Source organism: Poecile atricapillus, chromosome 33 (assembly GCF_030490865.1).
Source record: "Poecile atricapillus isolate bPoeAtr1 chromosome 33, bPoeAtr1.hap1, whole genome shotgun sequence".
Lineage (NCBI taxonomy): Eukaryota > Metazoa > Chordata > Aves > Passeriformes > Paridae > Poecile > Poecile atricapillus.
The window spans coordinates 1,445,144-1,586,120 of NC_081281.1; the positions used below are offsets into that span (position 1 = coordinate 1,445,144).

A 140,977-nucleotide genomic window follows, 5' to 3' on the forward strand; every position below is an offset into this window, starting at 1 on the left:
CCCCAAAAAAGAGCTTTTCCCACCTCAAGAATTCCATGATTTTGGTAAAAACCGGGATTTGGAGCCACAGAATTCACCTGGAATTCCCTGAAATCTCCATTTTCTTGGGATAATTCCCACTTTTTTTGAGGATTCTCAAAAATCTTCGGAATTCCCGGGATCCATCCCCAAAAAGGGCTTTTCCCACCTCAAAAATTCCATGATTTTGGTAAAAAACGGGATTTGGAGCCACAGAATTCCCGAATTCCGGCGTTTTTGGGGGGAGAATTCCCACATTTTTTGAGGATTCTCAAAAACCTTTGGAATTCCCGGGATCCATCCCTGAAAAGGGCTTTTCCCACCTCAAAAATTCCATGATTTTGGTAAAAATTGGGATTTGGAGCCACAGAATTCCCGAATTCCGGCGTTTTTGGGGGGAGAATTCCCACATTTTTTGAGGATTCTCAAAAACCTTTGGAATTCCCGGGATCCATCCCTGAAAAGGGCTTTTCCCACCTCAAAAATTCCATGATTTTGGTAAAAATTGGGATTTGGAGCCACAGAATTCCCGAATTCCGGCGTTTTTGGGGGCAGAATTCCCAAGTTTTTGGGTTTTTTTTTGAGGAATCCCAAAGAACGAACACACACACACGGCTGGGTCTCGAAAGGATGGATTTTATTCCCAAAAAAAGCTGGATTGGCCATTCCAGAGGGGAAAAAAGGGATGGGAAAAAAGCAGGGATTGGAGGAGGACGAGGCTGAGGCCGGAGCAGCTCCCGGAGATCACTCGAAACCGCTGGAAAAACGGGAAAAGTGGGAAAAACGGGGGTGAGAGGGGCAGGAAAAACACCTGGAACAGCTGGATACACCTGGATACACCTGGATACACCTGGATACACCTGGATACAGCCAGGAACACCTGGATACACCCTGGGAACACCTGGATACACCTGGGAACACCTGGATACACCTGGATACACCTGGATACACCTGGATACACCTGGATACACCCTGGGAACACCTGGATACACCCTGGAAACACCTGGATACACCTGGAACACCTGGATACACCTGGATACACCTGGATACACCTGGATACACCTGGATACAGCTGGGAACACCTGGATACCCTCAGGAACACCTGGATACACCTGGGAACACCTGGATACACCTGGGAACACCTGGGAACACCTGGGAACACCTGGATACACCCTGGATACACCTGGAACACCTGGATACACCTGGATACACCTGGGAACACCTGGATACACCTGGGAACACCTGGGAACACCTGGATACACCTGGGAACACCTGGATACACCTGGATACACCCAGGAACACCTGGATACACCTGGATACACCTGGATACACCTGGATACACCTGGGAACACCTGGATACACCTGGATACACCTGGATACACCTGGGATACACCTGGGAACACCTGGATACACCTGGATACACCTGGATACACCTGGATACACCTGGAACAGCTGGATACACCTGGATACACCTGGATACACCTGGATACAGCCAGGAACACCTGGATACACCTGGATACACCTGGATACACCTGGATACACCTGGATACACCTGGATACACCTGGATACACCCTGGATACACCTGGGGACACCTGGATACACCCTGGAATTCCCAAATCCCGATTTTCCCATGGAAATCACCCCAGGATGTTCCAGAACCCTCTCAGAATTCCCAAATCCCGATTTTTCCATGGAAATCTCTTGGATGTCACCCCAGGATGTCCTCAGAATTCCCAAATCCCGTTTTTCCCATGGAATTCTCTTGGATGTCACCCCCAGGTGTCCCAGGAACCCTCCTGGAATTCCCAAATCCCAATTTTTCCATGGAATTCTCTCAAATGTCACCCCCAGGATATCCCAGAACCCTCTGGGAATTCCCAAATCCCATTTTTCCCATGGAAATCACCCCAGGATGTCCCAGGACCCTTTGGGAATTCCCAAATCCCGATTTTTCCATGGAATTCTCTCAAATGTCACCCCAGGTGTCCCAGAACCCTCCTGGAATTCCCAAATCCCGATTTTCCATGGAATCTCTCGGATGTCACCCCCAGGTGTCCCAGAACTTTCTGGGAATTCCCAAATCCCGATTTTCCCATGGAATCTCCTGGATGTGACCCCAGGATGTTCCAGAACCCTCCAGGAATTCCCAAATCCCGATTTTCCCATGGAATTCTCTTGGATGTCACCCTGGATGTCCTCAGAATTCCCAAATCCCGTTTTTCCCACGGAAATCCCTCGGATGTCACCCCCAGGATGTCCCAGAACCTTCTCAGAATTCCCAAATCCCGATTTTTCCATGGAATTCTCTCAGATGTCACCCCCAGGATGTTCCAGAGCCCTCCTGGAATTCCCAAATCCCAATTTTCCCATGGAATTCTCTCGGATTTCATCCCTGATGTTCCAGAACCTTCTGGGAATTCCCAAATCCCGATTTTTCCATGGAAATCTCTTGGATGTCACCCCTGATATCCCAGAACCTTCTCTGAATTCCCAAATCCCGATTTTCCCATGGAATTCTCTCAGATGTCACCCCCAGGATATCCCAGAACCCTCCCAGAATTCCCAAATCCCAATTTTCCCATGGAAATCACCCTGGGATCTCCCAGGAATCCTCTGGGAATTCCCAAATCCCGATTTTTCCATGGAAATCTCTTGGATGTCACCCCCAGGATGTCCTCGGAATTCCCAAATCCCGTTTTTCCCATGGAAATCACCCCGGGATCTCCCAGGAACCCTCTGGGAATTCCCAAATCCCGATTTTCCCATGGAATCCCTCAGATGTCACCCCAGGATGTTCCAGAACCCTCCTGGAATTCCCAAATCCCGATTTTTCCCTGGAATCTCACCTGACGGCGTGGGCGATGTCCCAGTTGGCCTCCAGGGTCAGGGGCCCCTCCAGCTCCACCCCCTGCTCCGTCACCACGGCGACCTCGTACTGCGGGAAAAACACGGAATTCGCAATTCCCACCCGGAATTCCGCGGGAAAAACACGGAATGACGCAATTCCCACCCGGAATTCCGCGGGAAAAACACGGAATGACGCAATTCCCACCCGGAATTCCGCGGGAAAAACACGGAATGCCGCAATTCCCACCCGGAATTCCATGGGAAAAACACAGAATGACGCAATTCCCACCCGGAATTCCAGGGGAAAAACACGGAATGACGCAATTCCCACCCGGAATTCCGGGGGAAAAACACGGAATGCCGCAATTCCCACCCGGAATTCCGCGGGAAAAACACGGAATGCCGCAATTCCCACCCGGAATTCCTCAATTCCCACCCGGAATTCCGCGGGAAAAACACGGAATGACGCAATTCCCACCCGGCATTCCGCGGGAAAAACACGGAATTCCGCAATTCCCACCCGGAATTCCTCAATTCCCACCGGAATTCCGCGGGGAAAACACGGAATGACGCAATTCCCACCCGGAATTCCATGGGAAAAACACGGAATGACGCAATTCCCACCCGGAATTCCTCAATTCCCACCCGGAATTCCACGGGAAAAACACGGAATGACGCAATTCCCACCCGGAATTCCAGGGAAAAACACGGAATGACGCAATTCCCACCCAGAATTCCATGGGAGAAACACGGAATTCCGCAATTCCCACCCGGAATTCCACGGGAAAAACACGGAATGCCGCAATTCCCACCCGGAATTCCTCAATTCCCACCCGGAATTCCAGGGGAAAAACACGGAATGACGCAATTCCCACCCGGAATTCCGCGGGAAAAACACGGAATGACGCAATTCCCACCCGGAATTCCGCGGGGAAAACACGGAATGACGCAATTCCCACCCGGAATTCCAGGGGAAAAACACGGAATGACGCAATTCCCACCCGGAATGACGCAATTCCCACCCGGAATTCCGCGGGAAAAACACGGAATTCGCAATTCCCACCCGGAATTCCACGGGAAAAACACGGAATGACGCAATTCCCACCCGGAATTCCTCAATTCCCACCCGGAATTCCGCGGGAAAAACCCTGGAATTCTGTAGGAAAAAACATCAGGATTTGGGGATGGATCCCAGGGATTTGGGGACAGATTCCTGGGATTTTGGGATGGATTTTGGGATGGATTCCCAGGATTTTGGGGACAGATTCCCGGGATTTTTGGATGAATTTGGGGACAGATTCCAGGGATTTTGGGCATGGATTCCTGGGATTTGGGGATGGATTTGGGGATGGATTCCCGGGATTTTGGGATAATTTTGGGGATGGATTCCAGGGATTTTGGGATGGATTTGGGGATGGATTCCCAGGTTTTTGGGATGGATTTTGGGATACAAACCCTGTTGAAGGAGCGAGCGTCGCGGTAGCAGAGCACGCGCAGGCAGCGCTGCGGGATCGGGATTGGGATGGATCCCAGGGATTTGGGGATGAATTTTGGGATGGATTCCCGGGATTTTGGGATGAATTTGGGGACAGATTCCAGGGATTTTGGGATGGATTTTGGGGATGGATTCCCAGGATTTTGGGATGGATTCCCGGGATTTTGGGGTGAATTTTGGGATGGATTCCCGGGATTTTGGGGACAGATTCCATGGATTTGGGGACGGATTCCCGGGATTTTGGGATGGATTTTGGGATGGATTCCCGGGATTTTGGGACAATTTTGGGATACAAACCCTGTTGAAGGAGCGAGCGTCGCGGTAGTAGAGCACGCGCAGGCAGCGCTGCGGGATCGGGATCGGGATGGATCCCAGGGATTTTGGGATGGATTCCCAGGATTTTGGGATGGATTTTGGGATGGATTCCCGGGATTTTTGGATGAATTTGGGGACAGATTCCAGGGATTTTGGGATGGATTTTGGCATGGATTCCTGGGATTTGGGGATGGATTTGGGGATGGATTCCCGGGATTTTGGGATAATTTTGGGGATGGATTCCCGGGATTTTGGGATGGATTTTGGGATGGATTCCATGGATTTTGGGGATGGATTTGGGGATGGATCCCATGGATTTGGGATAATTTTGGGATGGATTCCCGGGATTTTGGGGACGGATTCCCAGGGATTTTGGGATGGATTTGGGGACAGATTCCCGGGATTTTGGGACAATTTTGGGATACTAACCCTGTTGAAGGAGCGAGCGTCGCAGTAGCAGAGCACGCGCAGGCAGCGCTGCGGGATCGGGATTGGGATGGATCCCAGGGATTTGGGGATGGATCCCATGGATTTTGGGGATGGATTTTGGGATGGATCCCATGGATTTTGGGATGGATTCCCAGGATTTTGGGATAATTTTGGGATACAAACCCTGTTGAAGGAGCGAGCGTCGCGGTAGTAGAGCACGCGCAGGCAGCGCTCCAGCAGCTCTCGCGCCTCCTCCCGGCTCGGGAGCCGATCCCGCTCCAGCGCCGCCCGCAGCAACGGCTGCTCCGGGAAAAAAACGGGAAATAAACGGGAAAAAAACGGGAAAATAAATGGGAAATAAACGGGAAATAAACGGGAAAAACCAATCCCAGGGTTAAAATCTGCCGGAAAAACCCCCCCAGTTGTGGAATGAATTAAAAAACGTTCGAGGAGAAAATGAAATAAAAAGGGTGGAATGAGAAGGGAAACGGATTTGGGAGTTGTGGAATGAAAAGGGGAATTTTTGTGGGAAAAAGGAGGAATTTTCATGGGAAAAAGGAGGAATTTTTATGGGAAAATGGAGGAATTTTCGTGGGGAAAAAGAGGAATTTTCATGGGGAAAAGGAGGAATTTTTATGGGGAAAAGGAGGAATTTTTATGGGAAAATGGAGGAATTTTCATGGGAAAAAAAGAGGAATTTCACCTGGAAAAAAGAGGGAATTTCACCTGGAAAAAGGAGGAATTTTCATGGGAAAATGGAGGAATTTTCATGGGAAAAAGGAGGAATTTTCATGGGAAAAAGAAGGAATTTTTGTGGGAAAAAGGAGGAATTTCACTTGGAAAAAGGAGGAATTTTCATGGGAAAAAGGAGGAATTTTCCCTGGAAAAAGGAGGAATTTGCCCTGGGAAAAAGGAGGAATTTCACCTGGAAAAAGGAGGAATTTCTCCCAGAGAAATCAATGAATCAATTAAAAATTAATGAACGAAAAATGAAAATAATTAATTAAAAAATAATGAATTAAAAAGGTATCAATTCCAAATTAATGAACTAAAATAAGAATCATTTTAAAAACAATTAAAAATTAAAAAACTTTAGTTTTAATTAGCTTAAGTAATAAACAATCAATTAAAAAAATGATGAACTAAAAATATCAACTAAAAAAGAATAAAAAATGATTAAAAAAAATTAAGAATTATTAATTGAAAGCATTATGAGCTAAACACGAAACTAATTTTAAAATTATAAATTAAAAAGATCAATTAAATTAAAAAATCTTAAAATTAACTATTAAAAAAAATGAATTAAAGAATTTTAAAATTTACTAAAAAATTAAGGACTAATTAAAATTAGTTTTTAATTAAATTAAAATTAAATTTATTAAACCAAATTATTAATTAAATTAATTAAAGTTATTTTTAATTAAATTAATTCAAATTACTAAATTACAAAAAATAAACAATTATTTAATTTTTAAAAATTAAACAATTACCAACAGAAACAACAAAGAACTGAAAAAAATAATTGAAAATAAGCAATTAAGTCATTAAATAAATGAAATAACAAAATATATATAAATAAATGAATAAATTAAAAGAATTAATTATTTTAAAAATAAGTAATTAAAACTAATTAATTAAAAATTAATGAATTAAAATTAATAAAAAATTAATTAAAATTAATTAAAAATTAATGAATTAAAGATTAATTAAAGATGAATTAATTAAAGATTAATTAATCCTGAACTAACGAAGGGAGGAGCTGGGACTCACCTGGGCCAGGTAAGCCCCGAATCCCGTGGCCAGCGACGGAGCCTCGTAGGCCACTCCCAACATATCCACGTATCCCAGGAAACTGCGGATGGAAAAGCGGGAATCAGGCCTGGGAATGAGCTCTGGGAATGAGCTCTGGGAATTCCTGGGAATCATTCCTGGGAATGAGCTCTGGGAATGAGCTCTGGGAATGAGCTCTGGGAATGAGCTCTGGGAATGAGCTCTGGGAATGAGCTCTGGGAATGATTCCTGGGAATGAGCTCTGGGAATCATTCCTGGGAATCATTTCTGGGAATGAGCTCTGGGAATGATTTCTGGGAATCATTCCTGGGAATGAGCTCTGGGAATGATTTCTGGGAATCATTCCTGGGAATCATTCCTGGGAATCATTTCTGGGAATCATTCCTGGGAATGAGCCCTGGGAATGAGCTCTGGGAATGAGCCCTGGGAATCATTTCTGGGATTCATTCCTGGGAATCATTCCTGGGATTCATTTCTGGGAATGAGCCCTGGGAATGAGCTCTGGGAATGATTTCTGGGAATGATCTCTGGGAATGAGCCCTGGGAATGATCTCTGGGAATGATCTCTGGGAATGATTTCTGGGAATCATTTCTGGGAATGAGCTCTGGGAATGAGCTCTGGGAATGATTTCTGGGAATCATTTCTGGGAATGAGCTCTGGGAATGATTCCTGGGATTCATTCCTGGGAATCATTCCTGGGAATCATTCCTGGGAATCATTCCTGGGATTCATTCCTGGGAATGATCTCTGGGAATGAGCTCTGGGAATGAGCCCTGGGAATGAGCTCTGGGAATGATTTCTGGGAATCATTCCTGGGAATCATTTCTGGGAATGAGCTCTGGGAATGATTCCTGGGAATGATTCCTGGGAATGATTCCTGGGAATGAGCTCTGGGAATGAGCTCTGGGAATGAGCCCTGGGAATGAGCTCTGGGAATGAGCCCTGGGAATGAGCTCTGGGAATGAGCTCTGGGAATGAGCTCTGGGAATGAGCCCTGGGATTCATTCCTGGGATTCATTCCTGGGATTCATTCCTGGGAATCATTTCTGGGAATGAGCTCTGGGAATGAGCCCTGGGAATGATTTCTGGGAATGAGCCCTGGGAATGAGCCCTGGGAATCATTCCTGGGAATCATTCCTGGGAATCATTCCTGGGAATCATTTCTGGGAATCATTTCTGGGAATCATTCCTGGGAATCATTCCTGGGAATCATTCCTGGGATTCATTCCTGGGAATGAGGTCTGGGAATGAGGTCTGGGAATGAGCTCTGGGAATGAGCTCTGGGAATCAGCCCTGGGAATCATTTCTGGGAATGAGCTCTGGGAATCAGCCCTGGAAGCCGGAATTTCCTGGGAAAAGGAGGCCGGAATTCCCCAGGAAAAAACAGGAAAAGCCTCGGGAATAGGGAGGAGTTGGGAAGAGGGAATTGGGAGGAGGAGGAGGAGGAGGAGGAGGAGGAGGAGGAGGAGGAGGAGGAGGAGGAGGAGAGGAGGAGGAGAGGAGGAGGAGGAGGAGGAGGAGGAGGAGGAAGAGGAGGAGGAGGAGAGGAGGAGGAGAGGAGGAGGAGGAGGAGGGGAGGAGGAGAGGAGGAGGAGGAGGAGAGGAGGAGGAGGAGGAGGAGGAGGAGGAGGAGGAGAGGAGGAGGAGGAGGAGGAGAGGAGGAGGGGAGGAGGAGAGGAGGAGGAGGAGGAGGAGGAGGAGGAGGAGGAGAGGAGGAGGAGGAGGAGGAGAGGAGGAGGGGAGGAGGAGAGGAGGAGGAGGAGAGGAGGAGGAGGAGGAGGAGGAGGAGGAGGAGGAGGAGGAGGAGGAGGAGAGGAGGAGGAGAGGAGGAGGAGGAGGAGGGGAGGAGGAGAGGAGGAGGAGGAGGAGGGGAGGAGGAGAGGAGGAGGAGGAGAGGAGGAGGAGGAGAGGAGGAGGAGAGGAGGAGGAGGAGGAGGGGAGGAGGAGGAGGAGGAGGAGGAGGAGGAGGAGGAGGAGGAGGAGGAGGAGGAGGAGGAGGAGGAGGAGGAAGAGGAGGAGGAGGAATTTGCTGGAAAAAATAGGGAGAGAGGGGAAAAAGGAGCGGGAATTTTCTTGGGAAGGAGGAAGAGGAATCATCTGAGGAAGGAGCAGGAATTTCCCCATGGAATGAGGAGGGAATTCCCTGGGAAAAAGCAGGAATTTCCCCATGGAATGAGCAGGAATTTCCCTATGGAATGAGCAGAAAATTCCCTGGGAAAAAGCAGGAATTTCCCCATGGAATTAGCAGGAATTTCCCCATGGAATGAGCAGGAATTTCCCCATGGAATGAGCAGGAATTTCCCCATGGAACAGGCAGGAAATTCCCTGGGAAAAAGCAGGAATTTCCTCATGGAATGAGCAGGAATTTCCCCATGGAATGAACAGAAAATTCCCTGGGAAAAAGCAGGAATTTCCCCATGGAATGAGCAGGAAATTCCATGGGAAAAAGCAGGAATTTCCCCATGGAATGAGCAGGAAATTCCTTGGGAAAAAGCAGGAATTTCCCTGTGGAAAGAGCAGGAAATTCCCCATGGAATGAGCAAGAAATTCCCTGGGAAAAAGCAGGAATTTCCCCATGGAAAGAGCAGGAATTTCCCCATGGAATGAGCAGAAAATTCCCTGGGAAAAAGCAGGAATTTCCCCATGGAATGAGCAGGAATTTCCCCATGGAATGAGCAGAAAATTCCCTGGGAAAAAGCAGGAATTTCCCCATGGAAAGAACAGGAATTTCCCCATGGAATGAGCAAGAAATTCCCTGGGAAAAAGCAGGAATTTCCCCAGGAAAGAGCAGGAATTTCCCCATAGAATGGGCAGGAATTTCCCTAGGAAAAAGCAGGAATTTCCCCATGGAATAGGCAGGAAATTCCCCATGGAATGAGCAGGAAATTCCCTGGGAAAAAGCAGGAATTTCCTCCTGGAATGAGCAGAAAATTCCCTGGGAAAAAGCAGGAATTTCCCCGAGGAATGAACAGAAAATTCCCTAAGAAAAAGCAGGAATTTCCTCATGGAACGAGCAGAAAATTCCCTGGGAAAAAGCAGGAATTTCCCCATGGAATGAGCAGGAATTTCCCCGAGGAATGAACAGAAAATTCCCTAAGAAAAAGCAGGAATTTCCCCGAGGAATGAACAGAAAATTCCCTGGGAAAAACCAGGAATTTCCCCGAGGAAAAAGCAGGAATTTCCCTGAGGGAAAAAACCAAACAAACCCCCCTATAAAAAACCCCACAATTTCCCTGGAAAACAAAACCATCCCAGCTAAAAAAACCCAGGAATTTCCACAGGAAAAAAAGGAGAAATCCCTGGAATTCCCCAATCCTGGGATCTCTCACCTCTCCCCGCCGTAGACGCCGGCGATGAGCACGGAATTCCAGAGGGGATTGATCTTGGAGCGCCGGTTGTAGAGGAGCCGAGTGAGCCACGAGTGAAGAGCCCGGGGGCTGTAGCTGTGCCCATCCCCCAGCAGCTCCTCGTCGATCCTGAAAAATCCAGGGAATTCCAGGGAATTTGGGGGTGGAATGGCGGGAAAAATCAGGGATTGGTGGTCAAAAAATGCCAGGGAATTTGGGGATGGAACATTGGGAAAATCAGGGAATTTGGGGATGGAATATCGGGAAAAATCAGGGATTGGTGGTCAAAAAGATCTGTGGGATTTGGGGATGGAACGCTGAGAAAATCAGGGAATTTGGGGATGGAACATTGGGAAAATCAGGGATTGGTGGTCAAAAAATGCCATGGAATTCAAGGATGGAACACTGGGAAAATCAGGGATTTGTGGTCAAAAACCACCAGGGAATTCAGGGATGGAATGCTGGGAAAATCAGGGAATTTGGGGATGGAACACCAGGAAAATCAGGGACTGGTGGTCAAAAAATGCCAGGGAATTCAAGGATGGAAAACCAGGAAAATCAGGGATTGGGGGTCAAAAAAATCTGTGGGATTTGGGGATGGAATGCTGGGAAAATCAGGGAATTTGGGGATGGAACATTGGGAAAATCAGGGATTTGTGGTCAAAAAAATCTGTGGAATTTGGGGATGGAATGCTGGGAAAATCAGGGATTGGTGGTCAAAAAACACCAGGGAATTTGGAGATGGAACATTGGGAAAATCAGAGATTTGTGGTCAAAAAATGGCAGGGAATTTGGGGATGGAATGCTGGGAAAATCAGGGAATTTGGAGATGGAACACCAGGAAAATCAGGGATTTGTGGTCAAAAAAATCTGTGGAATTTGGGGATGGAATGCTGAGAAATTCAGGGACTGGTGGTCAAAAAATGCCAGGGAATTCAAGGATGGAAAACCAGGAAAATCAGGGATTGGGGGTCAAAAAAATCTGTGGGATTTGGGGATGGAATGCTGGGAAAATCAGGGATTTGTGGTCAAAAAACACCAGGAAATTCAGGGATGGAACACTGGGAAAATCAGGGATTAGTGGTCAAAAAATGCCAGGGAATTTGGGGATGGAATGCTGGGAAAATCAGGGAATTTGGGGATGGAACACCAGGAAAATCAGGGATTTGTGGTCAAAAAAATCTGTGGAATTTGGGGATGGAATGCTGGGAAAATCAGGGATTTGTGGCCAAAAAACACCAGGAAATTCAGGGATGGAACATTGGGAAAATCAGGGATTTGTGGTCAAAAAATGCCAGGGAATTTGGGGATGGAATGCTGGGAAAATCAGGGAATTTGGGGATGGAACACCAGGAAAATCAGGGATTGGTGGTCAAAAACCACCAGGGAATTCAGGGATGGAACCCCAAGAAATTCAGGGAATTTGGGGATGGAACACCAGGAAAATCAGGGATTTGTGGTCAAAAAAATCTGTGGGATTTGGGGATGGAATGCTGGGAAAATCAGGGATTGGTGGTGAAAAAATGTCAGGGAATTTGGGGATGGAATGCTGGGAAAATCAGGGATTTTATGGTCAAAAAATGCCAGGGAATTTGGGGATGGAATGCTGGGAAAATCAGGGAATTTGGGGATGGAACACCAGGAAAATCAGGGAATTCAGGGATGGAACACCAGGAAAATCAGGGATTTGTGGTCAAAAAGATCTGTGGGATTTGGGGATGGAATACCAGGAAAATCAGGGAATTTGGGGATGGAATGCTGGGAAAATCAGGGAATTTGGAGATGGAACACCAGGAAAATCAGGGAATTTGGGGATGGAACACCAGGAAAATCAGGGATTGGTGGTCAAAAACCACCAGGGAATTCAGGGATGGAATGCTGGGAAAATCAGGGATTTTATGGTCAAAAAATGCCAGGGAATTTGGGGATGGAATGCTGGGAAAATCAGGGAATTTGGGGATGGAACGCTGGGAAAATCAGGGAATTTGGGGATGGAACGCTGGGAAAATCAGGGAATTTGGGGATGGAACACCAGGAAAATCAGGGATTGGGGGTCAAAAAAATCTGTGGGATTTGGGGATGGACCACCAGGAAATTCAGGGAATTTGGGGATGGAATACCGGGAAAGATCAGGGATTGGTGGTCAAAAACCACCAGGGAATTCAGGGATGGAATGCTGGGAAAATCAGGGATTTGTGGTCAAAAAACACCAGGAAATTCAGGGATGGAACATTGGGAAAATCAGGGATTGGTGGTCAAAAAACGCCAGGAAATTCAGGGATGGAATGCTGGGAAAATCAGGGATTTGTGGTCAAAAAAATCTGTGGAATTTGGGGATGGAATGCTGGGAAAATCAGGGAATTTGGGGATGGAACATTGGGAAAATCAGGGATTTGTGGTCAAAAAAATCTGTGGAATTTGGGGATGGAATGCTGAGAAATTCAGGGAATTTGGGGATGGAACACCAGGAAAATCAGGGATTGGGGGTCAAAAAGATCTGTGGAATTTGGGGATGGAATGATGGGAAATTCAGGGAATTCATGGATGGAACGCTGGGAAAATCAGGGAATTTATGGTCAAAAAAATCTGTGGAATTTGGGGATGGAATGCTGGGAAAATCAGGGAATTTGGGGATGGAATGCTGGGAAAATGGGGGATTTGTGGCCAAAAAACACCAGGAAATTCAGGGATGGAATGCTGGGAAAATCAGGGATTGGTGGTCAAAAAATGCCAGGGAATTTGGGGATGAAACATTGAGAAAATCAGGGAATTTGGGGATGGAATGATGGGAAAATCAGGGATTGGTGGCCAAAAAACTCTGTGGGATTTGGGGATGGAATGCTGGGAAAATGGGGGATGAGCAGGGAATTCCAGAGGGGATTGATCTTGGAGCGCCGGTTGTAGAGGAGCCGAGTGAGCCACGAGTGAAGAGCCCGGGGGCTGTAGCTGTGCCCATCCCCCAGCAGCTCCTCGTCGATCCTGAAAAATCCAGGGAATTCCAGGGAATTTGGGGATTTTTTTGTTGAAAACCACCAGGGAATTTGGGGATGGAACATTGGGAAAATCAGGGAATTTTCGGATGGAATATCGGGAAAAATCAGGGATTGGTGGTCAAAAAACACCAGGGAATTCAGGGATGGAACGCTGGGAAAATCAGGGATTTTATGGTCAAAAAATGCCAGGGAATTTGGGGATGGAATGCTGGGAAAATCAGGGAATTTGGGGATGGAACGCTGGGAAAATCAGGGAATTTGGGGATGGAACACCAGGAAAATCAGGGATTTGTGGTCAAAAAAATCTGTGGGATTTGGGGATGGAACACCAGGAAAATCAGGGAATTTGGGGATGGAACGCTGGGAAAATCAGGGATTTGTGGTCAAAAAATGCCAGGGAATTTGGGGATGGAATGCTGGGAAAATCAGGGAATTTGGGGATGGAATATCGGGAAAAATCAGGGATTGGTGGTCAAAAACCACCAGAGAATTCAGGGATGGAATGCTGGGAAATTCAGGGAATTTGGGGGTGGAATGGCGGGAAAATCAGAGATTTGTGGTGAAAAACCACCAGGGAATTTGGGGATTTTTTCGTTGAAAAACAACAGGGAATTTGGGGATGGAATGCTGGGAAAATCAGGGATTTGTGGCCAAAAAACACCAGGAAATTCAGGGATGGAACATTGGGAAAATCAGGGATTAATGGTGAAAAAACTCTGTGGAATTTGGGGATGGAATGCTGGGAAATTCAGGGATTTTATGGTCAAAAAACTCTGTGGAATTTGGGGATGGAATGCTGGGAAAATGGGGGATGAGCAGGGAATTCCAGAGGGGATTGATCTTGGAGCGCCGGTTGTAGAGGAGCCGAGTGAGCCACGAGTGAAGAGCCCGGGGGCTGTAGCTGTGCCCATCCCCCAGCAGCTCCTCGTCGATCCTGAAAAATCCAGGCAATTCCAGGGAATTTGGGGATTTTTTCGTTGAAAAACACCAGGGAATTTGGGGATGGAACATTGGGAAAATCAGGGAATTTGGGGATGGAATATCGGGAAAAATCAGGGATTGGTGGTCAAAAACCACCAGGGAATTCAGGGATGGAATGCTGGGAAAATCAGGGAATTTGGGGATGGAATGCTGGGAAAATCAGGGATTTGTGGCCAAAAAACACCAGGAAATTCAGGGATGGAACACCAGGAAAATCAGGGAATTTGAGGATGGAATGCTGGGAAAATCAGGGATTTGTGGTCAAAAAAATCTGTGGAATTTGGGGATGGAATGCTGAGAAAATCAGGGAATTTGGGGATGGAACACTGGGAAAATCGGGGGTTGGTGGTCAAAAAATGCCAGGGAATTTGGGGATGGAACACCAGAAAAATCAGGGAATTTGTGGTCAAAAAAATCTGGAATTTGGGGATGGAACCCCAAGAAAATCAGGGAATTTGGGGATGGAACACCAGAAAAATCAGGGATTTGTGGTCAAAAAAATCTGTGAGATTTGGGGATGGAATGCTGGGAAATTCAGGGAATTTGGGGATGGAACGCTGGGAAAATCAGGGAATTTGGGGATGGAACACCAGGAAAATCAGGGATTTGTGGTCAAAAAGATCTGTGGGATTTGGGGATGGAACACCAGGAAAATCAGGGATTGGTGGTCAAGGGATTCAGGGACTCAAGATTAAAAAATTCTGGGATCAGAAACTCTTGGGAATGCCTCACATCACCCGAAAATCTGGGATTTTGGGATGAGGAATTCTTGGGAATGCCTTAGACCCCCTGAAAATCTGGGATTTTGGGATGGGAATTCTTGGGAATTCTTAGACCCCCTGAAAATCTGGGATTTCAGGGTGGGAATTCTTGGGAATGCCTCAGACCCCCTGAAAATCTGGGATTTTGGGATGGGGAATTCCTGGGAATGCCTCAGACCCCCTGAAAATCTGGGATTTTGGGATGGGAATTCTTGGGAATTCCTTAGACCCCCTGAAAATCTGGGATTTTGGGATGGGAATTCTTGGGAATTCTTAGACCCCCTGAAAATCTGGGATTTTGGGATGGGGAATTCTTGGGAATTCTTAGACCCCCTGAAAATCTGGGATTTTGGGATGGGGAATTCTTGGGAATGCCTTCAATCACCTGAAAATCTGGGATTTTGGGATGAGGAATTCTTGGGAATTCTTGGGAATTCTTGGGAATTCTTAGACCCCCTGAAAATCTGGGATTTTGGGATCGAAACTCTTGGGAATGCCTTGGACCCCCTGAAAATCTGGGATTTCAGGGTGGGAATTCTTGGGAATTCCTTAGACCCCCTGAAAATCTGGGATTTTGGGATGGGAAATTCTTGGGAATGCCTTCAATCACCTGAAAATCTGGGATTTTGGGATGGGAATTCTTGGGAATGCCTTACATCACCTGAAAATCTGGGATTTTGGGATGAAGAATTCTTGGGAATGCCTTAGACCCCCTGAAAATCTGGGATTTAGGGATGGGGAATGCCTTAGACCCCCTGAAAATCTGGGATTTTGGGATGGGGAATTCTTGGGAATGCCTCACACCCCCTGAAAATCTGGGATTTTGGGATGGGGAATTCTTGGGAATGCCTTAGACCCCCTGAAAATCTGGGATTTTGGGATGGGGAATTCTTGGGAATGCCTTAGACCCCCTGAAAATCTGGGATTTTGGGATGGGAATTCTTGGGAATTCTTGGGAATGCCTTAGACCCCCTGAAAATCTGGGATTTCAGGGTGGGAATTCTTGGGAATGCCTTATATCACCTGAAAATCTGGGATTTCGGGATGGGAATTCTTGGGAATTCCTTAGACCCCCTGAAAATCTGGGATTTTGGGATGGGGAATTCTTGGGAATGCCTCAGACCCCCTGAAAATCTGGGATTTCGGGATCAGAAACTCTTGGGAATGCCTTAGACCCCCCGAAAATCTGGGATTTCAGGGTGGGAATTCTTGGGAATGCCTTAGACCCCCTGAAAATCTGGGATTTTAGGATGGGAATTCTTGGGAATGCCTTAGACCCCCTGAAAATCTGGGATTTTGGGATCAGAAACTCTTGGGAATTCCTTAGACCCCCTGAAAATCTGGGATTTTGGGATGGGGAATTCTTGGGAATTCCTTAGACCCCCTGAAAATCTGGGATTTTGGGATGGGGAATTCTTGGGAATGCCTTAGACCCCCCGAAAATCTGGGATTTTGGGATGGGGAATCAATCCCAGCAATCAATGGAGGCTTTAACCCCAGGAAATTCCCAAATTTGAGGAATCCCACAATTCCCAGAGGATTTTTGACCTCCCCAAATCCCAAGAAATCCCCGGGAATCTTACACCATCTGCTCCAGGAGCTGCCTGAGGTGCTGGAAATCCGCCAGATCCCCGGAGGCTCCCAGCACGGTGGAGTCGTTGACCTTGAGGAGCCGGGAGATTCCCCGGAATCGCGCCAGGGATCCGTAGGATCCCACCGTGTCCGCGGCCAGGATCACGCCCCCGGAGAACTTCAGCCCCAGCACCGACGTCCCCGTCACCATCGGGCTCCTGCCACCGCCACGGGAAACCAGTTTGACCAGTTTGGATCCCAGATTTCCCAGTATGGATCCCAGATTTCCCAGTTTAGATCCCAGTTTGGCTCCCTGTTTTGATCCCAGTTTGACTCCCAGTTTGGATCCCAGTTTGGCTCCCAGTTTGGATCCCAGTCAGGATCTTAGTCTGGATCCCAGATTTCCCAGTTTGCCCATTTGGATCCCAGTTTGGATCCCAGTTTGGCTCCCTGTTTTGATCCCAGTTTGCCCAGTTTGGATCCCAGTTTGGATCCCTGTTTTGATCCCAGTTTGGCTCCCTATTTGGATCCCAGTTTGGATCCTGATTTGGCTCCCAGTTTGGCTCACAGTTTGCCCTGTTTGGCTCCCAGTTTGGCTCCCAGTTTGCCCAGTTTGGCTCCCAGTTTGGCTCCCAGTTTGGCTCCCAGCAGGGTGGAGTCGTTGACCTTGAGGAGCCGGGAGATTCCCCGGAATCGCGCCAGGGATCCGTAGGATCCCACCGTGTCCGCGGCCAGGATCACGCCCCCGGAGAACTTCAGCCCCAGCACCGACGTCCCCGTCACCATCGGGCTCCTGACACGGGAAACCAGTTTGGATCCCAGTTTGGATCCCAGTTTGGCTCCCAGTTTGGATCCCAGATTTCCCAGTCTGGATCCCGGTTTGGCTCGCTGTATTGATCCCTGTTTTGATCCCAGATTGACCAGTTTGGATCCCAGTCTGGATCCCAGATTTCCCAGTTTGGATCCCAGTTTGGCTTCTGGTTTGGCTCCGTTTTGATCCCAGTTTGGATCCCAGTCTGGATCCCAATTTGGCTCCCAGTTTGGATCCCAGTTTGGCTCCCTATTTTGATCCCAGTTTGGATCCCAGCTTGCCCAGTTTGGCTCCCTGTTTGGATCCAAGTCTGGATCCCAGTTTGGATCCCTGTTTGACTCCCAGTTTGGATCCCAGTTTGGATCCATTCTGATCCCTGTTTGGATCCCAGTTTGGATCCCAGTTTGCCCAGTTTGGCTCCCAGTTTGGATCCCAGATTTCCCAGTTTGGCTCCCAGTTTGGCTCCCAGCAGGGTGGAGTCGTTGACCTTGAGGAGCCGGGAGATTCCCCGGAATCGCGCCAGGGATCCGTAGGATCCCACCGTGTCCGCGGCCAGGATCACGCCCCCGGAGAACTTCAGCCCCAGCACCGACGTCCCCGTCACCATCGGGCTCCTGACACGGCCATGGGAAACCAGTTTGGATCCCAGTCTGGATCCCAGTTTGGATCCCAGTTTGACCAGTTTGGATCCCAGTCTGGATCCCAGTTTGGATCCCAGATTTCCCAGTCTGGATCCCAGATTTCCCAGTTTAGATCCCAGTTTGGCTCCCTGTTTTGATCCCAGTTGGGATCCCAATCTGGATCCCAGTTTGGCTCCCAGTCAGGATCTTAGTCTGGATCCCAGATTTCCCAGTTTGCCCAGTCTGGATCCCAGTTTGGCTCCCTATTTTGATCCCAGTTTGGATCCCAGTTTGGCTCCCAGTTTTGATCCCAGTTTGCCCAGTTTGGCTCCCTGTTTGGATCCCAGTTTGGCTCCCAGTTTGGCTCCTGGTTTGGCTCTGTTTTGACCCGTTTGACTCCCAGTTTGACTCCCAGTTTGGATCCCAGTTTGGCTCCCAGTTTGGATCCCTGTTTGACTCCCAGTTTGGATCCCAGTTTGGATCCATTCTGATCCCTGTTTGGATCCCAGTTTGGATCCCAGTTTGCCCAGTTTGGCTCCCAGTTTGGCTCCCAGCAGGGTGGAGTCGTTGACCTTGAGGAGCCGGGAGATTCCCCGGAATCGCGCCAGGGATCCGTAGGATCCCACCGTGTCCGCGGCCAGGATCACGCCCCCGGAGAACTTCAGCCCCAGCACCGACGTCCCCGTCACCATCGGGCTCCTGACACGGGAAACCAGTTTGACCAGTTTGGATCTCAGATTTCCCAGTATGGATCCCAGATTTCCCAGTTTAGATCCCAGTTTGGCTCCCTGTTTTGATCCCTGTTTTCATCCCAGTTTGACTCCCAGTTTGGATCCCAGTTTGGCTCCCAGTCAGGATCTTAGTCTGGATCCCAGATTTCCCAGTTTGCCCAGTCTGGATCCCAGTTTGGCTCCCTATTTTGATCCCAGTTTGGCTCCCTGTTTTGGTCCCAGTTTGCCCAGTTTTGATCCCAGTTTGGATCCCAGATTGGATCCCAGTTTGCATCCCAGTTTGACCAGTTTGGCTCCCAGTTTGGATCCCAGTTTGGATCCCAGTTTGCCCTGTTTGGATCCCAGTTTGGATCCCAGTCTGGATCCCAGTTTGGATCCCAGATTTCCCAGTATGGATCCCAGATTTCCCAGTTTAGATCCCAGTTTGGCTCCCTATTTTGATCCCAGTTTGGCTCCAGTCAGGATCTTAGTCTGGATCCCAGATTTCCCAGTTTGCCCAGTTTGGATCCCAGTTTGGCTCCTGGTTTGGCTCCGTTTTGACCCCAGTTTGGATCCCAGTTTTGATCCCAGTTTGCCCTGTTTTGATCCCAGTTTTGACCCCAGTCTGGATCACAGTTTGACTCCCAGTTTGGCTCCCAGTTTGGATCCATTTTGATCCCTGTTTTGATCCCAGTTTGGATCCCAGTTTGGATCCCAGTGTGCCCAGTTTGGCTCCCAGTTTGCCCAGTCTGGATCCCAGTTTGGCTCCCAGTTTGGCTCCCAGTTTGGCTCCCAGCAGGGTGGAGTCGTTGACCTTGAGGAGCCGGGAGATTCCCCGGAATCGCGCCAGGGATCCGTAGGATCCCACCGTGTCCGCGGCCAGGATCACGCCCCCGGAGAACTTCAGCCCCAGCACCGACGTCCCCGTCACCATCGGGCTCCTGACACGGGAAACCAGTTTGGATCCCAGTTTGGATCCCAGTTTGGATCCCAGTCTGGATCCCAGTTTGCATCCCAGTTTAGATCCCAGTTTGACTCCCAGTTTGGATCCCAGTTTGGCTCCCAGTTTGGATCCCTATTTTGATCCCAGTTTGACCAGTTTGGATCCCTGTATTGATCCCAGTTTGACTCCCAGTTTTGATCCCAGTTTGCCCAGTTTGGCTCCCAGTTTGGCTCCCAGTTTGCCCAGTTTGGCTCCCAGTTTGGCTCCCAGTTTGGCTCCCAGCAGGGTGGAGTCGTTGACCTTGAGGAGCCGGGAGATTCCCCGGAATCGCGCCAGGGATCCGTAGGATCCCACCGTGTCCGCGGCCAGGATCACGCCCCCGGAGAACTTCAGCCCCAGCACCGACGTCCCCGTCACCATCGGGCTCCTGACACGGGAAACCAGTTTGGATCCCAGTTTGGATCCCAGTTTGGATCCCAGTTTGACCAGTTTGGATCCCAGATTTCCCAGTTTGTATCCCAGATTTCCCAGTTTGGATCCCAGATTTCCCAGTTTAGATCCCAGTTTGGCTCCCTATTTTGATCCCTATTTTGATCCCAGTTGGGATCCCAGTTTGGCTCCCAGTTTGGATCCCAGTTTGGCTCCCAGTTTGGATCCCAGTTTGGCTCCCAGTCAGGATCTTAGTCTGGATCCCAGATTTCCCAGTTTGGGTCCCAGATTTCCCAGTTTAGATCCCAGTTTGGCTCCCTATTTTGATCCCTGTTTAGATCCCAGTTGGGATCCCAGTCTGGATCCCAGTTTGGCTCCCAGTCAGGATCTTAGTCTGGATCCCAGATTTCCCAGTTTGCCCAGTCTGGATCCCAGTTTGGCTCCCTATTTTGATCCCAGTTTGGATCCCAGTTTGGATCCCAGTTTGGCTCCCAGTTTTGATCCCAGTTTGCCCAGTTTGGCTCCCTGTTTGGATCCCAGTCTGGATCCCAGTTTGGCTCCCAGTTTGGCTCCTGGTTTGGCTCTGTTTTGACCCGTTTGACTCCCAGTTTGACTCCCAGTTTGGATCCCTGTTTTGATCCCTGTTTTGATCCCAGTTTGACCAGTTTGGATCCCAGTTTGGCTCCCAGTTTGGCTCCCAGTTTGGCTCCCAGTTTGCCCAGTTTGGCTCCCAGTTTCCCCAGTTTGGCTCCCAGCAGGGTGGAGTCGTTGACCTTGAGGAGCCGGGAGATTCCCCGGAATCGCGCCAGGGATCCGTAGGATCCCACCGTGTCCGCGGCCAGGATCACGCCCCCGGAGAACTTCAGCCCCAGCACCGACGTCCCCGTCACCATCGGGCTCCTGACACGGGAAACCAGTTTGGATCCCAGTTTGGATCCCAGTTTGGACCCCAGATTTCCCAGTTTGGGTCCCAGATTTCCCACTTTGGATCCCAGTTTGGCTCGCTGTATTGATCCCTGTTTTGATCCCAGTTTGGATCCCAGTTTGGGTCCCAGATTGACCAGTTTGGACCTCAGATTGCCCAGTTTGGGTCCCAGATTTCCCAGTCTGGATCCCAGTCTAGATCCCAGTTTAGATCCCAGTTTGGCTCCCTGTTTTGATCCCAGTTTGACTCCCAGTTTGGCTTGCTATTTTGATCCCAGTTTGGATCCCAGTTTGGCTCCCAGTTTGCCCAGTTTGGCTCCCAGTTTGGATCCCAGATTTCCCAGTTTGGCTCCCAGTTTGCCCAGTTTGGCTCCCAGTTTGGCTCCCAGTTTGGCTCCCAGTTTGGCTCCCAGCAGGGTGGAGTCGTTGACCTTGAGGAGCCGGGAGATTCCCCGGAATCGCGCCAGGGATCCGTAGGATCCCACCGTGTCCGCGGCCAGGATCACGCCCCCGGAGAACTTCAGCCCCAGCACCGACGTCCCCGTCACCATCGGGCTCCTGACACGGGAAACCAGTTTGGATCCCAGTCTGGATCCCAGTTTGGATCCCAGTTTGGCTCCCAGTTTGACTCCCAGTTTGGATCCCAGTTTGGATCCCAGTTTGACCAGTTTGGACCCCAGATTTCCCAGTTTGGATCCCAGATTGACCAGTCTGGATCCCGGTTTGGCTCCCTGTATTGATCCCTGTTTTGATCCCAGTTTGACTCCCAGTTTGGATCCCAGATTTCCCAGTTTGCCCAGTTTTGATCCCAGTTTGGATCCCAGTTTGGCTCCCTATTTTGATCCCAGTTTGGATCCCAGTCTGGATCCCAGATTGCCCAGTTTGGATCCCAGTTTGGCTCCTGGTTTGGCTCCATTCTGACCCCAGTTTGGATCCCAGTTTGCCCTGTTTTGATCCCAGTTTTGATCCCAGTCTGGATCCCAGTTTGGCTCCCAGTTTGGATCCCAGTTTGGATCCATTTTGATCCCTGTTTTGATCCCTGTTTTGATCCCAGTTTGGATCCCAGTTTGCCCACTTTGGCTCCCAGTTTGGTTCCCTATTTTGATCCCAGTTTGGCTCCCAGTTTGGTTCCTAGTCTGGGTCCCAGTTTGCATCCCAGTTTGGATCCCAGTTTGACCAGTTTGTATCCCAGTTTGGATCCCAGTCTGGATCCTGGTTTGGCTCCCGATTTGACTCGCAGTTTGGATCCCAGTTTGACCAGTTTGGCTCCCAGTTTGGCTCCCTGTTTTGATCCCAGTTTGCCCAGTTTGGCTCCCAGTTTGGCTCCCAGTTTGGATCCCAGATTTCCCAGTTTGGCTCCCAGTTTTGATCCCAGTTTGGCTCTTGGTTTGGATCCCAGTTTGAATCCCAGTTTGACCAGTTTGGATCCCAGTTTGGATCCCAGTTTGGATCCCAGTTTGGCTCCCTGTTTTGATACCAGTTTAGATCCCAGTTTAGATCCCGGTTTGGCTCCCACCTTGGATCCCACTTTGGCTCCCAGTTTGCCCAGTTTGGCTCCCAGTTTGCCCAGTTTGGATCCCAGTCTGGATCCCAGTTTGGCTCCCAGTTTGGATCCCAGTTTGCCCACTTTGGCTCCCAGTCTGGATCCCACTTTGGCGCCCAGTTTGCCCAGTCTGGCTCCCAGTTTGCCCAGTTTGGCTCCCAGTTTACATTCTGAATGCATTCCTGGATTTTTCTCCTCTTCCATTTCCTTTTCCTACCCCCTCCCCAGTCTCCCCAGTTTTCCCCCCATTTCCCTCCCAGTCCCCCCAGTTCCCCTCCCCAGTCCCCCCAGTTCCCCTCCCAGTCTCCCCAGTCTCCCCAGTTCCCCTCCCAGTCCCCCCAGTCTTCCCAGTTCCCCTCCCAGTCTCCCCAGTTCCCCCAGTTCCCCTCCCAGTCTCCCCAGTCTCCCCAGTTCCCCTCCCAGTCCCCCCAGTCTCCCCAGTTCCCCTCCCAGTCCCCCCAGTCTCCCCAGTTCCCCTCCCAGTCCCCCCAGTCTCCCCAGTTCCCCTCCCAGTCTCCCCAGTCCCCCCAGTTCCCCTCCCAGTCCCCCCAGTTCCCCTCCCCAGTCCCCCCTGTTCCCCTCAGCCCCTCCCCATCCCCCCCAGTTCCCCTCCCCAGTCTCCCCAGTCCCCCCAGTTCCCCTCCCAGTCCTCCCAGTCCCCCCAGTTCCCCTCATCCCCTCCCCAGTTCCCCTCCCAGTCCCCCCAGTTCCCCTCCCAGTCTCCCCAGTCTCCCCAGTCCCCCCAGTTCCCCTCCCAGTCTCCCCAGTTCCCCTCCCCAGTCCCCCCAGTTCCCCTCCCAGTCCCCCCAGTTCCCCTCCCAGTCTCCCCAGTCCCCCCAGTTCCCCTCAGCCCCTTTTCCATCCCTCCCCAGTAACCCTCAGCCCCTCCCCAGTCCCCCCAGTCCCCCCAGTTCCCCTCCCAGTCCCCCCAGTTCCCCTCCCCAGTCCCCCCAGTTCCCCTCATCCCCCCCATCCGCCATTCCCGCCCTTTCCCCTCAGGGCTCTCACAGCGTGCGGCGGCCGGGCCCGGCACCGATCCCGCTCCCGCTCCCGATCCCGGAGCCGATCCCGGTGCCGGTACCGATCCCGGAGCCGGTACCGGAGCCCCAGGGAGCCCCCGGGCCCCAGAGCCGCGGGATGAACACTTCCCCCGGGGCCGGGCCCCCGCTCCACAGCGGCGGCGGCGCCGCTGCCCCGGCCTCCATCTTAGTCACGCCGCGATTGCGCCTGCGCCGACGAATCTCGACCCCTCCCGCTTGCCGTAGGGGAGGGGGGCGTGGCTTATCCGCCATCTTGAGCGTGGCGGAAATGCCGTCAAGGGCGCGGTGCCCTCTTCAAGATGGCGGCGGCGGCGCGTGACGTAGCACCGGTGGGGTGTGGGCGGGGCTTGTGTTGGTGGCCACGCCCAGTGGGCGGGGCTTGAGGCGGTTTCGGCCAATCAGCGGCGAGGGGCGGGGCTTGCGGGAAGGTAACAGGTTGCGGTGGCTGCGGCGGGAGCGGCGGTGAGAGGGGGGGGGCACCGGGAAATGGGGGGGACACCGGGAAATGGGGGGGGACAGGGGAATGGGGGGGGGACAGGGAAATGGGGGGACACCGGGAAATGGGGGGGGGACAGGGGATGGGGGGGCACCGGGAAATGGGGGGGGGGACAGGGAAATGGGGGGGGCACCGGGAAATGGGGGGGACACCGGGAAATGGGGGGGACACCGGGAATGGGGGGGGACAGGGGATGGGGGGGACACCGGGAAATGGGGGGGGACACCGGGAAATGGGGGGGGACAGGGAAATGGGGGGGACACCGGGAAATGGGGGGGGGACACCGGGAAATGGGGGGGACACCGGGGAATGGGGGGGGACACCGGGAATTGGGGGGGACACCGGGAATTGGGGGGGGCACCGGGAAATGGGGGGGACACCGGGAATGGGGGGGGACAGGGAATGGGGGGGGCACCGGGAATGGGGGGGCACCGGGAAATGGGGGGGACACCGGGAAATGGGGGGGGCACCGGGAAATGGGGGGGGGACAGGGGATGGGGGGGGCACCGGGAATGGGGGGGGGACACCGGGAATGGGGGGGGCACCGGGAAATGGGGGGGGACACCGGGAAATGGGGGGGCACCGGGAAATGGGGGGGGACACCGGGAAATGGGGGGGCACCGGGAAATGGGGGGGGACACCGGGAAATGGGGGGGGCAGGGGAATGGGGGGGGACACCGGGAAATGGGGGGGGGACACCGGGAATGGGGGGGGGACAGGGACAGGGATTTGGGGACCCCGGGCAGGGATTTGGGGACAGGGACAGGGATTTGGGGACAGGAATTTGGGGATAGGGACAGGGGTTTGGGGACAGGGACAGGGATTTGGGGACACTGGACAGGGATCTGGGGACAGGGACAGGGATTTGGGGACAGGGATTTGGGGCCAGGGATTTGGGGACAGGGATTTGGGGCCAGGGATTTGGGGACAGGGATTTGGGGACAGGGATTTGGGGACAGGGATTTGGGGACAGGGATTTGGGGACAAGGACAGGGATTTGGGGACAGGGGTTTGGGGACCCCGGACAGGGATTTGGGGACAGGGATTTGGGGACAAGGACAGGGATTTGGGGGCAGGGATTTGGGGGCACTGGACAGGAATTTGGGGACAAGGACAGGGATTTGGGGACAGGGATTTGGGGACAGGGATTTGGGGACAGGGACAGGGATTTGGGGACAAGGATTTGGGGACAGGAATTTGGGGACAGGGATTTGGGGACAGGGACAGGGATTTGGGGACAGGGATTTGGGGACAAGGATTTGGGGACAGGGATTTGGGGACAGGGATTTGGGGACAGGAATTTGGGGACACTGGACAGGGATTTGGGGACAAGGACAGGGATTTGGGGACAGCAGAGTGAGTGCTGGTGACATGGGGCAGGGTCCTGCTGTCCCTTTTGGGGTCCCCTTGTCCCTTATAGGATCCCAGTGTCCCTTTTGGGGTCCCAGTGTCCCTTTTGGGATCCCCCTGTCCCTTTTGGGGTCCCATTGTTCATTTTGGGGTCCCAATGTCCATTTTTGGGGGTCCCATTTTTCCTTTTGGGATCCCCCTGTCCCTTTTTGGGGTCTCCTCCTAAAATCCCTTCCCGACCTTTTAGGGCGGCTCAGCTTCCGCGTTTTTATCCCTGAAATAATCCGGGAAAAAATCCCGGGGGAATTTTGAAGCCTCTTCCCAAATCCCCAGGATCCCAAATCCCCAGGATCCCAAATCCCCGGGATCCCAAATCCCCGGGATCCCAAATCCAAGGAATCCCAAATCCCAGGATCCCAAATCCAAGGAATCCCAAATCCAAGGAATCCCAAATCCTGAGGGTCCCAAATCCAAGGAATCCCAAATCCTGAGGGTCCCAAATCCAAGGAATCCCAAATCCCCAGGATCCCAAATCCCAGGATCCCAAATCCCCAGGATCCCAAATCCCCAGGATCCCAAATCCAAGGGATCCCAAATCCCCGGGATCCCCAATCCAAGGGATCCCAAATCCCCAGGATCCCAAATCCCCAGGATCCCAAATCCAAGGAATCCCAAATCCAAGGGATCCCAAATCCCCAGGATCCCAAATCCCAGGATCCCAAATCCCAACAATCCCAAATCCAAGGGATCCCAAATCCCCAGGATCCCAAATCCTGAGGATCCCAAATCCAAGGAATCCCAAATCCTGGGAATCCCAAATCCCCAGGATCCCAAATCCTGAGGATCCCAAATCCAAGGGATCCCAAATCCTGAGGATCCTGAATCCACAGGATCCCAAATCCCCAGGATCCCAAATCCCCAGGATCCCAAATCCCCAGGATCCCAAATCCCAGGATCCCAAATCCAAGGAATCCCAAATCCAAGGAATCCCAAATCCCAGGATCCCAAATCCAAGGAATCCCAAATCCCAGGATCCCAAATCCCAGGATCCCAAATCCAAGGAATCCCAAATCCCAAAAGTTTTTTTTTCCCCCGGGTTTTGTGGGATCGCTCCGGGCGTTCCCAGACCGGTCAGACCGGTTTGGGATTGGAATTCCCTTGGAATTCCTTTGGAATTCCTTCCCCCCCGGGCAGGATTTGGGGTTTGGGTTTTTTTTGGGGTCAGGGAGGGAATTCCCGGGGATGGAAAAATTTGGGATCGGATTTGGGGTGAATTCCTTGGGATTGGGATTGGGATTGAGATTGGGGGAAATTCGGGATCAGTTCCTTGGGATGGGAAATTTGGGATTTGGGGGGGGAAATTTGGGATTGGAATTGGAATTGGAATTGGAATTCCTCGGGGTGAGGAATTTTTGGGATGAAATCCAGGCTGGAATTCAGAGCAACCCCAAATCCCACAGGGATGGGGAATTGGGATCATTCCCGGTTTTCCCAAGGGAATTGGGATCATTCCCGGTTTTCCCAAAGGAATGGGATCATTCCCAGTTTTCCTTTGGGATCATTCCCAGTTATCCCAAAGGAACGGGATCATTCCCAGTTATCCCAAGGGAATGGGATCATTCCCAGTTTTCCCAAAGGACTGGGATCATTCCCAGTTATCCCAAAGGAATGGGATCATTCCCAGTTATCCCAAAGGAAAGGAATGGGACCATTCCCAGTTTTCCCAAAGGAATGGGATCATTCCCAGTTATCCCAAAGGAATGGGATCATTCCCAGTTTTCCTTTGGGATCATTCCCAGTTATCCCAAAGGAATGGGATCATTCCCAGTTATCCCAAGGGAATGGGATCATTCCCAGTTTTCCCAAAGGAATGGGATCATTCCCAGTTATCCCAAGGGAATGGGATCATTCCCAGTTATCCCAAGGGAATGGGATCATTCCCAGTTTTCCTTCCCCATTCCCAGTTATCCCAAGGGAATGGGATCATTCCCAGTTATCCCAAAGGAAAGGAATGGGATCATTCCCAGTTATCCCAAAGGAATGGGATCATTCCCAGTTATCCCAAAGGAATGGGATCATTCCCAGTTATCCCAAAGGAATGGGATCATTCCCAGTTATCCCAAAGGACTGGGATCATTCCCAGTTATCCCAAAGGACTGGGATCATTCCCAGTTATCCCAAAGGACTGGGATCATTCCCAGTTATCCCAAAGGAATGGGATCATTCCCAGTTATCCCAAGGAATGGGATCATTCCCAGTTATCCCAAAGATCATTCCCAGTTATCCCAAAGGAATGGGATCATTCCCGCTTTTCCTTCCCCATTCCCAGTTATCCCAAGGACTGGGATCATTCCTGGTTTTTCCAAGGATTGGGATCATTCCCAATTATCCTGAGGGATGGGATCATTCCTGGTTTTCCCAAAGGACTGGGATCATTCCCGCTTTTCCTTCCCCATTCCCGGTGATCCCGAGGATCATTCCCGCTTTTCCTTCCCCATTCCCGGTGATCCCGAGGATCATTCCCGCTTTTCCTTCCCCATTCCCGCTTTCCCTTCCCCATTCCGGTGATCCCAAGGATCATTCCCGCTTTTCCTTCCCCATTCCCGGTGATCCCGAGGATCATTCCCGCTTTTCCTTCCCCATTCCCGCTTTTCCTTCCCCATTCCCGGTTATCCCGAGGATCATTCCCGCTTTTCCTTCCCCATTCCCGCTTTTCCTTCCCCATTCCCGGTGATCCCGAGGATCATTCCCGCTTTTCCTTCCCCATTCCCGCTTTTCCTTCCCCATTCCCGGTGATCCCGAGGCTTTTCCTGGCTCCCGCCTGTGGAATTGGATCCCGAGGCTCCGGTTCCAAGGGCTCCGTTTCCCTGGGAACCGTCACCGGATCCCGGCCGCGACTCCGGAACCGGATCCGGATCTTCCCCGGGAGCAGCCGGAATGGGATTTCCCAGGATTTGGGGTTGTTTTCCCTGGATTTGGGGTTGATGATTTCCCTGGATTTGGGGTTGATGATTTCCCAGGATTTCCCAGGATTTGGGGTTGATGATTTCCCAGGATTTCCCAGGATTTGGGGTTGATTTCCCTGGATTTGGGGTTGATTTCCCTGGATTTGGGGTTGATGATTTCCCTGGATTTGGGGGTTGATGATTTCCCAGGATTTCCCTGGATTTGGAGTTGTTTTCCCAGGATTTCCCAGGATTTGGGGTTGATTTCCATGGATTTCCCTGGATTTGGGGTTGATTTCCCAGGATTTGGGGTTGATTTCCCTGGATTTGGGGTTGATGATTTCCATGGATTTGGGGTTGATGATTTCCATGGATTTGGGGTTGATTTCCCTGGATTTCGAGTTGTTTTCCCAGGATTTCCCTGGATTTGGGATTGATGATTTCCCAGGAATTCCCTGGATTTGGGGTTGATGATTTCCCAGGATTTGGGGTTGATTTCCCTGGATTTCCCAGGATTTGGGGGTTGGTGATTTCCCTGGATTTGGGATTGATGATTTCCCTGGATTTCCCTGGATTTGGGATTGATGATTTCCCTGGATTTGGGGTTGATTTCCCTGGATTTGGGGTTGATTTCCCAGGATTTCCCTGGATTTGGGGTTGATTTCCCTGGATTTGGGGTTGATGATTTCCCAGGATTTTCCTGGATTTGGGGTTGATTTCCCAGGATTTCCCTGGATTTGGGATTGATGATTTCCCTGGATTTGGGGGTTGATTTCCCAGGATTTCCCTGGATTTGGGGTTGATTTCCCTGGATTTGGGGTTGATGATTTCCCAGGATTTGGGGTTGTTTTCCCAGGATTTCCCTGGATTTGGGGTTGATTTCCCTGGATTTGGAGTTGTTTTCCCAGGATTTCCCCTGGATTTGGGGTTGATGATTTCCCAGGATTTGGAGTTGTTTTCCCAGGATTTGGGGTTGATTTCCCAGGATCTGGGATCTGGTTCCCGTTCCTGATCCTTTTCCACGACCAAATCCCATTTTTCTGTGATCAAATCCCATTTTTCCATCACCAAATCCCATTTTTCCCTGCTCCAATCCCATTTTTCCATCACCAAATCCCATTTTTCCATGATCAAATCCCATTCCTGACCCTTTTTCCGTGCTCCAATCCCATTTTTCCATCCCCAAATCCCATTTTTCCATCCCCAAATCCCATTTTTCCATCCCCAAATCCCATTTTTCCATCACCAAATCCCATTTTTCCATCCCCAAATCCCATTTTTCCATCCCCAAATCCCATTTTTCCCCTCCCCCTCTCCGCCCCTTCCCCGCTTCCGCATTCCCAGGAAAAGCTGGAAAAACTGGAAATTCCGGAACTTTCCGGGCGCGGCTCCAAATTCCCGGACTTTGACCCCAAACAAGGCCCGGGGGAGGAGCCGGGGGCGGAATTTGGGGAAAGATCCCAAAAAAAAACCGGGAAAAAATCGCCCCGGGATCCTTTGGGGTCATTAATTAGCGGTAATTAATTAGGGGTGATTAATTTGGGGTAATTTGGAGTAATTAATTTGGGGTAATTAATTTGGGGTAATTAATTAGGGGTAATTATTAATTTGGGGTAATTATTTATTTGGGGTAATTAATTGGGGTAATTAACCTGGGGTAATTAATTTGGGATAATTTGGGGTAATTAATTTGGGGTAATTAATTAGGGGTAATTCTTAATTTGGGGTGATTAATTTTGGGGGAATTAATTTGGGGTAATTAATTGGGGATAATTTGGAGTAATTAATTTGGGGTAATTAATTTGGGGTAATTATTTATTTGGGGTAATTTGGGGGAATTAATTTGGGGTAATTAATTTGGAGTAATTATTAATTTGGGGTGATTAATTTGGGGTGATTAATTTGGGGTAATTAATTGGGTATAATTTTGAGTAATTAATTTGGGGTAATTAATTGGGGGTAATTATTTATTTGGGGTAATTATTTATTTGGGGTAATTATTTATTTGGGGTAATTAATTTGGAGTAATTATTAATTTGGGGTGATTAATTTGGGGTAATTATTAATTTGGGGTAATTAATTTGGGGTAATTAGTTTCGGGTAATTAATTGGGGATAATTTGGAGTAATTAATTTGGGGTAATTAATTTGGAGTAATTAATTTGGGATAATTAATTAGGGGTGATTAATTTGGGGTGATTAATTTGGGAAAAATTGGGATAATTAATTTGGGATCATTCAGAGTAATTAATTTGGGGTAATTATTAATTTGGGGTAATTAGTTTGGGGTAATTAATTTGGGGTGATTAATTTGGGATAATTAATTTGGGGTAATTAATTTGGAGTAATTATTAATTTGGGGTGATTAATTTGGGGTAATTAATTTGGGATAAAAAAGCAGAAATTTGGGATAAAAAAGCAGAATTTTGGGATAAAAAAGCGGAATTTTGGGATAAAAAAGCAGAATTTTGGGATAAAAAGCAGAAATTTGGGATAAAAAGCAGAATTTTGGGATAAAAAGCAGAATTTTGGGATAAAAAAGCAGAAATTTGGGATAAAAAAGCAGAATTTTGGGATAAAAAAGCAGAATTTTGGGATAAAAAAGCAGAAATTTGGGATAAAAAAGTGGAATTTTGGGATAAAAAAGGCAGAAATTTGGGATAAAAAGCAGAATTTTGGGATAAAAAGCAGAAATTTGGGATAAAACAGCAGAATTTTGGGATAAAAAAGCAGAAATTTGGGATAAAAAAGTGGAATTTTGGGATAAAAAAGCAGAAATTTGGGATAAAAAAGTGGAATTTTGGGAAAACCTCACCAGGACCATCCTAAATTCCAGGAAAATCCAAACCCAGCAATTCCAGGAATTCCTTGGGATCATTTGGGATTTTTTTGGGGGGGATTTTTCCCTTTTTTTTCCACCTTCCCCATCTCAATTTTCAATTTTGGAATCGCTTTTCCAGGTTTATTTTTTTTTCTTTTTTCCCAAAATTCCCTTTTTCACCATGGAAAAAATGGGAAAAAAACCAGGAAAAAATAAATTTAAAAAAATCCTGGAAAAACAATTCCAGCTTTTTTTCCTTCCTCGTTTTCCGAGCGCTCCGGGAATTACAAAACAACTTTTTTTTCTGGGTCGGAGCCACAAAAAGCTCTTTGTGCTTCCCTGATTCTTTGCCAGCCTGAAAATTCCCGGAATTCTCCTTTTCCAGAGGGACTGCAATGGCTTTTCCCGATTTTTCCCCATTCCCAGGGTGAGATCCTGGTTTTTTTCCTGGAAAAATTCCCTTTTTTTCACATTTTTAAAGCCCTGAAATTCCAATTTTTTTGCTTTTTTTAATCCCTTTTTTTTTCTCATCCTTAAATTCCCTTTCCCTGTTTTTCCCTTTGTGTTTTCCCAGGAAAATTCCAATTTTCCCATTTTTTTTTACCTCTGAAATTCCCATTTTTTCTGCTTTTTCCCCATTTTCCTGCTTTTTTCCCATTTTCCTGCTTTTTTCCCATTTTTTAACCCCTAAATTCCCTTTCCCTGTTTTTCCCTTTATATTTTCCCAGGAAAATTCCCTTTTCCCATTTTTTTTACCCCTGAAATTCCAATTTTTTCTGCTTTTTCCCCCATTTTTTCTGCTTTTTTCCCCATTTTCCTGCTTTTTTTAATCCCTTTCTTTTCCCCACCCTCAAATTCCCTTTCCCTGTTTTTCCCTTTGTGTTTTCCCAGGAAAATTCCCTTTTCCCATTTTTTTTTACCTCTGAAATTCCCATTTTTCCTGCTTTTTTCCCATTTTCCTGCTTTTTTCCCATTTTCCTGCTTTTTTCCCCATTTTCCTGCTTTTTTCCCATTTTTTAACCCCTAAATTCCCTTTCCCTGTTTTTCCCTTTGTGTTTTCCCAGGAAAATTCCCTTTTCCCATTTTTTTTTACCTCTGAAATTCCCATTTTTCTGCTTTTTTTCCCATTTTCCTGCTTTTTCCCCATTTTCCTGCTTTTTTCCCCATTTTCCTGCTTTTTTCCCCATTTTTCTGCTTTTTTCCCCATTTTCCTGCTTTTTCCCCATTTTCCTGCTTTTTTTAATCCCTATTTTTTCCCCATCCTTAAATTCCCTTTCCCTGTTTTTCCCTTTGTGTTTTCCCAGGAAAATTCCAATTTTCCCATTTTTTTTAGCCCTGAAATTCCCATTTTTTCTGCTTTTTTCCCATTTTCCTGCTTTCTTTCCCCATTTTCCTGCTTTTTTCCCATTTTCCTGCTTTTTTTAATCCCTATTTTTTCCCCATCCTTAAATTCCCTTTCCCTGTTTTTCCCTTTGTGTTTTCCCAGGAAAATTCCCTTTTCCCATTTTTTTTTTAGCCCTAAAATTCCCATTTTTTCTGCTTTTTTCCCCATTTTCCTGCTTTTTTTCCCCATTTTCCTGCTTTTTCCCCCATTTTCCTGCTTTTTTCCCCATTTTCCTGCTTTTTTTAATCCCTTTTTTTCCCCACCCTCGAATTCCCTTTCCCTGTTTTTCCCTTTTATGTTTTCCCAGGAAAATTCCAATTTTCCCATTTTTTTTACCTCTGAAATTCCCATTTTTTCTGCTTTTTTTCCCCATTTTCCTGCTTTTTTTCCCATTTTTTAATCCCTAAATTCCCTTTCCCTGTTTTTCCCTTTATGTTTTCCCAAAAAAATTCCCATTTCCCATTTTTTCAGCCCTGAAATTCCCATTTTCCTGCTTTTTTTCCCCATTTTCCTGCTTTTTTCCCATTTTCCTGCTTTTTTCCCCATTTTCTGCTTTTTCCCCATTTTCCTGCTTTTTCCCCATTTTCCTGCTTTTTTTAATCCCTATTTTTTTCTCATCCTTAAATTCCCTTTCCCTGTTTTTCCCTTTGTGTTTTCCCAGGAAAATTCCCTTTTCCCATTTTTTTTAGCCCTGAAATTCCCATTTTTCTGCTTTTTTCCTGGATTTTTTGGGGGGAAAAATCCAAATATTTTCCTGGAAAAATCCAAATATTTCCCTGGATTTTTTTCATAGAAAAATCCAAATATTTTCCTGGATTTTTTTTGGGAAAAATTGAAATATTTTCCTGGAAAAATCCAAATATTTTCCTGGATTTTTTTCTGGGAAAAATCCAAATATTTCCTTGGATTTTTTTGGGGAAAAATCCAAATATTTTCCTGGAAAAATCCAAATATTTTCCTGGATTTTTATTGGGAAAAATCCAAATATTTTCCTGGAAAAATCCAAATATTTCCCTGGATTTTTTTGGGGAAAAATCCAAATATTTTCCTGGAAAAATCCAAATATTTCCCTGGATTATTTTCTGGGAAAAATCCAAATATTTTCCTGGATTTTTTTCTGGGAAAAATCCAAATATTTTCCTGGAAAAATCCAAATATTTTCCTGGATTTTTTTTGGGAAAAATCCAAATATTTTCCTGGAAAAATCCAAATATTTTCCTGGGAAAATCCAAATATTTTCCTGGAAAAATCCAAATATTTTCCTGGGTTTTTTTCTGGGAAAAATCCAAATATTTTCCTGGATTTTTTTCTGGGAAAAATCCAAATATTTTCCTGGAAAAATCCAAATATTTTCCTGGAAAAATCCAATTATTTTCCTGAATTTTTTTCTGGGAAAAATCCAAATATTTTCCTGGAAAAATCCAAATATTTTCCTGGATTATTTTCCTGGAAAAATCCAAATATTTTCCTGGATTTTTTTTGGGGAAAAATCCAAATATTTTCCTGGAAAAATCCAGATATTTTCCTGGAATTTTATTGGGAAAAATCCAAATATTTTCCTGGAAAAATCCAGATATTTTCCTGGATTTTTTTATTGGGAAAAATCCAAATATTTTCCTGGAAAAATCCAAATATTTTCCTGGATTTTTTTCTGGGAAAAATCCAAATATTTTCCTGGATTTTTTTCTGGGAAAAATCCAAATATTTTCCTGGAAAAATCCAAATATTTTCCTGGATTTTTTTGGGGAAAAATCCAAATATTTTCCTGGATTTTTTTCTGGGAAAAATCCAACTCTTTTTCCCGGATTTTCCCTCTTGGGAAAACCGAATCTCCCGGTTTTTTTTGGGAATCTGGGATCCTCTCCGGGATTTCCACCCCTCCCCCGTTCCCGGAACATTCCGGAGCCGTCTGGGATCGATCCCAGCTCTGCCCAACCCCCTCCCCTCCCCCCCCCCCCCCCCGGGGATTCTCCACCTGCTCCGGGATGGAGCCGGGGATTGCTGGGATCTGGCATGGATCCGGGATCTGGGATCCGGGATCTGGGATGGATCTGGGATGGATCCGGGATCTGGGATGGATCCGGGATGGATCCGGGGATTTCTGGGATCTGGGATTGATCCCAGGATCTGGGATGGAGCCAGGATTTGCTGGGATCTGGGATGGATCTGGGATAGATCCGGGATCTGGGATGGAGCCGGGATTGATCCCTGGATCTCGGATTGATCCCTGGATCTGAGATGGAGCCAGGATTTTCTGGGATCTGGGATGGATCCTGGGATCTGGGATGGAGCTGGGATTTTCTGGGAGCTGGGATTGATCTGGGATTGATCTGGGATTGATCCCTGGATTTGGGATGGAGCCGGGATTTTCTGGGATCTGGGATTGATCCCTGGATCTGGGATGGAGCTGGGATGGATCTGGGATTGATCCTGGGATCTGGGATGGATCCGAGATCTGGGATTGATCTGGGATTGATCCTGGGATCTGGGATGGAGCCGGGATCTGGGATGGAGCCAGGATTTTCTGGGATCTGGGATTGATCTGGGATTGATCCCTGGATTTGGGATGGATCCGGGATCTGGGATGGATCCGGGGTTTGCTGGGATCTGGCATGGATCCGGGATCCGGGATCTGGGATGGATCCGGGATCTGGGATGGATCCGGGGATTTCTGGGATCTGGGATTGATCCCTGGATCTGGGATAGATCTGGGGTTTTCTGGGATCTGGGATGGAGCCGGGATTTTCTGGAATCTGGGATTGATCTGGGATTGATCCCTGGATCTGGGATGGAGCTGGGGTTTTCTGGGATCTGGGATGGATCCCGGTTTTTCTGGAATCTGGGATAGATCCGGGCCCTTCCCGGTTTTCCTGGGATCTGGATTGGATCCCAGTTTTCTGGGATCTGGATTGGATCCTGGTTTTCCTGGTTTTTCTGGGGTGGATCCCGGTTTTCCTGGTTTTTCTGGGATGGATCCCGTTTTTCCTGGTTTTTCTGGGATGGATCCCGGTTTTCCTGGTTTTTCTGGGATAGATCCCGGTTTTTCTGGGATCTGGATTGGATCCCGGTTTTCCTGGTTTTTCTGGGATAGATCCCGTTTTTCCTGGTTTTTCTGGGATGGATCCTGGTTTTTCTGGGATAGATCCAGGCCCTTCCCGGTTTTCCTGGTTTTTCTGGGATAGATCCCGGTTTTCCTGGTTTTTCTGGGATGGATCCTGGTTTTTCTGGGGTGGATCCCGGTTTTCCTGGTTTTTCTGGGATCTGGGATGGATCCCGGTTTTTCTGGGATGGATCCCGTTTTTCCTGGTTTTTCTGGGATGGATCCCGGTTTTTCCTGGTTTTTCTGGGATGGATCCCGTTTTTCCTGGTTTTTCTGGGATGGATCCCGGTTTTCCTGGTTTTTCTGGGATGGATCCCGGTTTTTCTGGGATGGATCCCGGTTTTCCTGGTTTTTCTGGGATGGATCCAGCCCCTTCCCAGTGATCCCAACCCCTCCTCGCCCTTCCAAAGGTCCCGGAATTCCGGCCCCGCCCCGGCCCCGGCTCCGCTGCCCTTTGGCCACCTGGAAAAATTCCCGATTTTCCGCCGGCGCCGCTCCCTGCTCAGGTCAGTTCCCGCTTTTCCCGGAGACCCCTGATCCCGAGGATCCGGGAATTCGGGAATTCTGCTCCCGGGATCCTTCCCCGGCCATTCCAGGGAATTTGGGATTTAGGGATTTTGGGTTTTTTTGGAATTCCAAGGGGTTTGTGGGGAGTCCAGAGGAGCTGCAGGTTTGGGGGAGGATTCAGGAATTCTGGGATTCCCGGGATTTGGGGAGGATTCAGGAATTCTGGGATTCCCGGGGTTTGGGATTTCTGGGATTTGGGATTCCCGGGATTTGGGGAGGATTCAGGAATTCTGGGATTCCCGGGATTTGGGGTTCCGGGGATTTGGGATTCCTGGGGTTTGGAATTCCTGGGATTCGTGGGATTCCTGGGATTTGGGATTCCCGGGATTTGGGATTCAGGAATTCTGGGATTCCCGGGGTTTGGGATTCCCGGGATTTGGGGAGGATTCAGGAATTCTGGGATTTCTGGGGTTTGGGGAGGATTCAGGAATTCTGGGATTCCTGGGATTTGGGGTTCCTGGGATTTGGGATTCCCGGGATTTGGGATTCCCGGGATTTGGGATTCCTGGGATTTGGGATTCCGGGGATTTGGGATTCCTGGGATTTGGGATTCCCGGGATTTGGGATTCCCGGGATTTGGGGTTCCTGGGATTTGGGATTCCTGGGATTCCTGGGATTCCTGGGATTTGGGGTTCCTGGGATTTGGGATTCCCGGGATTTGGGATTCCCGGGATTTGGGGTTCCCAGGATTTGTGGGGATTCCCGGGATTTGGGATTCCTGGGATTTGGGATTCCCAGGATTTGGGATTCCCAGGATTTGCGGTTCCTGGGATTTGGGATTCCCAGGATTTGGGGTTCCTGGGATTTGGGGTTCCAGGGATTTGGGATTCCTGGGATTTGGGGTTCCTGGGATTTGGGGTTCCTGGGATTTGGGGTCCCTGGGATTTGGGGTTCCAGGGATTTGGGATTCCCGGGATTTGGGGTTCCTGGGATTTGGGGTTCCTGGGATTCCTGGGATTTGGGGTCCCTGGGATTTGGGATTCCCGGGATTTGGGATTCCTGGGATTTGGGGTCCCTGGGATTTGGGATTCCTGGGATTTGTGGGGATTATGGAGGGGCACCAGGATTTGGGGATTTGGGAATGTTGGGATGGGATCCCAGGGCAGGGATGGGATCCTGGGGTGGGGAAAAGGGATCCCAGGGATCTGCTCCCAAAGCAGGGCTGGGATCCCATCCCCGTGCCAGGATCCCGTCCCTGGATTTGGGATCCCGTCCCTGGATTTGGGATCCCATCCCTGGATTTGGGATCCCATCCCTGAATTTGGATCCCATCCCTGGATTTGGGATCCCATCCCTGAATTTGGATCCCATCCCTGGATTTGGGATCCCATCCCTGAATTTGGATCCCATCCCCGTGCCAGGATCCCATCCCTGAATTCGGGATCCCATCCCTGCTTTGGGATCCCATCCCTGCTCCAGGATCCCATCCCTGGATTTGGGATCCCATCCCTGCTTTGGGATCCCGTCCTTTTCCTGTGATCCCATCCCTGTCCCAGGATCCCATCCCTGAATTTGGATCCCATCCCTGGATTTGGGATCCCATCCCTGTGCCAGGATCCCATTCCTTGTTCCAGGATCCCATCCCTGGATTTGGATCCCGTCCCTGGATTTGGATCCCATCCCTGTGCCAGGATCCCATTCCTTGTCCCAGGATCCCATCCCTGTCCTATGATCCCATTCCTGCTTTGGAATCCCATCCTTGCTCCAGGATCTCATCCCTGGATTTGGATCCCATCCCTGTCCTGGGATCCCATCCCTATCCCAGGATCCCATCCCTGAATTTGGATCCCATCCCTGGATTTGGGATCCCATCCCTGCTTAGGGATCCCATTCCTTGTCCCAGGATCCCATCCCTGTCCTGTGATCCCATCCCTGCTTTGGGATCCCATCCCTGTCCCAGGATCCCATCCCAGAATTTGGGATCCCATCCCTGAATTTGGGATCCCGTCCTTGTCCCAGGATCCCATCCCAGAATTTGGATCCCATCCCTGCTCCAGGATCCCATCCCTGCTTTGGGATCCCATTCCTTGTCCCAGGATCCCATCCCTGTCCTATGATCCCATTCCTGCTCCAGGATCCCATCCCTGGATTTGGATCCCATCCCTGCTCCAGGATCCCATCCCTGCCTTGGGATCCCATTCCTTGTCCCGGGATCCCATGGGAGGGAAAAGGGCAGAAAAATGGGGTAAAAAAGGAGGAAAAATGGGGGAAAAAAGAGGAAAACTGGGAGAAAAACCAGGAAAAACGGGAAAAACGGGAAAAATGGGAAAAATGGAGGGTAAAACACGGGAAAAAAAATACGTGGAGAGTAAATGGGTGAAAACCAATTTAAAAACCCATCAAAAATTGCTAAAAAGTGAAAAAAAAATGAAAAAAAAAGGCAAAATGTGGCAAAATCCCGATTTTTCCGTGGGATCATCCCGGAATTCCCTCCTTCCCTCAGAGGCATGGCGGAGAAACCGATGGATCACGGAGTCCAGATCCGATTTATCGACGAGCTGGGGGAGCCGCCGCGGCCGCCGCGGGCCAGGACGGGCTCGTACGGGGTGGCCGTGCGGGTCCAGGGCATCGGGGGCCAGCCCTTCGTCCTCCTCCGCAGCGGCCGCCGCGACAGCTTCGGGGTGCAGATCCCAACGGGAAGATCCCAAAATCCCGGATGGAGAGAGACGGGGGAGAGCGGGAACGGGGGGATGGAGAAGGAGGGAAAAATCCCGGAGTTTTCGGATCATGGAAATCCACCGGGATCGCGGAAAATCCCGGGATTTTTGGGTCAGGAGAATCCACCAGGATCCCGAAAAATCCCGGAATTTTTGGGTCAGGAGAATCCACCAGGATCCCGAAAAATCCCGGAATTTTTGGGTCAGGAGAATCCACCGGGATCCCGAAAAATCCCAGAATTTTTGGATCAGGAGAATTCGGATGGGACGAGGAAAATCCCGAAATTTTTAGATCATGGAACTCCACCGGGATCCCGAAAAATCCCGGAATTTTCCGATCAGGAGAATTCGGAGAGGACGCGGAAAATCCAGGAATTTTCAGATCAGGAATATTCGGATGGGACGCGGAAATTCCCAAGATTTTCGGATCGTGGAAATCCGCAGGGATCGCGGAAAATCCCGGAATTTTTGGATCAGGAGAATCCACCAGGATCGTGGAAAATCCCAGAATTTTTGGATCAGGAGAATCCACTGGGACGACGAAAAATCCCGGAATTTTTGGATCAGGAAAATTCGGATGGGACGAGGAAAATCCCGAAATTTTCGGATCAGGAAATTCCAGAGGGGTCCCGGAGCGCCCCAAAATTCAGGGATGAGGAAATTCCCGGCGGATTTTGCGGGATCCCGAAATTTTCGGATCAGGAAATTCCAGAGGGGTTCCGGAGCGTCCCCAAATCCTGGGATGAGGAAATTTCTGGTGGATCTTGGGGGATCCCCAAATTCCCGGATGGGGAAAAATCCTGGGATGCCCCAAAACCTTCGGATCAACACCTGGAAATCCCGAAATCCTCGGAGGAGCTGCGGCGCTCGCGATCCCACGGTGACCTCACGGCGCCTTTCCCTAAAAACGGGAAAAACCCGGGAAAAACGGACGGGGAAATTCCCAAAATTCCCAAAAAAATTCCGGGAATTCCCGGGGACGTGGACACGGAGCCGCTGGGATCCGTGGATTCCCTGATCACCAAATTTGACGGGAATTTTTCCCGGGGGAGAGCGGCCCGGAGGCTCCGGGCGGCTCCCAGGAAGCGCTCGCAGAGTTTGGACGCGCGGAATTCCCGGGAATCCGTCGGGAATTCCCGGGAATCCGCCGGGATCCGGCCCCAAATTCCACAAATTCCCGGCGGATTCGGGGATGTGGAGGAGCAGAGCGTGGGAATGCAGGTACAGGGGGGGAAAAGTGGGATTTAGCCTGGAAAATTGGGGGGTTTTTCCATGAAATTGGGGTTTTTCCTGAAAAATTGGGGTTTTTCCATGAAATTGGGATTTTTTCCCCATGAAATTGGGATTTTTCCTAAAAAATTTGGGGTTTTTTCCTAAAAAATTGGGGTTTTTTTCCATGAAATTGGGATTTTTCCTTAAAAAATTGGGGATTTTTCCTTAAAAAATTGGATTTTTTTCCATGAAATTGGGATTTTTTTTCCATGAAAGTGGGATTTTTCCTAAAAAATTGGGGTTTTTTTCCTAGAAAATTGGGATTTTTTTCCATTAAATTGGGATTTTTTTCCCATTAAATTGGGGTTTTCCCTAAAAATATTGGCTTTTTTTCCATTAAATTGTTTTTTTTTCCTAAAAAATTGGGGTTTTTTCCATGAAATTGGGGTTTATTTTCCATGAAATTGGGTTTTTTCCATTAAATTAGGATTTTTTCCCCATTAAATTGGGATTTTTCCTAAAAAAACTGGGGATTTTTCCATTAAATTGGGGTTTTCTTCCATGAAACTGGGATTTATCCTAAAAAATTGGGGTTTTTTCCATGAAATTGGGATTTTTTTTCCATTAAATTGGGTTTTTTCCCATTAAATTGGGTTTTTTTCCATTAAATTGGGATTTTTTTCCCATTAAATTGGGGTTTTCTTCCATGAAACTGGGATTTACCCTAAAAAAATCGGGATTTTTTTCCATGAAATTTGGATTTTTTCCCCATTAAATTGGGATTTTTCCTAAAAAAATTGGGGATTTTTCCTTGAAAAATTGGGGTTTTTTCCATGAAATTGGCTTTTTTCCATTAAATTGGGGTTTTCCTAAAAAAATGGGATTTTTTTTTCCATTAAATTGGGTTTTTTCCTAAAAAAATTGGGGGGTTTTCCATGAAAATTTGGTTTTCCTAAAAATTGGGGGTTTTTCCATGAAATTGGGATTTTTCCTAAAAAAATTGGGTTTTTTCCATTAAATTGGGGTTTTTTTCAATGAAATTGTTTTTTTTTCCATGAAATTGGGGTTTTTCCTAAAAATTTGGGGTTTTTTTCCATTAAATTGGGGTTTTTCCTTAAAAAAATTGGGTTTTTTTCCATTAAATTGGGATTTTTTTCCCCATAAAATTGGGGATTTTTCCATGAAATTGGGATTTTTTCCCCATTAAATTGGGATTTTACTAAAAAAATTGGGGTTTTTTCCATTAAATTGGGTTTTTTTCCTATAAAATTGTGTTTTTTCCCATAAAATGGTGGGATTTGGGTTTTTAATTGGAATTGAGGGGTTTTATTCCCTCCCTGAAGCTGAAATCCACCCCGGATCTGCTGCGGGATCAGCGGGAATTGGGGGGCGGCGAAAACCCCACGGAGCTCATCTACAGCATCCTAAAGGAGGGGTGAGCCTGAAAAACCCCAAAATCCCCTAAAATCACCCCAAAATCACCCAAAATCACCCCAAAATCACACAAAATCCTCCCAAAATCACCCAAAATCCCCCCAAAATCACCCAAAATCCCCCCAAAATCACCCAAAATCCCCCCAAAATCACCCAAAAATCCCCCAAAATCCCCCAAAATCACCCAAAATCCCCCAAAATCCCCCCAAAATCCCCCAAAATCCCCCCAAAATCACCCCAAAATCCTCCCAAAATCCCCCCAAATCCCCCAAATCCCCCCAAATCCCCCAAAATCCCCCAAAACCCCCAAAATCCCCCCAAAATGCCCCCAAAATCCCCCCAAAATCCCCCAAACCCAATCCCCCAATCCCCAAAATCACCCCAAAATCCCCCAAAATCACCCAAAATCCCCCAAAATCCCCCAAAATCCCCCAAAATCACCCCAAAATCCCCCAAAATTTCCCCAAAATCCCCCCAAAATCCCCCAAAATCACCCAAAATCACCCAAAATCACCCAAAATCCCCCCAAATCCCCCAAAACCACCCCAAAATCACCCCAAAATCCCCCAAAATCCCCCAAAATCACCCAAAAATCCCCCAAAACCACCCAAAATCACCCAAAATCACCCCAAAATCACCCAAAATCCCCCCAAAATCCCCCAAAATCACCCCAAAATCACCCAAAATCCCCCTAAATCCCCCAAAATCCCCCAAAATCACCCCAAAATCACCCAAAATCCCCCTAAATCCCCCAAAATCCTCTAAAATCCCCCCAAATCCCCCAAAATCCACCCAAAATCCCCCCAAAAATCACCCCAAAATCACCCAAAATCACCCCAAAATCCTCCCAAAATCCCCCCAAATCCCCCCAAAATCCCCCAAAATTCCCAAATTTTTCCCCAAAATCCGATCCCAAAATTCCCAAATTCGGGGGAATTTGGCACCAATTCTTCATTTCCTGACCCCAAAATTCCCAAATTTTCCCCCAAATCCCAAATTTGAGGAAATTTGGCACCAATTCCTCATTTCCTGACCCCAAAATTCCCAAATTTTCCCCAAAATCCGATCCCAAATCCCAAATTTTGAGGGAATTTGGCGCCAATTCCTCATTTCCTGACCCCAAAATTCCCAAATTTTCCCCCAAATCTGACCCCAAATCCCAAATTTGAGGGAATTTGGCACCAATTTTTTATTTCCTGACCCCAAAATTCCCAAATTTTCCCCCAAATCCCAAATCTGGGGGAATTTGGCACCAATTCTTCATTTCTTGACCCCAAAATTCCCAAATTTTCCCCCAAATCCGATCCCAAATCCCAAATTTTGAGGGAATTCAGCCCCAATTCCCGAATTTTTTCCCCCCAAATTTGGGATTTGGGGAAATCCGGCAGCAATTCCCGATTTTCCTTTTTCCTCTGACCCCAAAATTCCCAAATTTTCCCCCAAATCCCAAATTTGAGGGAATTTGGCACCAATTCCTCATTCCCTGACCCCAAAATTCCCAAATTTTTCCCCAAAATCTGATTCCAAATTCTGAATTTTGAGGGAATTTGGCACCAATTCTTTATTCCCTGACCCCAAAATTCCCGAATTTTCCCCCAAATCCCAAATTTGAGGGAATTTGGCACCAATTCCTCATTTCCTGACCCCAAAATTCCCAAATTTTCCCCAAAATCTGATCCCAAATCCCAAATTTGGGGGAATTTGGCACCAATTCCTCATTTCCTGACCCCAAAATTCCCAAATTTTCCCCCAAATCCAGGAGCTCCGAGAGCGAAATTTCCCTGAAAAGGAAAAGTTCGAGGCTGCTGCAAAAATTCCGGGAGCTGGCGGTGAGAGGGGAAATTCCCGGGAATTTCTGGGAATCTCGAAATTCCCGGGGTTTGGGGTTTGGGATCCCAAAATTCCCAGGATTTGGGGTTTGGGATAGATTTGGGATTTGGGGTTTGGGATTTGGGATTTGGGATTTGGGGTTTGGGGTTTGGGGTTTGGGGTTTGGGGTTTGGGATTTGGGGTTTGGGGTTTGGGATTTGGGATTTGGAATTTGGGATGGGTTTGGGTTCGGGATTGGGGATTTGGGATGGATTTGGGGTTTAGGATGAGTTTGGGATGGATTTGGGGTTTGGGATTTGGGGTTTGGAATTTGGGATTGGGGTTTAGGGTTTGGGATGGATTTGGGATTTGGGATTTGGGATTTGGGGTTTGGGATTTGGGATTTGGGGTCTGTGGGATGGGATTGGTTTGGGTTTGGGATTTGGGATGGGTTTAGGATTTGGAATGGATTTAGGGTTTGGGGTTTGGGATTTGGGATGGATTTGGGATGGATTTGGGATGGGATTGGTTTGGGTTTGGGATTTGGGATGGATTTGCGATTTGGGATGGATTTGGGATGGGTTTGGGGTTTGGGATTTAGGATTTGGGATTTGGGGTTTGGGATTTGGGGTTTGGGGTTTGGGGTTTGGGGTTTGGGATTTGGGATTTGGGATTTGGGATTTAGGATTTGGGATTTGGGATTTGGGATTTGGGATTTGGGGTTTGGGGTTTGGGATTTGGGATTTGGGATGGGTTTGGGATGGGTTTGGGATGGGTTTGGGGTTTGGGATGGGTTTGGGATTTGGGATTTGGGATTTGGGGTTTGGGATTTGGGATTTGAGATTGGGGTTTGGGATTTGGGATTTGGGATTTGGGATTTGGGGTTTGGGATTTGGGATGGGATTGGTTTGGGATTTGGGATTTGGGATTTGGGATTTGGGATTTGGAATGGATTTGGGGTGGATTTGGGATTTGGGGTTTGGGGTTTGGGATTTGGGATGGATTTGGGGTTTGGGATGGGTTTGGGATGGGTTTGGGATTTGGGATTTGGGATTTGGGATTTGGGATTTGGGATTTGGGGTTTGGGATTTGGGATTTGGGATTTGGGATTTAGGATTTGGATTTGGGGTTTGGGATTTGGGGTTTGGGATTTGGGATTTGGCATTTGGCATTTGGGATTTGGGATTTGGGGTTTGGGATTTGGGATTTGGGGTTTGGGATGGGATTTGGGATTTGGGATTTGGGATTTGGGATGGATTTGGGGTGGATTTGGGATGGATTTGGGGTTTGGGGTTTGGGATTTGGGATTTGGGATTTGGGATTTGGGATGGATTTGGGGTGGATTTGGGATGGATTTGGGATGGATTTGGGATGAGTTTGGGATTTGGGATTTGGGATTTGGGATGGATTTGGGGTGGGTTTGGGATGGGTTTAGGATTTGGGATTTGGGATTTGGGATTTGGGATTTGGGATTTGGGGTTTGGGATTTGGGGTCTGTGGGATGGGATTGGTTTGGGTTTGCGATTTGGGATGGGTTTGGGATTTGGGATGGATTTGGGATGGGTTTAGGATTTGGGATTTGGGGTTTGGGATGGGTTTGGGATGGGTTTGGGGTTTGGGATTTGGGATTTGGGATGGATTTGGGGTGGGTTTAGGATTTGGGATTTGGGATTTGGGGTCTGTGGGATGGGATTGGTTTGGATTTGGGATTTGGGATGGATTTGGGATGGGTTTGGGATGGGTTTGGGATGGGTTTGGGATGAATTTGGTATTTGGGATTTGGGATGGATTTGGGATTTGGGATTTGGGATGGGTTTGGGGTTTGGGATGGATTTGGGATGGGTTTGGGATGGATTTGGGATGGCATTTGGGATGGGTTTGGGATTTGGATTTGGGATTTGGGATTTGGGATTTGGGATGGGATTGGGATTTGGGATGGATTTGGGATGGGTTTGGGATGGATTTGGGATTTGGGATTTGGGATTTGGGATTTGGGATGGATTTGGGTTTGGGATGGGTTTGGGATGGATTTGGGATTTGGGATTTGGGATTTGGGATTTGGGATGGGTTTGGGATGGGTTTGGGATGGATTTGGGATGGGTTTGGGGTTTGGGATGGGTTTGGGATGGGTTTGGGATGGGTTTGGGATTTGGGATTTGGGATTTGGGATTTGGGATGGATTTGGGATGGGTTTGGGATTTGGGATTGGGGATTTGGGATGGATTTGGGGTTTAGGATGAGTTTGGGATGGATTTGGATTTGGGATTTGGGGTTTGGAATTTGGGGTTTGGGATTTGGGATGGATTTGGGATGGATTTGGGATTTGGGATGGATTTGGGATGGGTTTGGGATGGATTTGGGGTTTGGGATGGATTTGGGTTTGGGATGGGTTTGGGATGGATTTGGATTTGGGATTTGGGGTTTGGGATTTGGGATTTGGGGTCTGGGGGATGGGATTGGTTTGGGTTTGGGATTTGGGATGGGTTTGGGATGGATTTGGGGTTTGGGGTTTGGGATTTGGGATTTGGGGTTTGGGGTTTGGGATTTGGGATTTGGGGTTTGGGATGGGATTTGGGATTTGGGATTTGGGATTTGGGATGGGTTTGGGATGGATTTGGGATGGATTTGGGATTTGGGGTTTGGGATGGATTTGGGATGGGTTTGGGATGGGTTTGGGATGGATTTGGGATGGATTTGGGGTTTGGGGTTTGGGATTTGGGGTTTGGGATTTGGGATTTGGGGTCTGTGGGATGGGATTGGTTTGGGTTTAGGATTTGGGATGGATTTGGGATGGGTTTGGGATTTGGGATTTGGGGTCTGTGGGATGGGATTGGTTTGGGATTTGGGATTTGGGATGGGTTTGGGATGGATTTGGATTTTAGGATGGGTTTGGGATTTGGGATGGGTTTAATATTTGGGATTTGGGGTCTGTGGGATGGATTTGGGATGGGTTTAGGATTTGGGATTTGGGATTTGGGGTCTGTGGGATGGGATTGGTTTGGGTTTGGGATTTGGGATGGATTTGGGATTTGGGATGGATTTGGGATGGGTTTGGGATGGATTTGGGATGGATTTGGGATGGATTTGGGATTTGGGATGGGTTTGGGATGGGTTTGGGATTTGGGATTTGGGATTTGGGATGGATTTGGGATGGATTTGGGATTTGGGATGGGTTTAGGATTTGGGATTTGGGGTTTGGGATTTGGGATTTGGGATGGGTTTAGGATTTGGGATTTGGGATTTGGGATGGATTTGGGGTTTGGGATTTGGGATTTGGGATGGGTTTGGGATGGGTTTAGCATTTGGGATTTGGGATTTGGGGTCTGTGGCAGGTTTGTGATTTTATCTGGGCTCACCCCCCACATCCCGAATGTTCCGGAATGTCCCAGAACTCCTCGGGGGCTCCGGAGTCGCCCCAATCCCAAATCCTGCGGGGGGCCCTGGACAGGAAATCCCAGGAGCTGCAGCGGAGCCTGGCCCAGTAATTTGGGGTCACCCCGGGGGGTTTTGGGGTCACCTGGGGGGTTTTGGGGTCACTTTGGGGGTTTTGGGGTCACCCCGGGGGGTTTTGGGGTCACCTGGGGGGGTTTTGGGGTCACCTGGGGGGTTTTGGGGTCACCCCGGGGGATTTTGGGGTCACTTTGGGGGTTTTGGGGTCACCCCAGGGGGTTTTGGGGTCACCCCGGGGGATTTGGGGTCACCCGGGGGGTTTTGGGGTCCCCCAAAGGCTCGGGGTCACTTTTGGGGTCACTTTGGGGGTTTTGGGGTCACCTGGGGAGGTTTTGGGGTCACTTTGGGGGTTTTGGGGTCACCTGGGGGGTTTTGGGGTCACCTCGGGGGGGTTTTGGGGTCACCCCGGGGGGTTTGGGGTCACCTGGGGGGGTTTGGGGTCACTGTGGGACCCCCATTGTCCCTTTGGGGTCACCTGGGGGGGTTTTGGGGTCACCTCGAGGGGTTTTGGGGTCACCCCGGGGGTTTTGGGGTCACCTCGAGGGGTTTTGGGGTCACTTTGGGGGTTTTGGGGTCACCTGGGGGGTTTGGGGTCACCTGGGGGGGTTTGGGGTCACCTGGGGGGGTTTGGGGTCACTTTGGGGGTTTGGGGTCACCTGGGGGGGTTTGGGGTCACCTGGGGGGTTTTGGGGTCACCTCGAGGGGTTTGGGGTCACTGTGGGACCCCCATTGTCCCCTTGGGGTCACCCCGGGGGGGTTTTGGGGTCACCTCGGGGGTTTTGGGGTCACTTTGGGGGTTTTGGGGTCACCCCGGGGGGTTTTGGGGTCACCTGGGGGGTTTTGGGGTCACCCCGGGATTTTGGGGTCACCCCAGGATTTGGGGTCACCTGGGGGGGGTTTGGGGTGACCCCAAGGTTTGGGGTCACTGTGGGATCCCCATTGTCCCTTTGGGGTCACCTGGGGGGGTTTGGGGTCACCCCGGGGGGTTTTGGGGTCACTTTGGGGATTTTGGGGTCACCCCAGGGGGATTTGGGGTCACCTGGGGGGGTTTGGGGTCACTTTGGGGGTTTGGGGTCACTTTGGGGGTTTTGGGGTCACCTGGGGGGTTTTGGGGTCACCTGGGGGGTTTTGGGGTCACCTGGGGGATTTGGGGTCACCTGGGTGGGTTTTGGGGTCACCTGGGGGGGTTTGGGGTCACTTTGGGGGGTTTTGGGGTCACCTGGGGGGTTTTGGGGTCACCTGGGGGGTTTTGGGGTCACCTGGGGGATTTGGGGTCACTTTGGGGGTTTTGGGGTCACCCCGGGGGGTTTTGGGGTCCCCCAAAGGCTCGGGGTCACTTTTGGGGTCACCTCGAGGGGTTTTGGGGTCACCTGTGGGGGTTTGGGGTCACCTGGGGGGGTTTTGGGGTCACCCCTGGGGTTTGGGGTCACCTCGGGGGTTTTGGGGTCACCTGGGGGGTTTTGGGGTCACCCCAGGATTTGGGGTCACTTTGGGGGTTTTGGGGTCACCCCGGGGGGTTTGGGGTCACCTCTGGGTTTTGGGGTCACCTGGGGGAATTTGGGGTCACCTGGGGGGTTTTGGGGTCACTTTGGGACCCCCATTGTCCCTTTGGGGTCACCTGGGTGGGTTTTGGGGTCACCTGGGGGGGTTTGGGGTCACCTGGGGGGGTTTGGGGTCACCTGGGGGGGTTTGGGGTCACTTTGGGGGGATTTGGGGTCACCTGGGGGTGTTTTGGGGTCACCCCGGGGGTTTTGGGGTCACTTTGGGGGTTTTGGGGTCACTTTGGGGGTTTTGGGGTCACCTGGGGGGTTTTGGGGTCACTTTGGGGGTTTTGGGGTCACTTTGGGGGGTTTTGGGGTCACCTGGGGGGTTTTGGGGTCACTTTGGGGGTTTTGGGGTCACCTGGGGGGGTTTTGGGGTCCCCCCGGGGGTTTTGGGGTCACCTGGGGGGTTTTGGGGTCACCCCGAGGGGTTTTGGGGTCACTTTGGGGGTTTTGGGGTCACTTTGGGGGTTTTGGGGTCACCTGGGGGGGTTTTGGGGTCACTTTGGGGGGTTTGGGGTCACCTGGGGGGGTTTTGGGGTCACCTGGGGGGGTTTTGGGGTCACCCCAGAGGGTTTGGGGTCACCCCGGGGGGTTTTGGGGTCACCCCGGGGGGTTTTGGGGTCACTTTGGGGGGTTTGGGGTCACCCCGAGGGGTTTGGGGTCACTGTGGGACCCCCATTGTCCCTTTGGGGTCACCTGGGGGGTTTTGGGGTCACTTTGGGGGTTTTGGGGTCACTTTGGGGGTTTTTGGGGTCACCCCGGGGGTTTTGGGGTCACCTCGGGGGGTTTTGGGGTCACTTTGGGGGTTTTTGGGGTCACTTTGGGGGTTTTGGGGTCACTTTTGGGGTTTTGGGGTCACCCCGGGGGGTTTGGGGTCACCTGGGGGGGTTTGGGGTCACCTGGGGGGTTTGGGGTCACCCCGGGATTTTGGGGTCACTGTGGGACCCCCATTGTCCCTTTGGGGTCACCCCGGGGGGTTTTGGGGTCACCTGGGGGGGTTTTGGGGTCACCTGGGGGGTTTTGGGGTCACCTGGGGGGTTTTGGGGTCACCTGGGGGGGTTTGGGGTCACTTTGGGGGTTTTGGGGTCACCCCAGGATTTGGGGTCACCCCGAGGGGGTTTGGGGTCACTTTGGGGGTTTTGGGGTCACCCCAGGATTTTGGGGTCACTGTGGGACCCCCATTGTCCCTTTGGGGTCACTTGGGGGGGTTTGGGGTCACTTTGGGGGTTTTGGGGTCACCTGGGGGGTTTTGGGGTCACTTTGGGGGGTTTTGGGGTCACCCCGGGGGGTTTTGGGGTCACTTTGGGGGGTTTGGGGTCACCTCGGGGGGTTTGGGGTCACTGTGGGACCCCCATTGTCCCTTTGGGGTCACTTTGGGGGTTTTGGGGTCACTTTGGGGGTTTTGGGGTCACCTGGGGAGGTTTTGGGGTCACTTTGGGGATTTTGGGGTCACCTGGGGGGTTTTGGGGTCACCTGGGGGGTTTTGGGGTCACTTTGGGGATTTTGGGGTCACCTGGGGGGGTTTGGGGGTCACCTTGGGGGGGTTTGGGGTCACCCCGGGGGTTTTGGGGTCACCTGGGGGGGTTTTGGGGTCACCTGGGGGGTTTTGGGGTCACCTGGGGGGGTTTTGGGGTCACTTTTTGGGGTTTGGGGTCACCTGGGGGGTTTTGGGGTCACCTGGGGGGGTTTTGGGGTCACTTTGGGGGTTTTGGGGTCACCTGGGGGGGTTTGGGGTCACCCCTGGGGGGTTTGGGGTCACCTGGGAGGTTTTGGGGTCACCCCGGGGGGTTTTGGGGTCACCTGGGGGGTTTTGGGGTCACCTGGGGGGGTTTTGGGGTCACTTTTGGGGTTTTGGGGTCACCCCGGGGGTTTTGGGGTCACTTTGGGGTTTTGGGGTCACCTGGGGGGGTTTTGGGGTCACTTTGGGGGTTTTGGGGTCACCCCGGGGGGTTTTGGGGTCCCCCAAAGGCTCGGGGTCACTTTTGGGGTCTCCCTTTGGCTTTTGGGACCCCGTTAACCCTTTCATTCCCCCAATTAATATTTTAATTCCCCCAATTAATCCTTAATTGCCCCCAATTAACCCTTTAATTCCCCCAATTAACCCCTTAATTCCCCCATTAACCCATTAATTTCCCTAATTAACCCATTAATTTCCCCAATTAACCCTTTAATTTCCCCAATTAACTGCTTAATTCCCCCATTAACTTCCCCATTAGCCCTTTAATTCCCCAATTAACCATTTAATTTCCCCAATTAACCCTTTAATTCCCCAATTAACCCCTTCATTCCCCAATTAACCCTTTAATTCCCCAATTAACTCTTTAATTCCCCAATTGACCCTTTAATTCCCCCATTAACCCTTTAATTCCCATTAACCCTTTAATTCCCTAATTAACCCATTAATTTCCCTAATTAACCCTTTAATCTCCCTAATTAACCCTTTAATTCCCCCATTGACCCTTTAATTTCCCCCAATTAACCCATTAATTTCCCTAATTAACCCTTTAAGTTCCACAATTCACCCCCTAATTCACCAATTAACTCTTTAATTTCCCCAATTAATCATTTAATTTCCCCCATGAACCCTTTAATTTCCCCCAATTAACCCATTAATTTCCCTAATTAACCCCTTAATTCCCCCATTAACCCTTTAATTTCCGCAATTAATCATTTAATTTCCCCAATTAACCCTTTAATTTCCCCATTAACTTCTCCATTAACCCCTTCATTCCCCAATTAATCCTTAATTTCCCCCATTAACCCATTAATTTCCCCCATTAACCCATTAATTTCCCCAATTAACCCATTAATTCCCCAATTAACCCATTAATTCCCCAATTAACCCTTTAATTCCCCCAATTAACCCCTTCATTCCCCAATTAACCCTTTAATTCCCCAATTAACTCTTTAATTCCCCAATTGACCCTTTAATTCCCCCATTAACCCTTTAATTTCCTATTAACCCTTTAATTTTCCCCAATTAACCCATTAATTTCCCTAATTAACCCTTTAAGTCCCCCAATTAACCCCCTAATTCCCCCATTAACCCTTTAATTTCCCCAATTAACCCTTTAATTCCCCCATTAACGTCTCCATTAACCACTTCATTCCCCAATTAACCCTTTAATTCCCCCATTAACGTCTCCATTAACCACTTCATTCCCCAATTAACCCTTTAATTCCCCAATTAACCCTTTAATTCCCTAATTAACCCTTTAATTTCCCCGATTAACCATTTAATTCCCTAATTAACCCTTTAATTCCCCAATTAACCCCTTAATTCCCTAATTAACCCTTTAATTCCCCCATTAACTTCTCCATTAACCACTTCATTCCCCAATTAACCCTTTAATTCCCCAATTAACCCTTTAATTCCCTAATTAACCCCTTAATTCCCCCAATTAACCCCTTAATTCCCCCAATTAACCCTTTAATTCCCCCATTAACCCATTAATTCCCTAATTAACCCATTAATTTCCCTAATTAACCCTTTAAGTCCCCCAATTAACCCCCTAATTCCCCAATTAACCCTTTAATTTTCCCAATTAACCCTTTAATTCCCCAATTAACCCTTTAATTCCCCCAATTAACCCTTTAATTCCCCCAATTAACCCTTTAATTTCCCCAATTAACCCTTTAATTCCCCAATTAACCCCTTAATTCCCCCATTAACCAATTAATTTCCCCCAATTAACCCTTTAATTCCCCCGTTAACTCTTTGTTGCCCAGGCTGAGCGAGCTGAGAGCCACCAAGGAGGCGCTGGAGGCTCGGCTGGGCCACCTGGAGGGGCAGCTGCTGGCCAAGGACCCCAAAAGTGACCCCAAAAGTGACCCCAAAAGTGACCCCAAAAGCGACCCCGAGACACTGGGACTCTACCAGGTACCCCTGGAAACCTCAAAATGGGGGAAAATCTCACTAAAAACCACACAAATCTCACTAAAAATCTTCAAAATGGGGAAAATCCCAGAAAAAACCACACAAATCTCACTAAAAACCACACAAATCCCATTAAAAACAGACAAATCCCACTAAAAACCTTCAAAATGGGAAAAATCCCGGAAAAAAACCCACAAATGTCACTAAAAACGTTCAAAATGGGGAAAATCCCGGAAAAAACGCACAAATATCACTAAAAACCTTCAAAATGGGGAAAATCTCAGTAAAAACCACACAAATCCCATTAAAAACCAGACAAATCTCACTAAAAACCTTCAAAATGGGGAAAATCTCAGTAAAAACCCCACAAATCCCATTAAAAACCACACAAATCCCATTAGAAACCTTCAAAATGGGGAAAATCCCAGTAAAAACCACACAAATCCCATTAAAAAACAGACAAATCCCATTAAAAACCACACAAATTCCATTAAAAACCACACAAATTCCATTAAAAACCAGACAAATCCCATTAGAAACCTTCAAAATGGGGAAAAATCACAGTAAAAACCACACAAATCCCATTAAAAACCACACAAATCCCATTAAAAACCACACAAATCCCATTAAAAACCTTCAAAATGGGGAAAATCCTGGCAAAAAAAACCCAAAGTGGGAAAAATCCCAATAAAAACCACACAAATCCCAGTAAAAACCCCCAAAAATGGGAAAAATCCTGATAAAAACCACACAAATCCCATTAAAAACCCCCAAAAATGGGAAAAATCCCAGTAAAAACCACACAAATCCCATTAAAAACCAGACAAAACCCAGTAAAAACCTTCAAAATGGGGAAAATCCTGGCAAAAAAAACCCAAATGGGAAAAATCCCAATAAAAACCACACAAATCCCATTAAAAACGCACAAATCTCATTAAAAACCTTCAAAATGGGGAAAATCATGGAAAAAACGCACAAATCTCACTAAAAACTTTCAAAATGGGGAAAATCCCAGAAAAAGAAACCCAAAGTGGGAAAAATCCCAATAAAAACCACACAAATCCCATTAAAAAACAGACAAATCTCAGTAAAAACCACACAAATCTCAGTAAAAACCTTCAAAATGGGGAAAGTCCCAGGAAAAAAAACCCAAAATGGGAAAAAATCACAGTAAAAACCCCACAAATCCCAGTAAAAACCACACAAATCTCACTAAAAACCACAAAAATCCCATTAAAAACAGACAAATCCCACTAAAAACGTTCAAAATGGGAAAAATCCCGGAAAAAAACACACAAATGTCACTAAAAACGTTCAAAATGGGGGAAAATCCCGGAAAAAAAACCACAAATGTCACTAAAAACGTTCAAAATGGGGAAAATCCTGGAAAAAAACCACACAAATCCCATTAAAAACCACAAAAATCCCATTAAAAACCTTCAAAATGGGGGAAAATCCCGGAAAAAAAAAACCAAAATGGGAAAAATCTCAGTAAAAACCACACAAATTCCATTAAAAAACAGACAAATCTCAGTAAAAACCACACAAATCTCACTAAAAACCTTCAAAATGGGGAAAATCCCAGGAAAAAAAAACCAAAATGGGAAAAAATCCCAGTAAAAACCACACAAATCCCATTAAAAACCTTCAAAATGGGGAAAATATCATTAAAAACCACACAAATCCTATTAAAAACCCCCAAAATGGGGAAAATCCCAATAAAAACCACACAAATCCCATTAAAAACCCCACAAATCTCACTAAAAACCTTCAAAATGGGGAAAATCCCATTAAAAACCCCACAAATCCCATTAAAAAACAGACAAATCCCATTAAAAACCACACAAATCCCATTAAAAACCACACAAATCTCACTAAAAACCTTCAAAATGGGGAAAATAATAGTAAAAAAAACCCCAAAGTGGGAAAAATCCCAATAAAAGCCACACAAATCCCATTAAAAACCTTCAAAATGGGAAAAATCCCGGAAAAAAACACACAAATCTCACTAAAAACCTTCAAAATGGGGAAAATCCTGGCAAAAAAAACCAAATGGGAAAAATCCCAATAAAAACCCCACAAATCCCAATAAAAACCTTCAAAATGGGGAAAATCCCGGAAAAAACCACACAAATCTCACTAAAAACATTCAAAATGGGGAAAATCAATGTAAAAACCACACAAATCCCATTAAAAAACAGACAAATCCCAGTAAAAACCTTCAAAATGGGAAAAATCTCAGTAAAAAAAACCCCAAAGTGGGAAAAATCCCAATAAAAACCACACAAATCCCAGTGAAAACCCCACAAATCCCATTAAAAACCTTCAAAATGGGGAAAATCCTGGCAAAAAAAAACCCAAATGGGAAAAATCCCACTAAAAACCACACAAATCCCAATAAAAACCACACAAATCTCACAAAAAAACACACAAATCCCAGTAAAAACCAGACAAATCCCAATAAAAATGTTCAAAATGGGGAAAATCCCAGTAAAAACCACACAAATCCCATTAAAAACCACACAAATCTCACTAAAAACCTTCAAAATGGGGAAAATCCCAGAAAAAAAACCCAAAGTGGGAAAAATCCCAATAAAAACCCCACAAATCCCAGTGAAAATCCCCAAAAATGGGAAAAATCCCAGTAAAAACCACACAAATCCCATTAAAAACCCCCAAAAATGGGAAAAATCCTGATAAAAACCACACAAATCCCCCTTAAATACCTCAAATCCAACCCCAAATCCCCTTTTCCCATTCCCAGGAATTCCTGGAATCCCAGGATCAGCTCCAGGATTTTTTGGGATCTCATCCAATCCCAAATCCAATCCCAAATCCCCTTTTCCCATTCCCAGGAGCTCCGGGAATTCCGGGAATGCCGCTGGAAGCTTTGGGATCACATCCAATCCCAAATCCCCTTTTCCCGTTCCCAGGAGCTCCGGGAATTCCGGGATCAGCTCCAGGAGGTTTTGGGATCTCATCCAATCCCAAATCCAATCCCAAATCCCCTTTTCCCATTCCCAGGAATTCCTGGAATCCCAGGATCAGCTCCAGGATTTTTTGGGATCAGAGCCAGCCCCAATTCCAATCCCAAATTCCCTTTTCCCGTTCCCAGGAACTCTGGGAATTCCGGGATCAGCTCCAGGATTTTTTGGGGTCTCATCCAGCCCCAAATCCAGCCCCAAATCCCCTTTTCCCGTTCCCAGGAATTCCTGGAATTCCGGGATTATCTCAGAGAGGTTTTGGGGTGATTTGGGATCTCATCCAGCCCCAATTCCAATCCCAAATTCCCTTTTCCCGTTCCCAGGAACTCCGGGAATTCCGGGAATTCCGCTGGAAGCTTTGGGGTGATTTGGGATCTCATCCAACCCCAATTCCAATCCCAAATCCCCTTTTCCCATTCCCAGGAACTCCGGGAATTCCGGGAATGCCGCTGGAAGCTTTGGGATCACATCCAACCCCAAATCCAACCCCAAATCCCCTTTTCCCATTCCCAGGAGCTCCGGGAATTCCGGGAATGCCGCTGGAAGCTTTGGGGTGATTTGGGGTCTCATCCAGCCCCAAATCCCCAATTTCCCGTTCCCAGGAGCTCCAGGAATTCCGGGATCAGCTCCAGGATTTTTTGGGATCTCATCCAATCCCAAATCCAGCCCCAAATCCCCTTTTCCCATTCCCAGGGGCTCCGGGAATTCCGGGATTAACTCAGAGAGGTTTTGGGGTGATTTGGGGTCTCATCCAATCCCAAATTCCCTTTTCCCGTTCCCAGGAACTCCGGGAATTCCGGGAATGCCGCTGGAAGCTTTGGGATCTCATCCAGCCCCAAATCCAATCCCAAATTCCCTTTTCCCGTTCCCAGAAATTCCTGGAATCCCAGGATTAACTCCAGGATTTTTTGGGATCTCATCCAGCCCCAAATCCAGCCCCAAATTCCCTTTTCCCATTCCCAGGAGCTCCGGGAATTCCGGGAATTCCGCTGGAAGCTTTGGGATCACATCCAATCCCAAATCCCCTTTTCCCATTCCCAGGAACTCCGGGAATTCCGGGAATTCCGCTGGAAGCTTTGGGATCACATCCAATCCCAAATCCAACCCCAAATCCCCAATTTCCCGCTCCCAGGAACTCCGGGAATTCCGGGAATGCCGCTGGAAGCTTTGTGGTGATTTGGGGGTCTCATCCAATCCCAAATCCAATCCCAAATTCCCTTTTCCCGTTCCCAGGAACTCCGGGAATTCCGGGAATTCCGCTGGAAGCTTTGGGGTCACATCCAGCCCCAATTCCAGCCCCAAATTCCCTTTTCCCGTTCCCAGGAATTCCTGGAATCCCAGGATCAGCTCCAGGATTTTTTGGGGTCTCATCCAGCCCCAATTCCAATCCCAAATTCCCATTTTCCCGTTCCCAGGAGCTCCGGGAATTCCGGGAATGCCGCTGGAAGCTTTGGGATCACATCCAACCCCAAATCCAACCCCAAATCCCCTTTTCCCATTCCCAGGAGCTCCGGGAATTCCGGGAATGCCGCTGGAAGCTTTGGGATCACATCCAGCCCCAAATCCAACCCCAAATCCCCTTTTCCCATTCCCAGGAACTCCGGGAATTCCGGGAATGCCGCTGGAAGCTTTGGGGTGATGTGGGATCTCATCCAGCCCCAAATCCAATCCCAAATTCCCTTTTCCCGTTCCCAGGAGCTCCGGGAATTCCGGGAATGCCGCTGGAAGCTTTGGGGTGATTTGGGGTCTCATCCAATCCCAAATCCCCTTTTCCCGTTCCCAGGAACTCCGGGAATTCCGGGAATGCCGCTGGAAGCTTTGGGATCAGAGCCAGCCCCAATTCCAATCCCAAATTCCCTTTTCCCATTCCCAGGAATTCCTGGAATCCCAGGATCAGCTCCAGGATTTTTTGGGATCTCATCCAGCCCCAAATCCAGCCCCAAATTCCCTTTTCCCATTCCCAGGAGCTCCGGGAATTCCGGGAATGCCGCTGGAAGCTTTGGGATCACATCCAGCCCCAATTCCAACCCCAAATTCCCTTTTCCCATTCCCAGGAATTCCTGGAATCCCAGGATTAATTCCAGGATTTTTTGGGATCTCATCCAAACCCAAATCCAACCCCAAATCCCCTTTTCCCATTCCCAGGAACTCCGGGAATTCCGGGATTAACTCAGAGAGGCTTTGGGGTCTCATCCAGCCCCAAATCCAATCCCAAATCCCCTTTCCCCATTCCCAGGAATTCCTGGAATTCCGGGATCAGCTCCAGGATTTTTTGGGATCTCATCCAATCCCAAATCCAACCCCAAATCCCCTTTTCCCATTCCCAGGAGCTCCGGGAATTCCGGGATTAACTCAGAGAGCCTTTGGGATCACATCCAGCCCCAAATCCAATCCCAAATTCCCTTTTCCCGTTCCCAGGAATTCCTGGAATCCCAGGATCAGCTCCAGGATTTTTTGGGGTCTCATCCAACCCCAAATCCAGCCCCAAATTCCCTTTTCCCATTCCCAGGAGCTCCGGGAATTCCGGGAATGCCGCTGGAAGCTTTGGGGTGATTTGGGGTCTCATCCAACCCCAATTCCAACCCCAAATCCCCTTTTCCCATTCCCAGGAATTCCTGGAATCCCAGGATCAGCTCCAGGATTTTTTGGGGTCTCATCCAGCCCCAATTCCAATCCCAAATTCCCTTTTCCCGTTCCCAGGAACTCCGGGAATTCCGGGAATGCCGCTGGAAGCTTTGGGGTGATTTGGGATCTCATCCAACCCCAATTCCAATCCCAAATTCCCTTTTCCCGTTCCCAGGAGCTCCGGGAATTCCGGGATCAGCTCCAGGATTTTTTGGGATCTCATCCAATCCCAAATCCAGCCCCAAATTCCCATTTTCCCGTTCCCAGGAACTCCGGGAATTCCGGGAATGCCGCTGGAAGCTTTGGGATCACATCCAGCCCCAATTCCAGCCCCAAATTCCCATTTTCCCGTTCCCAGGAACTCCGGGAATTCCGGGAATGCCGCTGGAAGCAGGAGCGGGAGCTGGCGGCGCTCAAGGGGGCCCTGAAGGACGAAGTGGCCGCTCACGATCGGGACCTGGAGCGGCTCCGGGGGGAGCTGGAGAGGAGCCGGGAACAGCTGGAGACGCTCTCCCAGGTCGGGAATTCCGGGATGGGGATTTGGGAATTCCGGGATGGGGTTGGGAATTCTGGGAAGGGGTCGGGAATTCCGGGATGGGGTTGGGAATTCTGGGATGGGGATGGGAATTCGGGGATGGGAATTCTGGGATGGGTTTGGGAATTCTGGGTTGGGAATTCCGGGATGGGGTCGGGAATTCTGGGTTGGGAATTCCAGGATGGGGTCGGGAATTTGGGGATGGGAATTCCAGGATGGGGTTGGGAATTCTAGGAGGGGGTCAGGAATTCCAGGATGGGGTCGGGAATTCTGGGATGGGGTTGGGAATTCCAGGAGGGAGTCGGGAATTCCGGGAAGGGGTCGGGAATTCCGGGATGAAGTTGGGAATTTGGGGATGGGGTCAGGAATTCAGGGATGGGAATTTGGGAATTCCAGGATGGGGTTGGGAATTCTGGGATTGGGTTGGGAATTCTGGGATTGGGTTGGGAATTCCGGGATGGGAATTCTGGGATGAGGTTGGGAATTCCAGGATGGGGTTGGGAATTCTGGGATGGGAATTCTGGCATTGGGTTGGGAATTCTGGGATGGGAATTCTGGGATTGGGTTGGGAATTCCGGGATGGGGTCGGGAATTCTGGGATTGGGTTGGGAATTCTGGGATGGGGTTGGGAATTTGGGGATGGGGTCGAGAACTCGGGGATGGGAATTTGGGGATGGGGTCAGGAATTCCAGGATGGGGTTGGGAATTCCAGGAAGGGGTCGGGAATTCCGGGAAGGGAATTCCGGGAAGGGGTTTGGGAATTCTGGGATGGGAATTCCGGGAGGGGGTCGGGAATTCTGGGTTGGGAATTCTGGGAAGGGGTCGGGAATTCCGGGATGGGGTTGGGAATTTGGGGATGGGGTCGGGAATTCTGGGTTGGGAATTCTGGGAAGGGGTCAGGAATTCCAGGATGGGGTTGGGAATTCCGGGATGGGGTTGGGAATTCCGGGATGGGGTCAGGAATTCTGGGATGGGAATTTGGGGATGGGGTCAGGAATTCCGGGATAGGGTTGGGAATTCTGGGATGGGGTCAGGAATTCTGGGAAGGGGTTGGGAATTCCGGGATGAGGTTGGGAATTCTGGAATGGGATCAGGAATTCCAGGAGGGGGTTGGGAATTCTGGGATTGGGTTGGGAATTCAGGGATGGGAATTTGGGAATTCTGGGATGGGGTTGGGAATTCTGGGATGGGAATTCTGGGATGAGGTTGGGAATTCTGGGATTGGGTTGGGAATTCTGGGATTGGGTTGGGAATTCTGGGATGAGGTTGGGAATTCTGGGATTGGGTTGGGAATTCTGGGATGGGAATTCTGGGATGGCGTTGGGAATTCCAGGATGGGGTTGGGAATTCCAGGATGGGGTCAGGAATTCTGGGATGGGGTTGGGAATTCCGGGAAGGGGTTGGGAATTCCGGGATGGGGTTGGGAATTTGGGGATGGGAATTTGGGGATGGGGTCAGGAATTCTGGGATTGGGTTGGGAATTCCAGGAGGGGGTCAGGAATTCTGGGAGAGGGTTGGGAATTTGGGGATGGGAATTCCGGGATGGGGTCGAGAATTCTGGGATGGGGCCAGGAATTCCGGGATTGGGTTGGAAATTCCAGGAGGGGGTCGGGAATTCCAGGATGGGAATTCTGGGATGGGGTTGGGAATTCTGGGATGGGAATTCAGAAATTCCAGGATTGGGTCAGGAATGTTGGGATTTGGGTCAGAAATTCTGGGATGGGTTCGGGAATTCTTCAAAAAAATCAGGAAAAATCCCTCTGGAATTTTCCATGGGCTCAGCTCCCATTTCCGCTTGAATTCCCAAGAAATTTTATTTTGGGGAAAATTCCTTGCAGGAAAAATCCAACCTGGAGCAGGAACGGGAAAATCTGGGAATTCTCCTCCGGAATGTGCGGCGGGAGCTGGAGGAGAGCTCGGAGGAGACGGAGCAGTGGCGGGAAATGTTCCAGAAAAACAAGGAAGAGCTCCGGAATTCCAAGCAGGAGTGAGCCCGGGGGGATCAAAAATCGGGAATTTCCGGGGGTTTTCAAAGTCAAATCCCAAAAATTCGGGAATTTTCTGGGGTTTTCCACCCCAAATCCACCAAAAAACAGGAATTTTCTGGGGTTTTCTGCTCCAAATCCCAAAAAATTGGGAATTCCGTGGTGTTTTCCACTCCCAATCCCAATAAAATGGGAATTTTCCAGGATTTTCCTTCCCAAATCCCCCAAAATTTGGGAATTTTCTGGTGTTTTCCACTCCAAATCCCAATAAAATGGAGATTTTCCAGGATTTTCCACCTCAAATCCCAAAAATTGAGAATTCCTTGGTGTTTTCCATTCCAAATCCCAAAAATTTGGGAATTTTCTGGGGTTTTCCACTCCAAATCCCCCAAAAAACAGGAATTTTCTGGGGTTTTCTGCTCCAAATCCCAATAAAAATGGGATTTTCCGGAATTTTCCACCCCAAATCCCCCAAACTTTGGGAATTCCGTGGCGTTTTTCCCTCCAAATCCCAAAAAATTTGGGAATTCCATGGTGTTTTCCACTCCAAATCCCAAAAATTTGGGAATTTTCCAGGATTTTCCACCTCAAACCCCAAAAAATTGGGAATTCCGTGGTGTTTTCCACTCCAAATCCTAAAAATTTGGGAATTTTCTGGGGTTTTCTGCTCCAAATCCCAAAAATTCGGGAATTTTCCAGGATTTTCCACCTCAAATCCCAAAAATTGGGAATTCCTTGGTGTTTTCCACTCCAAATCCCAAAAATTTGGGAATTCCACGATGTTTTCCTCTCCCAAATCCCAAAAATTCGTGAATTTTCTGGGGTTTTCCACTCCAAATCCCAAAAATTTGGGAATTTTCTGGGATTTTCCACCCCAAATCCCCAAAAAATTGGGAATTCCTTGGTGTTTTTCCACTCCAAATCCCAATAATTTGGGAATTTTCTGGGGTTTTCCTCTCCAAATCCCAAAAATTCGGGAATTTTCCAGGATTTTCCACCTCAAATCCCCAAAAATTGGGAATTCCATGGTGTTTTCCACTCCAAATCCCAAAAATTTGGGAATTTTCTGGCATTTTCCACCCCAAATCCCCAAAAAATTGGGAATTCTGTGGTGTTTTCCACTCCAAATCCCAAAAATTTGGGAATTTTCTGGTGTTTTCCACCCCAAATCCCAAAAATCCAGGAATTTTCCGGAATTTTCCTCCCCAAATCCCCCAAAATTTGGGAATTTTCTGGCATTTTCCACCCCAAATCCCAAAAATTTGGGAATTTTCTGTGGTTTTCCTCCCCAAATCCCCCGAAATTTGGGAATTTTCTGGTGTTTTCCACTCCAAATCCCCAAAAATTGGGAATTCCTTGGTGTTTTCCTCTCCCAAATCCCAATAAAATGGAGATTTTCCGGAATTTTCCACCCCAAATCCCAAAAATTTGGGAATTTTCTGGGGTTTTCTGCTCCAAATCCCAAAAATTTGGGAATTTTCTGGCATTTTCCACCCCAAATCCCCCAAAATTTGGGAATTTTCTGGTGTTTTCTGCTCCAAATCCCAATAAAATGGGGATTTTCCAGGATTTTCCACCCCAAATCCCCAAAAAATTGGGAATTCCACGATGTTTTCCACCCCAAATCCCAAAAATTTGGGAATTTTCTGGCATTTTCCTCCCCAAATCCCAAAAATTTGGGAATTTTCTGGGGTTTTCCGCTCCAAATCCCCCAAAAATTCGGGAATTTTCTGGCATTTTCCACCCCAAATCCCCAAAAAATTGGGAATTCCGTGGTGTTTCCCACTCCAAATCCCAAAAATTTGGGAATTTTCTGGGGTTTTCTGCTCCAAATCCCAAAAATTTGGGAATTTTCTGGTGTTTTCCACCCCAAATCCCCCAAAATTGGGAATTCCTTGATGTTTTCCACTCCAAATCCCAAAAAATTGGGAATTTTCTGGGGTTTTCCACCCCAAATCCCCAAAAATTGGGAATTCCATGATGTTTTCCACTCCAAATCCCAAAAATTGGGAATTCCGTTGTGTTTTCCACTCCAAATCCCAAAAATTCGGGAATTTTCTGGGGTTTTCTGCTCCAAATCCCAATAAAAATGGGATTTTCCGGAATTTTCCACCCCAAATCCCAAAAATTCGGGAATTTTCTGGCATTTTCCACCCCAAATCCCCCAAAATTTGGGAATTTTCTGGTGTTTCCCTCTCCAAATCCCAATAAAATTTTAGGATTTTCCGGGATTTTCCACCCCAAATCCCAACAAACCCAACTGGGATTTTTTTTTGGCTGTTGGAAATTTGGGAATTTTGGGAATTTGGGGAAATTTGGGAATTTTGGGATTTTCCAGGTTGCTGCAGGCGAGGTTGGAACGGGAGGAATTCGAGGAAGAGCTCCGGGAGCTCCGGGAGCGATTCCAGGCTCGGGAGGGTCGGGATCGGAGCAACCCCGAGGAGCTGCAAAAGCTCAGGAAGGTCAGAGAAATCCGGGAATTTTTATCCCCAAAATCCAGGAATTTTAATCCCAAAAACCAGGAATTTTTATCCCAAAATCCAGGAATTTTTATCCCAAAATTCAGGAATTTTTCTCCCAAAATTCAGGAATTTTTATCCCAAAATTCAGGAATTTTTATCCCAAAATCCAGGAATTTTTATCCCAAAATCCAGGAATTTTTATCCCAAAATTCAGGATTTTTTTTCCCCAAAATTTGGGATTTTTTATCCCAAAATCCAGGAATTTTTATCCCAAAATTCAGGATTTTTTTCCCAAAATTCAGGATTTTTTCCCCAAAATATGGGAATTTTTATCCCAAAATCCGGGAATTTTTATCCCAAAATCCAGGAATTTATTGCCTAAAATTCGAGATTTTTTTCCCCAAAATTCAGGATTTTAATCCACAAAATTCAGGATTTTATTCCCCAAAATTTGGGATTTTCTCCCCCAAAATTCAGGAATTTTTATCCCAAAATTCAGGATTTTATTCCCTAAAATTTGGGATTTTATTCCCTAAAATTCAGGATTTTATTCCCCAAAATTCGGGAATTTTTATTCCAAAATTCAAGATTTTTTTCCACAAAATTCGGGATTTTTTTATCCCCAAAATTCAGGAATTTTTATCCCCAAATTCAGGATTTTTTCTCCCAAAATACAGGAATTTTTGTCCCCAAATTCAGGATTTTATTCCCCAAAATCCAGGAATTTTTATCCCAAAATTCAGGATTTTATTCCCCCAAAATATGGGAATTTTTATCCCAAAATTCAGGAATTTTTGTCCCAAAATCCAGGAATTTTTCTCCCAAAATTCAGGATTTTTTTCCCCAAAATTCAGGATTTTTTCTCCCAAAATTCAGGATTTTTTTCCCCAAAATCCAGGAATTTTTATCCCAAAATTCAGGATTTTATTCCACAGAATTCAGGATTTTATTCCCCAAAATTCAGGATTTTTTCTCTCAAAATATGGGAATTTTTATCCCAAAATTCAGGAATTTTTATCCCAAAATTCAGGATTTTATTCCCTAAAATTCGGGATTTTTTTCCCAAAATTCAGGATTTTTTCTCCCAAAATTTGGTATTTTTTTCCCCAAAATTCAGGATTTTTTCCCCAAAATTTGAGATTTTTTCCCCCAAAATTTGAGATTTTTTCCCCCCAAAATTTGAGATTTTTTTTCCCCAAAATTTGAGATTTTTTATCCCAAAATTCAGGATTTTATTCCCTAAAATTCGAGATTTTTTCCCCAAAATTTGGGATTTTTTCCCCAAAATTCAGGATTTTATTCCCTAAAATTCGGGAATTTTTTTCCCCAAAATTCAGGATTTTATTCCCCAAAATTCAGGAATTTTTATCCCAAAATTCAGGATTTTATTCCCTAAAATTCGGGAATTTTTTTCCCCAAAATTCAGGATTTTATTCCCCAAAATCCAGGAATTTTTATCCCAAAATTCAGGATTTTATTCCCTAAAATTCGGGATTTTTTTTTCCCCAAAATATGGGAATTTTTATCCCAAAATTAAGGATTTTTCTCCCCAAAATTCAGGATTTTATCCCCCAAAATATGGGAATTTTTATCCCAAAATTCAGGAATTTTTACCCCAAAATTCAGGATTTTTTCCCCAAAATTCAGGATTTTTTTCCCCAAAATTCAGGATTTTTTCCCCCCAAAATCCAGGAAATTTTATCCCAAAATTCAAGAATTTTTATCCCAAAATTCAGGATTTTATTCCCTAAAATTCGAGATTTTTTCCCCAAAATTTGAGATTTTTTCCCCCAAAATTCAGGATTTTTTCTCCCAAAATTCAGGATTTTTTCTCCCAGAATTTGGGATTTTTTTCCCCAAAATTTGAGATTTTTTCCCCCTAAAATCTGGGATTTTTTCCCCCCAAATTCAGGATTTTTTTCCCCAAAATTTAAGATTTTTTCCCCCTAAAATCTGGGATTTTTTCCCCAAAATTTGGGATTTTCCCCCCAAATCCAGTTTTTTTTTCCAGGAGGTTTCCAGTCGGGATCTGGAGCTGGAGAAGCTTCGGAAGGTTCTGGAAAAGCTCCGGGAGGAGGAGGAAGAGGCTGCCAAGGTAAAGAATTCCCAGGAATTTTTGGAGGGAATTTGGGCTGAAATGATCCCAAAAAATTCCAAAAAATTCCTCCCATTAAAAAAATTCCACAAAAAAATTAAATTATAAAAAATGGGCACCAAATATTGTAAAATTTGCATAAAAATCCAAAATAATCCCAAAAAAATTCCTCCAAAATCCAACGAAATCCCCAAAAAATAATCCCAAAAAAATTCTCTCAAAATCCAAAGAAATCCCAAAAAAATTCCCAAAAAATCTCGAAAAAAATTCCCAAAAAAGTCAAAAAATTCCCTCAAAATTAAAAAAAAATCTCAAAAAAAAGCCCAAAAATTCCAAAGAAATCCCCCCAAAAAATCCCCCCAAAATTCCCCCGAAATCCCCAAAAAATAATCCTAAAAAATTCCCAAAAAATCCAAAGGAATCCCAAAAAAATAATCCAAAAAAAATTCCCTCAAAATCCAAAAAAATCCGCCCAAAAAATTCCCAAAAATCCCCCCCAAAATCCAAAGAAATCCCAAAAAAATCCCCCCAAAATTCCCCCAAAATCCAAAAAAATCCCCCCAAAAAATCCCAAAAAAATTTCAAAAAAAAGAAAAAAATTCCCAAAAAAAGTAAAAAAATTCCCTCGAAATCCAAAGAAATCCCCCCAAAAATCCCCCCAAAATTCCCCCAAAATCCAAAGAAATCCCAAAAAAAAGTCAAAAAAATCCCAAAAAATTTTTAAAAAATCCAAAAAAAATCTCAAAAAAATTCCCCCAAAATCCAAAGAAATCCCCCCAAAAAATTCCCAAAAAAACTCAAAAAACAAAAAAAATTTCCCAAACATAGTCCAAAAATTCCCCCAAAATGAAAAAAAACTCAAAAAAAATTCTCCAAAAATTTCCCCAAAATCCAAAGAAATCCCAAAAAAATAATCCCAAAAAAATCTCAAAAAAAAGAAAAAAATTCCCAAAAAAAGCCCAAAAAATTCCCCCAAAATAAAAAAGAAATCCCAAAAAAAATTCCCAAAAAATTCCCCCAAAATCCAAAGAAATCCCAAAAAAATTTAAAAAAAATCTCAAAAAAATTCAAAATAATTCCCTCCAAAAAATTCCCCAAAAATTCCCCGAAAATCCAAAGAAATCCCAAAAAAAAGTCAAAAAAATCCCAAAAAATTTTAAAAAAATCTCAAAAAAAAAAAAAAATTCAAAAAAAAAAAAAAATCTCAAAAAAATCCAAAAAAATCCCCCCAAAAAATTCCCAAAAAATCCCCCAAAATCCAAAAAAATTCCCCCAAAAAATTCCCAAAAATCCCCCCCAAAATTCCCAAAGAAAAATTCCCTCTGGATTCCCCCTCAGGCTCGGATTTCCCTGGAATCTTCCCTGGAGGCGTCGGAGGAGGCGCGGAAAGTTCTGGAATCGCGGCTGGAGGAATTCCAGGCTCAGCGGGAAAATTGGGAAAAGCTCCAGGAGAAAGTGGCGGCTCTGGAGGTACCGGGATGATCCCAAAAATCCCATTTCCTTGGAATTCTGGGGGGTTTTTATGGAATTCTGGGGGTTTTTATGGAATTCTGGGATTTTTTAATGGAATTCTGGGATTTTTTTATGGAATTCCAGGGTTTTTTTATGGAAATTCAGGGGAAATTCCCCCAAAATCCCCCCCAAAGTTAAAAAAAAAAATCTCAAAAAAAGCCCAAAAAAATCCCCCCAAAATCCAAAAAAATCCCCAAAAATTCCCCCCAAAAATTCCCAAAAATCCCAAAAAATCAAAAAAAATCCCAAAAAAATCCCAAAAAATCCCCCAAAAATTCCCCCAAAAATTCCTTAAAAATCACAAAAAATTCCCAAAAAATTCCTCAAAAAATTCCCAAAAAAATCCCAAAAAATTCCCCCAAATATTCCCAAAAAATCCCAAAAAATTCCCCCAAAAATTCCCAAAAATCCCAAAAAAAAAAAAAAATTTAAAAAAAATCCCAAAAAATCCAAAAAAATTCCACAAAAATCCCAAAAAATCCCAAAAAATCCCCAAAAGAATCCAAAAAAATCCCCCCAAAAAACCCCAAAAAATCCCCAAAAAATCCCAAAAAACCCCCAAAAATAAAAAAAAAATCCCTAAAAATCCCTAAAAAACCCCAAAAAACCCCAAAAAACCCCAAAAGATTCCCTAAAAATCCCGAAAAATCCCAAAAAATTCCCAAAAAACCCCCCAAAAATCCCAAAAAATTCCCAAAAAAACCCCAAAAAATTCCCAAAAAATTCCCAAAAAAATCCCAAAAAAATCCCAAGAAAACCACAAAAATCCAAAAAAATTCCCTAAAAATCCCAAAAAATCCCCCAAAACCCCAAAAAATTCCCCAAAAATCCCAAAAAATTCCCAAAAAATTCCCAAAAAATTCTCAAAAAATTCCCCCAAAAATTCCCCAAAAATCCCAAAAATTCCCAAAAAATTCCCAAAAAAACCCCCAAAATTCCCAAAAAAATCCCAAAAAATTCCCAGAAAAACCTCCCAAAAATCCCAAAAAATTCCCAAAAAATTCCCCAAAAATTCCCAAAAACCCCCAAAAAATCCCCAAAAAATCCCCAAAAATTCCCCCAAAAATTCCCAAAAATCCCAAAAAATAAAAAAAAATCCCCAAAAAATCCAAAAAAACTCCACAAAATCCCAAAAAATCCAAAAAAATTCCCAAAAAAATCCCAAAAAATTCCCCAAAAATCCCGAAAAATCCCAAAAAAATCCCAAAAAATTCCCCCAAAAATTCCCAAAAATCCAAAAAAATAAAAAAAAATCTCCAAAAAACCCACAAAAAATCCAAAAAAATTCCCAAAAAATCCCAGAAAAAAATCCCAAAAAATTCTCCCAAAAACCCCAAAAAATTCCCAAAAAAACCCCAAAAAATCCCGAAAAATTCCCCAAAAATTCCCAAAAATTCCCAAAAACCCCCAAATCCTACAGGAGGAGCGTGAAACCCTTCAGAATTCCCTGAAATCTCTGCGGGATCGGGAGCGGGAGCTGCGGCTCCGTGGGAATTCCCTGGAATCTCAAATCCCGAAAAATCCCAAAAAAATTCCCCAAAAAATCCCCAAAAAATTCTCAAAAAATCCCAAAAAATTCCCCAAAAATCCCCAAAAATTCCCCAAAAACCCCAAAAAATTCCGCAAAAATTCCCAAAATCCCCAAATCCTACAGGAGGAGCGCGAAACCCTTCAGAATTCCCTGAAATCTTTCCGGGATCGGGAGCGGGAGCTGCGGCTCCGTGGGAATTCCCTGGAATCTCAACTGGAGGAATCGAGGTTGGAATTGCGGGATTTGGGATCGGAGCTGAACCGGGAACGGCTCCAACGGGAAAAACTCCAGGAAGCCAAAGCTGAGCTCCAGGAGAGGCTCAGCAAGGAGGTGAATTCCCAAAATTCCAGCACTTTCCGGAGGTTTTTATGGAATTTTGGGGGTTTTTATGGAATTTTGGGGGTTTTTTTATGGAATTTTGGGGGTTTTTTTATGGAATTTTGGGGGTTTTTTTCGTGGAATTTTGGGGTGGTTTTGTGGAGTTTTGGGGGTAATTTTGTGGAATTCTGGGACTTTTCCTGGAATTCTGGGATTTTTTATGGAATTCTGGGGTTTTTCCATGGAATTCTGGGGTATTTTTGTGGAAATCTGGAATTTTTCCGTGGAATTCTGGGATTTCTTTTATGGAATTCTGGGATTTTTCATGGAATTCTGGGATTTTTCATGGAATTCTGGGGGTTTCATGGAATTCTGGGTGTTTTTCATGGAATTCTGGGATTTTTTGTGGAATTCTGGGAGGTTTTGTGGGATTCTGGGATTTCTTTGTGGAATTCTGGGATTTTTCATGGAATTCTGGGGGTTTTATGGAATTCTGGGTTTTTTTATGGAATTTTGGGGGTTTTTTTATGGAATTTTGGGGTTTTTTTAAGGAATTTTTGGGGTTTTTTATGGAATTTTGGGGGTTTTTATGGAATTTTGAGGTTTTTTTATGGAATTTTGGGGTTTTTTTAAGGAATTTTGGGGTTTTTTTCGGGGAATTTTGGGGGTTTTTTTAAGGAATTTTGGGGTTTTTTTAATGGAATTTTGGGGGTTTTTTATGGAATTTTGGGGGTTTTTTTATGGAATTTTTGGGGTTTTTTTATGGAATTTTGGGGGTTTTTTTATGGAATTCTGGGATTTTTTTGTGGAATTCTGGGATTTTTTTCATGGAATTCTGGAATTTTTCCGTGGAATTCTGGGATTTTTTTATGGAATTCTGGGATTTTTTGTGGAATTCTGGGGGTTTTTCCATGGAATTCTTGGAGTTTTATGGAATTCTTGGAGTTTTATGGAATTCTGGGATTTTTTATGGAATTCTGGAATTTTTCCGTGGAATTCTGGGATTTTTTTATGGAATTCTGGGATTGCTTTGTGGAATTCTGGGGGTTCTGAATGGAATTCTGGGGGTTTCTCATGGAATTCTGGGATTTTTATGGAATTCTGGGATTTTTTCCATGGAATTCTGGGATTTTTCATGGAATTCTGGGGGTTTCATGGAATTCTGGGGTTTTTTATGGAATTTTGGGGGTTTTATGGAATTTTTGGGGGTTTTTTATGGAATTTTGGGGTTTTTTTAAATGGAATTTTGGGGTTTTTTTCGTGGAATTCTGGGGTGGTTTTGGGGGTTTTGGGGGGAATTTTGTGGAATTCTGGGATATTTTTATGGAATTCTGGGATTTTTTGTGGAATTCTGGGAGGTTTTGTGGGATTCTGGGATTTCTTTGTGGAATTCTGGGAGGTTTTGTGGAATTCTGGGACTTTTCATGGAATTCTGGGAGGTTTTATGGAATTCTGGGGTATTTTTGTGAAATGCTGGGATTTTTCATGGAATTCTGGGGGTTTTATGGAATTCTGGGTTTTTTTTATGGAATTTTTGAGGTTTTTTTATGGAATTTTGGGGTTTTTTTTATGGAATTTTGGGGTTTTTTAATGGAATTTTGGGGGTTTTTTTATGGAATTTGGGGGTTTTTTAAGGAGTTTTGGGGTTTTTTTATGGAATTTTGGGGTTTTTTTAAGGAATTTTGGGGTTTTTTTTATGGAATTTTTGGGGTTTTTTATGGAATTTTGGGGGTTTTTTTTGTGGAATTCTGGGGTGGTTTTGTGGAGTTTTGGGGGGTTTGGGGGGAATTTTGTGGAATTCTGGGATTTTTCATGGAATTCTGGGATTTTTTGTGGAATTTTGGGATTTTTTCTGGAATTCTGGAATTTTTCCGTGGAATTCTGGGATTTTTTATGGAATTCTGGAATTTTTCCATGGAATTCTGGGATTTTTTATGGAATTCTGGGATTTTTTTATGGAATTCTGGGATTTTTTTATGGAATTCTTGGGTATTTTTGTGAAATGCTGGGATTTTTCATGGAATTCTGGGGGTTTTATGGAATTCTTGGAGTTTTATGGAATTCTGGGATTTTTTATGGAATTCTGGGGGTTTTTTATGGAATTCTGGGGGTTTTTCATGGAATTCTGGGATTTTTTTCATGGAATTCTGGGATTTTTCATGGAATTCTGGGATTTTTTAATGGAATTCTGGGATTTTTTATGGAATTCTGGGGAATTTTCCTGGAATTCTGGGATTCCTCACCCCAAACCTCCCACCCAACCCCCAAATCCCAATTTTTGGGCCAATCCCACCCAAAATTCCCATTTTTTCCCGGCAGCTGGAGCAGATGACGGAGGAATCCCAGAATTCCTTGGCCTCGCTCCGATCCCAACTGGAAGAATTCCAGGAAAAATCCCGGCGGGAACTCACGGATTCCCAAAAAATCGCCCAAGAGCGCGAGGCCGAGGCGGAAAAATTCCAAGAAAACCTCGGGAAGCTGCAGGATGAGGTTTGTTGGGAATGAGAGTGGGATTTTCCCGGAATTCCATGGAATTTTTTGGGGGGAATTTTGGGAATTTTGGGAATTTTTCCCGTCAGGTTTCGCGGCTGAAGGAGACGATCCAGGAAAATCGGGAAGAGCGGGATCGGATCCTGCTGGATAAGGAGCTGCTGATCCAGAGGTTCCAGGAGCTGGAGGAGGAGCTGGAAAATCGGAAGCGATCCCAGGAGGAGCGAAGCCGGAATTCCAAAGCGTTGGAGGTGGGAATTCCCGGGAAAAAATTCCGGGAAAATTCCAGGGAAAATTCCAGGAAAATTCCCTGGGAATGTTTTTAAAGAATTCCCAAAAATTTAAAAAAAAAAATAGGAAAAATTCCATCAAAAAGTTTTTTCCAATTATTGGGAAATTCAAAGGAATTTCCCAGACGGAATTCCCAGAAAATTCCAAGAAAAAAATCCAAAAAAGATTCCAGGAGAAGTCACAAAGAATTCCCAAAAAATTCCCCCCAAAAAATCCCAAAAAATTCCTGAAATATTCCCAAAAAATCCCCCAAAAAATCCCAAAATATTCCCAAAAAACTCCCAAAATATTCCCCAAAAATTCCCAAAAAATCCCCCAAAAAATCCCAAAAATTCCCAAAAAATTCCCCAAAAATTCCCAAAATATTCCAAAAAAATTCCCCCAAAAAATCCCAAAAAATCCCCAAAAAATCCCCCAAAATTCCCAAAAAATCCCCAAAAAATCCCAAAAAACTCCTGAAATATTCCCAAAAAATTCCCAAAAAAACCCCCAAAATTCCCCAAAAAAATCCCAAAAAAATCCCAAGAATTCCCAAAAATTTCCCTTTTCCAGGGCTGGGGATGGACTTGGAGGGAATTCCCAGAGCTGGAAAAACCAGGATGGGATCGAATTCCCAAAGTTTTTTCGGGTTTGGGGTTTCCCAGTTTTCCCCCCATTCCCAAGGGTTTTTCCCGCTTTTTCCCCCATTCCAAAGGATTTTTCCCAATTTTTCCCCCATTCCCAAGGATTTTTCCCAATTTTTCCCCCATTCCCAAGGATTTTTCCCCCATTCCAGAGGATTTTTCCCACTTTCCCCCCATTCCAGAGGATTTTTCCCAATTTTTCCCCCATTCCAAAAGGTTTTTCCCAATTTTTCCCCCATTCCAAAGGATTTTTCCCACATTTTCCCCATTCCCAAGGGTTTTTCCCAGTTTTCCCCATTCCCAAGGATTTTTCCCACTTTTTCCCCCATTCCAAAGGGTTTTTCCCAATTTTTCCCCCATTCCCAAGGATTTTTCCCACTTTTTCCCCATTCCAAAGGTTTTTTCCCACTTTTCCCCCATTCCAAAGGATTTTTCCCGCTTTTTCCCCCATTCCAGAGGATTTTTCCCCCATTCCAAAGGGTTTTTCCCCCATTCCAGAGGATTTTTCCCACTTTTTCCCCCATTCCAAAGGATTTTTCCCACTTCTTCCCCCATTCCAAAGGGTTTTCCCCCCATTCCAAAGGATTTTTCCCACTTTTTTCCCCATTCCCAAGGATTTTTCCCACTTTTTCCCCATTCCCAAGGATTTTTCCCACTTTTTCCCCATTCCAAAGGGTTTTTCCCCCATTCCAGAGGATTTTTCCCATTTTTCCCCATTCCCAAGGATTTTTCCCACTTTTTTCCCCATTCCCAAGGATTTTTCCCACTTTAATCCCAATTCCAAGGAATTTTTCCCATTCCAAAGGATTTTTCCATTTTCCCCCCATTCCCAAGGGTTTTTCCCACTTTTTCCCCCATTCCCAAGGATTTTTCCCGTTTTTCCCCCATTCCAAAGGATTTTTTCCCCATTCCCAAGGATTTTTCCCTCTTTTTCCCCCATTCCCAACGGTTTTCCCCATTCCAGAGGATTTTTCCCACTTCTTCCCCCATTCCCAAGGATTTTTCCCACTTTTTCCCCCATTCCAGAGGATTTTTCCCACTTTTTCCCCCATTCCAAAGGATTTTCCCCCATTCCAGAGGATTTTTCCCACTTTTTCCCCATTCCCAAGGATTTTTCCCACTTTTTCCCCCATTCCCGAGGAGTTTTCCCCCATTCCAGAGGATTTTTCCCACTTTTTCCCCATTCCAGAGGATTTTTCCCATTTTTTCCCCCATTCCAAAGGATTTTTCCCATTTTTTCCCCCATTCCAAAGGATTTTTCCCGCTTTTTCCCCCATTCCAAAGGATTTTTCCCGCTTTTTCCCCCATTCCAAAGGATTTTTCCCCCATTCCAAAGGATTTTTTCCCCATTCCAGAGAATTTTTCCATTTTCCCCCCATTCCAAAGGGTTTTTTCCCCATTCCCAAGGGTTTTTCCCACTTTTCCCCCATTCCCAAGGATTTTTCCCACTTTTCCCCATTCCCAAGGATTTTTCCCCCATTCCAAAGGGTTTTTCCCACTTTTTTCCCCATTCCAAAGGTTTTTTCCCACTTTTCCCCCATTCCAAAGGATTTTTCCCATTTTTCCCCCATTCCAGAGGATTTTCCCACTTTTTCCCCATTCCCAAGGATTTTTCCCACTTTTTCCCCCATTCCAGAGGATTTTTCCCACTTTTTCCCCCATCCCCCCAACTCCCCCTCCCAAATCCCCCCAATCCCCGAATTTTCCCATCCAACCCCTTTTCCCTCCGGAATTCCGGGATTTTTTCCCCTCTTTTTTCCCTGGGAATTTCCTCTCCGGGGTTTTTTTCCTTTTCCCAATCCCGGAATTCCCGACAGGAAAAATCCAAACGTTTGGAATTGGAGCTGGACGAGGAGCGGAGCTCGGTGGAGCTGCTGAGCGAGAGGGTGGCCAGGAGCCGCGATCAGGTAAAAAAAAACCCGGAATTCCCGGAATTTTTCCAGGAATTCTCCCAGAAATTCCAGGAATTTTCATCTCATCCTCCCAGAATTCCAATCCCTTCAAGGATCAATCCCAAAATTCCGGCTGGGAATGGGATTGGAAGGGGAAAAAAGGAGAAAATTCCCGAAGAAATTCCGGGATTTTTTGGGGTTTGGGGGGAATTTGGGGATCGAATTCCGATGGATTTTTGGATTATTCCGGGTTTTTTTTTAATCCATAAAATTCCAAGGTGTTAAATGGGAATTTTTTCCGATTTTTTTCCTGGTTTTCCATGTGGGAATAATCCCAGGGATGGATTTCCCAAAATTCCTGGGGAATTCCTGCAGAATCCTGGTCCTGAAATCCATGGAAATCGTGGAAAATCCATGGAAATCCATGGAAATCCATGGAAATCCGTGGAAATCCGTGGAAAATCATGGAAAAATTCATGGAAATCTATGGAAAATCCCAGAAAATCCCAGAAAATCCATGGAAAATCCATGGAAAATCCCAGAAAATCCATGAAAAGGCCATGGAAATCCATGGAAAATTCCAGAAAATTCAGGGAAAATCCATGGAAAACCCCCAGAAAATCTATGGAAATCAGCTGAAAATCCATGGAAAACCCATGGAAAATCATGGAAAACCCATGGAAAATCCATGGAAATTTGATGGAAATCAGCGGAAAATCCATGGAAATCCATGGAAAAATTCATGGAAATCCATGGAAAATCCCAGAAAATCCATGGAAATCCATTGAAAATCCATGAAAAATCCATGGAAAATCATGGAAAAATTAATGGAAATCAGCAGAAAATCCATGGAAATCCATGGAAAATCAATGAAAATCCATGAAAAGGGCATGGAAATCCATGGAAAATCCCAAAAAATCCATGGAAATCCATGGAAAACCCCCGGAAAATCCATGGAAATCGGCTGAAAATCCATGGAAAACCCATGGAAAATCCAGGGAAAATCAATGAAAATCCATGGAAAATCAATGAAAATCCATTGAAAGGCCATGGAAATCCATGGAAAATTCCAGAAAATTCATGGAAATCCATTGAAAACCCATGGAAAATCATGGAAAAATTCATGGAAATCCATGGAAAATCTATGAAAATCCATGAAAAGGCCATGGAAAACCCATGGAAAATCCCAGAAAATCCATGGAAAATCCATGGAAAATTGATGGAAATCCATGGAAATCCATGGAAAACCCATGGAAAATCCATGGAAATCAGCAGAAAATCCATGGAAATCCATGGAAAATGCATGAAAATCCATGGAAAATCCATGAAAAACCATGGAAAATCATGGAAAAATCCATGGAAAATCCATGAAAAGTCCATGGAAAGTCCATGAAATCCATGGAAAATCCATGAAAAATCCATGGAAAATCATGGAAAAATTAATGGAAATCAGCAGAAAATCCATGGAAAACCGATGGAAAATCATGGAAAAATTCATGGAAATCTGTGGAAAATCCCAGAAAATCCATGAAAAACCCATGGAAAATCCATGGAAAATCAATGGAAATCCTTGAAAAGGCCATGGAAAATCCTGGAAAATCCACAGAAATCCATGGAAAACCCATGGAAAATCCCAGAAAATCCATGGAAAATTGATGGAAATCCATGGAAATCCATGGAAAATCATGGAAAAATTCATGAAAATCCATGGAAAGTCCATGGAAATCCGTGGAAAATGCCAGAAAATCCATGGAAATCCATGGAAAACCCATGGAAAATCCCAGAAAATCCATGGAAATCCATGGAAAATCCATGGAAAATCCATGGAAAATCAATGAAAATCCATGAAAAGGCCATGGAAATCCATGGAAAATTCCAGAAAATTCATGGAAATCCATGGAAAATCAATGAAAATCCATGGAAATCAGCAGAAAACCCATGGAAATACATGGAAAACCATGGAAAATCATGGAAAAATCCATGGAAAATCCATGAAAAGTCCATGGAAAGTCCATGGAAATCCATGGAAAATCAATGAAAAATCCATGGAAATCCATGGAAAAATTAATGGAAATCAGCAGAAAATCCATGGAAAACCGATGGAAATTCATGGAAAAATTCATGAAAATCCATGGAAAGTCCATGGAAATCCGTGGAAAATTCCAGAAAATCCATGGAAACCAGAGGAAAATCCATGGAAAATCCCAGAAAATCCCAGAAAATCCATGGAAATTCATGGAAAATCCATGGAAAATCCATGGAAAATCATGGAAAAATTCATGGAAATCCATGGAAAATCATGGGAAAGTCCATGGAAATCCATTAAAATCCATGAAAAATCCATGGAAAATCCCAGAAAACCCATGGAAAATCCATGGAAATCCATGGAAAATCGATGAAAATCCGAGAAAATCCATGGAAATCCATGGAAAACCCATGGAAAATCATGGAAAAATTCATGGAAATCCATGGAAATCCATGGAAAAACCCCAGAAAATCCATGGAAAACCCATGGAAATCCATGGAAATCAGAGAAAAATCCATGGAAATCCATGGAAAATCCCAGAAAATCCATGGAAAATCCCACAAAATCCATGGAAATCCATGGAAATCCATGGAAATCAGCAAAAAATCCATGGAAAATAGATGAAAATCCCGGAAAATCCATGGAAATCCATGGAAATCCATGGAAAATCCCAGAAAACCCATGGAAATCCATGGAAAATCCATGGAAAATCAATGAAAATCTATGGAAAACCCATGAAAAATCCATGGAAAATCCCAGAAAATCCATGGAAAATCCCAGAAAATCCATGGAAATCCATGAAAAACCCATGGAAAATCATGGAAAAATTCATGGAAATCCACGGAAAATCCATGAAAATCCATGGAAATCCATGAAAAACCCCGGAAATCCCTAGAAAACCTCGGGAATTCCGGGATTTTCCACGTTTTTATTCCCAGATCGAGCAGCTCCGGGCTGAGCTGCTCCAGGAGCGTTCGAGCCGCCAGGACCTGGAATGCGACAAATCCTCCCTGGAGCGCCAGGTGCGGAAAATTCCGGAGAAAAAACCCCGGGAAAAATCCCAGATTTCTGAGGAATTCTGGGAAAAGAATCCTCGGGAATGAGCTCGGCATTCCAAGGAGTTTTCCTGCTTTTTTTCCTGCTTTTTTCTGGCTTTTTTCCCGTTTTTTTTCTGGGGTTTTCCCACTTTTCTTGCTTTGCTTTTATTCCCAAGCGGAATTTTTGGGGATCTCTGGGTTATCCCGGGATTTTCCAGGCACAATTCCCACTTTTCCGTGCAAAATTCCCAATTTTTCCTGCACAATTCCCATTTTTCCCTCCACAATTCCCAGTTTTCCTGCACAATTCCCATTTTTCTTGCACAATTCCCAATTTTTCCTGCACAATTCCCACTTTTCCTGCACAATTCCCACTTTTCCTGCACAATTCCCATTTTTCCCTCCACAATTCCCATTTTTCCTGCACAATTCCCATTTTTCCCTACAATAAACCCCACAATTCCCACTTTTCCCTGCACAATTCCCATTTTTCCTGCACAATTCCCACTTTTCCTGCACAATTCCCACTTTTCCCTCCACAATTCCCATTTTCCCTCCACAATTCCCACTTTTCCCAATTTTCCTGCACAATTCCCATTTTTCCTGCACAATTCCCATTTTTCCCTCCACAATTCCCATTTTTCCTGCACAATTCCCATTTTTCCTCCACAATTCCCATTTTCCCTCCACAATTCCCATTTTTCCTGCACAATTCCCATTTTTTCCTCCACAATTCCCATTTTTCCCTCCACAATTCCCATTTTTCCCAACAATAAACCCCACAATTCCCACTTTTCCTGCACAATTCCCACTTTTCCTGCACAATTCCCATTTTCCCACACAATAAACCCCAGAATTCCCATTTTTCCCTCCACAATTCCCATTTTTCCCTCCACAATTCCCATTTTTCCTGCACAATTCCCATTTTTCCTGCACAATTCCCATTTTCCCCTCCACAATTCCCACTTTTCCCTGCACAATTCCCACTTTTCCCTACAATAAACCTCAGAATTCCCATTTTTCCTGCACAATTCCCACTTTCCCTCCACAATTCCCATTTTTCCTGCAAAATTCCCAGTTTTTCCTGCACAATTCCCACTTTTCCTGCACAATTCCCATTTTCCCTCCACAATTCCCATTTTCCCTCCACAATTCCCAATTTTCCCTGCACAATTCCCATTTTTCCTGCACAATTCCCAATTTTCCCTGCACAATTCCCAATTTTCCCTGCACAATTCCCATTTTCCCTCCACAATTCCCATTTTCCCTCCACAATTCCCATTTTTCCCTCCACAATTCCCATTTTTCCTGCACAATTCCCACTTTTCCGTGCAAAATTCCCAATTTTCCCTCCACAATTCCCACTTTTCCCTCCACAATTCCCACTTTTCCTCCACAATTCCCACTTTTTCCTCCACAATTCCCATTTTCACTGCACAATTCCCATTTTCCCTCCACAATTCCCATTTTTCCTGCAAAATTCCCACTTTTCCCCACCATAAACCCCAGAATTCCCATTTTTCCCTGCATAATTCCCATTTTCCCTCCACAATTCCCACTTTTTCCTGCACAATTCCCATTTTCCCTCCACAATTCCCATTTTCCCTCCACAATTCCCATTTTTCCTGCACAATTCCCCTTTTTCCTTCCACAATTCCCAAATTTCCCTCCACAATTCCCATTTTCCCTGCACAATTCCCACTTTTCCCCACCATAACCCCCAGAATTCCCATTTTTCCCTCCACAATTCCCATTTTTCCTGCAAAATTCCCAGTTTTTCCTGCACAATTCCCACTTTTCCTGCACAATTCCCATTTTTCCTGCACAATTCCCACTTTTCCCTCCACAATTCCCATTTTTCCCTCCACAATTCCCATTTTTCCCTCCACAATTCCCATTTTTCCCTCCACAATTCCCATTTTTCCTGCACAATTCCCACTTTTCCCGCACAATTCCCACTTTTCCTGCACAATTCCCATTTTTCCCTCCACAATTCCCACTTTTCCTCCACAATTCCCATTTTTCCTCCACAATTCCCATTTTTCCCTCCACAATTCCCACTTTTCCTGCACAATTCCCATTTTTTCCTGCAAAATTCCCAATTTTTCCTGCACAATTCCCACTTTTCCCTCCACAATTCCCATTTTTCCTGCACAATTCCCACTTTTCCTGCACAATTCCCATTTTCCCTCCACAATTCCCACTTTCCCTCCACAATTCCCACTTTTCCTCCACAATTCCCATTTTCCTGCACAATTCCCACTTTTCCCTCCACAATTCCCACTTTTCCCTGCACAATTCCCAATTTTTTCTGCACAATTCCCATTTTTCCTGCACAATTCCCATTTTTCCTCCACAATTCCCGTTTTTCCCTCCACAATTCCCATTTTTCCTGCACAATTCCCACTTTTCCCTCCACAATTCCCACTTTTCCCTCCACAATTCCCACTTTTCCCTCCACAATTCCCATTTTTCCTGCACAATTCCCACTTTTCCCTCCACAATTCCCACTTTTCCCTCCACAATTCCCATTTTTCCTGCACAATTCCCATTTTCCCTCCACAATTCCCATTTTTCCCTACAATAAATCCCAGAATTCCCATTTTTCCTCCACAATTCCCATTTTTCCTGCACAATTCCCACTTTCCCTGCACAATTCCCACTTTTCCCTACAATAAACCCCGGAATTCCCATTTTTCCTGCACAATTCCCATTTTCCTTTCACAATTCCCATTTTTCCCTCCACAATTCCCACTTTTCCCTCCACAATTCCCACTTTTCCTGAACAATTCCCACTTTTCCCTGCACAATTCCCATTTTTCCTGCACAATTCCCATTTTTCCCTCCACAATTCCCACTTTTCCTGCACAATTCCCATTTTTCCCCACAATAAATCCCAGAATTCCCATTTTTCCCTCCACAATTCCCACTTTTCCTGCACAATTCCCACTTTTCCCTACAATAAACCCCAGAATTCCCATTTTCCCTCCACAATTCCCATTTTCCCTACCATAAACCCCACAATTCCCACTTTTCCCTCCACAATTCCCATTTTTCCTGCAAAATTCCCATTTTTCCTGCACAATTCCCATTTTCCCTCCACAATTCCCACTTTTCCTGCACAATTCCCACTTTTCCCTCCACAATTCCCACTTTTCCTGCACAATTCCCATTTTTCCCTCGAGAATTCCCATTTTCCCTCCACAATTCCCATTTTTCCCTACAATAAACTCCACAATTCCCATTTTTCCCTGCAAAATTCCCAATTTTTCCTGCACAATTCTCATTTTTCCCTACAATAAACCCCAGAATTCCCATTTTTACCTCCACAATTCCCATTTTTCCTGCACAATTCCCATTTTTCCTGCACAATTCCCACTTTTCCCTCCACAATTCCCAATTTTCCCTACAATAAACCCCAGAATTCCCATTTTTCCTGCACAATTCCCACTTTTCCCTACAATAACCCCCACAATTCCCATTTTTCCCCCCCTGGAATCCCACAAAGAATTCCCAAAATTCCTCCCCGCGATGAAACCGGGCTAAAAAGCCGGAAAATTCCCGGGAATGCCGAGGAATTTTTGGGAATTTTTTCCCAGAATAAGGAGCTGAAGAACCGGCTGGCGGCTTCCGAGGGGCAGCAGAAACCCGGGAATGTTCGGAATTCCCAGCTGGAATCGCAGCTGGAAGAGCTCCGGGATCGGCTCCAGGCTGAGGAGAGGTACCCCATCCCAAATTCCCAAATTTATCCCGGAATTCCCGGAGAAAACGGGAAAAAAATCCTTGGAATGGGTTGGGAGGGGAAGAAATCCCAAAAATCCGGAAAAATCTGTGAAAAATCCGTAAAAAATCTATTAAAAATTGGGAAAAATCTGTAAAAATCTGGGAAAAATCCATAAAAAATCCGTAAAAAATCCATTTAAAAATCCATGAGAATTTTGGAAAAATCCATAAGAAAAAATCCGTAAAAAATCCATTAAAAATCCATAAAAATTTGGGAAAAATCTGCAAAAATTTGGGAAAAATTTGGGAAAAATCCATTAAAAAAATCCATTAAAAATTCGTTTAAAAATCTGTTTAAAAATCTGTTAAAATTTGGGAAAAATCCATAAAAATCCATAAAAATCCTTAAAAAAAATGTCCCTAAAAATCCATAAAAAATCTGTAAAAAATCCATTAAAAAATCCATAAAAAATTGGGAAAAATCTGTAAAAATTTGGGAAAAATCCATAAAAATCCATAAAAATCCTTAAAAAAATATTCCTAAAAATCCATAAAAAATCCATAAAAATTTGGGAAAAATCCATAAAAATTTGGGAAAAATCTGTAAAAGTTCATAAAAAATCCATTAAAAATTCGTTTAAAAATCTGTTAAAAAATCTCTAAAAATTTGGGAAAAATCCATAAAAATCCATAAAAATCCTTAAAAAAATATCCCTAAAAATCCATTAAAAAGCTGTAAAAAGTCCATAAAATTTTGGGAAAAATCCATAAAAAATCCGTAAAAAATCCATTAAAAAATCCATAAAAAATTGGGAAAAATCTGTAAAAATTTGAGAAAAATCTGTAAAAATCCATTAAAAATTCCATTAAAAATCCATTAAAAATTCCATTTAAAAATCCATAAAATTTGGGGAAAAATCTGTAAAAATCCATTAAAAGTCCGTTAAAAAATCCGTTAAAAAATCCATAAAAAATTGGGAAAAATCTGTAGAAATTCATAAAAATCCTTTAAAAAAAATCCCTAAAAAATCCATTAAAATTTGGGAAAAATCCATAAAAATTCATAAAAATCCTTTAAAAAAAAGTCTCTAAAAATCCATAAAAAATCCTTCAAAATTTGGGAAAAATCCATAAAAATCCATGAAAAATCCGTGAAAAATCTGTAAAAATTTTGGAAAAATCCATAAAAATCCATAAAAATCCTTAAAAAAATATTCCTAAAAATCCATAAAAAATCCATAAAAATTTGGGAAAAATCCATAAAAATTTGGGAAAAATCTGTAAAAGTTCATAAAAAATCCATTAAAAATTCGTTTAAAAATCTGTTAAAAAATCTGTAAAAATTTGGGAAAAATCCATAAAAATCCATAAAAATCCTTAAAAAAATATCCCTAAAAATCCATTAAAAAGCCGTAAAAAGTCCATAAAAATTTGGGAAAAATCCATAAAAAATCCGTAAAAAATCCATAAAAAAATCCATAAAAAATTGGGAAAAATCTGTAAAAATTTGAGAAAAATCTGTAAAAATCCATTAAAAATTCCATTAAAAATCCATTAAAAATTCCATTTAAAAATCCATAAAATTTGGGGAAAAATCTGTAAAAATCCATTAAAAATCTGTTAAAAAATCCGTAAAAATCTGTAAAAAATTTGGGAAAAATTGGTAAAAATTCATTAAAAATTCCATTAAAAATCCATTAAAAATTCCATTTAAAAATCCATTAAAAATTCCATTTAAAAATCCATAAAATTTGGGGAAAAATCTGTAAAAATCCATTAAAAATCCGTTTAAAAAATCCGTTAAAAATCTGTAAAAAATTTGGGAAAAATTGGTAAAAATTCATTAAAAATTCCATTAAAAATCCATTAAAAATTCCATTTAAAAATCCATGAAATTTGGGGGAAAATCTGTAAAAATCCATTAAAAATCCGTTAAAAAATCTGTTAAAAAATCCATAAAAAATTGGGAAAAATCTGTAGAAATTCATAAAAATCCTTTAAAAAAAATCCCTAAAAAATCCATTAAAATTTGGGAAAAATCCATAAAAATTCATAAAAATCCTTAAAAAAAAAGTCTCTAAAAATCCATAAAAAATCCTTCAAAATTTGGGAAAAATCCATAAAAATCCATGAAAAATCCATGAAAAATCCGTAAAAATTTGGGAAGAATCCATAAAAATCCATAAAAATCCTTAAAAAAAATATCCCTAAAAATCCATAAAAAATCCGTAAAAAATCCATAAAAATTTGGGAAAAATCCATAAAAATTTGGGAAAAATTTGTAAAAATCCATTAAAAAATCCATTAAAAATCCGTGAAAATCTGGGAAAAAATCTGTTAAAAATCCATTAAAATTCCTAAAAAATCAGTTAAAAATCCATTAAAGAATCCTAAAAAAATCAGTTAAAAATTCCATAAAAATTAAAAAAAAAAAAATTAAAAGTCCCTAAAAAATCCATAAAAATTCCAAAAAAATCCGCAAAAAATCCCTAAAAAATGTGTAAAAAATCCATAAAAAATCCACAAAAAATCCCTAAAAAATCTGTAAAAATTCCAAAAAAACCCACAAAAAATTCCTTAAAAATCCGTAAAAATTCCTAAAAAATCCACAAAAAATTCCTTCAAAAATCCATAAAAATTCCTAAAAAATCCACAAAAAATTCCTTAAAAATCCGTAAAAATTCCAAAAAAATCCACCAAAAAATTCCTTAAAAAATCTGTAAAAATTCCTAAAAAATCCACAAAAAATCCCTAAAAAATCCTAAAAAAATCCATAAAAATCCCAAAAAAATTCTGTAAAAAATCCATAAAAATTCCTAAAAAAAATCCACAAAAAAATTCCTTAAAAAATCCGTAAAAATTCCAAAAAAATCCACAAAAAATCCATAAAAAACCCGTAAAAATTCCTAAAAAATCCACAAAAAATCTGTAAAAAAATCCATAAAAAATCCTAAAAAAAAATCCATAAAAAATTCCTTAAAAATCCGTAAAAATTCCAAAAAAATCCGCAAAAAAATTCCTAAAAAATCCGTAAAAAATCCATAAAAAATCCACAAAAAATTCCTTAAAAATCTGTAAAAATTCCTAAAAAATCCACAGAAAATTCCTAAAAAATCCACAAAAAATTCCTTAAAAATCCGTAAAAAATCCATAAAAAATCCACAAAAAATTCCTTAAAAATCTGTAAAAATTCCTAAAAAATCCACAAAAAAATCCCTAAAAAATCCGTAAAAATTCCTAAAAAATCCACAAAAAATTCCTAAAAAATCTGTAAAAATTCCAAAAAAATCCACAAAAAATCTCTAAAAAATCTGTAAAAAATTCCTAAAAAATCCACAAAAAATTCCTTAAAAATCCATTAAAATTCCTAAAAAATCCACAAAAAAATCCCTAAAAAATCTGTAAAAAATCCATAAAAAATCCACAAAAAATCCCTAAAAAATCCGTAAAAATTCCTAAAAAATCCACCAAAAAATTCCCTAAAAAATCTGTAAAAAATCCATAAAAATTCCAAAAAAATCCACAAAAAATTCCTTAAAAATCCGTAAAAATTCCTAAAAAATCCACCAAAAAATCCCTAAAAAATCTGTAAAAAATCCATAAAAAATCCTAAAAAAATCCCTAAAAATCCCCCCAAAAATTCTGTAAAAAATCCATAAAAATTCTGTAAAAAATCAGTTAAAAATCCATAAAAAATCCATAAGAATTCCTAAAAAATCCACAAAAAATCCATAAAAAATCCGTAAAAATTCCTAAAAAATCCACAAAAAAATCTGTAAAAAAATCCATAAAAACTCCTTAAAAAATCCATAAAAATCCCCCAAAAAATCGGTTAAAAATCCATAAAAAATCCATAAAAATTCCGAAAAAATTCCTAAAAAAACCCCATAAAAATTCCTAAAAAATTCCATAAAAACTCCTAAAAAAATCCATAAAAATCCCCCAAAAAATCAGTTAAAAATCCTTAAAAAATCCATAAAAATTCTGTAAAAATTCCTAAAAAAATCCATAAAAACTCCTAAAAACATCCATAAAAATCCCCAAAAATCAGTTAAAAATCCATTAAAATTCTGTAAAAATTACATAAAAATTCCTAAAAAAATCCATTAAAGTTCTGTAAAAATTCCTAAAAAAATCCATAAAAATTCCTAAAAAATTCCATAAAAACTCCTAAAAAAATCCATAAAAATCCCCCAAAAATCAGTTAAAAATCCTTAAAAAATCCATAAAAATCAGTTAAAAATCCATTAAAAATCCATAAAAAATACTAAAAAATCCACAAAAAAATCCCTAAAAAATCTGTGAGAAATCCATAAAAATTCCTAAAAAAATCCCTAAAAATCCCCAAAAAAATTCTATAAAAAATCCATAAAAATTCCAGAAAATTCCCTCGGAATTCCGGAGTGGGAAAAATCCCTGGAATTTGGTTTTTCCATAGGGAGAAGAGCGTCCTGCTCTCATCCAACCGGAAGCTGGAGAGGAAGATGAAGGAATTGTCGCTGCAGTTGGACGAGGAGCGGCGCAGCAGCGACAGCCAAAGGGATCAGGTGGGGCCGGAATTCCGGGAAAAATCATGGATTGGGAAGGGTTGATCCCGGAAATCCTGGGCAAGGTTGGATTGGGAATTCTGGGATGGGTTGGATGGGAAAAAAATTCCTTAAAAATCCTGAAAATGTTCCTTTAGAAATGGTTTATAATTGGTTTAATATTCCTTTAAAATTCTATTTAAAAGCCCTTAAAAATTCTGTAAAATTCCCTTTCAAATTCCATAAAATTCCCTTTCAAATTCTATTAAAAATCCCTTAAAAATTCCATAAAATTCCCTTTCAAATTCCTTTAAAATTCCATAAAATCCTTTAAAAATTCTGTAAAATTCCCTTTAAAATTCCAAAAAATTCCCTTAAAAATCCCTTAAAAATCCCATAAAATTCTCTTAAAAATTCCCTTTAAAATTCCCATAAAAATTCCATAAAAATTCCATAAAATTCCCTTTAAAATTTCCTTTAAAATTCCCATTAAAATTCCATTTTAAATTCCCTTTAAAATCCCTTTAAAATCCCATAAAATTCCCATAAAAATTCCCATTGAAATCCCATAAAATTCCCTTTAAAATCCCTTAAAAATCCCTTAAAATTCCATAAAATTTCCCTTAAAATCCCTCAAAAATTCCATAAAATTCCCTTTAAAATTCCCTTAAAAATCTCTTAAAAATCCCATAAAAATCCCCTAAAAATCCCATAAAATTCCCTTTAAAATCCCTAAAAAAATCCCCTAAAAATCCCTAAAAATTCCCTCACAAACCAGAGCCCTTCCCACCCACCCGGGATTCTCCTGACCCTTCCCAAAATTCCCAAATTCCCGGAATTCCCAGCTGAGCCTGCGGGTGAAGGCCCTGAAGCGTCAGGTGGACGAATCCGAGGAGGAAATCGAACGCTTGGAAAACGCCCGGAAAAAATCCCAGCGGGATCTGGAGGAGCAGCAGGAGCTGAACGAGCAACTCCAGAGACGCCTGAAATCCATGGAAAAGGAAGCCTGGTAATCCAAATCCTTCCCAAATCCATGGAATTCTGGAATCTCTGGGAAAAAATCTGGAATTCATTGAAAAAAACCATGAAAATCCAAAATTCATCAAAAAATCCACGAAATTCCGTGGAAATTCCTGCCTGGAAAAGCCTGAAATCCATGGAAAAGGAAGCCTGGTAATCCAAATCCTTCCCAAATCCATGGAATTCTGGAATTTGTGGGAAAAAATCTGAAATTCAGCAAAAAAACCACGAAAATCCGAAATTCATTGAAAAAATCCACGAAAATCCGTGGAAATTCCCACCTGGAAAAGCCTGAAATCCATGGAAAAGGAACCTGGGAATCCAAATCCTTCCCAAATCCATGGAATTCTGGAATCCCTGGGAAAAAATCTGAAATTCATTGAAAAATCCATGAAAATCCGTGGGAATTCCCACCTGGAAAAGCCTGAAATCCATGGAAAAGGAAGCCTGGGAATCCAAATCCTTCCCAAATCCATGGAATTCTGGAATCTGTGGGAAAAAATCTGGAATTCATTGAAAAATCACAAAAATCCGTGGGAATTCCCACCTGGAAAAGCCTGAAATCCATGGAAAAGGAATCCTGGGAATCCAAATCCTTCCCAAATCCATGGAATTCATGGAATTCATGGGAAAGATCCCTAAATCCAGTGGGAAAGTTCTTAAATCCATTAAAAAAAAATCAAAATTCATTGGAAATATCAAAAATCTGTGGAAAAAACTGGGAATTCCATGGGAAAAAACCCCAGAATTCCGTGGAAAAACCCCAGAATTCCTTGGGAAAAAACCCCAGAATTCCATGGGAAAAAACCCCAGAATTCCATGGAAAAAAACCCCAGAATTCCATGGGAAAAAAAAATATAATTCCATGAGAAAAACCCAGAATTCCATGGAAAAGGCCGGGAATTCCATAGAAAAAAACAATATTCCATGGAAAAGGCCAGGAATTCCTTGGGAAAGGTCAGGAATTCCATGGAAAAAGTGGGGAATTCCTGGGGAAAAACTCCAGAATTCCATAGAAAAAACCCCAGAATTCCATGGAAAACCCCAGAATTCCTTGGGAAAAGCCGGGAATTCCATGGAAAATGCCGGGAATTCCATGGAAAATGCTGGGAATTCCATAGAAAAACCCCCAGAATTCCATGGAAAACCCCAGAATTCCTTGGGAAAAGCTGGGAATTCCCTGGAAAATGCCTGGAATTCCATGGAAAATGCCAGGAATTCCATGGAAAATGCCGGGAATTCCCTGGAAAATGCCTGGAATTCCATGGAAAATGCCGGAATGTTCCCCGCAGGCGCCGGGCCGTGGATTCCGCGCTCCAGGACGAGCGGCTGAGCTCGGATGAGGAATTCGGATCGGCCGCCTTCGCCTCCCTCCTGAGCGAGGCCAACCTGCAGGCCAGCTCCTGCTGAGCCCGGAATGCCGGGAATGACGGGAATGACGGGAATTCTGGGAATGATGGGAATGACGGGAATGACGGGAATGCCAGGAATGACGGGAATGACGGAAATTTCGGGAGTGCCAGGAATGACGGGAATGACCGGAATGCCGGAGCTGCCGTCGAGAGCTGGGATTGGTTCCGGGATCGGCTCCGGGATCAATCCCGATCTGGGATCGGCTCCAGGATCAGCCCCCTCCTGCTGATTCCTGGGAATTCCAGTCGGGGCTGGATCCGGGATCGGCTCCGGGATCGGCTCCGGGATCGGCTCCAGGATCAATCCCGATCTGGGATCAGCTCCAGGATCAGCCCCCTCCTGATTCCCGGGAATTCCAGCCGGGATCGGCTCCAGGATCAGCTCCGGGATCAGCTCTGGGATCAATCCCGATCTGGGATCGGCTCCAGGATCAGTCCTGACCTGGGATCGGCTCCCTCCTTCTGATTCCCGGGAATTCCAGCCGGGATCGGCTCCAGGATCAATCCCAATCTGGGATCGGCTCCAGGATCAGCCTCCTGCTGATTCCTGGGAATTCCAGCCGGGATCGGCTCCGGGATCGGCTCCGGGATCAATCCCGATCTGGGATCGGCTCCAGGATCAATCCCGATCTGGGATTGGCTCCAGGATCAGCCCCCTCCTGCTGATTCCCGGGAATTCCAGTCGGGGCTGGATCCGGGATCGGCTCCGGGATCGGTTCCAGGATCAATCCCGATCTGGGATCAGCCCCTGGATCAGCCCCCTACTCCTGATTCCCGGGAATTCTGGGGGGGTTGGATCCGGGATTGGCTCCAGGATCAATCCCGATCTGGGATCGGCTCCAGGATCAGCCCCCTCCCAATTCCCGGGAATTCCAGCCGGGATCGGCTCCGGGATCAGCTCCGGGATCGGCTCCAGGATCTCACCCCTCCTGCTGATTCCTGGGAATTCCAGCCGGGATCAGCTCGAGGATCAATCCCGATCTGGGATCGGCTCCAGGATCAGCCCCCTCCTGATTCCCGGGAATTCCAGCTGGGGTTGGATCCGGGATCAGCTCCGGGATCAGCTCGAGGATCAATCCCAATCTGGGATCAGCCCCTGGATCAGCCCCCTGCTCCTGATTCCCGGGAATTCCAGCTGGGGTTGGATCTGGGATCAGCTCCGGGATCAATCCTGACCTGGGATCAGCCCCCTCCTGCTGATTCCTGGGAATTCCCAGGATTGGATCCAGGAATTCCAGCCGGGATCAGCCCCGGAATTCCAGCCAGGATTGGATCCAGGATCAGCCCCAGGAATTCCAGCCGGGATCAGCCCCAGAATTCCAGCCGGGATTGGATCTGGGATCAGCCCCGGAATTCCAGCCAGGATCAGCCCCGGAATTCCAGCCAGGATTGGATTTGGGATCAGCCCCGGAATTCCAGCCAGGATCAGCCCCGGAATTCCAGCCAGGATTGGATCCGGGATCAGCCCCGGAATTCCAGCCGGGATCAGCCCCAAGAATTCCAGCCAGGATTGGATCCGGGATCAGCCCCGGGAATTCCAGCCGGGATCAGCCCCAGGAATTCCAGCCAGGATTGGATTTGGGATCAGCCCCAGGATTCCAGCCGGGATCAGCCCCAGAATTCCAGCCGGGATTGGATCCGGGATCAGCCCCGGAATTCCAGCCGGGATCAGCCCCGGGATGCGGCTGCTCCATGGGAAAAAATTCCACGAAGGAAAGAGGGGCTGGGACCCCCTTGGGGACCTCCTGATTCCCAGGAATTCCCAGGAATATCCAGGAATTCCCAGGAATTCCTGGAATTTCTCAGCACCTGGAATAACTTTGGTGGAATCCTGGGATTTCCCAGATTTGGGAATTTTATTTCCACCCCTCCCTTGGGCTCCTCCCGAAGGTGTTTGGAATAAAATTCAGCGCTTTGAAGGGAATCGTTTGGAATTTTTTGGGAATTCTGGGTGGGATTTGGGAATTCTCAAGCAGGAATTGTCGGGAATTCTGAGTGGGAATTCTCCGGAATTCTGGGTGGGAATGTTTGGAAAATCTCGGGAATTTGTGGGGGAAATTTTTGGGAATTCTGGGTGGGAACGCCCCAAAGTTCCCCAAAACTCTGGAATTTCCTAAAATTCCACAGGCACGGATTTGCCCCAGCTTTTCCCCCACTTTTATCCCGGTTTTCCCCAATTTTATCCCATTTTTATCCCAATTTTCCCCCAATTTTCCCCAATTTTTATCCCAATTTTCCCCCACTTTTATCCCAATTTTTATCCCAATTTTCCCCCAATTTTTATCCCAATTTTCCCCCACTTTTATCCCAATTTTTATCCCAATTTTCCCCCAATTTTTATCCCAATTTTCCCCCACTTTCATCCCAATTTTTATCTCAATTTTATCCCAATTTCCCCCAATTTTTATCCCAACTTTATCCCAATATTCCCCCACTTTTATCCCAATTTTCCCCCACTTTTATCCCAATTTTATACCAGTTTTTATCCCAACTTTATCCCAATTTTAATCCACTTTTATCCCAATTTTCCCCCAATTTTTATCCCAATTTTATCCCCACTTTTATCGAAACTTTATCCCAATTTTATCCCAATTTTTATCCCAATTTTCCCCAGTTTTTATCCCAATTTTCCACCAATTTTTATCCAAATTTTCCCCCAGTTTTATCCCAATTTTATCCCAGTTTTATCCCAATTTTATCCCAATTTTATCCCAATTTTTATCCCAATTTTCCCCCAATTTTATCCCAATTTCCCCCACTTTTATCCCAATTTTCGCTCAATTTTTTTTCCAATTTCCTCACAGTTTTCCCCCAATTTTTATCCCAATTTTTCCCCCACTTTTATCCCAATTTTCCTGCACTTTCATCCCAATTTTATCCCAATTTTCCCCCAATTTTTCTCCCAATTTTCTCCCAATTTTTATCTCAATTTTATCCCAATTTTCCCCCACTTTTATCCCAATTTTTACCCCAATTTTCCCCAAATTCCCTCCCTTTTGTGGGCGTGGCCTCTTTCTCCAGTGGGCGTGGCCTCACCTCACCCCATACCCAGCCATGCCCATATATGGGCACACCAAGGGGGCGTGGCCAAACCGGCAACACCGGGGGCGTGGCCAAAAGGGGGCGTGGCCAGGCAAGGACCCATTTCATGGAGTGGGCGTGGCCAAAGGGGGCGGGACCAAAGGGGGCGTGGCCACCACGGGTCCATTTCGCGGGCAGAGTGGGCGTGGCCAAAGGGGGGCGTGGCCAAAGGGGGCATGGCCAAAGGGGGCGTGGCCAGAAGGGGGCGTGGCCACCACTGATCCATTTTTTCGAGTGGGCGTGGCCAAAGGGGCGTGGCCGAGTGGGCGTGGCCAAGGGGGCGTGACCAACACGGCTTCGTTTCGTGGGTGGAGTGGGCGTGGCCAAACGGGGCGTGGCCACCACGGATCCATTTTCCGGGAGTGGGCGTGGCCAAAGGGGCGTGGCCAAAGGGGCGTGGCCATAGGGGCATAGTCAGAGGGGGCGTGGCTACCACTGAGCCATTTTGGGTGAGTGGGCGTGGTCAAGGGGGCGTGGCCAAAGTGGGACGTAGTCAAAGGGGGCGTGGCCACCACGGAGCCATTTTTTGTGAGTGGACGTGGACAAAGGGGCGTGACCAAAGGGGGGCGTGGTCAAAGGGGGCGTGGCTACCACTGAGCCATTTTGGGTGAGTGGGCGTGGCCAAGGGGGCGTGGCCAAAGGGGCGTGATCAAATGGGTGCCCAAAGGGGGCGTGGCCACCACGGATCCATTTTGGGAGTGGGCGTGGCCAAAGGGGCGTGGCCAAAGGGGGCGTGGCCACCACGGACCCAATTGGGAGTGGGCGTGGCCAAAGAGGCGTGGCCAAATGGGGCATGGCCAAATATCCGTTTTGGAGGAGTGGGCGTGGCCAGAGTGGGCGTGGCCAGCACGGCTCCATTTCGCGGGTGGAATGGGCGTGGCCAAGGGGGCGTGGCCAAGGGGGCGTGGCCAAAGGGGTGACCAAAGGGGGCGTGGCCACCACGGATCCATTTTTGGGGGGAGTGGGCGTGGCCAAAGGGGGCGTGGTCACCTCATCAATTTTGGGGGTGGGCGTGGCCAGAGGGGGCGTGGCCACATCGGATCCATTTTGGGGGAGTGGGCGTGGCCAGAGGGGGCGTGGCCACATCGAATCCGTAAGGGGGCGTGGTAAAATGGGGCGTGGCCAAAATAGGCGTGGCCAGGGTGTCCAAAGAGGGCGTGGCCACTACCAAGCCATTTTGAGTGAGTGGGCGTGGCCAAAGGGGGCGTGGCCAAAGGGGGCGTGGCCAAAGGGGCCGTGGCCACCATGGATCCATTTTGGGGGAGTGGGCGTGGCCAAAAGGGGCGTGGCCACCACGGATCCATTTTGGGTGAGTGGGCGTGGCCAAAGAGGGGGCGTGGCCAAAGAGGGGGCGTGACCACACCATCCGTTTGGGGAGGGGGCGTGGCCAGAGGGGGCGTGGTCAGAGTGGGCGCTGCCACCTCGGCTCCATTTCGGGAGTGGGCGTGACCAAAAGGGGCGTGGCCAGAGTGGGCGTGGCCTTCGCGGCTCCGTTTCGATAGTGGGCGTGGCCAAGGGGGGCGTGGCCACCAGGGCTCCATATCAGGAGTGGGCGTGGCCTCGGTGGGCGTGGCCAAAGGGGGCGTGGCCACCATGGCTCCATATCGGGAGTGGGCGTGGCCTCGGCGGGCGTGGCCTCGTGGGCGTGGCCAAAGAGGCGTGGCCAGTGGTGTCCAAAGGGGGCGTGGCCATCACGGCTCCGTTCGGGGGGGGGGGTGGGCGTGGCCAAAGGGGCGTGGCCAAAGGGGCACGGCAAAAGGGGTGTCAAAAGGGGGCGTGGCCGAGTGGCGTGGCCAAAGGGGCATGGCCAAAGGGGCGTGGCCACCACAGATCCATTTTGGGGGAGTGGGCGTGGCCAAAGGGGGCGTGGCCACATCGGATCCACTTGGGGGAGTGGGCGTGGTCAAAGGGGGCGTGGCCAACCCATGTCCATTTCGGGTGTGGGCGTGGCCTCGGGTGGGCGTGGCCTCGGGGGCGTGGCCAAAGAGGCGTGGCCAAAGGGGTGTCCAAAGGGGACGTGGCCACCACGGATCCATTGGGGGGAGCGGGCGTGGCCAGAGGGGTCGTGGCCAGAGGGGTCGTGGCCAGAGGGGGCGTGGCCAGAGGGGGCGTGGCCAGAGGGGGCGTGGCCACCACTGAGCCATTTTTGTGAGTGGGCGTGGCCAAATGGGGCGTGGCCAAAGGGGCACGGCAAAAGGGGTGTCAAAAGGGGGCGTGGCCGAGTGGGCGTGGTCAAAGGGGGCGTGGCCACCTCAGATCCATTTTTGGGGAGTGGGCGTGGCCAGAGGGGGCGTGGCCAACCAGGAACAATTTCGCGGTCCGGGGTGGGCGTGGCCAAAGGGGGCGTGGCCATATGGATCAATTTTGGGGGAGTGGGCGTGGCCAAAGGGGGCGTGGCCACATCGGATCCATTTCGCGGGTGGAATGGGCGTGGCCAGAGTGGGCGTGGCCATCGCGGCTCCATTTCGGGGTGGGCGTGTCCAGAGTGGGCATGGCCACCACGGCTCCATTTCGGGGGTGGGCGTGGCCAAAGGGGGACGTGGCCAGAGTGGGCGTGGCCATCGCGGCTCCGTTTCGAGAGTGGGCGTGGCCAAATGGGGAGTGGCCACCAGGGCTCAATATCGGGAGTGGGCGTGGCCTCGGTGGGCGTGGCCAAAGAGGCGTGACCAGGGTGCCCAAAGGGGGCGTGGCCATCACGGCTCCGTTCGGGTAGTGGGCGTGGCCAAAGGGGCGTGGCCAAGGGGGCACGGCAAAAGGGGTGTCAAAAGGGGGCGTGGCCAAAGGGGCGTGGCAAAAGGGGGCGTGGCCACTACAGATCCATTTTTGGGGAGTGGGCGTGGTCAAAGGGGGCGTGGCCAAAGGGGTCGTGGCCACCACAGCTCCATTTCGCGGTGGGGGTGGGCGTGGCCAGAGTGGGCGTGGCCTCGGTGGGCGTGGCGAACCCGGGTCTATTTCGGGGGTGGGCGTGGTCTCGGGTGGGCGTGGCGAACCCGGGTCTATTTCGGGGGTGGGCGTGGTCTCGGGTGGGCGTGGCCTCGGGTGGGCGTGGCCACCTGGCTCAGGTGAGGCGGAAGTGGCGGCGGGGCCATGAACGGGCTCCAGGGCTGGGCCGCGCTCCTGGAAAAGGCGGTGAGACCCCGGATCCTTCCCCGAATTCCCAAATCCTTTCCCCAAAAAATTCCCGCCTCCATCCCTAAAAAAATTCCCGCGTTTTTCTCACTCCTTCCCCCCCCAAAATTCCCTGGATTTTCCTCCCCCCCCCTCCCAAAAAAACTTCCGGGCCTTTTTTTGGCTCTTCCCGGAACTCCCGGGATTTTTCGGGTTTTTTCCCCCTTTTTTTGGGATTCTCCAAATTCCCGGATCCCTTCCCAAAATTCCTGGAGCTTTTCCCTAAAAAACCTCGGGAGCCTTCCCTGAAAATTCCTGGATCCCCTTTCCCAAAATTCCTCTCCTTTCCCCATTCCCGGAACTCTCGGGCTCTTCCCAACTCCTCCCCCGTCCTGGGAAGAGTTTGGGGGATCCCAAATCCCTTTGGAATTCCCGGGACCCCTCCCGAAATTCCCAAATCCTTCCCAAAAAATTCCCGGATCCTTTCCCTAAAAACCGCGGGACCCCCCCTCCTTTTCCTCCTTCCCGGAATTCCCGGAATTCCCGGAATTCCCGGGATTTTTTCCCCCTCCTCCTGAAACGATTTTTGAGGGATTCGGGATTCCCGGGACCCCTCCCCAAATTCCCAAATCCTTCCCAAAAAAGTTCCCCCGGGACCCCTCCCCAGAATTCCCAGGATTTTTCCCCCCCCATGGATTTTTGGGGGATCCCAAATCCCTTTGGAATTCCCGGGACCCCTCCCCAAATTCCCAAATCCTTCCCAGAAAATTCCCGGATCCTTTCCCTAAAAACCGCGGGACCCCCCCCTCCTTTTCCTCCTTTTCCTCATTCCCGGAATTCCCGGAATTCCCGGGATTTTTTCCCCCTCCTGAAACGATTTTTGGGGGGACTCGGAATTCCCGGGACCCCTCCCCAAATTCCCAAATCCTTCCCAAAAAAGTTCCCCCGGGACCCCTCCCCAGAATTCCCAGGATTTTTCCCCCCCCATGGATTTTCGGGGGATCCCAAATCCCTCCGGAATTCCCGGGACCCCTCCCCAAATTCCCAAATCCTTCCCCGAAAATTCCCGGATCCTTTCCCTAAAAACCGCGGGACCCCCCCTCCTTTTCCTCCTTCCCGGGATTCCCGAAATTCCCGGGATTTTTTCCCCCTCCTGAAGCGATTTTGGGGGACTCGGAATTCCCGGGACCCCTCCCCAAATTCCCAAATCCTTCCCAAAAAATTCCCGAATCCTTTCCCTAAAAACCGCGGGACCTCCCCTCCTTTTCCTCCTTCCCGGGATTCCCGGAATTCCCGGAATTCCCGGGATTTTTTCCCCCTCCTGAAACGATTCTGGGGGGATCCCAAATCCCTCCGGAATTCCCGGGACCCCTCCCCAAATTCCCAAATCCTTCCCAAAAAAGTTCCCCCGGGACCCCTCCCCAGAATTCCCAGGATTTTTCCCCTCTCATGGATTTTTGGGGGATCCCAAATCCCTTTGGAATTCCCGGGATCCCTCCCCAAATTCCCAAATCCTTCCCCGAAAATTCCCGGATCCTTTCCCTAAAAACCCCGGGACCCCTCCCCCAAATTCCCGGACCCCTCCTTTTCCTCCTTCCCGGAATTCCCGGAATTCCCGGGATTTTTTCCCCCTCCTGAAACGATTTTTGGGGGATCCCAAATCCCTTTGGAATTCCCGGGATCCCTCCCCAAATTCCCAAATCCTTCCCAAAAAAGTTCCCCCGGGACCCCTCCCCAGAATTCCCAGGATTTTTCCCCTCTCATGGATTTTTGGGGGATCCCAAATCCCTTTGGAATTCCCGGGATCCCTCCCCAAATTCCCAAATCCTTCCCAAAAAATTCCCGGATCCTTTCCCTAAAAACCGCGGGATTCCTCCTTTTCCTCCTTCCCGGAATTCCCGGAATTCCCGGGATTTTTCCCCTTCCTGGATCCAATTTTTAGGGATCCCAAATCCCTTTTTTCCCCCCATTCCAACCCCAAACCTCATCCCGGGATTTTCCCTTCTCCTTTTCCCACAAATTCCTCGGGAATCTTTCCCAAAAATCCCCAAAATCCCGATTTTTTTGGGGGGGGGTTGGGAATTACAAATCCCAAATTTTCCCAGCTGGGATTTCAGGAGTTTTCCCAAATTTTTTTTTTTTCCCGGTTTTTTTTCCCGCTTTTCTCGGCTGGGCCTCGGGGCGGGGTTGGAACATTCCCAAAAAAATCCAACCCCGCCCCAAATCCCGGGAATTTTGGGAATTTTGAGCCTCAAATCCCAAAGATCCCAGGGATTTTTTTATGGATTTGGGAAACTGGGATTTTTCCCGGGATTCTGGGATGCTTTTCCCAGTTTTCCAGAGGGAAATTCCTCATTCCCAACCTTTTGAAAGGTTTGGGATCTCTGGGAATTCCCAAAATTCCCGGAATCTTTTCCTTGGGATTCCCTGGAATTTTTAGGAGTTCCCATCCCAGGATTTTTTGGGATTCCCAAAATTCCCAGAAATTTTTTTCCTTGGGATTCCCTGGAATTTTTAGGAGTTCCCATCCCAGGATTTTTTGGGAATTCCCAAAATTCCCGGAATCTTTTCCTTGGGATTCCCTGGAATTTTTAGGAGTTCCCATCCCAGGATTTTTTGGGAATTCCCAAAATTCCCAGAAGTTTTTTTCCTTGGGATTCTCCACTCCTGGAATTTTTAGGAGTTCCCATCCCAGGATTTTTTGGGAATTCCCAAAATTCCCGGAGTTTTTTCCTTGGGATTCCCTGGAATTTTTAGGAGTTCCCATCCCAGGATTTTTTGGGATTCCCAAAATTCCCATTCCTGGTGAATTCCCAAAAAAAGAAAAATCCCCCTGGGGTCAGGCTGGAAAAATTCCTCGGGATGAGAATTTGGGAATTTTGGGAATTTTGGGAATTTTGGGAATTTTCTGGATCAGCAGGAGCTGAGCATGAGGCGTCCCACGGAATTCCTGGAATTTTCCAGCCTGGAAAACTCCCCTGGATCCCTGGAAAATTCCGGAGGGGACCCCAAATCTGCCTGGAATCCAGAGGTGAGTCCTGAAATTCTGGAAAAATTCCCAAAAAATAAAAAAAATTCGGGATCTGGCGTCGTTTTTCCTTCCCTCCACAATTCCTGATCCCAGTGGAAAAAAGTGGGAAGGGCTGGATTTATCCTGGATTTATCCTGGATTTATCTGGGATTTTTCCTGGATTTATCCCTAATTTTTACCCATTTGTTTTCCTGGATTTTTCCTGGATTTATCCTGGATTTTTTCCCATTTTTTCCTGGATTTATCCTGGATTTTTCCTGGATTTATCCCTAATTTTTTCCCATTTTTTCCTGGATTTATCCTGGATTTTTCCTGGATTTATCCTGGATTTTTCCCGGATTTATCCCAGATTTTTCCTGGATTTATCCTGGATTTATCCTGGATTTTTACCCATTTTTTTCCTGGATTTATCCTGGATTTTTCCTGGATTTATCCCTAATTTTTTCCCATTTTTTCCTGGATTTATCCGGGATTTTTATCCATTTTTTTCCTGGATTTATCCGGGATTTTTCCCTAATTTCTTCCCTTTTTTTTCCCTGGATTTATCGTGGATTTATCCTGGATTTATCCTGGAATTTTTACCCATTTTTTTCCTGGATTTATCCCGGACTTTTCCTGGATTTTTACCAGATTTATCCCAGATTTTTCCTGGATTTATCCTGGATTTTTCCTGGATTTATCCCTAATTTTTTCTCTTTTTTTTCCTGGATTTTTCCTGGATTTATCCTGGATTTTTACCAGAATTATCCCAGATTTTTTTCTGGATTTATCCGGGATTTTTCCTGGATTTTTACCAGATTTATCCCAGATTTATCCTGGATTTATCCTGGATTTATCCCTAATTTTTACCCATCTTTTTCCTGGATTTTTCCTGGATTTTTCCTGGATTTTTCCTGGATTTTTCCTGGATTTTCCCTGGATTTATCCTGGATTTATCCTGGATTTTTCCTGGATTTATCCCTAATTTCTCCGCGATTTATCCCGGATTCATCTTGGATTTATCCCAAATTTTTCCTGGATTTTTTACCAGATTTTTCCTGAATTTTTTTTTTTTAATTTTTTTTTCCTTTTTTTTCCTTTTTTATCCCCAAAATTCCCAAATCCCGGTTTTTATTCCCGGTTTTTATTCCCGGTTTTCCGCAGGAGGCCGGGCCGGGGCTGAGGCTGCGCCTGCCCAGGGACCCCCCCGGGGATCGGCCCAAACAGAAGGTGAGGAAAATCCGGGAATTCTGGGGAAAATCTGGGAATTCTGGGGAAAATCTGGGAATTCTGGGAGAAAATCCGGGAATTCTGGGGAAAATCTGGGGGGAAATCCGGGAATTCTGGGGAAAATCCGGGAATTCTGGGGGAAATCTGGGAATTCTGGGGAAAATCTGGGAATTCTGGGGGAAATCCGGGAATTCTGGGGAAAATCCGGGAATTCTGGGGGGAAATCCGGGAATTCTGGGGAAAATCTGGGAATTCTGGGGGGAAATCTGGGAATTCTGGGGAAAATCTGGGAATTCTGGGGGAATTCTGGGGGGAAATCCGGGAATTCTGGGGAAAATCTGGGAATTCTGGGGAAAATCTGGGAATTCTGGAGGGAAAATCTGGGAATTTGGGGGGGAAAATCCGGGAATTCTGGGGAAAATCCGGGAATTCTGGGGGGAAATCTGGGAATTCTGGGGAAAATCTGGGAATTCTGGGGGAAATCCGGGAATCCTGGGGGAATTCTGGGGGAAAATCCGGGAATTCTGGGGAAAATCCGGGAATTCTGGGGCAAAATCCGGGAATTCTGGGGGAAATCTGGGAATTCTGGGGGAAATCCGGGAATTCTGGGGGAAATCTGGGAATTCTGGGGAAAATCTGGGAATTCTGGGGGAATTCTGGGGGGAAATCCGGGAATTCTGGGGGAAAATCTGGGAATTCTGGGGAAAATCTGGGAATTCTGGGGAAAATCTGGGAATTCTGGGGGAATTCTGGGAATTCTGGGGAAAATCCGGGAATTCTGGGGGAAAATCTGGGAATTCTGGGGGAAAATCCGGGAATTCTGGGGAAAATCTGGGAATTCTGGGGGGAAATCTGGGAATTCAGGGGAAAATCTGGGAATTCTGGGGGGAAAATCTGGGAATTCTGGGGAAAATCTGGGAATTCTGGGGGAATTCTGGGAATTCTGGGGAAAATCTGGGAATTCTGGGGGAATTCTGGGGGGAAATCCGGGAATTCAGGGGAACATCCGGGAATTCTGGGGGAAAATCTGGGAATTTGGGGGGAAATCCGGGAATTCTGGGGGAAATCCGGGAATTCTGGGGGGAAATTGGGAATTTTGGGGGGAAATCTGGGAATTCGGGGGAAAATCCGGGAATTCTGGGGAAAATCCGGGAATTCTGGGGAAAATCTGGGAATTCTGGGGAAAATCTGGGAATTCTGGGGAAAATCTGGGAATTCTGGGGAAAATCTGAGAATTTGGGGGTGAAATTTGGGAATTCTGGGGAAAATCTGGGAATTCTGGGGGAAAATCTGGGAATTCTGGGGAAAATCTGGGAATTCTGGGGGAATTCTGGGGGGAAATCCGGGAATTCTGGGGGAAATCTGGGAATTCTGGGGAAAATCCAGGAATTCTGGGGGAAAATCCGGGAATTCTGGGGGAAAATCCAGGAATTCGGGGGTGAAATCTGGGAATTCTGGGGAAAATCCGGGAATTCTGGGAGAAAATCTGGGAATTCTGGGGGAAATCCGGGAATTCCGGGGAAAATCCGGGAATTCTGGGGAAAATCCGGGAATTCTGGGGGAAAATCCGGGAATTCTGGGGAAAATCCGGGAATTCTGGGGAAAATCTGGGAATTCTGGGGGGAAATCTGGGAATTCTGGGGAAAATCTGGGAATTCTGGGGAAAATCCAGGAATTCTGGGGGAAATCTGGGAATTCTGGGGAAAATCCGGGAATTCTGGGGGAAATCTGGGAATTCTGGGGGTAAATCTGGGAATTCTGGGGGAAAATCTGGGAATTCTGGGGCAAAATCCGGGAATTCTGGGGAAAATCTGGGAATTTGGGGGGAAATCTGGGAATTCTGGGGAAAATCCGGGAATTCTGGGGGAAATCTGGGAATTCAGGGGAAAATCTGGGAATTCTGGGGGAAAATCTGGGAATTCTGGGGGGAAATCTGGGAATTCTGGGGGGAAATCTGGGAATTCTGGGGGGAAATCTGGGAATTTGGGGGAAAATGGGGAATTTGGGGGTGAAATTTGGGAGATTTTGAGGGAAAAATGGGAATTTAGAGGGGAAAAATGGGAATTTTGGAGTTAATTGGGAATTTGGGGAGGAAATTCGGGAGTTTTTGGGGGGAAAATCTGGGAATTCTGGGGAGAAATCTGGGAATTATGGGGAGAAATCAGGAATTTTGGGGCGAAATTTGGGAGTTTGGGGGAAATTTGGGAGTTTGGGGGGAATTTTGGGGCAAATTCTGGGAATTTTTGGGGAAAATCTGGGAATTTATGGGGAATTTGGGAATTTGTGAGGGAAATTTGGGATTTTTGGGGAGAAAAATGGGAATTTTGGGCTAAATCTGGGTGGGAAAATCTGGGATTTTCCTGGAAAATCCGGGAATTTTGGGATAATTCCCGCCCAGCCACCGGCTTGAGGGTGGGAAATTCCAATTCCACGGTTTTTTTTGGGAATTTTTTCCCTGGAATTCCCGTTTTTCCCTGCCAAGCCGGTGGGAAGAGCCTTTGCCATGGTGGCCAAAAGATCCGACGGGAATTCCTTGGCCTCGGAATGCGTCAAATCCAAGGATGGAGACGAGGAGATCATCAAGGTCATTCCCAAAAATTCCCAAGAAATTCCCAAAATTCCCACCCTGAAATTCCCACAAAATTCCCACAAAATTCCCACAAAATTCCCACAAAATTCCCAAGAAATTCCCACAAAAGTTCCCCTGAAATTCCCACAAAATTCCCAAGAAATTCCCATAATTCCCACCCAGAAATTCCCACAAAATTCCCACAGAATTCCCAAGAAATTCCCAAGAAATTTCCCCAAAATTCCCAAGAAATTTCCCCAAATTCCCACAAAATTCCCACAAAAGTTCCCCTGAAATTCCCACAAAATTCCCACAAAATTCCAAAGAAATTCTCCCAAAAGTTCCCCTGAAATTCCCACAAAATTCCCAAGAAATTTCCAAGAAATTCCCCTAAAATTCCCCAATATTCTCCCAAAATTCCCACAAAATTCCCAAGAAATTCCCACAAAAGTTTCCCTGAAATTCCATAATATTCCCACAAAATTCCCAAGAAATTCCCCTAAAATTCCCCAATTTTCTCCCAAAATTCCCACAAAATTCCCAAGAAATTCCCACAAAAGTTCCCCTGAAATTCCCACAAAATTCCCACAAAATTCCCAAGAAATTCGCCTAAAATTCCCCAAAAATTCCAAAGCAATTCCCCAAAAATTCCCCAATATTCTCACAAAATTCCCACAAAATTCCCACAGAAGTTCCCCAGAAATTCCACAAAATTCCCACAAAATTCCCAAGAAATTCCCCTAAAATTCCCCAATTTTCTCCCAAAATTCCCCCAAAATTCCCAAGAAATTCCCCTAAAATTCCCCAATTTTCTCCCAAAATTCCCACAAAATTCCCAAGAAATTCCCACAAAAGTTCCCCTGAAATTCCCACAAAATTCCCAAGAAATTCCCCTAAAATTCCCCAATATTCTCCCAAAATTCCCACAAAATTCCCACAGAAGTTCCCCAGAAATTCCACAAAATTCCCACAAAATTCCCAAGAAATTCCCAGAAAATTCCCCAATATTCCCCAAAAATTCCAAAGAAATTCCCCAAAAATTCCCCAAAATTCCCCCAAAATCCCACAAACTTCCCACAGAAAATTCCCAGAAATTCCCCAATATTCCCCCCAAATTCCCACAAAATTCCCAAGAAATTCTCCTAAAATTCCACAATATTCTCACAAAATTCCCACAAAATTCCCCCCAAAGTTCCCCAGAAATTCCCCAAAATTCCCACAAAATTCCCAAGAAATTCTCCCAAAAGATCCCCTGAAATTCCCACAAAATTCCCACAAATTTCCCACATAAAATTCCAAAAAAATTCCTCCAAATTCCCCAATATTCTCCCAAAATTCCCACATAAAATTCCCCCAAATTCCCCAATATTCACCCAAAATTCCCAAGAAATTCCCACAAAATTCCCAAGAAATCCTCCCAAAAGTTTCCCTGAAATTCCCACAAAATTCCCAAAAAATTCCCACAAAATTCCCACAAAATTCCCAAGAAATTCCCCAATATTCCCCAAAAATTCCCAAGAAATTCCCCCAAAATTCCCCCATAAAATTCCAAAAAAATTCCCCCAAATTCCCCAATATTCTCACAAAATTCCCACAAAATTCCCACATAAAATTCCCCCAAATTCCCCAATATTCACCCAAAATTCCCAAGAAATTCCCCCAAAATTCCCAAGAAATCCTCCCAAAAGTTTCCCTGAAATTCCCACAAAATTCCCAAAAAATTCCCACAAAATTCCCACAAAATTCCCAAGAAATTCCCCAATATTCCACAAAAATTCCCAAGAAATTCCCCCAAAATTCCCCAAAATTCCCCCATAAAATTCCAAAAAAATTCCCCCAAATTCCCCAATATTCTCCCAAAATTCCCACAAAATTCCCACAAAAAATTCCCAAAAAATTCCCAAAAATTCCCCCCCAAAAACCTGGAAAATTCAGATTTAACAGGAAAACTCAAAGTCAAAAAAAAAAGGGAATTTTTGGGAATTTTTCCCCGACTCCGTGGGAATTCCGGGATGGATTTGGAACATTCCCAATCCCGGTTTATTCCCAAAAATTCCGATTTATTCCCATTCCCATTCCAGGTTTATCTCAAGACTCGCTCCGACCACGAGGAGCCGGTGACGCAGCTCAAGAGCGAAGTCCGGCACATCCAGGAGGTGAAATTCCCAAAATTCCCAAAATTCCCATGAATTCCCACAAAAATCCCACAGAATTCCACAAAATCCTCGAAAATTCCTTGGTTTTCCCGCAAAAATTCCAAAAATCCCACAAAATTCCTTATTTTTCCCTTAAAAAATCCCTCAAATTCCCACAAATTCCCCTCAAATTCCCAAAAATTCCACGAAAATTTCCAAAATTCCACAAAATTCCACAAAATCCTCAAAAATTCCTTGGTTTTCCCTAAAAAAATCCCTCAAATTCCCACAAAATCCTCAAAAATCCCAAAAATTCCATTAAAATTCCTTGGGTTTGCCCTAAAATTCCCCAAAATTCCCCACAAATTCCCAAAAATTCCCCTCAAATTTCCAAAAATTCCACAAAATTCCACAAAATCCTCAAAAATTCCTTGATTTTTCCCTAAAAAAATCCCTCAAAATTCCACGAATTCCCCTCAAATTCCCACAAATTCCCCTCAAATTCCCACAAATTCCCCTCAAAATCCCACAAAATCCCTCAAAATTCCACAAAATCCTCAAAAATTCCTTGGTTTTCCCTTAAAATTCCCAACAATTCCCACAAAATCCCACAAATTCCTTTAAAATTCCTTGGATTTTCCCTAAAATTTTAAAAAAACCAACAAAAATCCCATAAAATTCTGCAAATTTCAGCCCCAAAATCCTGGAATTTTCCCCCCAAAATTCCCACAAAATTCCCACCAAAAATTTTTCCCAAATTTTCCCTAAAAATACCCAAAAATTCCTTTTTTTTTTTAATTTTTAATTTGATTTAATTTGATTTTTCCCCATTTTTATTTGGTTTTATTCCCATTTTTCCCCCTCCCCATTATCCCAAAAATTCCCAACTCCTCCAAAATTCCCAGAAAATTCCCAAATCCCAAAAAAATCCCAATTTTTTTCCCTTTTTCCCCCCATTTTTCCCAGGCTGGGAGCGTCCTCAAAAAACTCCGCGAAGATTTGAGCACCAAACTCCAGACCCGGCCGGAATTCCAGGAATTTCAGGAATTCCGGGAATTCCAGGAGAGCTCAGAGGTAAAAAAATCGGGAATTACCCCAAAAAATTGGGAATTTCCTCAAAAAAAAAAAATTCCAGAAGGAATTTGGGGTAAAAAAGGGAAAAAATTCCAATTTTGGGTGAAAAATTCCAATTTTTAGGTGAAAAAATTTCAATTTTTGGGAGAAAAAATTCAGATTTTTAGGTGAAAAAATTCCAATTTTTGGGTGAAAAAATTTCAATTTTTGGGTGAAAAAATTCCAATTTTTGGGTGAAAAAATTCCAATTTTTAGGTGAAAAAATTCAGATTTTTTGGGTGAAAAAATTCCAATTTTTAGGTGAAAAAATTGCGATTTTTGGGTGAAAAAATTTCAATTTTTGGGTGAAAAAATTTCAATTTTGAGGTGAAAAAATTCCAATTTTGGGGTGAAAAAATTCCAATTTTGGGGTGAAAAAATTTCAATTTTTGGGTGAAAAAATTCCAATTTTTGGGTGAAAAAATTCCAATTTTTAGGTGAAAAAATTCCAATTTTTGGGTGAAAAAATTCCAATTTTTGGGTAAAAAAATTCCAGTTTTTGGGTGAAAAAATTTCAATTTTTGGGGGAAAAAATTCCAATTTTTGGGTGAAAAAATTCCAATTTTGGGTGAAAAAATTCCAAATTTTGGGTGAAAAAATTCCAATTTTTGGGTGAAAAAATTCCAACTTTTGGGTGAAAAAAGGGGAAAATTCCCCTTTTTTTTAGTGGAAAAATGGAATATTCCCAATTTTTTGGTGGGAAAATGGGAAAATTCCCAATTTTTTGGTGGGAAATGGGAAAATTCCCAATTTTTGGGGTGGAAAATGGGAAAATTCCCAATTTTTTGGTGGGAAAATGGGAATATTCCAAATTTTTGGGTGGAAAATGGGAATATTCCAAATTTTGGGTGGAAAATGGGAAAATTCCAAATTTTTGGGTGGAAAATGGGAAAATTCCCAATTTTTGGGTGGGAAAATGGGAATATTCCCAATTTTTGGGTGGAAAATGGGAAAATTCCCAATTTTGGGGTTGAAAATGGGAATATTCCCAATATTTGGGTGGGAAAATGGGAAAATTCCAAATTTTTGGGTGGGAAAATGGGAAAATTCCCAATTTTTGGTTGGAAAATGGGAATATTCCCAATTTTTTGGTTTGAAAATGGAAATATTCCAAATTTTTGGTGGGAAAATGGGAATATTCCCAATTTTTGGGTGGGAAAATGGGAAAATTCCAAATTTTTGGGTGGAAAATGGGAATATTCCAAATTTTTGGGTGAAAAATGGGAATATTCCCAATTTTTTGGGTGGAAAATGGGAAAATTCCCAAATTTTGGGGTGGAAAATGGGAAAATTCCCAATTTTTGGGGTGGAAAATGGGAAAATTCCCAATTTTTGGGTGGAAAATGGGAATATTCCCAATTTTTGGGTGGGAAAATGGGAATATTCCCAATTTTTGAGTGGAAAATGGGAAAATTCCAAATTTTTGGGTGGGAAAATGGGAAAATTCCCAATTTTTTAGTGGGAAAATGGGAATATTCCCAATATTTGGGTGGAAAATGGGAAAATTCCAAATTTTTGGGTAGGAAAATGGGAATATTCCCAATTTTTTGGTGGGAAAATTCCAAATTTTTTTTGGGAAAATGGGAATATTCCCAATTTTTGGGGTGGAAAAATGGGAATATTCCCAATTTTTGGGTGGAAAATGGGAATATTCCCAATTTTTGGGTGGGAAAATGGGAATATTCCCAATTTTTGGGTGGGAAAATGGGAATATTCCCAATTTTTGGGTGGGAAAATGGGAAAATTCCCAATTTTTGGGGTGGAAAATGGGAAAATTCCCAATTTTTTGGTTGGAAAATGGGAATATTCCAAATTTTGGGTGGGAAATGGGAAAATTCCCAATTTTTGGGTGGAAAAATGGGAATATTCCCAATTTTTGGGTGGAAAATGGGAATATCCCCAATTTTTGGGTGGGAAAATGGGAATATTCCCAATTTTTGGGTGGAAAATGGGAAAATTTGGGGTTTCCTGGGGAGATTTTGGAGCTCCCAGGGAAAATCTTGGAATTTTTGAGTCGTTCCTTGGCCAAAATTCCCGGATTTTGCCCCAAATTGGGAAGGAAAAAATTCAGAAATGGGGGGAAAAAATGGGAATAAATCCATGGAAATTTGGGAAAAGGGAATTGGGAATCTCAGGAATGAAAAAAAATCGGGATAAATCCCAATTTTTCCTTTTTTCCCGGATTTCAGGTGGTGCTGGAGAGCAACAGGAGCTGTTCCTGCCCTGGAAATTCCCAGGAAAATCCGGTAGGGAACGAGAAAATTCCGGAATTTTCCGGGATGGGATTCGGGATCGGAGTAAAAAATGTTAAAACAAAAAAATTCCCACCAAAAATTGGGAATTTTGGGATTCATTTGGGAATTTTTTGGTGTTTTCCGCCAAATTTTGAATCCCAAAATTCCAATTTTTAATCCGGAATTTGGAGGTTTCGATTTTGGCTAAAAAATCCAAATTTGGGGATTTTTGATCTCTTGGAAAAGTCAAAAATTTGGGAATTTTTGATGGTTGGAAAACAGAAAATTTGGGGAATTTTTGATGGTTGGAAAATGCAAAATTTGGGAATTTTTGATGGTTGGAAAACACAAAATTTGGGAATTTTTGATGGTTGGAAAATGCAAAATTTGGGAATTTTTGATCTCCTGGAAAAACCAAATTTGGGAATTTTTGATGGTTGGAAAAACCAAAATTTGGGAATTTTTGATGGTTGGAAAAACCAAATTTGGGGATTTTTGATCTCTTGGAAAAGTCAAAAATTTGGGAATTTTTGATGGTTGGAAAACAGAAAATTTGGGAATTTTTGATGGTTGGAAAATGCAAAATTTGGGAATTTTTGATGGTTGGAAAAACCAAAATTTGGGAACTTTTGATGGTTGGAAAACGCAAAATTTGGGAATTTTTTGATGGTTGGAAAACCCAAAATTAGGGAATTTTTGATGGTTGGAAAGCCCAAAATTTGGGAATTTTTGATGGTTGGAAAACAGAAAATTTGGGAATTTTTGATGGTTGGAAACAGAAAATTTGGGAATTTTTGATGGTTGGAAAAACCAAAATTTGGGAATTTTTGATCTCCTGGAAAAACCAAATTTGGGAATTTTTGATGGTTGGAAAACCCAAAATTTGGGAATTTTTGATGGTTGGAAAACAGAAAATTTGGGAATTTTTGATGGTTGGAAAACACAAAATTTGGGAATTTTTGATGGCTGGAAAATGCAAAATTTGGGAATTTTTGATGGTTGGAAACCCCAAAATTTGGGGAATTTTTTGATGGTTGGAAAATTTATCCTGGATTTATCCTGGATTTAGCCTGGATTTATCCCTAATTTTTACCCATTTTTTCCTGGATTTATCCTGGATTTTTTCCTGGATTTTTACCCATTTTTTCCTGGATTTATCCCTAATTTTTACTGGATTTATCCCAGAATTATCCCAGATTTATCCTGGATTTATCCTGGATTTATCCTGGATTTTTTCCTGGATTTATCCCTAATTTTTACCTATTTTTTCCTGGCTTTATCCTGGATTTATCCCAGGTTTATCCTGGATTTATCCTGGATTTATCCCTAATTTTTACCCATTTTTTCCTGGATTTTTCCTGGATTATTTCCTGGATTTATCCTGGATTTATCCCAGATTTATCCTGGATTTATCCTGGATTTTTCCTGGATTTATCCCTAATTTTTACCCATTTTTTCCTGGATTTATCCTGGATTTATCCTGGAATTTTTCCGAAGGATTAATTATCCCCTCCCCCATTAATTATCCCCTCCCCCATTAATTATCCCCTCCCCCATTCATTAATTACCCCTCCCTCGTTAATTATCCCTCCCTGGCATTAATTGCTGCCCCTCCCCCCGTTAATTATCCCTTTCCCGGATCCATTCCGGCCGCTCCCGGATGTTTTTTTGGGAATCTCGATGACGTCATCGGCCCCGCCCAGTCCCGGAGCTTCCCCCGGAATTCCGGGATTTCCTTTTCCCAAAAATTCCCTCCAAAATCCGGGAATTTTCCCAAGGAATTTTAACTCTCAAGGATTTTTTTTGGGATCTCTGGGAAAATCTGGAATTTCTGGGAAAATCTTCCTGGAGAGGGAAGTTCTGGAATTTTCCTTGGGATCCATTCCCAGGGTTTTTTTTACAGGGATTTCCAGGAAGTTCTGGAATTTTCCTTGGGATCCATTCCCAGGTTTTTTTTTCAGGAATTTCCAGGATTTCCAGGAAATTCCGGAATTTTCCTTGGGATCCATTCCCAGGGCTTTTTTTCCAGGGATTTCCAGGATTTCCAGGAAATTCTGGAATGTTCCTTGGGATCCATTCCCAGTTTTTTTTTTCCTATGGAAATCCTGGAATTTTCTGAGGAATTTTTTCTCTCCAAAGCTCTGGGGATTTTTGAGGCATCTCCAGGAAAATCTTTCTCCCAAGGAAAGTTCCGGAACCTTCCCGGTCTCTCCATTCCCAGGATTTTTTTCGGGATCTCCCCGCCCATGGAAGGTTCCGGAACATTCCAGGTCTCTCCATTCCCGGGATTTTTTGTGGGATCTCCCTGCCCAGGGAAGGTTCCGGAACATTCCCAGGATTTTCTGTGGGATCTCCCTGGCCATGGAAGGTTCCGGAACATTCCGGGTCTCTCCATTCCCAGGGTTTTCTGTGGGATCTCCCTGCCCATGGAAGGTTCCAGAACATTCCGGGTCTCTCCATTCCCGGGGTTTTTAGTGGGATCTCCCCGCTGAGGGAAGGTTCCAGAACATTCCGGGTCTCTCCATTCCTGGGATTTTTTGCGGGATCTCCCTGCCCATGGAAGGTTCCGGAACATTCCGGGTCTCTCCATTCCCGGGGTTTTCTGTGGGATTTCCCCGCCCAGGGAAGGTTCCGGAACATTCCGGGTCTCTCCATTTCCGGGGTTTTTTGCGGGATCTCCCCGCTGAGGGAAGGTTCCAGAACATTCCGGGTCTCTCCATTTCCGGGGTTTTTTGCGGGATCTCCCCGCTGAGGGAAGGTTCCAGAACATTCCCAGGGTTTTCTGTGGGATCTCCCTGCTGAGGGAAGGTTCCGGAACATTCCGGGTCTCTCCATTCCCAGGGTTTTTTTTGGGATCTCCTCGCTGAGGGAAGGTTCCGGAACATTCCGGGTCTCTCCATTCCCGGGGTTTTTTTGCGAGATCTCCCTGGCCAGGGAAGGTTCCGGAACATTCCTGGGGTTTTTTGGGGGATCTCCCTGTCCAGGGAAGGTTCTGGAAGGTTCCTGGGTTTTTTTTGTGGGATCTCCCTGCCCAGGGAAGGTTCCAGAACATTCCGGGTCTCTCCATTCCCGGGGTTTTCTGTGGGATCTCCCTGCCCATGGAAGGTTCCGGAACATTCCCGGTCTCTCCATTCCCGGGGTTTTTTTTGGGATCTCCCCGCTGAGGGAAGGTTCCAGAACATTCCTGGGGTTTTTTGGGGGATCTCCCTGGCCAGGGAAGGTTCTGGAAGGTTCCTGGGTTTTTTTTGCGGGATCTCCCCACCCATGGAAGGTTCCGGAACATTCCAGGTCTCTCCATTCCCGGGTTTTTTTTGCGGGATCTCCCTGGCCAGGGATGGTTTCCGGGTTTTTTTTTGGGATCTCCCTGGCCATGGAAGGTTCCGGAACATTCCTGGTCTCTCCATTCCTGGGGGTTTTTTTTTGGGATCTCCCTGCCCAGGGAAGGTTCCGGAACATTCCCGGTCTCTCCATTCCCGGGGTTTTTTTGCGGGATCTCCCTGCCCATGGAAGGTTCCGGAACATTCCCGGTCTCTCCATTCCTGGGGTTTTTTTCGGGATCTCCCTGCCCAGGGAAGGTTCCGGAACATTCCCGGTCTCTCCATTCCCGGGGTTTTTTTGTGGGATCTCCCTGCCCAGGGAAGGTTCCAGAACATTCCCAGGATTTTCTATGGGATCTCCCTGCCCAGGGAAGGTTCCGGAACATTCCAGGCCTCTCCATTCCCGGGGTTTTCTGTGGGATCTCCCTGGCCATGGAAGGTTCTGGAACATTCCCGGTCTCTCCATTCCCTGGTTTTTTTTGCGGGATCTCCCTGCTGAGGGAAGGTTCCGGAACATTCCCAGGATTTTCTGTGGGATCTCCTTGCCCAGGGAAGGTTCTGGAACATTCCGGGTCTCTCCATTCCCGGGTTTTTTGCGGGATCTCCCTGCCCAGGGAAGGTTTCCGGGGCTTTTACTTGGGATCTCCCTGGCCATGGAAGGTTCTGGAACATTCCTGGTCTCTCCATTCCCGGGGTTTTTTTTGGGATCTCCCTGGCCAGGGAAGGTTTCCCGGGGGTTTTTTTGGGATCTCCTTGGCCATGGAAGGTTCCGGAACATTCCAGGTCTCTCCATTCCTGGGTTTTTCTGTGGGATCTCCCCGCTGAGGGAAGGTTCCGGAACATTCCTGGTCTCTCCATTCCCGGGATTTTCTGTGGGATCTCCCTGCCCATGGAAGGTTCCGGAACATTCCTGGTCTCTCCATTCCCGGGTTTTTTTTTGTGGGATCTCCCTGGCCAGGGAAGGTTTCCGGGTTTTTTTTTGGGATCTCCTTGCCCATGGAAGATTCCGGAACATTCCGGGTCTCTCCATTGCCGTTTTCCCGTGGCAGCGCTGGCAGGAGCAGCTGCGGGAGCGGGCGGAGCGGGCGGAGCGCGGGCGGCGCCAGGCGGAGCAGGAAGCGGCCGAGAGGGAGCTGAAGGTGCAGGAGCTCCAGAGGCTCCTGGAGAACACGGAAAAGGTGCTGAGGGAGCGGGATCAGCGGGATCGGGAGCAGCGGGATCAGCGGGATCGGGAGCAGCGGGATCGGGATCAGCGGGATCGGGAGCAGCGGGATCTGGAGCAGCGGGATCGGGATCGGGATCAGGATCAGGATCAGGATCAGGATCGGGATCCATCATTGGGGCATTTGGGATCAGGATCCATCATTGGGATCGGGATTGGGATCGGGATCCATCATTGGGGCATTTGGGATGGGGATCCATCATTGGGATTGGGATCGGGATTGGGATCAGGATCGGGATTGGGATTGGGATCAAGATCGGGATCATCGGGATCATCAGGATCGGGATCCATCATTGGAATCGGGATCGGGATTGGGATGGGGATCAGGATCGGGATCATCGGGATCGGGAGCGGGATCAGGATCGGGATCGGGATCGGGATCCATCATCAGGATCGGGATCGGGATTGGGATCAGGATTGGGATCAGGATCGGGATCCATCTTTGGGGCATTTGGAATCAGGATCCATCATTGGGATTGGGATTGGGATCGGGATCCATCATTGGGGCATTTGGGATCAGGATCCATCATTGGGATCGGGATTGGGATTGGGATCGGGATCGGGATCCATCATTGGGGCATTTGGGATCAGGATCCATCATTGGGATCGGGATCGGGATCGGGATCGGGATCCATCATTGGGATTGGGATGGGGATCGGGATTGGGATCAGGATCAGGATTGGGATTGGGATCAGGATCGGGATCAGGATTGGGATTGGGATCGGGATTAGGATCAGGATCGGGATCGGGATCCATCATCAGGATCGGGATCGGGATCAGGATCGGGATCAGGATCAGGATTGGGATTGGGATCGGGATTGGGATCCATCATCGGGATCGGGATCAGGATCCATAACTGGGATTGGGATTGGGATTGGGATCGGGATCCATCATCAGGATCGGGATCGGGATCGGGATCCATCATCGGGATCGGGATTGGGATTGGGATCAGGATCGGGATCGGGATCCATCATTGGGATCGGGATCAGGATTGGGATTGGGATCCGTCATTGGGATCAGGATCGGGATCCATCATCAGGGCATTCGGGATCCATCAGAACATTTGGGATCGGGATCCATCGGTGCATTTGGGATCCATCCCATTCCCAATATCCTGACCCAATCCTGATATCCCACCCCATTCCCAATATCCCGTCCCATTCCCGCTATTCCCAATATCCCACCCCATTCCCATCCCATTCCCGTCCCATTCCCGTCCCATTCCCATCCCATTCCCAATATCCCATCCCATTCCCGTCCCATTCCTGCCCCATTCCCGCTGTTCCCATCCCATTCCCAATATCCCATTCCCATCCTGTTCCTGTCCCATTCCCGCTATTCCCAATATCCCATCCCATTCCCAATATCCCATCCCATTCCCCTCCCAATATCCCATCCCATTCCGAATATCCCATTCCCGCCCCATTCCCACCATTCCCGTCCCATTCCCATCCCATTTCCATCCCATTCCCGTCCCATTCCCGCTGTTCCCATCCCATTCCCAATATCCCATTCCCATCCCGTTCCCACTATTCCCAATATCCCATTCCCATCCCATTCCCATCCCATTCCCAATATCCCATTCCCATCCCATTCCCATCCCATTCCCGATATCCCACTATTCCCAATATCCCATTCCCGCTGTTCCCGTCCCATTCCCGTTCCTGTCCCATTCCCATCCCATTCCCATCCCATTCCCATCCCATTCCCATTCCCATTCCCACCCCATTCCCATTCCCATTCCCGCCGTTCCGATCCCATTCCCGCTGTTCCCATCCCATTCCCATTCCCACTCCCATTCCCATTCCATTCCCATCCCATTCCCATCCCATTCCCATTCCCACTCCCATTCCCATTCCATTCCCATCCCATTCCCATCCCATTCCCATTCCCACTCCCATTCCCATTCCATTCCCATTCCATTCCCATCCCATTCCCGCTGTTCCCATCCCCGATATCCCACTATTCCCGATATCCCATTCCCGCTGTTCCCGTCCCATTCCCGTTCCTGTCCCATTCCCATCCCATTCCCATTCCCATCCCATTCCCATCCCATTCCCATTCCCATTCCCGCCGTTCCGATCCCATTCCCGCTGTTCCCATTCCCATTCCCATTCCCGCTGTTCCCATTCCCATTCCCATTCCTGCTATCCCATTCCCGCTGTTCCCATCCCATTCCCGATATCCCATTCCCATTCCCGTTATCCCATTCCCACTGTTCCCATCCCATTCCCACTGTTCCCATTCCCATTCCCGCTGTTCCCATCCCATTCCCATTCCCGCTGTTCCGATCCCATTCCCGCTGTTCCCATTCCCATTCCCGTTATCCCATTCCCGCTGTTCCCATTCCCGCTGTTCCCATCCCATTCCCGCTGTTCCCATTCCCATTCCCGCTGTTCCCATTCCCGCTGTTCCGCTATCCCATTCCCGCTGTTCCGATCCCATTCCCCCTATCCCATTCCCACTGTTCCCATTCCCGCTGTTCCCATTCCCGCTATCCCATTCCCATTCCCGCTGTTCCCATTCCCGCTGTTCCCATTCCCATTCCCGCTGTTCCCATTCCCGCTGTTCCCATCCCATTCCCGCTGTTCCCATTCCCATTCCCGCTGTTCCCATTCCCGCTGTTCCCATTCCCATTCCCGCCGTTCCCATTCCCATTCCCGATATCCCGTTCCCGCTGTTCCCGTCCCATTCCCGTTATCCCATTCCCATTCCCATTCCCGCTGTTCCCATTCCCATTCCCGCTGTTCCCATCCCATTCCCGCTGTTCCCATTCCCGCTGTTCCCATTCCCATTCCCGATATCCCATTCCCGCTGTTCCGATCCCATTCCCATTCCCGCTGTTCCCATTCCCGCTGTTCCCATTCCCATTCCCGCTATCCCATTCCCACTGTTCCGATCCCATTCCCATTCCCGCTGTTCCCATTCCCGCTGTTCCCATTCCCATTCCCGCTATCCCATTCCCGCTGTTCCGGTCTGTGTCCGGCGGCAGGAGCAGCGGGATCTCCGGGAGCGCCTGGAGCTGGGCCAGGCCGAGCTGAGGAGGCTCCGCGAGGCCGAGGGGACCCGGGCGGCCCAGCAGGAGCGGTGAGAATCCCGGGAATATCGGGAATTCCGGGAAAAACGGGAGAATCCCAGGAAAAACGGGAATCCGGGAAAAATGGGAGAATCCCGGGAATATCGGGAATTCTGGGAAAAATGGGAATTCCGGGAAAAATGGGAGAATTCTGGGAAAAACGGGAATTCTGGGAAAAATGGGAATGCCGGGAAAAATGGGAATTCTGGGAAAAATGAGAATTCCGGGAATAACGGGAATTCTGGGAAAAATGGGAATCCTGGGGAAAACGGGAATTCTGGGGAAAATGGGGGAATTCCAGGAAAAACGGGAATTCTGGGGAAAACGGGAATTCCGGGGAAAATGGGAATTCTGGGAAAAATGGGAATTCTGGGAAAAATGGGAATTCCGGGAAAATGGGAGAATCCAGGGAAAAACGGGAATTCCGGGAAAAACGGGAATTCTGGGGAAATGGGAATGCCGGGAAAATGGGGGAATCCCGGGAAAAATGGGAATTCCGGGAAAAATGGGAATTCTGGGAAAAATGGGAATCCCGGGAAAAATGGGAATTCTGGGAAAAATGGGAATTCCGGGAAAACGGGAATGGCGGGAAAATGGGAATGCTGGGAAAAATGGGAATGCCGGGAATGGGGGAATGCCGGGAAAAATGGGAATGCTGGGAAAAACGGGAATGCTGGGAAAAATGGGAATGCTGGGAAAAATGAGGGAATTCTGGGAAAAATGGGAATGCTGGGAAAAATGGGAATGCTGGGAAAAATGGGAATGGTGGGAAAAATGGGAATGCCAGGAAAAATGGGAATCCATCCCAGGAAAAATGGGAATGCTGGGAAAAATGGGGGAATTCATCCCAGGAATGGGGGAATTCTGGGAATGGGAGAATCCCAGGAAAAATGGGAATTCTGGGAAAAATGGGGGAATTCTGGGAAAAACGGGAATTCTGGGAAAAATGGGAATTCCGGGAAAAATGGGGGAATCCATCCCGGGAAAAATGGGGGAATTCCGGGAATGGGAATTCCAGGAATGGGGGAATCCTGGGAATGGGGGAATCCCAGGAAAAATGGGAATGCCGGGAAAAACGGGAATCCCGGGAAAAATGGGAATCCTGGGAAAAATGGGAATCCCGGGAAAAATGAGTGAGAATTCCAAGGTTTGTTTTTTGGGGTTTTTTTTCCATAAACATTCCCAGATTTTTTTCCAGGACGAGCATTCCCAGGGATTTTTTTCAATGGGAATTCCAGAGTTTTTTTGCCGTGGCCATTCCCAATTTTTTAGGGGGTGAAAATCCCAGTTTTTCATCTCAGAATTCCCATTTTTTTTGGGATGCCACCATTCCCGGGCTGTTTTTGGAGTAGGAATTCCGGATTTTTTGGGTTTTTTTTGACGTGGGAATTCCCAGATTTTTTTTTGGATTCCCGGTGATTTTTCCTGATTTTTTTTTTTTCCCAGCTCATCCCAGCTGGAAAAGGAGGTGGCGACGCTCCGGGAGAAAATTCATCACCTGGACGACATGCTGAAGAGTCAGCAGCGCAAAGTGCGCCAGATGATCGAGCAGGTGATGGGAAAAATCCGGGAAAAATCCCGGGAAAATCTGGGAAAAATCCGGGAACAATCCGGGAAAAGTCCGGGAAAAATCTGGGGAAAATCCGGGAAAAATCTGGGAAAAGTCTGGGAAAAATCTGGGAAAAATCCCGGAAAAATCCGGGGAAAATCTGGGAAAAATCTGGGGAAAATCTGGGAAAAATCTGGAAAAATCTGGGAAAATGCTGAAGAGTCAGCAGCGCAAAGTGCGCCAGATGATCGAGCAGGTGATGGGAAAAAAGGGGGAAAATCCTGGAAAAATCTGGGAAAAATCCGGGAAAAATCTGGGAAAAATCTGGGAAAAATCTGGGAAAAGTCTGGGAAAAATCTGGGAAAAATCTGGGAAAAATCTGGGAAAAATTCAGGAAAAGTCTGGGAAAATGCTGAAGAGTCAGCAGCGCAAAGTGCGCCAGATGATCGAGCAGGTGATGGGAAAAATCCGGGAAAAATCCCGGGAAAATCCGGGAAAAATCTGGGAAAAATCTGGGAAAAAATAGGGGAGGGAAGGGGGAAAAATGGGGAAAAATCTGGGAAAAATGGGGGGGAAAAATGGGATAAAAAGCAGGAAAAAATCTGGGAAAAACTGGGGAAAATCCAGGAAAAATCAGGGGGAAAATGGGGAAAAAATGAGGGGAAATGGGGAAAAAGCAGGAAAAAAATTAGGGAAAATCTGGGAAAAAATGGGGGGAAAAAATGGGAAAAAAACAGAAAAAAATCCGGGAAAAAAATGGGATAAAACCCAGGAAAAAATCAGGGAAAAATGGGGGGGAAATGGGGAAAAAAATGGGGAAGAAATGGGGAAAAAACATGGGAAAAAACCAGGGAAAAACTGGGAAAAAAAAGGGAAAAAATCTGGGAAAAATCCGGGAAAAAAAGGGAAAAAATCTGGGAAAAATCCAGGAAACAGAAGGGAAAAAATCTGGGAAAAATCCAGGAAAAAAAAGGGGGAAAATCTGGGAAAAATCCAGGAAAAAAAAGGGAAAAAATCTGGGAAAAATCCGGGAAAAAAGAGGGAAAAAATCGGGAAAAATCCAGAAAAAAACAGGGAAAAATCTGGGAAAAAATCGGGAAAAATCCAGGAAAAAACTGGGGGGGAAAAAAATCTGGGAAAAATCCAGGAGAAAAAAGGGGAAAATCTGGGAAAAATACAGGAAAAATCTGGGAAAAAATCCGGGAAAAAGAAAGGGGAAAAATCTGGGAAAAATCCAGGAAACAGAAGGGAAAAAATCTGGGAAAAATCCAGGAAAAAAAAGGGAAAAAATCTGGGAAAAATCCAGGAAAAAAAGGGAAAAAATCTGGGAAAAATCCAGAAAGAAACAGGGAAAAATCGGGAAAAATCCGGGAAAAAATCGGGAAAAATCCAGGAAAAAACTGCGGGGGAAAAAATCTGGGAAAAATCCAGGAAAAAAAAAGGGGAAAATCTGGGAAAAATCCAGGAAAAATCTGGGAAAATATCCAGGAAAAAAAAAGGGGAAAAATCCAGGAAAAAACTGGGGGGGAAAAAATCTGGAAAAAATCCAGGAAAAAAAAAGGGAAAAAATCTGGGAAAAATCCAGGAAAAATCCGGGAAAAAATCCGGGAAAAAAAAAAGGGAAAAATCTGGGAAAAATCTGGGAAAAATCGGGAAAAAAGAGGGAAAAAATCGGGAAAAATCCAGAAAAAAACAGGGAAAAATCAGGAAAAATCCGGGAAAAAATCGGGAAAAAATCCAGAAAAAAAACGAGGGGGGGGGGGAATTTGGGAAAAATCCAGGGAAAAAAAGGGAAAAAATCTGGGAAAAATCTGGGAAAAAATATGGAAAAAATACGGGAAAAATCCAGAAAAAAACAGGGAAAAATCGGGAAAAATCCGGGAAAAAATCGGGAAAAAATCCAGAAAAAAAAACGGGGGGGGGGGGGAATCTGGGAAAAATGCGGGAATTCCCAAACTTTTGGGAATTTTGGGATTGCAGCTGCAGAATTCCAAGAGCGTGATCCAGGCCAAGGACGCGGCGATCCAGGAGCTGAAGGAAAGAGTTTCGTACCTGGAAGCGGAGGTGGGGCCGGAATTCCGCGGGAACGGATCCGAGATTGGATCGGGAATTCCGGGATTTGGGTTGGGATTTGGGTCAGGAATTTTGGGATGTGGGTCGGGAATTCCAGGATTGGCTCGGGATTTGGGTCAGGAATTTTGGGATTGGGTCAGGAATGTCGGGATTGGGTCGGGAATTCCGGGATTTGGGTCGGGAATTCCGGGATTTGGGTCGGGAATTCCGGGATTTGGGTTGGGAATTCCGGGATTTGGGTCAGGAATTTTGGGATTGGGTTGGGAATGTCGGGATTGGGTCGGGAATTTTGGGATTTGGGTCAGGAATTTTAGGATTTGGGTCTGGAATTTTGGGATTGGGTCGGGAATGTTGGGATTGGGTTGGGAATGTCGGGATTTGGGTTGGTGGGCGTGGTTGGGAATCTGGGAATGGAGGAAAAGTTGGGAAAAGTTGGGAAAAAGGACGGAATCAGGACTTGAAAAGACCCCAAAACACCCAAAAAAAACCCAGAAAAAAACTCCCAAATTCCCCAAATTCCCCAAATTCCCCAAATTCCCCAAATTCCCACCCGAGCCAGGAAATTCCCACCGGATTTAAGAAATCCCCGGAAAATTCCCAATCCAAAAGCAAAACTTGGGAATTCCACAAGAGTAAAACTCCCAATCCTCATTTTTCCCGCGGAAAAAACCCAAATCCCTCCGGAATTCCCCAAATCCCAATAAAAATTCCCATTCCAAGACCATCCCAAGGCCTCTCCAGGGGGTTGGAAAATCCCAAATTCCCGAATTCCCGGATTTTTTTATTCCCAGAATTTGGAGATGCACGACCGGATCGAGCACCTGATCGAGAAACAAGTGAGCAGGGCCGGGAGCGGAGCCCGGAGTCGATCCCGATCCGAATACGTCAGCAGGTCCGGCAGCGGGAATGACGGGAATGACGGGAATGACGGGGTCGGGAATGCCGGGATTGGGGTCGGGAATTCCGGGATTGGGGTCGGGAATTCCGGGATTGGGGTCGGGAATGCCGGGATTTGGGTCGGGAATTCCGGGATTGGGGTCAGGAATGGGTCGGGAATGTCGGGATTGCGGTCGGGAATCCCAGGATTTGGGTCAAGAATTCCAGGATTTGGGTCGGGAATTCCAGGATTTGGGTCGGGAATGTCGGGATTGGGGTTTGGAATGCCGGGATTTGGGTCGGGAATTCTGGGATTTGGGTTGGGAATTCTGGGATTGGGGTCGGGAATGTCGGGATTGGGGTCAGGAATTCCGGGATTGGGGTCGGGAATGTTGGGATTGGGTTGGGAATTCTGGGATTGGGCTGGGAATGTCGGGATTGGGGTCGGGAATGCCGGGAATTACGGGATTGGGGTCGGGAATGCCGGGAATTCCAGGATCGGGGTCGGGAATGCTGGGATTGGGGTCGGGAATTCCAGGAATTCCGGGATTGGGGTCGGGAATGTTGGGATTGGGGTCGGGAATTCCAGGAATTCCGGGATTTGGATCGGGAATGTCGGGATTGGGGTCAGGATTTGAGTCGGGAATGTCGGGATTGGGGTCGGGAATTCCGGGATTGGGGTCGGGAATTCCGGGAATTACGGGATCGGGAATTCCAGGATTGGGCTGGGAATGCCGGGATTGGGGTCGGGAATGCCGGGAATTCCGGGATTGGGGTCGGGAATTCCAGGAATTCCGGGATTTGGGTCGGGAATTCCGGGATTGGGGTCGGGAATTCCAGGAATTCCAGGATTGGGTTGGGATTTGGGTCGGGAATTCCGGGATTGGGGTTGGGATTGGGTTGGGAATGTCGGGATTTGGGCTGGGATTGGGGTCAGGAATGTCGGGATTGGGAATGCCGGGAATTCCGGGATTGGGGTCGGGAATGTTGGGATTGGGTTGGGAATTCCGGGATTTGGGTCGGGAATTCCAGGATTGGGTCGGGAATGCCGGGATTGGGGTCGGGAATGTTGGGATTTGGGTCGGGAATGTCGGGATTGGGGTCGGGAATTCCGGGATTGGGTTGGGAATGCCGGGATTGGGGTCGGGATTGGGTTGGGAATGTCGGGATTTGGGCTGGGATTGGGGTCGGGAATGCCGGGATTGGGGTCGGGAATTCCGGGATTGGGGTCGGGAATTCCGGGATTGGGGTCGGGATTGGGTTGGGAATGTCGGGATTTGGGCTGGGATTGGGGTCGGGAATGCCGGGATTGGGAATGCCGGGAATTCCGGGATTGGGGTCGGGAATTCCAGGATTTGGGGTCGGGAATTCCAGGAATTCCGGGATTTGGGTCTGGAATTCTGGGATTGGGGTCGGGAATTCTGGGATTGGGGTCAGGAATGTTGGGATTTGGGTCGGGAATGTTGGGAATTCCGGGATTTGGGTCGGGAATTCTGGGATTTGGGTCGGGAATTCCAGGATCTCTTCCTGATCTGGGGATTCTCCTTGGATTTCGGAGATGAACTCCTGGATTTTGGGATTTTCATGGGATTTTGAGCCCAACTTTAGGAATTTTGGGATTCTCCAGTTCCAAATTTGGGAATAACCAAAATCCGCCTCCATTTCCCCGATCCCAAATCCTCCCCCAGCAATTCCTGGCAATCCCAGAATTCCCAAAAAACCCTTTTCCCACATTTTTTTATCCCGGTTTTTTTTTTCCCCAGCAAACGCCTCCCGAAGCCGCTGCCCCTGATCCGAGTGGTGGAAACCTGAATCCCAGAATTCCCCCTCCGGAATTCCCGGAATTCCCGGAATTCCCGCTGGACTCGGAGCCTTTCCCGAGGGAAGAATTTTGGGATGGCTCCAGGCGCCGTTCCCGTGCCGGAATCGGGAATTTCCCCCCTTTTTCCCAAGGATTTTTTGGGATTTCACCTCCTGAATTCCAAAGTTTGGTTTTTTTCCCTTTTTTTTGGGATTTTCCATCTCAAAACCCGAATTTCCCCAAGAAAAATTCCCAAAAAAAATTCGGGATCCGCCACTTCCAGCACCAATTCCTGGACTTTGGGAAAAATCCTCAATCCCAGAAAATTCCATTTTTTTTTTTTCCCGCCAAAATTCCATAAATCCGCCCCTTTTTTTGTCGTTTTCCCGCCAAATCCATTCCCGTGGGAATTCCCGGGATTTTTCGGGATTCGTTCCCTGTATTTATTTCCGTGAATTCCTGGGATCCTCCCGGTGAGGTGGGGGATGGGCACAGGCCGGAATTCCCGGGAATTTTGGCTCAGGAATGCCCCGATCCCGACCTTTGACCCCGGAGGCTCCGGCCGGGATCCCCCCGGGATTCCCTCGGAATGTTGGGAATTCCCGGGATTCCCTTGGAATGTTGGGAATTCTGGGATTCCCTTGGAATGTTGGGAATTCTGGGATTCCCTTGGAATGTTGGGAATTCCCGGATTTCACCTCAGAATTCCCAGATTTCCTTGGAATGTTGGGAATTCCGGGATTTCTTTGGAATGTTGGGAATTCCCTTGGAATGTTGGGAATTCCAGGATTTCTTTGGAATGTTGGGAATTCCCGGATTCCCTTGGAATGTTGGGAATTCCCTTGGAATGTTGGGAATTCTGGGATTCCCTTGGAATGTTGGGAATTCCCGGATTCCCTTGGAATGTTGGGAATTCCCGGATTTCCCTCGGAATGTTGGGAATTCCCAGATTCCCTTGGAATGTTGGGATTCCCTTGGAATGTTGGGAATTCCCAGGATTCCCTTGGAATGTTGGGAATTCCCTTGGAATGTTGGGAATTCCCGGATTTCCCTTGGAATGTTGGGAATTCCCTTGGAATGTTGGGAATTCCTGGATTCCCTTGGAATGTTGGGGATTCCCTTGGAATGTTGGGAATTCCCGGGATTTCCTCGGAATGTTGGGAATTCCTGGATTCCCTTGGAATGTTGGGAATTCCCTTGGAATGTTGGGAATTCCCAGGATTTCCCTTGGAATGTTGGGAATTCCCAGATTTCCTCAGAATGTTGGGAATTCCGGGATTTCTTTGGAATGTTGGGAATTCCCTTGGAATGTTGGGAATTCCCGGATTCCCTTGGAATGTTGGGAATTCCGGGATTTCTTTGGAATGTTGGGAATTCCCGGATTTTGGATGGAGAAATAAAATCGGTTCCGTCTGCTCCGAGCACCGGCTTGGGATGGAAAACGCTCCCAGTGCTCCCAGTGCTCCCAGTGCTCACCATTCCCATCCCAGTGCTCCCAGTTCCTCACCATTCCCATCCCAGTTGCTCCCAGTTGCTCCCAGTTCCTCTCCATTCCCTTCCCAGTTGCTCCCAGTTCCTCACCATTCCCACCCCAGTTGCCCCCAGTTTGCCCCCAGTTGCCCCCAGTTGCTCCCAGTTGCTCCCATTCCCCTCCCAGTTGCTCCCATTCCCCTCCCAGTTCTCCCAGCTGCTCCCAGTTGCCCCCAGTTGCTCCCAACCCCATCCCAGTGCTCCCAGTTGCCCCCAGTTGCTCCCAGTTGCTCCCATTCCCCTCCCAGTTGCTCCCAACCCCATCCCAGTGCTCCCAATCCCTCTCCCAATCCCATCCCAGTTGCTCCCAATCCCCTCCCAGTGCTCCCAGTGCTCCCAGTTGTTCCCATTCCCTGTCCCAGTTGCTCCCAGTTGCTCCCATCCCATCCCACTGCTCCCAGTTGCTCCCAGTTGTTCCCATTCCCTGTCCCAGTTGCTCCCAGTTGCCCCCAGTTGCTCCCAGTGCTCCCAGTTCCTCCCCATTCCCTGTCCCAGTTGCTCCCAGTGCTCCCATTCCCATCCCAGTTGTTCCCATTCCCCTCCCAGTTGCTCCCAGTTGCTCCCATTCCCTGTCCCAGTTGCTCCCAGTTCCTCCCCATTCCCATCCCAGTTTGCCCCCAGTTGCCCCCAGCTGCTCCCAGTTGTTCCCATTCCCATCCCAGTTGCTCCCAGTTGCTCCCAGTTCCCCTCCCTCCCCTCTTGGGCCTGAACTGCAGCTTTTGGGCTCAGCAATGGTTCAAACTGGTCGGAACTGGTTTCAACTGGTTTGAAATGGTTCAAACTGGGTTTGAACTGGCTCAAACTGGTTTAAACAGGGTTCGAACTGGTTTGAACTGGTTTATTTCCATGGGGTTTCCTCGGTTGGAATCCAGGGGCCTCCTGGGGGGTCCCGGGGGGATCCCAGGGGGTTTCGGGGGGTCCCGGGGGGGTCCTGGGGGGATTCTGGGGGGTCTTAGGGGGGTCCCAGGGGGCTCCTGGGGGGTCCCAGGGGGTCCCAGAGGGGTCCAGGGGTGTCCCCGGGGGGTCCCGGGGTGTTTTGGGGGGGTCTCGGGGGGGTCTCAGGGTGTTTTGGGGGGTCCCGGGGGGTCCCGGGGGTGTCAGGGGGGTCCCGGGGGGCCCCAGGGGGTCCCGGGGGTCTCAGGGGGTCCCGGGGGTGTTTTGGGGTGCCCCAGGGGGTCCCGGGGGTGTCAGGGCCGTTTCATCTCCAGGGTCTCGTAGGTGTCGGGGTGATCGGAGCTGAGACCCTGCGGGGATTTGGGGGGGTCTGGGGGGGGCTCTGCCACCCCCCAAATGTCACCCCCAAAATGTCACCCCAAAATGTCACCCCAAAATGTCACCCCAAATGTCACCCCCAAAATGTCACCCCCAAATGTCACCCCAAATGTCACCTCCAGTGTCACCCCCCACATTGAGGGGTCCCAAATCCCAAACACCCCAAAATCTCACCCCAAAAATGGGGGAAACACCCCAAATCCCAAATACCCCAAAATTCACCCCAAAAATGGGGGCAGGACCCCAAATCTCACCCCAAAAATTGGGGGGACACCCCGAATCCTGCACAAACACCCCCAAAATTCACCCCAAAAATGGGTGAGGACCCCAAAATCGAACCCCACAAATTGGGGGGACACCCCAAACCCCAAATACCCCAAATTTCACCCCAGAAATGGGGGCAGGACCCCAAATCTCACCCCAAAAATTGGGGGGGACACCCCAAATCCTGCACAAACACCCCCAAAATTCACCCCAAAAATGGGTGAGGACCCCCAAATCTCACCCTGTAACCCCCAAATTTCACCCCAGAAATGGGTGAGGACCCCAAAATCGAACCCCAAAGATTGGGGGGGACACCCCAAATCCCAAACACCCCAAAATTCACCCCAAAAATGGGGGCAGGACCCCAAATTTCTGCCCCTCCCCCCCTCCAGACAGCCCCCCCCAGCTCAGGGGGACCCCAAAATCCGCCCCCTCCCCCCCCCCCAGCTCAGGGGGACCCCAAAATCCGCCCCCTCCCCCCCCCAGCTCAGGGGGACCCCAAAATCCGCCCCCTCCCCCCCAAACTCAGGGGGACCCCAAAATCCGCCCCCTCCCCCCCAAACTCACGGCATAAACGGGCTCGACCTCGGGGGGCTGCGGGAGGAACGGGGTTATGGGGTCAGGAGACCCCCAAAATCCACCCAAATCCCCCCAAAATATCCCCAAATCCCCCCAAAATCCCCCAAAATCCTCCCAAAATCCCCCTGAAATCCCCAAAATCCCCCTAAAGCACCCCAAAATCCACCCAAATCCCCCCAAAATATCCCCAAATCCCCCCAAAATCCCCCTAAAACACCCCAAAATCCACCCAAATCCCCCCAAAATCCACCCAAATCCCCCCAAAATATCCCCAAATCCCCCTAAAATCCCCCAAAATCCCTCAAAATCCTAAAACACCCCAAATCCTATCAAAAATCCCCCCCAAATCCACCAAAATCCTCCCAAAATCCCCCCAAAATCCACCCAAATCCCCCCAAAATCCCCCCAAATCCCCCAAAATCCCCCCAAACCCCCCCAAAATCACCCCAAAATCCACCAAAATATCCCCAAATCCCCCCAAAATCCCCCCAAATCCCCCCAAAATCCCCCCAAAATCCCCCAAAATCCCTCAAAATCCTCCTAAAACCCCCCAAAATCCACCCAAATCCCCCCAAATCACCCCAAAATCCACCCAAATCCCCCCAAAATATCCCCAAATCCCCCCAAAATCCCCCTGAAATCCCCAAAATCCCCCCAAATCCCCCCAAAATCCCCCTGAAATCCCCAAAATCCCCCAAATCCCATCAAAAATCCACCTGAAATTCACAAAAATCCACCCAAAATCCCCCAAAACTGCCCCAAAATCCACCCAAAATCCCCCAAAACTGCCCCTAAAATCCCAGAAAATCCCAGAAAATTCCCCCAAAAATCCCCATAAAATCAACCAAAAATCCCCCCAAACCCCCTCAAAATTCCCAAAAATCCCCAAAAACCCCAAAAATCCCCAAATTCCCCCCAAAATCCCCCCCCTAAACCCCCCCGGACCTTTTGAGCCGCTGCTCTCACCGAGAGCTGGAGCCGAGAAAAACCAAAATCAGGAACCGAAAATGACCCAAAAAAAGAGGAAAAACGGTGAAAAATGGGGGCGGGGATGAGGAAATGGGGAATTTTGGGGACCCCAAAAAAAGGGGGCTCGGCAGGACCCCCCCCCTCACCCTGAGGCGAAGGTAGAGGCCGGTGAGGATGAGGATGATGAGGAAGAGGACGGCGTCCAGCACGTAGCAGAGTTGGGGTTCAGCCAGGGCAGCTTTTGGGGGGATTTGGGGTTTTTTTTGGGGTTTTTTGGGGTTTTTTTGGGGGGTTTTGGGGGGTTTTGGGGTGCGGAGGGATTTTTTGGAGATTTTTTGGGGTTTTTTTGGGGAGGTTTTGGTCAAATTCGTTGAATTTTTCAAATTTCTCTGGAAAATCTGAACTCAAAATCTTCTGGGTTCACCCCAAAATCTCCCGGATCCCCCAAAATTCTCTGAATCCCCCAAATCCTCCCCAAACCCCCAAAAAGTCTCAAATTCCCCCGAATCCTCCCCAAAATCCCCGAAAATTCCCTGAATCCCCCAAAATTCTCTGAATTCCCCAAATCCCCCCCAAAACCCCGAAAATTCCCTGAATCCCCCGAACCCCCCCGGACACCCCAAAACCCCCGAATCCCCCCCAAAAATCCCCCGAACCCCCCCCGAATCTTCCCAAAATCCCCGGACCCCCCCAAACCCCTCAAAATCACCCGAACCCCCCAAAATCCCCCGGATCCCCCAAAACCCCCCGGACCTCCCAGACCCCCCCGAATCCCTGAACCCCCCCCGGACCCCCCGGACCCCCCAAAACCCCCCGGACCCCCCAAAAATCCCCCGAACTCTGCCGAACCCCCCAAATCCCCCGGAACCCCCGAATCCCCCCCGGACCCCCCAAAAATCCCCCGAACCCCCCGGACCCCCCAAAACCCCCCGAAACCCCCGGACCCCCCAAAATCCCCCGGACCCCCCGGACCTCCCAAAACCCCCCAAAACCCCCCCAAACCCTCCGGACCCCCCAAATCCCCCGGACCCCCCAAAAATCCCCCAAACTCCCCCAAATTCCCCAAATCCCTCGGACCCCCCAAACCCTCCGGACCCCCCCAAAAATCCCCGAACCCCCAAAATCCCCGGAACCCCCCCGAACCCCACCAAAGTCCCCGGATCCCCCCAAGCCCCCCAAAACTCCCCAAACCCCCCGGACCCCCCAAACCCCCCGGACCCCCCGAACCCCCCAAAAATCCCCCGAACTCTCCCGAAATCCCCAAACCTTCTGGACCCCCCCTGAACCCCCCGGAACCCCCCAAATCCCCTGAACCCCCCGGACCCCCCCGAACCCCCCGGACCCCCCGGACCCCCCAAAAATCCCCCAAACTCCCCCAAATTCCCCAAATCCCTCGGACCCCCCCAAAACCCCCCGGACCCCCCAAAACCCCCCCAAACCCTCCGGACCCCCCAAAACCCCCCGGCCCCCCCAAAATCCCCCGGCCCCCCCAAAACCCCCCGGCCCCACCTGCGGCCCGGCCGGGCCCCCCCAGCAGGAGCAGCCCCCGCAGGCAGCGGCACCCCGAGATCCCCATGGCCCCTCCCCCACTTCCCCATCCCGCCCCCCAAAATCCGCCCCCCCAAAACCCCACCCCCAAAACCCCACCCAAATCCGCCCCCCAAAACCCCACCCCAAAATCCGCCCCCCCAAAATCCCACCCCCAAAACCCCACCCCAAAATCCCGCCCCAAAATCCCGCCCCCAAATCCGCCCCCCAAAATCCGCCCCCCCAAAACCCCACCCACAAAAACCCCACCCCCAAAACCCCACCCAAATCCGCCCCCAAAAAATCCCACCCAAAAATCCCAACCCCCAAATTCCGCCCCCCCAAATCCCATCCCAAAAATCCCACCCCAAAATCCCACCCCAAAATCCCACCCCTAAAATCAGCACCCCCAAAACCCCACCCCCAAAAACCCCACCCAAATCCGCCCCCCAAAATCCGCCCCCCCAAAACCCCACCCCCAAAAACCCCACCCAAAACCGCCCCCCAAATCCCACCCCCAAATCCCACCCTCAAAAACCCAACCCCAAAATCCGCCCCCCCAAAACCCCACCCCAAAAAACCCCACCCAAATCCGCCCCCCAAAACCCCACCCCCAAATCCCGCCCCCCAAAACCGCCCCCCAAAATCCCACCCCTAAAATCAGCACCCCCAAAATCCCACCCCAAAATCCGCCCCCCAAAATCTGCCCCGCAAATCCCACCCCCAAATCCGCACCCCTAAAATCCCAACCCCAAAATCTGCCCCCCAAAATCTCAACCCCCAAATCCCACCCCCCAAATCCGCCCCCCCAAATCCCACCCCAAAATCCCACCCCTAAAATCCCAACCCCAAATCCGCCCCCCAAAATCCGCCCCCAAAAATCCCAACCCCCAAAAATTGGGGAGGGGGAGCCCCGAAACTGGGGAAGGGGAGCCCCAAAATTGGGGACAAAGAGCCCCAAAATTGGGGAGGGGGAGCCCCAAAATTGGGGAAGGAGAGCCCCGAAATTGGGGAGGGGGAGCCCCGAAATTGGGGAAGGAGAGCCCCGAAATTGGGGAGGGGGAGCCCCGAAATTGGGGAGGGGGAGCCCCAAAATTGGGGACAAAGAGCCCAAAAATTGGGGAGGGGGAGCCCCAAAATTGGGGAGGGGGAGCCCCGAAATTGGGGAGGGGGAGCCCCAAAATTGGGGAGGGGGAGCCCCAAAATTGGGAACAAAGAGCCCCAAAATTGGGGAGGGGGAGCCGCAAAATTGGGGAGGGGGAGCCCCGAAATTGGGGAGGGGGAGCCCCGAAATTGGGGAGGGGGAGCCGCAAAATTGGGGAGGGGGAGCCCCAAAATTGGGGAGGGGGAGCCGCAAAATTGGGGAGGGGGAGCCCCGAAATTGGGGAGGGGGAGCCCCGAAATTGGGGAGGGGGAGCCCCAAAATTGGGAACAAAGAGCCCCAAAATTGGGGAAGGGGAGCCCCAAAATTGGGGAACGGGAGCCCCAAAATTGGGAACAAAGAGCCCCAAAACTGGGGAGGGGGAGCCCCGAAATTGGGGAGGGGGAGCCCCGAAATTGGGGAGGGGGAGCCCCGAAATTGGGGACAAAGAGCCCCAAAATTGGGGAGGGGGAGCCCCAAAATTGGGGAAGGGGAGCCCCGAAATTGGGGAGGGGGAGCCCCGAAATTGGGGAGGGGGAGCCCCAAAATTGGGGACAAAGAGCCCCAAAATTGGGGAGGGGGAGCCCCAAAATTGGGGAGGGGGAGCCCCAAAATTGGGAACAAAGAGCCCCGAAATTGGGGAGGGGGAGCCCCAAGAATTGGGAATAAAGAGCCCCAAAATTGGGGAGGGGGAGCCCCAAAATTGGGGAGGGGGAGCCCCAAAATTGGGAACAAAGAGCCCCAAAATTGGGGAAGGGAGAAGAGAAATGAGGAAGGAGCCCCCCAAAAATGGGGAAGGAAATCCCAAATGAGGAAGGAGCCCCCCCAAATCGGAGAGAGGGGCCCCAAAATGGGGAAAAAAAACCCCAAATTGGGGAAGGGAACCCCAAAATAAGGAAGGGAACCCCAAAAGTGAGGAAGGGACCCCCAAAAGTGAGGAGGGACCCCCAAATTGGGGAAGGAGCCCCCCAAATTTGGGATTGAGGCCACAAAAGGGGAAAAAAAACCCAAACTGGACCAGAGCCCCCCCAAACTGGGACAGGGCCCCCCCAAACTGGGACAGAACCCCCCAAACTGGGACAGGGACCCCCCAAACTGGGACAGGACCCCCCAAACTGGGACCAGTGACCCCCCAAACTGGGACAGGGACCCCCCAAACTGGGATGGAGCCCCCCAAATTGGGACAGGACCCCCCAAACTGGGACAGAGCCCCCCCAAACTGGGACAGGACCCCCCAAACTGGGATGGAGCCCCCCAAATTGGGACAGGACCCCCCAAACTGGGACAGAGCCCCCCCAAACTGGGACAGGACCCCCCAGACTGGGACAGGGACCCCCCAAACTGGGACAGAGACCCCCCAAACTGGGACAGAGCCCCCCCAAACTGGGACAGGACCCCCCAAACTGGGACAGAGCCCCCCCAAACTGGGACAGAGCCCCCCCAAACTGGGACAGGACCCCCCAAACTGGGAGCAGTGACCCCCAAACTGGGACAGAGACCCCCCAAACTGGGACAGAGCCCCCCAAACTGGGACAGGACCCCCCAAACTGGGACAGAGCCCCCCAAACTGGGACAGAGCCCCCCCAAACTGGGACAGAGCCCCCCCAAACTGGGACAGAGCCCCCCCAAACTGGGACAGAGCCCCCCCAAACTGGGATCAGTGACCCCAAACTGGGACAGAGCCCCCCCAAACTGGGACAGGACCCCCCAAACTGGGGAAAGGGGGGGGCACAAAGCGGACTCAGAGCTCAGGACCCGAATTTCTCTTTATTGGGCTCAAAATTGGGGTGGGGGGACCCCAAAACCGGGGAGGGGGGACCCCAAAATTCGGGGGGACCCCAAAATTGGGGATCCTGAAGTTGGGGACCCCCCCTCATCGATCGACCTCCCCGAACACGATGTCCTGGGTGCCTGCAGGGGGAAAACGGGGTGAGGGGACCCCAAAAATGGGGGGAGACCCCCAAAAATGGGGAGAGGAGCCCAAAAATGGGGAAAGGAGCCCAAAAATGGGGAAAGGGACCCCAAAAATGGGGGGGAGACCCCAAAAATGGGGAAAGGAGCCCAAAAATGGGGAAAGAGACCCCAAAAATGGGGAAAGGGACCCCAAAAATGGGGGGGAGACCCCAAAAATGGGGACAGGGACCCCAAAAATGGGAACAGGGACCCCAAAAATGGGGGGGAGACCCCCAAAAATGGGGAAAGGGACCCCAAAAATGGGGAAAGGAGCCCAAAAATGGGAACAGGGACCCCAAAATTGGGGAGGGAGACCCCAAAATTAGGGAAAGGAGCCCAAAATTGGGGACAGGGACCCCAAAAATGGGGAGAGAGACCCCAAAAATGGGGAAAGGAGCCCAAAAATGGGGATAGGGACCCCAAAAATGGAACAGGGACCCCAAAAATGGGGAGAGAGACACCAAAAATGGGGAAGGAGACCCCAAAAATGGGGACAGGGACCCCAAAAATGGGGAAAGGAGCCCAAAATTGGGGAAAGGAGCCCAAAAATGGGGAAAGGGACCCCAAAAATGGGGAAAGGGGGCACAAAAATGGGGACAGGGACCCCAAAGTTTGGGATAGGGACCCCAAAATTGGAACAGGGACCCCAAAATTGGGGGGGAGACCCCCAAAAATGGGGAAAGGAGCCCAGAAATGGGGAAAGAGACCCCAAAATTGGGGAGGGAGACCCCCAAAAATGGGGAAAGGAGCCCAAAAATGGGAACAGGGACCCCAAAATTTGGGATAGGGTCCCCAAAAATGGGGAAAGGAGCCCAAAAATGGGAAAGAGACCCCTAAAATGGGGAAGGAGACCCCAAAAATGGGGAGGGAGACCCCAAAATTGGGGGGGAGACCCCCAAAAATGGGGAAAGGAGCCCAAAAAATGGGGAAGGAGACCCCAAAAATGGGGACAGGGACCCCAAAAATGGGGAAAGGGACCCCAAAAATGGGGATAGGGAACCCAAAATTGGGGGGAGACCCCCAAAAATGGGGAAAGGAGCCCAAAAATGGGAACAGGGACCCCAAAAATGGGAAAAGGAGAATTGGGATGGGAAGGAGACCCCAAAAATGGGGAGGGAGACCCCCAAAAATGGGAAAAGGAGCCCAAAAATGGGGATAGGGACCCCAAAATTTGGGACAGGGACCCCAAAATTGGGGATAGGGACCCCAAAAATGGGGAAAGGAGCCCAAAAATGGAACAGGGACCCCAAAAATGGGGAAAGGAGCCCCAAACTGGGACAGAGCCCCCCCAAACTGGGACAGGACCCCCCAAACTGGGACAGAGCCCCCCCAGACTGGGACAGAGCCCCCCAAACTGGGACAGGGACCCCCCAAACTGGGATGGAGCCCCCCCAAACTGGGACAGGGACCCCCCAAACTGGGATCAGGACCCCCCAAACTGGGACAGAGCCCCCCCAAACTGGGATCAGGACCCCCCAAACTGGTACCAGTGACCCCCAAACTGGGACAGGGACCCCCAAACTGGGACCAGTGACCCCAAACTGGGACAGAGCCCCCCAAACTGGGACAGAGCCCCCCCAAACTGGGACAGAACCCCCCAAACTGGGACCAGTGACCCCCCAAACTGGGACAAAACCCCCCCAAACTGGAACCAGTGACCCCAAACTGGGACAGAGCCCCCCCAAACTGGGAAGGAGCCCCCCCAAACTGGGAGCAGTGACCCCAAACTGGGAGCAGTGACCCCAAACTGGTACCAGTGACCCCCAAACTGGGACAGGGACACCCAAACTGGGACAGGACCCCCCAAACTGGGACCAGTGACCCCCAAACTGGGACAGGGACCCCCCAAACTGGGACAGAGCCCCCCCAAACTGGGACAGGGACCCCCCAAACTGGGAAGGACCCCCCCAAACTGGGAAGAACCCCCCCCAAACTGGGACAGGACCCCCCAAACTGGGACAGAGCCCCCCCAAACTGGGACAGGGACCCCCCAAACTGGGACAGGGACCCCCCAAACTGGGAAGGACCCCCCCAAACTGGGAAGAACCCCCCCCAAACTGGGACAGAGCCCCCCAAACTGGGACAGAGCCCCCAAACTGGGACCAGTGACCCCCAAACTGGGACAGAGCCCCCCCAAACTGGGACAGGGACCCCCCAAACTGGGAGGGACCCCCCCCAAACTGGGACAGAGACCCCCCAAACTGGGACAGAGCCCCCCCAAACTGGGACAGAGCCCCCCAAACTGGGTCAGGACCCCCCAAACTGGGACAGAGCCCCCCCAAACTGGGACAGAGCCCCCCGAACTGGGACAGAGCCCCCCAAACTGGGACAGGACCCCCCAAACTGGGATGGAGCCCCCCAAACTGGGACGGAGCCCCCCCAAACTGGGAAGGAGCCCCCCCAAACTGGGACAAAACCCCCCCAAACTGGGACAGGGACCCCCCCAAACTGGGCCAGAGCCCCCCCAAACTGGGACAGGGACCCCCAAACTGGGACAGAAACCCCCAAACTGGGATGGAGCCCCCCAAACTGGGACAGGGACCCCCCAAACTGGGACAGGGACCCCCCAAACTGGGACAGAAACCCCCGAACTGGGACAGAGCCCCCCAAACTGGGACAGGACCCCCCAAACTGGGATGGAGCCCCCCAAACTGGGATGGAGCCCCCCCAAACTGGGACAGAGCCCCCCAAACTGGGACAGGACCCCCCAAACTGGGACAGGACCCCCCAAACTGGGACCAGTGACCCCAAACTGGGATGGACCCCCCAAACTGGGACAGGACCCCCCAAACTGGGTCAGGACCCCCCAAACTGGGACAGAGCCCCCCCAAACTGGGACAGAGCCCCCCCAAACTGGGACAGGGACCCCCAAACTGGGACAGAAACCCCCCCAAACTGGGACAGAGCCCCCCCAAACTGGGACAGGGACCCCCAAACTGGGACAGGGACCCCCAAACTGGGTCAGAACCCCCCCAAACTGGGACAGGGACCCCCAAACTGGGTCAGGGCCCCCCAAACTGGGACAGGGACCCCCCCAAACTGGGAAGGAGCCCCCCCAAACTGGGAAGGAGCCCCCCCAAACTGGGACAGGGACCCCCCAAACTGGGACAGGACCCCCCAAACTGGGAAGGAGCCCCCCCAAACTGGGACCAGTGACCCCAAACTGGGACAGAGCCCCCCCAAACTGGGACAGAGCCCCCCCAAACTGGGAAGGAGCCCCCCCAAACTGGGGAAAGGGGGGGGCACAAAGCGGACTCAGAGCTCAGGACCCGAATTTCTCTTTATTGGGCTCAAAATTGGGGTGGGGGGACCCCAAAACCGGGGAGGGGGGACCCCAAAATTCGGGGGGACCCCAAAATTGGGGATCCTGAAGTTGGGGACCCCCCCTCATCGATCGACCTCCCCGAACACGATGTCCTGGGTGCCTGCAGGGGGAAAACGGGGTGAGGGGACCCCGAAATTGGGGGGAGACCCCAAAAATGGGGAAAGGAGCCCAAAAATGGGGAAAGGGACCCCAAAATTGGGGAAAGGAGCCCAAAAAATGGGGAAAGGAGCCCAAAAATGGGAACAGGGACCCCAAAAATGGGGAAAGGGAACCCAAAACTGGGGAGAAGACCCCCAAAAATGGGAACAGGGACCCCAAAATTGGGGGGAGACCCCCAAAAATGGGAACAGGGACCCCAAAATTGTGGGGAGACCCCCAAAAATGGGGAAAGGGACCCCAAAAATGGGAACAGGGACCCCAAAAATGGGAACAGGGACCCCAAAAATGGGGGGAGACCCCCAAAAATGGGGAAAGGAGCCCAAAAATGGGGAGAGGACCCCAAAAATGGGAACAGGGACCCCAAAAATGGGGGGAGACCCCCAAAAATGGGGAAAGGAGAATTGGGATGGGAAAGAGACCCCTAAAATGGGGAAGGAGACCCCAAAATTGGGGGGGAGACCCCCAAAAATGGGAACAGGGACCCCAAAATTGGGGAAAGGGACCCCAAAATTTGGAACAGGGACCCCAAAATTGGGGGGGAGACCCCCAAAAATGGGAACAGGGAGCCCAAAAATGGGGAGAGGGACCCCAAAAATGGGGAAAGGAGCCCAAAAATGGGAACAGGGACCCCAAAATTTGGGGGAGACCCCCAAAAATGGGAACAGGGACCCCAAAAATGGGAACAGGGACCCCAAAAATGGGGAGAGAGACCCCAAAAATGGGGAAAGGGACCCCAAAAATGGGGACAGGGACCCCAAAGTTTGGGATAGGGACCCCAAAATTGGAACAGGGACCCCAAAATTGGGGGGGAGACCCCCAAAAATGGGGAAAGGAGCCCAAAAATGGGAAAGAGACCCCAAAAATGGGGAAAGGAGCCCAAAAATGGGGAAAGGAGCCCAAAAATGGGGGGGAGACCCCCAAAAATGGGGAAAGGAGCCCAAAAATGGGGAAAGGAGCCCAAAAATGGGGAAAGGAGCCCAAAATTTGGGACAGGGACCCCAAAATTGGGGATAGGGACCCCAAAAATGGGGAGAGAGACCCCAAAAATGGGGAAAGGAGCCCAAAAATGGGGAAAGGGACCCCAAAAATGGGAAAAGGAGCCCAAAAATGGGAACAGGGACCCCAAAATTGGGGGGAGACCCCCAAAAATGGGGAAAGGGACCCCAAAAATGGGAACAGGGACCCCAAAATTGGGAACAGGGACCCCAAAAATGGGGAAAGGGACCCCAAACTGGTACCAGTTTGAACCCAAACTGGGACAGAGCCCCCCCAAACTGGGACAGGACCCCCCAAACTGGGAACAGAGACCCCCCAAACTGGGACAGAGCCCCCCCAAACTGGGACCAGTGACCCCAAACTGGGATGGAGCCCCCCAAACTGGGACAGGACCCCCCAAACTGGGACCAGGACCCCCCAAACTGGGACCAGTGACCCCCCAAACTGGGACAGAGCCCCCCCAAACTGGGACAGAGCCCCCCCAAACTGGGACAGGACCCCCCAAACTGGAACCAGTGACCCCAAACTGGAACCAGTGACCCCCAAACTGGGACAGGGACCCCCAAACTGGGACCAGTGACCCCAAACTGGGACAGAGCCCCCCCAAACTGGGACAGAGCCCCCCAAACTGGGACAGGGACCCCCCAAACTGGGACAGAGCCCCCCAAACTGGGACAGGACCCCCCAAACTGGGACAGGGACCCCCAAACTGGGACAGAGCCCCCCCAAACTGGGACCAGTGACCCCAAACTGGGACAGAGCCCCCCCAAACTGGGACAGAGCCCCCCCAAATTGGGACAGAGCCCCCCCAAACTGGGACAGGACCCCCCAAACTGGGACAGAGCCCCCCCAAATTGGGACAGAGCCCCCCCAAACTGGGACAGAGCCCCCCCAAATTGGGACAGAGCCCCCCCAAACTGGTACCAGTGACCCCCCAAACTGGGACAGAGCCCCCCCAAACTGGGAGCAGTGACCCCAAACTGGGACCAGTGACCCCAAACTGGGACAGGGACCCCCCAAACTGGGACCAGTGACCCCAAACTGGGACAGGGACCCCCCAAACTGGGACCAGTGACCCCAAACTGGGACCAGTGACCCCCAAACTGGGACCAGTGACCCCCAAACTGGGACCAGTGACCCCAAACTGGGACAGGGACCCCCCAAACTGGGATCAGGACCCCCCAAACTGGGATCAGGACCCCCAAACTGGGACCAGTGACCCCCAAACTGGGACCAGTGCCACCCACCGATGATGGCCACCACGTCAGCCAGCATGTGACCCTGGGACATCCTGTCCAGCCCCGCCTGCTCGTTAACAACGTTAATTAGCCATAATTAACCCATGGGGAACCCCAATTAACATCCAGGGACCCCAATTAACCCACAGGGACGCTAATTAACCCCAATTAGCCATAATTAACCACCAGGGACCCCCCAATTAACACACAGGGACCCCAATTAACCCACAGGGACCCCAATTAACCCCAATTAACCTCAATTAACCACCAGGGACCCCCCAATTAACACACAGGGACCCCAATTAACCCACAGGGACCCCAATTAACCCCAATTAACCTCAATTAACCACCAGGGACCCCCAATTAACCTCAATTAACCACCAGGGACCCCCCAGTTAACACACAGGGACACCAATTAACCCCAATTAGCCTCAATTAACCACCAGGGACCCCCAATTAACACCCAGGGACCCCAATTAATCCACAGGGACCCCCCAGTTAACACACAGGGACCCCAATTAACCCCAATTAACCCCCAGGGACCCCAATTAACCCAAATTAACCCTCAGGGACCCCAATTAACCCTCAGGGACCCCAATTAACACCCAGGGACCCCAATTAACCCAAATTAACCCTCAGGGACCCCAATTAACCCACAGGGACCCCAATTAACCCAAATTAGCCATAATTAACCACCAGGGACCCCCCAGTTAACACACAGGGACCCTAATTAACCCCAATTAGCCTCAATTAACCACCAGGGACCCCCGATTAACCCAAATTAATCCAAATTAATGCCCAGGGACCCAAATTAACACCCAGGGACCCCCCAATTAAGCCACAGGGACCCCCAATTAACCCAAATTAAGCCACATGGACCCCAATTAACCCCCAGGGACCCCAATTAACCCCAATTAACCCCGAGGGACCCCTCAATTAACCCCTAATTAACACCCAGGGACCCCTAATTAACCCCCAGGGACCCCCCAATTAACCCCTAATTAACACACTGGGACCTCAATTAATGCCCAGGGACCCCCCAATTAACCCAAATTAACCCACAGGGACCCCGATTAACCCACAATTAACCCCCAGGGACCCCAATTAACCCCCAGGAGTTAATTACCCTCAATACCCCCCGTCAGCAACGCACCTGTAGGGACCTCCCCGGTGTCCCCAAATGTCCCCAGGTGTCCCCTGAGTGTCCCCAAATGTCCCTCCAGGTGTCCCCAAATGTCCCCAAATGTCCCCAGTGCCCCCCCAGGTGTCCCCAGGTGTCCCCAGGTGTCCCCATGTCCCCCCAGCTGTCCCCAGGTGTCCCCAGGTGTATCCCAGGTGTCCCCAGGTGTGTCCCCATGTCCCCCCAGGTGTCCCCAGGTGTCCCCAGGTGTCCCCAGGTGTCCCCAGATGTCCCCAGGTGTCCCCAGGTGTCCCCAGGTGTCCCCAGGTGTGTCCCCAGGTGTCCCCAGGTGTCCCCAGGTGTCCCCAGGTGTGTCCCCAGGTGTCCCCAGGTGTCCCCAGGCCGTACCAGGTGAGCGAATCCGGGCGCTTTGATCTTGCAGCGATAGGGACGGCTGCTGCCATCGGACACCAGGTACACCCCAAACTCACCCTGGGGACAGCGAGGGGACATCGTGGGGACACGGGGACATCACAGGGACATCACAGGGACAGGGTGGGGACAGGGTGGGGGTGGCTGCTGCCATCGGACACCAGGTACACCCCAAACTCACCCTGGGGACATGGGGACAGTCAGGTGACATCACAGGGACATGGGGACATCACAGGGACAGGGTTGGGGACAGTGTGGGGACATGGGGACAGGGTTGGGGACACAGGGACAGGGTTGGGGACAGGGTTGGGGACACAAGGACAGGGTTGGGGACAGGGTTGGGGACGGGGTTGGGGACAGGGTTGGGGACAGGGTTGGGGACACTGGGACAGGGTTGGGGACAGGGTTGGGGACAGGGTGGGGACAGGGTGGGGACAGGTTGGGGACAGGTTGGGGACAGGGTGGGGACAGGGTGGGGGTGGCTGCTGCCATCGGACACCAGGTACACCCCAAACTCACCCTGGGGACAGCGAGGGGACATCACAGGGACATCACAGGGACATGGGGACAGCATGGGGACATCACAGGGACAGGGTTGGGGACAGGGTGGGGGTGGCTGCTGCCATCGGACACCAGGTACACCCCAAACTCACCCTGGGGACATGGGGACAGTGAGGTGACAGTCAGGTGACATCACAGGGACAGGGGGACAGTGTGGGGACATCACAGGGACATCACAGGGACAGGGTTGGGGACAGGGTTGGGGACACTGGGACAGGGTTGGGGACAGGGTTGGGGACAGGGTTGGGGACACTGGGACAGGGTTGGGGACAGGGTTGGGGACAGGGTTGGGGACAGGGTTGGGGACAGGGTTGGGGACAGGGTGGGGACATGGGGACAGGGTTGGGGACAGGGTTGGGGACAGGGTTGGGGACACGAGGACAGGGTTGGGGACACGAGGACAGGGTTGGGGACACGAGGACAGGGTTGGGGACAGGGTTGGGGACACTGGGACAGGGTTGGGGACAGGGATGGGGACAGGGTTGGGGACACGGGGACAGGGTTGGGGACAGGGTTGGGGACACGAGGACAGGGTTGGGGACAGGGTTGGGGACACAGGGACAGGGTTGGGGACAGGGTTGGGGACACGGGGACAGGGCTGGGGACAGGGTTGGGGACACTGGGACAGGGTTGGGGACAGGGTTGGGGACAGGGTTGGGGACAGGGTTGGGGACACGAGGACAGGGTTGGGGACAGGGTTGGGGACAGGGTTGGGGACACAGGGACAGGGTTGGGGACATGGGGACAGGGTTGGGGACAGGGTTGGGGACAGGAGGACAGGGTTGGGGACACTGGGACAGGGTTGGGGACACTGGGACAGGGTTGGGGACACCGGGACAGGGTTGGGGACAGGGTTGGGGACAGGGTTGGGGACATGGGGACAGGGTTGGGGACAGGGTTGGGGACACGAGGACAGGAAGTGTCACCTTGGGGGCCTCGATGGCCGTGTAGGTGGCCCCGGGTGGCACCTGGTACCCCTCGGTGTAGAGCTTGAAATGATGGATCAGGGACTCCATGGACACCTGTGGGGACACCGCTGTCACCTGTGGCACCTGTCACTGTCACCTGTGTCACCTGTCACCTGTGGCACCTGTGTCACCTCCTGTCACCTGTGGCACCTGTCAGTGTCACCTGTCATGGTGTCACCTGTCATGGTGTCACCTGTCACTGTCACCTGTCACCTGTGGCACCTGTCACTGTCACCTGTGTCACCTGTCACCTGCCACGGTGTCACCTGTCACCTCCTGTCACCTGTGGCACCTGTGGGGACACCGCTGTCACCTGTGGCACCTGTCACTGTCACCTGTGTCACCTGTCACCTGTGTCACCTGTGTCACCTCCTGTCACCTGTGGGGACACCGCTGTCACCTGTGGCACCTGTCACTGTCACCTGTGGCACCTCCTGTCACCTGTGTCACCTGTGTCACCTGTCACGGTGTCACCTGTCACCTCCTGTCACCTGTGTCACCTGTCAGTGTCACCTGTGTCACCTCCTGTCACCTGTCACTGTCACCTGTGGCACCTGCCACGGTGTCACCTGTGTCACCTGTGTCACCTGTGTCACCTGTGGGGACACCGCTGTCACCTGTGGCACCTGTCACCTGTGTCACCTCCTGTCACGGTGTCACCTGTCACAGTGTCACCTGTCACCTGTCCTGCTGTCACCTGTGTCACCTGTGTCACCTGTGTCACCTGTCAGTGTCACCTGTGTCACCTGTGTCACCTGTCAGTGTCACCTGTGGCACCTCCTGTCACCTGTGTCACCTGTCACCTGTGTCACCTGTGTCACCTGTCACCTGTGTCACCTCCTGTCACCCGTCGCTTGTCACCTCCTGTCACCTGTGTCACCTGTCACCTGTGTCACCTGTGTCACCTGTCATGGTGTCACCTGTCACCTACCACGGTGTCACCTGTCACCTGTGTCACCTGTCACCTGTCACCTGTCAGTGTCACCGGTCAGTGTCACCTGTCACCTGTGTCACCTGTCACCACCTGTCACGGTGTCACCTGTCACCTGTCACCTCCTGTCACCTGTCACGGTGTCACCTGTCCTGGTGTCACCTGTCACCCGTCACCTGTCACCTGTCACCTGTCAGTGTTACCTGTCACCTGTGTCACCTCCTGTCACCTGTGTCACCTGTCACCTCTGTCACCTGTGTCACCTGTCACCTGTCACCTGTCACCTGTGTCACCTGTCACCTGTGTCACCTGTCACCTGTGTCACCTGTGTCACCTGTCACCTGTGTCACCTGTGGCACCTGTCACCTGTGTCACCTGTGGCACCTGTCACCTGTGTCACCTCCTGTCACCTGTGTCACCTGTCACCTGTGTCACCTGTCATGGTGTCACCTGTCACCTGCCACGGTGTCACCTGTCACCTGTGTCACCTGTCACCTGTGTCACCTGTCAGTGTCACCTGTCACCTGTCACCTGTCACCTGTCAGTGTCACCGGTTAGTGTCACCTCCTGTCACCTGTGTCACCTGTCACCACCTGTCACGGTGTCACCTGTCACCTGTCACCTGTCACCCCCTGTCACCTGTCACGGTGTCACCTGTCCTGGTGTCACCTGTCACCCATCACCTGTCACCTGTGTCACCTGTCAGTGTCACCTGTCACCTGTCACCTGTGTCACCTGTGTCACCTGTGTCACCTGTCACCACCTGTCATGGTGTCACCTGTCACCTCCTGTCACCTGTCACCTGTCCTGGTGTCCCCTGTCCTGGTGTCACCTGTCACAGTGTCACCTGTCCAGGTGTCACCTGGGTGTCCCCTGGGTGTCACCTTCATCTCAGCGCGTTTCGGGGGTGACACTTTGGCGTCGTCCACCTTCACCTCCCCCGGTGTCACCTCCTGTCCTGGTGTCACCTGTCCTGGTGTCCCCCGTCCCCGCGGGTGTCACCTGTCGGTGTCACCTGTCCTGGTGTCACCTCCTGTCACAGTGTCACCTGTCCAGGTGTCCCCTGGGTGTCACCTTCATCTCGGCGCGTTTCGGGGGTGACACTTTGGCGTCGTCCACCTTCACCTCCCCCGCTGGCATCTTGTTGAGGCACTGCAGGATGATCCTGAGCGACTGACGCATCTCCTCCACGCGGCACAGGTACCTGAACAACAACCGGAATGACAACTGGAACAACGGGAAAAACAACCGGAATATCGGGAAAAACAACCGGAAAAACAACCGGAATATCAGGAAAAACTGGGAATAACAACAGGAATAACACCGGGAATTCTGGGGATCCGGAGCGACTGACGCATCTCCTCCACACGGCACAGGTACCTGGCAGGAAAACAACCGGAATGACAACCGGAATGACAACCGGAATATCGGGAAAAACCGGGAATGACAACGGGAATAACACCGGGAATTCTGGGGATCTGCAGCGACTGACGCATCTCCTCCACACGGCACAGGTACCTGGAATACACCGGGATAACAACCGGAATGACAACCGGAACAACGGGAAAAACAACCGGAAAAACAACCGGAATAACCGGGAAAAACCGGGAATGACAACGGGAAAAACCACGGGAATTCTGGGGATCTGGAGCGACTGACGCATCTCCTCCACACGGCACAGGTACCTGAACAACAACCGGAATGACAACGGGAATAACAACGGGAAAAACAATGGGAATAACGGGAAAAACAACTGGAATAACAATGGGAATATCAGGAAAAACACCGGGAATTCTGGGGATCCGCAGCGACTGACGCATCTCCTCCACACGGCACAGGTACCTGGAACAACAACCGGAATGACAACCGGAACAACGGGAATATCGGGAAAAACAACCGGAATAACCGGGACAAACTGGGAATTACAACAGGAATAACACCGGGAATTCTTGGGATCCGCAGCGACTGACGCATCTCCTCCACACGGCACAGGTACCTGGAATACACCGGGATAACAACCGGAATGACAACCGGAATGACAACCAGAACAATGGGAATAACAGCAAAAACAACTGGAATAACTGGGAAAAACTGGGAATGACAACGGGAATAACACCGGGAATTCTGAGGATCCGCAGCGACTGACGCATCTCCTCCACGCGGCACAGGTACCTGGAACAACAACCGGAATGACAACCGGAATAATGGGAAAAACAACCGGAAAAACAACCGGAATAACTGGGAAAAAACCGGGAATGACAACGGGAAAAACACCGGGAATTCTGGGGATCCGGAGCGACTGACGCATCTCCTCC

The 140,977-nt window shown here is 48.0% G+C and overlaps 5 protein-coding genes across 22 annotated transcripts in view; 2 read left to right on the plus strand and 3 right to left on the minus strand.

The window, feature by feature from the left end:
• Positions 1-634: 634 nt before the first annotated feature.
• Positions 635-23,838, minus strand: PSMB4 (proteasome 20S subunit beta 4). 12 transcript variants are annotated; one of them, XM_058860648.1, is made up of 8 exons: positions 23,663-23,838; positions 23,540-23,578; positions 16,563-16,769; positions 10,227-10,373; positions 6,876-6,957; positions 5,289-5,405; positions 2,014-2,954; positions 635-1,944 (listed from the first exon to the last, which is right to left on the minus strand). In XM_058860648.1, the coding sequence occupies exons 1-7, from the start codon at positions 23,821-23,823 to the stop codon at positions 2,862-2,864; spliced, it is 846 nt and encodes a 281-aa protein (XP_058716631.1). In that variant the 5' UTR covers positions 23,824-23,838; the 3' UTR covers positions 635-1,944; positions 2,014-2,861. The 12 variants fall into 12 exon arrangements, with proteins under 12 accessions (XP_058716631.1, XP_058716626.1, XP_058716629.1 ...); XM_058860643.1 differs by lacking the exons at positions 2,014-2,954; positions 5,289-5,405; positions 6,876-6,957; ... (2 more) ...; positions 23,540-23,578; positions 23,663-23,838 and having other exon boundaries at positions 635-878; positions 920-1,000; positions 1,051-1,679; positions 1,884-1,971; XM_058860646.1 differs by lacking the exons at positions 2,014-2,954; positions 5,289-5,405; positions 6,876-6,957; ... (2 more) ...; positions 23,540-23,578; positions 23,663-23,838 and having other exon boundaries at positions 635-868; positions 920-949; positions 1,041-1,679; positions 1,884-1,970.
• Positions 23,839-23,976: 138 nt separating this feature from the next.
• Positions 23,977-96,400, plus strand: CGN (cingulin). Of its 4 annotated transcripts, XM_058860622.1 has the most exons (22): positions 23,988-24,001; positions 36,078-36,172; positions 38,677-40,111; positions 41,446-41,537; positions 43,296-43,365; positions 46,735-46,826; positions 52,069-52,219; positions 58,184-58,342; positions 60,199-60,347; positions 62,684-62,807; positions 64,819-64,902; positions 66,241-66,372; positions 68,069-68,275; positions 70,583-70,753; positions 70,843-71,004; positions 73,485-73,574; positions 76,524-76,607; positions 80,222-80,343; positions 84,784-84,892; positions 85,717-85,880; positions 87,184-87,310; positions 96,362-96,400. In XM_058860622.1, exons 3-21 carry the CDS (start codon positions 38,681-38,683, stop codon positions 87,299-87,301), a joined length of 3,711 nt encoding a protein of 1,236 aa, XP_058716605.1. In that variant the 5' UTR covers positions 23,988-24,001; positions 36,078-36,172; positions 38,677-38,680; the 3' UTR covers positions 87,302-87,310; positions 96,362-96,400. The 4 variants fall into 4 exon arrangements, with proteins under 4 accessions (XP_058716607.1, XP_058716605.1, XP_058716604.1 ...); XM_058860624.1 differs by lacking the exon at positions 96,362-96,400 and having other exon boundaries at positions 23,977-24,035; positions 87,184-87,399; XM_058860621.1 differs by lacking the exon at positions 96,362-96,400 and having other exon boundaries at positions 87,184-87,399.
• On the plus strand, positions 93,423-119,863 carry TUFT1 (tuftelin 1). 4 transcript variants are annotated; one of them, XM_058860626.1, is made up of 12 exons: positions 93,423-93,513; positions 96,413-96,523; positions 97,667-97,732; positions 100,215-100,316; positions 102,383-102,457; positions 105,739-105,795; positions 110,150-110,278; positions 113,315-113,409; positions 114,845-114,950; positions 116,928-117,011; positions 117,812-117,912; positions 119,660-119,863. In XM_058860626.1, exons 1-12 carry the CDS (start codon positions 93,472-93,474, stop codon positions 119,706-119,708), a joined length of 1,017 nt encoding a protein of 338 aa, XP_058716609.1. In that variant the 5' UTR covers positions 93,423-93,471; the 3' UTR covers positions 119,709-119,863. The 4 variants fall into 4 exon arrangements, with proteins under 4 accessions (XP_058716609.1, XP_058716608.1, XP_058716611.1 ...); XM_058860625.1 differs by having other exon boundaries at positions 93,429-93,513; positions 96,410-96,523; XM_058860628.1 differs by lacking the exon at positions 105,739-105,795 and having other exon boundaries at positions 93,429-93,513; positions 96,410-96,523.
• Positions 119,864-122,348: 2,485 nt separating this feature from the next.
• On the minus strand, positions 122,349-125,893 carry FCER1G (Fc epsilon receptor Ig). The gene is made up of 5 exons (XM_058860649.1): positions 125,821-125,893; positions 124,458-124,549; positions 124,288-124,314; positions 123,331-123,357; positions 122,349-122,471 (listed from the first exon to the last, which is right to left on the minus strand). The coding sequence occupies exons 1-5, from the start codon at positions 125,885-125,887 to the stop codon at positions 122,415-122,417; spliced, it is 270 nt and encodes an 89-aa protein (XP_058716632.1). The 5' UTR covers positions 125,888-125,893; the 3' UTR covers positions 122,349-122,414.
• Positions 125,894-132,194: 6,301 nt separating this feature from the next.
• NDUFS2 (NADH:ubiquinone oxidoreductase core subunit S2) overlaps positions 132,195-140,977 on the minus strand; it is a 24,191-nt gene continuing 15,408 nt past the window's right edge. The window contains exons 10-14 of the mRNA XM_058860363.1: positions 139,737-139,866; positions 137,690-137,785; positions 136,179-136,262; positions 134,660-134,717; positions 132,195-132,357 (exon numbers count right to left, since the gene is read on the minus strand). Of these exons, the coding sequence (XP_058716346.1) occupies positions 132,320-132,357; positions 134,660-134,717; positions 136,179-136,262; positions 137,690-137,785; positions 139,737-139,866 (406 nt within the window). The 3' untranslated portion in view covers positions 132,195-132,319. The remainder of the gene's footprint in view (positions 132,358-134,659; positions 134,718-136,178; positions 136,263-137,689; positions 137,786-139,736; positions 139,867-140,977) is intronic.

Bases quoted from the DNA above. Each gene is read 5' to 3' on its own strand.
- CGN (XM_058860624.1), top strand. From the start codon at position 38,681: ATGGCGGAGAAACCGATGGATCACGGAGTCCAGATCCGATTTATCGAC. The intron at 58,343-60,198 runs GTCGGGAATTCC...AATTCCTTGCAG, and splicing joins AGCTGGAGACGCTCTCCCAG to GAAAAATCCAACCTGGAGCA. The intron at 66,373-68,068 runs GTACCGGGATGA...CAAATCCTACAG, and splicing joins AGAAAGTGGCGGCTCTGGAG to GAGGAGCGCGAAACCCTTCA.
- PSMB4 (XM_058860638.1), bottom strand. From the start codon at position 1,711: ATGGAAAAATCGGGATTTGGGAATTCTGAGAGGGTTCTGGAACATCCT.
- TUFT1 (XM_058860625.1), top strand. From the start codon at position 93,472: ATGAACGGGCTCCAGGGCTGGGCCGCGCTCCTGGAAAAGGCG. The intron at 97,733-100,214 runs GTGAGGAAAATC...TTCCCTGCCAAG, and splicing joins GGGATCGGCCCAAACAGAAG to CCGGTGGGAAGAGCCTTTGC. The intron at 102,458-105,738 runs GTGAAATTCCCA...CCCGGATTTCAG, and splicing joins AAGTCCGGCACATCCAGGAG to GTGGTGCTGGAGAGCAACAG.
- FCER1G (XM_058860649.1), bottom strand. From the start codon at position 125,887: ATGGGGATCTCGGGGTGCCGCTGCCTGCGGGGGCTGCTCCTGCTGGGG. The intron at 124,550-125,820 runs GTGGGGCCGGGG...TCCCCCCAAAAG, and splicing joins GGGGCCCGGCCGGGCCGCAG to CTGCCCTGGCTGAACCCCAA. The intron at 122,472-123,330 runs GTGAGTTTGGGG...AAATCCCCGCAG, and splicing joins AGGTCGAGCCCGTTTATGCC to GGTCTCAGCTCCGATCACCC.